At 41.2% G+C, this 144,179-nt stretch overlaps 2 protein-coding genes and 1 pseudogene across 3 annotated transcripts; 2 read left to right on the forward strand and 1 right to left on the reverse strand.

The window, feature by feature from the left end:
- Positions 1-9,810: 9,810 nt before the first annotated feature.
- On the forward strand, positions 9,811-16,719 carry TTR (transthyretin). Its single transcript, XM_037032476.1, has 4 exons — positions 9,811-9,925; positions 10,804-10,934; positions 13,101-13,236; positions 16,460-16,719. The coding sequence occupies exons 1-4, from the start codon at positions 9,857-9,859 to the stop codon at positions 16,565-16,567; spliced, it is 444 nt and encodes a 147-aa protein (XP_036888371.1). The 5' UTR covers positions 9,811-9,856; the 3' UTR covers positions 16,568-16,719.
- A 20,531-nt stretch (positions 16,720-37,250) lies between these two features.
- On the reverse strand, positions 37,251-100,724 carry B4GALT6 (beta-1,4-galactosyltransferase 6). 2 transcript variants are annotated; one of them, XM_037032490.1, is made up of 9 exons: positions 100,117-100,724; positions 76,142-76,258; positions 70,494-70,607; positions 58,312-58,436; positions 52,387-52,503; positions 45,264-45,451; positions 40,697-40,819; positions 40,312-40,413; positions 37,251-39,822 (listed from the first exon to the last, which is right to left on the reverse strand). In XM_037032490.1, exons 1-9 carry the CDS (start codon positions 100,229-100,231, stop codon positions 39,675-39,677), a joined length of 1,149 nt encoding a protein of 382 aa, XP_036888385.1. In that variant the 5' UTR covers positions 100,232-100,724; the 3' UTR covers positions 37,251-39,674. The 2 variants fall into 2 exon arrangements, with proteins under 2 accessions (XP_036888385.1, XP_036888394.1); XM_037032499.1 differs by lacking the exons at positions 58,312-58,436; positions 100,117-100,724 and having other exon boundaries at positions 76,142-76,230.
- On the forward strand, positions 46,752-48,131 carry LOC118979993 (40S ribosomal protein S2-like; annotated as a pseudogene).
- Positions 100,725-144,179: the final 43,455 nt, after the last annotated feature.

Here is a 144,179-nt window from a genome sequence, read left to right on the forward strand (position 1 = left end):
AGATTAACAAAAAGGAGGCCAGTTAAGACATACTTGTAAAAGGCTACATAATTAGCAATGAAGTTTGAATTCATTTGGTAGCTGTGGAAACAGAAAATAGGAAATGGGGGACGTGTTTTAGAAATTGAATTTATATTACTTCTTTTTGAAAAAAGTACCAAGGTTATCTTAATCTTTCCTCAAAAAATTCATTTAAGTCTTGTATAACACTCGTTATAGTTTGAATTTTTTATATTCATATTCATACATTATAGACTTCTGGTTTCCTTTTCTGCTTTTTCTTAAAGACTGAAGTTTAATATTTAACTTGCACTTCTTTTGTGAACTATTTAATTCTAACCCTCCTGTGCTTTCATCTTCCTATTAAAAATAGAGTTCATTGTTTGGGGGGGTTATCCCCTACTTTTCATCTTCTTAGACTAATGTTTCTACTTTGACCTCAATCTTAATTTATACCTTCTTCCAAGATTACTTACTAGATACCCTTTATTGTACTTTCATTGCCTTTCCCCCCACCCCTTTCCTCCCTCTGTGCCTAAAAAATTCATTTGTGCTACCCTAGTTGACACCTGCCTCCCAACTTGAATGATGATTCCCCCTGTCTGGTTCCTAGCACTGCTAGAGAGTGCTGGGCCTTGCCACTGCTCTTGCATTAGGCTTGGCCGTGATGGCAATCTGTCTGGCATCCACCTGCTTAACATTGTCTGTGCATCCATCTCTCACTTCTAAATCAGCAAGCAATACCACACCAGGCCGATGCTGGTGCTGACATTGTAGGAGAGGCTTTGGCTGAGGTCAGCGTCTCCAAGTGGAGCCCAGGTGGCCCTCACCCCAGCGGGTGTTACCTAGATGAAGTCACTAATTCACATGGGCCCACCAAAGTCAACTGTGGAGGCTCTAAAATCTCAGAGATGGACTCTCGGGAACCAAACTCACAAACACTGGAGTATAAATAAGAATTTCAGTGTAGTAACAAATTCCATAAGAAATCCAGCAGTCACACAGGTCGGAATGACTCAGGTGTTGTCTGTCTCCACGGGAAGTCTTTTTCCTACTCCAGGGAAAGTCCAGCCCGTGGGGCTATAAATCTTTAATTCAAACAGCCAAGACTACAACTTGCCTTTTAATTCCTCCCACTGTTAAACAATCTCAGGGATGGCTGCTATTGTCTTTTTCCATGTATGTTAGTAGCTACCATTAGATTGCAGCCAAACCGCACTGGCCTGGGGTCTGTTCTGTCTCTTTGCCCAGGTTCTTAACTTCATTTTGCACAAAATTAAATATAGAGGATTACAAAGAAAACAAGTTACATTGAAATAAAAACTATTAAAACATTGTTCAAATTGTGGTAAGGTAATACGTGTGCATTTTTATCGGTTACAAAATCTTGCCCCAAATTTCAAAGTAGTGATGAACACGAAGGATATTTATGGAGGGATTGAAAGAAAAGGAAAAAGAACTCGTGGACACGGACAACAGTGTGGTGATTGTGGAGGAGGGAGGGACAGGGTGGAGGTGGAAGAGGATATAAGGGGGATAAATAGTAACGGGAAAATACAATAGAAATAAGCTATTAAAAAATAAATGAAAATAGAGCCATCAACTAGATGTATATGTAAATATTCGTGATTTCTATTGGTGACAAAGTCACAGGTACTGGTAATAGCTACTCTAGTTCGTTGTCCACATTCATGATTTAAGAAAATGCTAGATTTCAGTCAGAGATTTATATAAGTAAAGGTGTAATTTTTCTCCATCCAATATCATGGGTTTTCTGAAAATTATACTCATGGACACCAACAGTTAGTTCATGGGCCCCAGATTAAGAAATACATATGTGCATATAGACTCAAGGATCTTAAATAACTCCAGAAGGACAGGGGTGCAGGTAACCTTGACCCTACTGAATAGACAACTGCATTAACTTCCTAGGCAGACTCTCAGCCTCCAGATTTTCCTCTTCTAGTGTACACCTTTTTCTTGGCTCCATCTTCTTGGTTTTCAGCTGGTCGCTATCACTCAGAACTAGTCGCTGTCACTCAGAACTCTCAATAACTCCTTTATGTAGACTTGTTATCAGAAAGGACTTTGAAGGTCATGAACACAAACCCACTGTGAAGTCCTGTCTCCAACACCCCTGACTGAAGGTCAGTGAGATATCACATGGATACCCTAGGGGCAATGGGGTCTCCCACTTTATGAGGCAGTGTACTCCATGAGTTAATAGCCATAAATTACCAGAAAGGTTTATGTTCTTGCTTGTAAGAAAACTCAAGCTTCTCAGCAGAGTATTGAAGAGCCTGCACAATCTAACTCCAGACGGTGTTTTAGCTCATCTCGTTAGGCTTATATAATCTATGTACTAGACACTGCTCTACACCTGTTCTCAGGCCATGCTTGGTGGTCTTCCATCTTTGCTCACTCTAGTTTTCAAAGCTTATTAGGACAGACAATCCTGTCCTAACAGCTTAGTGTCCAGAGTAGATCCCTTATCCTTTACTAAAGAGGTTCCAAGGACCCAATAAAATCAATAATAGCAACAATAAATATCATAATCAAATAGTTTTAACTAGGTTTCAGAGTGATATGGCTGAAATTCTCAATCCATGTGTTACAAGTGGGATCTATAAGAAATATAGAGATGGTCCCTTCTGCCCTTGGATTTGCCAGGAGGAGCTTGGGAAGTCTGGATTCCCTGGGCTCACCACCTCCAAACTGATCAGCCCCTTTTATTTCCCTTAAGCACTATTATATATTTCATCCTTCTTATATGTGTGGAGAAAATTTGGGGAAGCAAGGTATCTGGAACCCTCTAGGGTCCAGATTCCATCAGACCCCAGGCTCTAGAATTCTTACCCCCACTAAAGTGCTTGCCTCAGTGTCTCGATTACTCTCTCATTGACTCTTGCCTGGTCTTAACCTCTCTTCTTAGCCCTTTAAAAAACGGACACTTCTATGGATTCTACATTGATTCTTAATCCTGAGTTTTGGATTTTCCTCTGTTTTATATGCCACAGTAAGCATGCTACTAACTTCTTCCACTCTATCCAATTCAAGTTCTCAAATGCTTCCTCACTCACATGGGAAAGGAATTGCACGCACTGTTCTTTTTTCCCTATCTATCTATATTATACTTATTCTTGGTGATCAAGCTTAAATCTCACCTCTTTACAGAAGCCTTCCTGAGCTCAAAAGTGACTTCCTCCTTCTCTGAATTAGTATCCATCTCATGGACTGGTTCCCATTGAGTGAGCAAATATATTTTAGTAATTGCATTGTAAGAAACTTTAAGATATATGCTTCTTTAACAGAAAGGAAGAAATAATAAGCAAATTAGTGTCTTAAGCCACTGACAGTCCAAAGGATTTCCAGTGGAAGAGATGATACTAAAATTATTTAGAACCAGGTTCTAGAGGTCTTCACTGGGAACAAAAAACTACAAAACTTCACTGTTTTTCTATATTCAAAGGGGATGCTATTAAATGCCTTTGCAAATAGGCAAAAAAGATATATATATTTTAATATCACCCATTGGGATGGTTAACACATTGGCTTACTTTTGAAAAATGCCAAAGAGTTGCTTGTTTTTTACTCAGTTGATGAATTTAAAATATCCTTGCATGAGTCATATTTATAGAAGTGCCCAAAATATGGGTCCTGGATGATGGCTCTAAGCCGATTCTAAGATATGGATACAGAGATAAAAATCAATCAAATATATTCTCTTTAATTCTAGCTGGTACAATTGATCTAAATCTCAGTGCAGTCTCCTGGTAAATGGAGCGAAGTTATAAAGTGATCACAAGGATGTGTTTGGAGAGGAGCAGGGTCTGTTCCACATCACCTTTCCATCAGGCCACACCCTAGTTCCTGCTTGTCCTTCACAGGGCATGGCCACCAAGGTACATCCGAGGGGTGTAAGACGTCAGCCCTGTTTTGCCACATAACCTGCATGAGAGCTGCTGGGGAAGTCAGAGAGAAACCCAAAGAAAATCTGCCAACTACATAAAGATCCTTGAATCTCCTCTGTCTTCATTTCTCTCCCTCATGCGTCAGGGTGGGTGAGCTTTGTGTAACTCTAGAAGCCAAAACTCTGACTTTATCTAATGTCTAATTCTAGATAAAAGTCCTTAACACATTTGTGCTGGCTGAGACAGATATAAATGGGGACCAAAGCACAGACTTCTTGACTTTGAGTCATCTGAGTTGCTGCCATGAAGCAAATTGAAGTCCTGTAGGTGGAGACAAGGTGGGTTGTTAAGCTGGTTTGGGGCTGAGGTGACTGCTCCTGATTATAAACTCCCCAAATATGGCAACATGCAGGATAAAAGTTGTGGCAGATTCTTGTACTAGGCAGATTCCCAACTGTTGCTCCCAACCAGGCTGACCACTAAAATTCAACCATGAAACTAACATTACAATTAATAAAAAATAAAATGCAATCTAATTAGCATAGTATACAAAACGTTTACCTTTACTTGGATTCATATAGAAAATAAAAGAAGGGGAGACGAGGGAAAGGGCCCTTTAGTGTTTTATTCACCAGTCCCTGCAGGGAAGGCATGCTGGATAAGGTGGACACAAGTATTCCGAGCACGAGAAAAGCTTACTCTATAGTGAAGTAAAAATTCAAAAAATTAGCCAAGTCCCCTTGCTCTAATTCCATGCTTACTCAGCAACCATCTGACTATTAATTAAATAGGTATTATGGTTTTAAAATGAGTCTTTTATGATTTGCTTACCATTAATCACCCCCCCCCAGGGATTATTAACTCTGAGGGGGCACTAACAAAATTAAATTCTTTAACCTGCAGAGTTCTAAGGTCCCAGCCCCCATGAGAGCCAGTTCAAGTACTTGACCCTCGAACTCTGTACTCTGGCTGATCAGCTTACTTAAAGTAATTTCAGCGGCATTTCAAGGTGAACATATCGCTGGCTAGCAGTTGAAGTGCACCCTCAGAAAATAAATGAAAGAAAAATCTTTTATCTATGATATTTAAAAGTTAATAAATAGGCCTATCCATTATAAGGGAGAGAGCAGAACCTTAAACTAAGAACAGGCCTGAGTTATTCATTAATCACTGCATATACTGTAGTAGAGAAGGAACATCATTATCAAATTAGTCTTTTTTTCTTTAGTTAAACATCTAGGCTATAGTCTCAAGGTCAAAATGTAAAGAAAGTACGTGACTAAGAAAGGACATAAATTTATTGTGTAAAAGTTTCCCGGATATTCCTTTTGTTTTCTGGCACTGGATCCTTACTGCTGCTGACATTCCCTCCAGAACAGTCTCCCCGGCAACCACTTAGGGCTCCAGAAATGCAGTGACCCTTGACCTTCATTAGCAGATCCCACGTAGCCATCTATCTAAAAGAGATTTCACAAACTCAAATAAACACAAGAAGGCCAACCCCTATCTTTGGGAGTCAGTGTTTATCCACATTACCCTCTCTCGTCACAAATTGCCTCTCAGGCAGGAAACATGAGAATTTTCTTGTACTTGCGATGGCCATTTGTTGCATTCAAACATGCCTTTGACCAGGAATGCATTCCCACTCTCTTTTCTGCTTCTTCCTTCCTGCATCAGCCTTCTTCTCCCTCCTAAAACACTGTCAGCTCCTTCTCCTAAGACTCCCTTACCTTTACTCCGCCGAAATTTTCTCTTCTTTTTAGGTGAAAAAGAGTCTCTCGCTCTGTAAGTTTATTAGTGATTCAACCATCAGATTCAGTACGCTCCCTGTACTCTGAATCACCTCCCACTGCACCTTCTTGTCTGGTTCAAATTCAAATTTTATTCATGATCACCAGATTGATGACAGTTAGAAGGCAAGCAAGTCGAAGCAGCCAAAGCATGAGGCTTGGAAGGCATGCTAATGGGGTTGATTACAGAATTCACTATTAACTGATGTCAATAGGATGGAGTAGTTAGTGAGGTGGAACCAACAGGGCAAGGTGCATCCGGCATAAAAGAAGATTCCGTATTTAGGCTAAAGTTCATCAGTGATAAGTAACCACGGTGAAATATCACTTCATTCTTGTTATAATGGCCATTGTTAAAAAAAGAAAAAAGAAGTGTTGGAGAGGATGTGGGGAAAAGGAGCCCTCATGCACTGTTGGCGGGAATATCAGTTGGTGCCGCCATTATGGAAACAGTATGAAGATTTTTCAAAAAATTATAAATAGAACTACCGTGTGATCCAGTAATCTTTCTTCTAGGTATTTACCCAAAGGAAATTAAAACAAGATATTGAAGAAATATCTGCACTCCCATGTTCATTGCAGCATTATTTACAGCATCCAACATATAGAGGGGGGAACCCTGTGTATCCAACAACAAATGAGTGAATGACTAAGAGGTGGTATATAAATAAATATATATAGTGGAATACCATATTACTTGGCCATAAAAAGGAGGAAATCCTGCCACTTGTAACAACATGAATGGACCTTGAGGGCATTATGCCAAGAGAAAAATAATTATTACATGGTATCACTTATATATGGAATCTTTAAAAGAAATTTAAAAAATTCATAAAATCAGGAAGTTGAAAAGTGTTTGCCAGGGACTGGGGAGTGGGGGAAACAGGAAGCAACTGAAAATGAGTACAGACTTTCAGCTATGAGATAAATAAATCCTGGGGATCTAATGTAAAAACATGACTGTAGTTGATAACACTGTATTATGTCATTGAAATTTGCTGAGAGGAGAGCTTAAATATTCTTAACCACACAAAGATAAATATATAAGGTGTTAGATGTCTCAGTTAGCTAGATGGTGGGAATCCTTTCACACTGTATGCATATATCAAATCTTACATTTTCATTTGTCAATTGTACCTCAATAAAGTAACATTTATAAATGAGAAAAGCACAGGACGATTGATAATGTGGTAACTGTATATCACTGTGACCAAGGTCACAGAGGGTAGAGTTATGAGCAAGTGGGGGTGGGCATGTCACTGGCAGTAGAGTCCCTTTGCCAAAGGATGTCTCAATGCCCCATTCAGAGCATCCCGTCAGAAGAGAAATATTGCCCAGTGGGCGTATGTGAGAAGAAAGTCCTGGGTGGTAAGGGTTTCGGGAGCCATACCCGAGGAAGGGTCACTTAAATGCTGTATGATTTCATTTATATGTGGAATAAAAAAAAACAAAAGAATAAACAAACAAAATAGAAACAGACACACAGATACAGGGAATAAACTATTAATTGCCATCAGGGAGATCCCTGCTAAAAGAATAGGAATTTTTTAAATTATACTTTTAAAGGGTAAATAAATGATTGCAGGACCTCTTGCTCTCTGAAATTCACAACCCAGCAAATTTTAGGACTGGGATGATGGCGGGGGAAAAAAATAAAAAATAAAAATAAAAAAGAGGAATCGTTCAAAGAGGTGAGAATGTCTATTTGGCAAGAAAAAAGAAACAAACATAAGCGGTCATTCACTGCTTCAGTAGCTGTAAGATCAGCAACTGCAAACCCAGATTTCCAAAAGGGCAGGCACGACATAGTTGGGAGAAACAGGACATTAAAGTTTAAAAAAACAAACCAGAAAACAACACTGGAACCCGATGGTGCCAGTGGAAATGTGCCTCAGAACCCCGAGGTGCAAATGAGGCTGAGTCATCAATCTGAGAGTCGTCAGGTCTGAGAACGAGAGTCCACTCATCATCTTCATGTGTGAATGGGGGCCTCGCCTTGACACCTCTTCTGATCTCCCAAGAGAAGTCAGAAAGCCAAAAGTTTATGCAATGTGTCCCAATTTTTCATTTTAACAGCCATTTCAAAAGTTTTAGAGAAACACTCCACAGACCAGATAGAACATATCTGTGAACTGGTGGTAGCCCGGAACTCCAGTTCATGTCGATCTTTCCAGGTGTCACCAGAATGTAACCTTATGATGCATACGGGGAAGGTTTACTTGAGAGAGGAGAGAATTTGCAAGTGTTTGGAATTCATACAGAAAATAGGCTTCCCATCCAAGTTCTGAGCAATGGGAAATCGTCGAGCGAATATCAGAAGACAATACATCAGCGATGTTAGACAAAGGCCTTTCTCCTTAGCAGAGATGTTGAACCAAATTATAAGTACCGTATACTTTATACCAGAAAAGTGGTTTACAATTTACAAAGAGTTTTTGTGTCAAATCATATTAAAAGTTATTAAAACATCCCTAGCTGGTGTGGCTCAGTGGATTGAGCACCAGCCTGGGAACCAAAGGGTCCCCAGTTCAATTCCCAGTCAAGGCACATGCCTGGGTTGAGGGCCAGGTCCTCGGTAGGGGGTGCGTGAGAGGCAACCACACACTGGTGCTTCTTTTACTCCCTTTCTCCCTCCCTTCCCCTCTGTCTAATAATAAATGAATAAATAATCTTTTAAAAAGTTATTAGAACAGTTCTTTAAGTAGAAACATCAGGTGGTTTCTATTATACAAGTGAATAAGCTGAGTATCTGAATATTAAACAACTCAGAGAAGGTCATCTGGGAAACTGGGCAGCAGAACTAGGAACCGGATGACTCGGGTCACCCACCTCCAAATTCAGAGTGCTTTCCAGTGCTACCTCAGACTCCAAGGCTGTAAGATCCCAGGCCTGACTGTGCTCAAAACTGCCCTTGCTCATTGCTTCCCTGCGGTCAACCCGCTCTCCCCAGGTCTTCACCTGCACGTTTCCGTATTCCTGAGTGCCTTTCTGTCCCTCCCCCATTTCCTTTCCTTCATGATCTCTGGTTGAGTTTATTTAACCTGACTCTGTCGGCCATAAAAATGCTCCTCTAACTCCCAGCACTCCAAACTGGACTCACCCTTAACATGTATTTGTCCAGAATGTTGGTCTATCTTCTTTATGTCTTCTGCATCTTTGTCTCTATGAGGTCAAAACCTGTCTTAACAAGCCTGTGAACAAAGACACACAGGTGCATGTACACACACATGCACACACACATGCACACACACATGCACACAAGAGCTGGTCCTTGATCTCTGCATCGGAAAACCATTACCCTTCCTGGACTTTGAAGTTGGCCAGGAGGGAGAGAATCTGCTGTCCGCTGTGGCTTCTACTTCTCACTGTCATCTCTACTTCCTGCCAGAAATTTCGATTGGGACAGAAGCCAACTGGGTAACCCTGCTCCTGCCCGTCCAGTGCAGGAGAAGCTGTAAAGAGGATTCGGTTCTCTGTATTTCAGGCTCATCAGTGCCAGTTTGAAATGTGTCATTATCCTTTGGGTTGATGTGGGCCTTGTCTGGGAAGAACAACAAAATTGAGGAGAAATTGCTGACTAAGAAAGCTTCCAAATAACTTATTTTGGCTAATACATAAACTTTTTAAAATGTAAGCAGTGACAAGAGTTTTTTTCTTGCTGACTTGTATACCAAGGGCAATGATGTTTTCTAATGCACTATATTTAAGCCTGTGCAGCCAAATATCATTCAACGTGAAACAAGTTATTACAGCATGTACCTATCATCTAAAATGAAAGATGGAATGTATAGTAAATGGAAAACGTGCATAGAAATAGGTAAAGAAGAAAAACAATGCCCAGAATGTCACTGCATTCAGCCAAGGAGAGTGCAAAATATTTTTGTTTTCCTTAGATTGTTTTGGGTTTGGTCTTCCAGCTGGTCAAATGACCTGTTAAGAATATTTCATAGTGCTAATGTGCTATGCTCTAATCTCTCTAGGCAAGGTTCATATTTGAGTGGGTTACTTATTCTCCTTTTGTTGACTAAGTCAATAATCAGAATCAGCAGGTTTGGAGTCAGGTTGGCAGGGATCAGCAGCCTGGCTTGCGAGAAGGGAGTATAAAAGCCCCAGGTTTGGAGCAAACGTCATAGAGGCCCACTGGTTCTTGGCAGGATGGCTTCTCATCATCTGCTGCTCCTCTGTCTCGCTGGACTGGTACTTGCGTCTGAGGCTGGCCCTGCGGTGAGTGTTTGAGTCTCTGAAGTCCCTTTTATCCATTTCCTATGGACACTAAATGAAGTACAAGTGACTTTCTCCAGCTTTGCCAGTCAGCTTCTGCGACAAGGGTCAGGGTACCCAGCATCTATTTTTGAGCATTATTGATTCCAACTTCAAAAGGAATGAAGTTCTGCAGAGCTCACTGAACTGGACCTTGGATTCTGGGTGCCCTGCTCCACTGCTCTGGTTCTTTGGGGTTGCAGTGCCTGGTGCCTCAGTTTCCCCCCGGTGGGTGGTAGACATAAAGATAGGGTATTGATGAAGCTATTAATATTGAATTTTTAGAAACACATCCTCTTATAAAGTTTACTTTCTTTCAGTTAATCAAAATGTATTGATTGATTACTCTCCGAAACACTTGGCAGACAACATTCTAGTCAGATATGTGATTCTGAAGTGCTCTAGAAGAATTACCTAATGCTATAAAACAGGCCGGGAAGTAACCTGGCATTAATTTACAACAACTGGGATTTACCACAGCAACAACTGACTAACACACTTGCAGGAAAAACTACTTGGTTCCATGGCACATTATATCTTTTCAGTGATTCGAGGTTTAACAAAGCAACTGTTCTCAGAAGGCCTATTTCTCCCCTTATGTTCATTGCACATGGCCCTGGCGATCGCAGTGTGCCTGGAGGCAGAAACCATTCTTGCATTGGAAACAATCACGTCTGTGTTCTACTGAGTAAGGGAAGCTCATTAACTGCCAGCACTTGTGTTGCTGGAAATGGGATTAGCATGTACTGCCTGCCTTGGTCCAGATTTCTACCACCACGAAGAATGGATTGTTTCATGCTGACCAGGTTTGTTGACTTCTCACTTGTCCTCTCCACGCCCAGGGCACTGGTGAGCCCAAATGTCCTCTGATGGTCAAGGTCCTAGATGCCGTTCGAGGCAGCCCTGCTGTCAACGTGGCCGTGAAAGTGTTCAGAAAGGCTAATGATGAGACCTGGGAGCTGTTCGCCTCAGGGTAAGCTGCCCAACTCAGCCACACATGGGCCTTTGTTTTATCTTCCCATTTGCTTGCCAGGTGTTGAGGACGGGGCTCACATCATTCACTTAAGAATCTACAAATAAATTGAAAATTTGGGCAAAGGTCAAGTGAGCCCTGAGAAGGATGGCCTCCTCTTGTCTGCATAGCTGGGAATGACAGGGAACCTGAGCAGCATTTAAGGCAGACAGTGGGGAAAGGAGACGCTATTAAGAAGGTGATGAAAACTACGGACTTCCTGCCCAGAAAAGTACATATATATTCACACATATAAAAATGCATAGGAGGCCCTGGCTGGCGTAGCTCAGTGGATTGAGCACGGGCCTGCGAACCACACGATCGTGGTTCGATTCCCAGCCAGGGCACATGCCTGGGTTGTGGACCAGTTCCCAGCAGGGGACTCACGAGAGGCAACCATACATTGATATTTCTCTCTCTCTCTCTCTCCTTCCTTTCCCCTCTAAAGATAAATAAATAAAATCTAGAAAAAAATTTTAAAAAAAACATTGCACATTTGTTTTAAAAAAATGCATAGGGAATTTCAGGAGGTTTTTTCTTGGTGACCTGTCATAACACTCAAGCTGAGTCACTGTGTTGGAATTTTAGGGAAGACAAACAATTTGTGTTCATTTATTAATGAAGAAAGGAACTGAGGGGCAGCGTTGACCAGGCACCCGTCAATAGTTTATCAGGATCACCCAGAATCCAGGGCCTTCATCCAGCAAAGCCGTGTGGTACACCTACTCTGCGAGGCCAGGGGCTGTCCTGCTCAATGAGAAAGGACACAGGAGAGAAGGACACATAACACACAGCGTGGCCACAGACCAGTCTCGGGATCACCCAATGTCAGGGGCAAAAATGGCTTCTCACCTTCAACAGCTCCTTTACATTTTTTAGGGAGTTTTTACACCTCCACTGGCACAAATTTCAAAGAAAATGCCAATTAGTGGACCTAACCCAGCTACTTGAAAAAAAGGAACCCCCCACCGAAAGTAATCCTGCTAAGTGTTTCTATCTCCTGGAAGGAGCGTTTCTGTGGGTTTTAATGGAACCCCAAGGACCGCATTATGCTCCTTCACCCCTCGTCGGGAAGGCCATTTTCTTTGGTGTGGTTCCAACTGAGTTTTTATTTCTTAATTCATTTACATTTATAAAAATGCCAAGTGCCATGTGGAAAGTAGTTAAGAAGCTACTCTAAGTAAGAGAGGGAATGGACACCAAAAAACATTCAGATGCCTGTGTAAATCTGTTTTTTATGATAAGATAAAAAACGGAAATTAAAAATTTACATGTTGGAAGAAAAGATAGGTGGAAGAGCAATGGTCAGAGTCAGTGAAGAAATTCCCATTTTTACCACAGATTTTGAGCTTGCACTTACCTGGAAATAGAAATTGCCTAATTAAAAAAAAAACTTAGAAGGAGTTGCCTATTATTTGTTATAGGCAAAAAGTTACCAAAGACATTAGATATACAAACAATGGAAGAGTCAGGTACGGGTTTCTCATTGAACTTCGGGGTTCCCACGCTGTGGGAGATCGCTGCCACCTCTGAAAGGTACGCTCACGTCACCAGTGAGGCCCTGGGGTCACAGGGAACAGGAGCCTGAGTGACAGAGGGCCGCTTCCCAGGACCACTTCCAGGGGGTGTTAGGAAGCTTCACCCAAACACCAAGCCCAGAGACTTTCAAATTTATTCTTAGAGAGAGGGGAAGGGAAGGAGAAAGAGTGGGAGAGAAACATCAATGTGTGGTTGCCACTCATGTGTCCCCTACTGGGGACCTGGCCTGCAACCCAGGCATGTGCCCTGACTGGGAATTGAACCAGCGACCCTTTGCTGCACAGGCCCGTGCTCAATCCACTGAGCTATGCCAGCCAGGGCCCAGTGACTGTTTTTCGAAGTGAAACATTATACCTCTATCTTGTTCTCCTAAAAGAAAAATACCTTCAGCGAGATTTTCAAAACATTTCTGACAAATTTCCTGTCAGTTATTTCAGGCATTTAGTAGAATTTTCTCTCTCCTGACCAGGTTGAGAAAATACACATTCACATACTCAACCAGCTTGTGTGTGTGTGTGTGTGTGTGTGTGTGTGTGTGTGAACTTGCCCCTAATGCCTAACTTAACCTGGACTTTTTTCACCTTTTAGGAAAACCAGTGACTTTGGGGAGGTTCATGGGCTCACAACCAGTGACAAGTTTGTAGAAGGGATATACAAAGTGGAATTAGACACCAAATCCTACTGGAAGGAACTTGGCATTTCCCCGTTCCATGAATTTGCAGAGGTGAGTATACAGACACTAAGCTGTTTTTCATTTTAATTTTTTGGCTGTCGTCTTTAATCTCCGGAAATGCACATTTTGTACTTTGCACACTATGGAAATGTATACCATAAACACGTCATCGAACTAGCACAGTTCTACCACAATTCTCTTTCTCATTTCCATAATCAGAAATCCATGCAACTCTGAAAAGCAAACTTTCTCACTAAGTTTGGTGAAAACTCATTTAGTTACATGACCTCAGCTTACATGACACCCTTTGTAGTCTGCATTCATTCTACTGTTGTCTGCTGAAGAACTATTAATATGCGGTTATTAGGCAGCCCTCCAGACCAACTTAGGGTGTTATGCAACAAAAGATAGATGTATTATTTTACCTCTCTAAAATCTGAAAAATTCTTCATTCCAAATACATCTGGAGCCCAGAGGTTTGGATAAGTGTTTTGGGGCAATGCTAATAGGAACAGCGAATTTAAAATAACACTGGCAACATAATAGATAACATTTATCAAGCATATATCACATGCTTGACACTGCTGTATTTTCTATATTTAACCTATTTAATCTTTGTAAACACCCCATCAGAGTCAGTCTGATCTTTATGCCTATCGTACAGATGAAGCAAAGGAGGCTCAGGGAAGTTAATTAGCTTGTCAAAAGTCACAGGGCTAGTGAGGGGAGAAGCAGCGTATTTACCAACAGGGCCCAGGCTGGATTTAGCCTCAGGTGTGTCCTGGCTTTCTCCTTGTGAGAAGCCAACCTAATAATAATATCACATTTCTAACCCTTAGCGCATGCTCTATTCCTCTATTTATGAGTTACAAAGGACCTCAAAGTTATACATGGGCCCAATCTCCCTGCCTCCTCTTTGTAATTTCTTAAGTCATTTAGAACAGATGGCTGTCATGGAAATAGAATCCAGACGTGTTGTTCAGAGTTAAAGATCAACTAATTGCATCAAAAATAGCTCAACATGAAAGAGAACCATTCTCTCTGGCTGAGTCATGGATTAGACCTTCCAAAGCATAGAACAGCTCTTTTAGTAGACAGGGTAGTCAGGGAAACTGTAGGGGCCACAAGTCACCAAAATAGCCCAGTCTACCAAGAAGCAAGTCTCTGGCTTCTTGTCAGCCAGACAGCAAGACCCAGAGCCCGACCACGGTCAGGTTCAGGGTTCAGATGGCACCTAGCACAAGACATGTGCTACCAGAATCTCAGGCCTTACCCTAGAGCACCAATCAGCCTCCCTGCGATTCTTGCCTGCCCTAGATCTCAGCTTGATGAGACGATCTGAGAAGATTCCGTAGTACCCATGACGTTGTTCCTATTCATTAAACTCTTCTTCACTCTTTTAGTATTCATTCAACAAACATTTAAAAACAAAAACCTTTCCTGGCTGGTGTGGCTCAGTAGATTGAGCACTGGCCTGTGACGAACCAAAGGGTCACCGGTTCGATTCCCAGTCAGGACACATGTCTGGATTGTGAGTCAAGGCCCCGGTGCAGGGTACAGAAGAGGCAACCACACACTGATATTTCTCTTTCCATCTTTCTCCCTCCCTTCCCTCTCTCCAAAACTAAATAAATAAATAAAATCTTTAAAAAAAAAACTATCTATTGAGCATTCTGCTAGATATTCAAAAGTGAAAAACTTTGGGTTTTCTTTTTCTTTCTCCCAAAGGGAGAAATTGGTATTTCTCCCTTTGGGACATGTCAGGCAGGACTCTGAGCCCCCTTGGATCCTGAATGGGGGTGGGGAGTGAGAGAGGGCGAGTCGTCAACCATGAGCCCCACTGCCGCTCTCCCGTGACTGGTGGGTGCACGCTGAGTTCGGCCATGAGTTCCCTTCCTGACAGCTTCTTCCAATCAGGACCTGCCAGGATATTGCTGTCCTGTGGCATCGATCACCTCCTCCTTGACCCATGACCCAAGTTATAGGCCATATTAGACTTACAAAGAAGGTTAGAAATTTACTTCGGAGCTATTAGTCCTCTTCATCTCATAGAATTTCGAGCACAAAGTACGCCAGTTACAATTTTCACAAAGAGTTAAATGGGCATGGAGGGCAATGCCACTCTAAGGGGTAAGAAGTTTTCCCGATTTGATTCTAGAAACTAGGCCTTTCAGAAATTCCCTATCTTTTTTAGACTGATTCTTAAGTGACTCTCACCTCCTCTTGCCCTGATGCTATTTTTGGATTTGGTATGGTTCAATCACATCTTTTTGTCTCCCATCCCCAAGTAATCAAGGTTTTCTTTTTTCATATTTGGAACAAAATTTATTTACCTAGGGTGTGCCCAAACCTCACTCCAGGGTCTATACTCAGAATAAATAGAATCAAACACCTCCTCACTGTCCTCTATCTCCTGAACCAAAGTTTTTCCTATTCACCTCAGTCCAGACCCCTAACTGTCCCAACACCCAAGTCCTGGAAGCTCTATTAAATTTGCCTGAAGTACATGACTGACCGGAACACACTTTGATCGGTTATTTGCCCAATTAGAAAGCTTAAATGAGCTCTAGTAGGTGAGTATATTTCAGAATTCCAACATGATCCTCCACATTCTGCTCAAATCATAAATAGAACCACATATTACTTTTACCCCATATTTCACTGCTTGTGATGAATGTTGAAATACACTTGATATTCATCATGGAAAATGCAAAGGAATAATGGGAGCAAAGTCTCTGGCTATGGACGCAGTAGCTGTAACTTATAGTCTAGTTCTGTCCCTGGGTGACCTTGGAGCAAGCATCCTAATTCAGAGTTCTGGTTTGCTTATCTGTGAAATGAGAAGAATGTTCCCTTTCAGCTCTAAAATTCTAAGTCTCTTGAGCCTTCAGTGGGACTGGCAGAAACCATTCTCGACACTTCGGGCCATTGCATGCCATTCTCCCCTCCTTTTTCTAAAACCAAGAAAATGGACAAGAGCATGTAGGCTCTCTGTGATCTCCCTCAGTCAGGCTAAGGCCACCTGATTACCAGCCCAAGTCTGAGAAACCTAAGTCCTACTCATGCAGGCCAGAGGGAACTCTCGTTCTAAGGACTGCACGAGGCTCCAACCGTTAGCTTGCCAGCTTTGGATTTCGGCCTTTTGTTCTAACTGTTTCCAAAACCAAAATAATAAAATAAGAATAATGGCGTTGGCGCGGGACTTCCAGTGTCTCTGTCCATGACTCACATTGTCGGGCAGTTAGAAACATACCCTGTCTGTGTTCTCTTGCAGGTGGTGTTCACAGCGAATGACTCTGGCCCACGCCACTACACCATCGCTGCTCTGCTCAGCCCCTACTCCTACTCCACCACGGCGCTCGTCAGCAGCCCCAAAGAATGAGGGGCCTTTCCTCCTGTTGATTTGAAGGAGGGGAGATAGGACTTCATGTAACCGATAGTATTCCATTGTTATTACATCAGTGTTTTCACTCTATGAACTCTGTTACAAACCCAGGCAGGGACAATAAAGCGTTCCTATTAAAGCACTCTCCATTTCATCTGAACGTGCTTTCTTCACTCCCTTACCATCCTCTCAAAAACCAATTTTCAAATTTTACAGGGAAACAAAGGACCTCGGAAAAGTCTCTGGTGAACTCTGAGGAATATCTGAGTTTCCATTGTTTTTTAAGCTAAGGGCATATTCAACATGGTCTGCAACCGCTGAAAATACACATTCTGAAAACGAGAAAGCTTTATTTTCCTATAGCCTTCAGTAAGTAGCAAAAGACACGTTCTAAGGGCCTACTTCTTTACTCCATGCCTTCCCTTTAAGTGCTTTCCTGATTTCAAGAGTAACACAGCTTCACCAGGACAGTGCCTCAGGCTCTCTGATTCTGTTTAGACCAACTATGCCCCTCCTCCCAGTCAGCTGACTACAGGGTGCAATCAGAGAACCCTCACAACCCCCATTCACTTAGAGGAAGCCAATATTCATGTATTGAGAGATGACTATCTACAGAGCACTATTTTAGTGCTCTGAACATACAGAATAAGATTGAGTGCTTACATCCAAAGAGCTCACATTCTTTTGGAAAGATGTCAGTGGGATTGGACAGAGTCTTTGGCACAAGACACAGCACGAATAAGAAAAGGAGCATCAAACAGTTGGGGAAAAGAAGAGGACTCAGAATAAATGTCACTTAATCCGGATCTTGGCGGTTTATCAGTAGAAAAACAAGGAGGTGTTCTGGGTGGAGAGAGCAGAAATTGCAAGGCCAGGCCAAGTGAAACCACTTGATAAGTTGAGGCAACAGATGGGGATTCAGAATGTTGAAGTGGCCCTGACCATTGTGGCTCTGTTGGTTGGGCATCGTCCCACAAACAGAAAGGTCACCAGTTTGACTCCTGGTCGGGGCATAGGCATGGATTGCAGATTCAGTCCCAAGTTGGGGTGCATAAGAGAGGCAACTGACCTATGTTTCTCTCTCACATCAATGTTTCTCTCCCTCTCTTTCTCCCTCCCTTCACCTCTCTCTAAAATAAAGAAATAAATCGTCAAAAAACACCCCAGAATATTGAAATGTAAGGGGGATTAAGGTAGGCAAGGTTGTGCAACTGTAACAGACAACCCCATATCACTGTGGCTTCACACAGACAAAGTTTACTCATTTCTCATCACGCCAAGTCCAATGTAGACTTTCTTGGCTGGGTGACTCTCAGAGTGACTTTCCTCCACATGGTGACTCATGGCCTCAGTTTGATTTACTTTGTGCCTTCAAGGGACATCTAATCAGCAAACTAGAGGAAAAGAGAAAGCATATGGTATTAGTCCCCTCTTGCTGAGAGGTCACTTGTGATTCCCAGAGACATTTCACTGGCCAGAAATAGTTCTATAGTATCACTTTAGCAATGCAGCAATGAGGCTCCTGGCTGGCAATCACTTCTCAGAACAACCCTACATTCTGGAAAGCAAACACGAATCTGTGTAGGTCAACACCCATCTCTGCCAGAGCAGGGTTGGGAGGTGTGGGGAATGAGCCTGGAAGGAAGGGGGCTTTACAAGCTGCCTATTAGAGCTGAGAATTTATTTGATAGCAGTGAGGATGCAAGGACAGAACCGTGGCGTCTGTCATCCCCCATTACTCCTGTGCGTAATCTCCAACCAGGACTCGGCAGGAAAAGCTGGGTCAGACCCAAGGCTTAGGCCTAAATACACATAAACAAAACAATCTTCCCATTTTCCTCCAAGTTCAAATCTAAAGTCTTGTCATGCTCTAGTTAACCAGGTAAGGAGAGTAAGACATTGCAAAACAATGGAATGTAGGTTTGCACTTTTTAACACGTACTGACCTTTCCCACAAATACAGGCAGTAAAATCAATGCCTCTGAGTCTGTTCAATAAAGTTAGCAAGTTCTTTTTCCATGTATATTGGGTTAATGCATATCAAGTCGTCATTTTTGTAAATTAAATGCTCAAATATTGGCAATTTCATAAGATTTAATTTAATACTTACAGTGATTGTATTGGTCTCTGACCTGCCTGTTTATAAAATGCTACATTTCCATTTGGCTCTTATTAAATAACTATGGGTTTTGATTACCCACGCAGTTTGAACACATGTATCTTCAAATATTTACACATACACATATTTGAATTGAATTTAACTTTCCAGCCCCCACTTCCTGTTGCTGTCCGCTAACTTAGTCTTGTCCATTGAAACCAACTCAGTTTCATTTCCAGTTAGATGCTCAGCCTTTTCCTTCCTTTCTGAATTTCACCTGCCCTCCGGAAGCTATGTAGTAGCATCTTGTCATAACGTGGAATGTGTCGTCTGGTCCCTGTAGTTCTCTGTCTGCGTTGCTTCCACTGAAATGATCCTTTTCTCCTTTGATACGTGTTGTTATGTGTGAGCGTCTTGACTCACACCTTTTTATGGCCACTAGTATGAGCTGAATTATGTCCCCTAAAAAAGGTGTTTTGAAGTCCTAACACCCAGTACCTGTGATTATGAAGTGATCTGGAAAAAAGTCTTTGCAGATGCAATTAGTAAACATGAGGTCATCAGGGTGGGCTCTACCCCAACATGACTGATGTCCTTAAAAGGGGAAACATACAGACACATGGGGCGAACAGCATGTGAGGCAAAGATGAAGCAGTGCAGCTACAAGCCAAGAACATCAAGGACTGACAGAAGGATTCTCCCCTCCAGCTTTCAGGGGTAATGCGGCCCTACTGGCACCTTGATTTCAGACTCTAGCCTCCATAATGGTGAGACAATAAGTTTCTGTTACTTTAAGCTACCTGACTTGTGGTACTTGGTCTCTGCAGCTCTGGGAAACTAATATTGCCCCCTACAGGAGTCTCCCAAATTTTTCTCAGGGTCTGTATTCATTGTAACCTTGGCCATTCTGAAAGTCAAATTTACATTTAATATTTATTTTTATTTCTTTTTTTGCTTAGTGATGCTAAACATATTGTCTTACATTTATTGGCTATTTGCACCTCTGTAGTGAGTTATATGTCTACATGATTTAGCCATATTACACAGGAGGTCCATTAATTTAGTACTGATTTATAAAAGTTTTGTGTATATTAAAGATATTACAGGTTGTATCTGAAAAGTGTATGTGATAGATGGAGAAATAGTCAAGTTCTAGAAAACCACATCAGCCAAGATAACTTGGTGGGAGTTAGTGTGATAATTGCAAAGAAGAGGCTGGGAACTAGGTTGTAAGAAACAGAGAGTTAAAAAATCAGGAGGGGAAATTTTGGATGGGTACATTAGGTTCAGTTTAAAGAATCCCTGAATGCTGGGTTTTTGAGGCTTCGGGGTGGAGGCATGGTGGGGAGATAAGAAAGCTGAGATACAGAAAGTTAAGTAACTGGCTCAAAGCCATGCAGACAGCTTGGGAAAGCACTGAAAGGCAGAGAATAAACGGATCTGTCACGTAGTCCATGGTTTCCCAATTAATTTAGACAATGAGGCACTGCTCATGGAAAGCCTTGAAATAGTGATGAAGGCTAATAAGAAATTCCTGCCAATAAACCAACATCAACCTTGGTGGCCTCCAGTCAGCCCAAATCTCTTTGCCCCACAGATAAATATGTTAATTAATCCCATTCCTGGCCTTCCACACTAATCAGAAACATAAGCATCACTTACTTCCCTAGAGCGAGAAGGATCTTCATCACGTTTTATTAATTTTCCAGTGACCTCAGGAAAAAGGTGAAGCTAAAAATGTCACCCTGTAATGAATAAATTTGCAGAGGGGAACTGTGATGAATAATTTTATGTGTCATCTTGGCTGGGCCATGGTACCCATGGTGAAACACCAGTTTAGATGTTGCTGTAAAGGTATTTTTATACACAATTAACATTTTTCCCCAACTTGGATGAAATATAAATGACATATAAGATTGCATAAAGTTGAAGGTATAAACCATGATGCTTTAAGCCCTGGCTGGTGTAGTTCAGTGGATTGAGCGTGGGCCTGTGAACCAAAGGATCGTGGTTTGATTCCCTGTCAGGGCACATGCCTGGGTTGCAGGCCAGTTCCTAGCAGGGGACTAATGAGAGGCAACCATGCATTGATATTTCCCTCCTTCTCTCCTTCCCTTCCCCTCTAAAGATAAATCAATAAAATCTTTTTAAAAATTATTCTAAAAAAACATGATGATTTGATTATGTATATATTGTGAAAAGATTACTATAATTACATTAGTTAACATAATATTCATCACATGTGGTTACCTCTTTTTTCATGGTTTCAGAAATCAACACTGAATAAGAATGGAGTGCTCACTTGTATGTACCTCTACATGTATTAGTACGTCTGGCCTTCTCCTCTACCTCCTCGGAGCCCTGTGATGTGCTTTGGGAGACTAGTAGGGGATTGGTGCTGCCAGGGAACAAAAGGAGAAGTATCAGAGAAGAGATGATGAGAGAATAGGGTCATATAAACTCCCATGAGGGGAAAAGAAAGCATGGAAATGAGAGCATGTGGTGCATATTGCTGGAAAACACTGGTCAGAGCAGGGTTGGACAGTGGACAGCTCATGAGGCCATCTCTGGCAGTGAGGAAGTCATAGAGAAGAACCCTGGAACCTAGAAAACCACAGTGTTGTGATAAAGAATAAGATTCAACCAGAAACGGAGAGATGAGAGCGGTGTCAGTATCCTCCAGCCAAAATCCATCAGAAACACATCCAGGTATTTGAACAGGTTGGATTTGTTATTCATCCCACCAGAATAGGTACACCCTCGCTAACAGGTTAGTAATGATCTATTAATAGGATCTGGGCTTTGGTTGGGTAACTTGGGTGGGGGGAGACTAAAGGGTGTAGGGCTTCCCTCTAGATTGGATGCTATCAGAAAGTGAGGACAATTCTTTGATTGTCTCAATGGTTTATCTGTAGGGACGGTCAACCAGAGCAGAGATAAAACTATAATTGCTAAAGTAGAAGCAGTTAGTCCTTTTAGAAAGAGTGGAGGTTTGGAATTTTGTGGCTTTCACAGCAATTTCATTTTTGTCTTACTTTGCTGTGGTCTCAGAGAGACCTGTTTGATATTGATGTTTTGTGAGGTTGTTGTGTCCAATTGAACATGTCACAGATGGGCTTGTATAACACTGAGGCGAGTTTCTAGATGTCAGGAGCTGCTTTTCAACCCGTTCCCTCAATGTCGACAGAGGAATTTAGAGTAGAAATCAGCAGATAGCACTGACAGCATCATTGCGGGATAGGAGAGACTTAGAGGAGGCTATGAAGTCTTGGGCTTCCACCCTGGCTAGCAGGCTGGATGGATGAGGCAGTAACTGAACTCAGAAACACAGGCAGAAGAGCGGATTTGTAGCCAGAACTGGTGAGCTCAATTTTAGCCCTGCCGAGCTTGAAGTAATCGAACAAGTTTTCAATCTTATACCTTGGCTGTTGGCATTTCGAGTACATATATGGGCAGAAAACAAAACTCACTAATACTAAAATACTTTCTAGTATTGGATAGCACCCATCAANGAGGAATTTAGAGTAGAAATCAGCAGATAGCACTGACAGCATCATTGCGGGATAGGAGAGACTTAGAGGAGGCTATGAAGTCTTGGGCTTCCACCCTGGCTAGCAGGCTGGATGGATGAGGCAGTAACTGAACTCAGAAACACGGGCAGAAGAGCAGATTTGTAGCCAGAGCTGGTGAGCTCAATTTTAGCCCTGCCGAGCTTGAAGTAATCGAACAAGTTTTCAATCTTATACCTTGGCTGTTGGCATTGCGCGTACATATATGGGCAGAAAACAAAACTCACTAATACTAAAATACTTTCTAGTATTGGATAGCACCCATCAAACAACGACGTGTGGGGCACTTGTGCCTTAAACTGTATTCTATCCACGGAGACAGCCCTCCCCTAGGAATTCTTATTTCATGCAAACCCTCAGTTTTACAGCCTATTCCTTCCTTTCACTTTACAGTTTGTAGAACACCCTCTCCCCTAGCACCATTACCTCTTACTGCCTTTCATAATGGACATAAAGTTAGAATCAATTCCATTTTCTCAGCTCTCCCTTCTCTGTGCATTAGAACTGCCCCAGTTAATGTAAAGCCAAGGCAGATGGTAATTCATCTCTGGCAATCAATGGGACGCTAGAGGTCTGTTCCGGAACCACCGTCAACCAGCGAGGAGAGAGAGGTGACAGGCAGCCTCCTTGAATAAATGCTTGAGGTGTGGGACTTCCCTCCTGGCTCAGCAGTCACCCACCTGCTGTCACCGCCACTAGTGTCACTCCCCGAGGCCAAAGGTTATGAAACCGGTTCTAAGGCGTGATGGGGAAGGGCACCGGTGGGCTTAGGGAGAGAGCACTGAGGCTGGTGGGAGAGCCCTGGGCAGCTCCCTGGATGAAGGCTCATGCTGAGCTGAACAAACTCTGCTCAGCAGTCTTCCCTGGGAAAGTACACTTGGAAAATACACTGGAATAGATTTCCAAGTATCTGAAAGACAGTGTCTAGCACACAGCGGAGCTCGGCAAGTATTTTCTTAACGGATAGTGAAAGGCTTGGCTCTAGATAGGCAAAGAGTTCTCATCTGAACCCTTACGACCCCCCTGGGTTTCACCAGGGTGGTGCTTCCCCTCATACAGACGTGTGAGAAACGGCACCATGACCTGCCGATACGCAAGAAGTGGGCCAGTTTGCTGGGAAACTCTCAAAGATGACCAGCTCTCAGGAATAATCTAGTTCAAATATCGAGTGCCAGCTTCTGCATCTTTGAATTGATTTCAAGAACTTTGTCACTGGGGGTGTTTAAAAATAGAAAGTCTATTTAAAATGTCCTCTGCCTAGGGCCAGGGCCAAAAGAACAAAAAGGGTCATTTAAAATGACAGCTAAAGCCTGCTGAGTGGATTTTGCTGCAGCGTCTGGAAAGGCAGAGGCCTTCTGTTACCCAGGCCTTGTCCCAGAGAAGTGGCATGGCATGGGACTCTGCCTGGGGCCAGCATTCTGGGGGGTCGGGTCCTTCACAGGGAGCAGGGGGCCCCATGGAAAGCAGGGGTCTTGTTAGGAGTCAAGGCCCTTCTTGCCTGGGGTTTCTAGAGGCAAACACACAGTAAAATCCATGAACCCCCTAAGACGAACATTCTAGAGACATTACCAGCATCCTTTTCATTTGTGCTTGTTATACTGAGTAGCGATGGAGGTGCTCTCACCCTGAGCTCCAGGAAGAGGGGAGAGAGGAGCCTCTTGGTCCAAATCAGTCAGTGAAATCTCATCACATCACAGTGCGTAGTTTGGAGGGGCTCCAGGGATCTACCATGGCCCAACCAGAGGGAAACCCAGGACTTCTCTTCCATGGTGAGATGAAAATGTGGGGCCTCCTGAAGAATGCAGCATTACATTGGGTCACTCAAATAACCCTGGTAATCTCTCCATCTCAAGATCCTTAATTTAATCACATTTGCAAAATTCCTTGCACAGGTTCTGGGAATTAGAACATGACTATCTTTGGGTGGAGTGGGGGAGGAGCATTATTAATTCCATGACAGTATATATGGATTTGTTTTATTCTACACACATTTGTTGAGCACCTACTCTCTATCAGGTGCTGGAGTGATAAGAATGTACTAAGACGGGGTCTCTTTTCAAGAAAATGTTCTTAAAATTGGACAGAAACAGGAAAGAAAAAAAGAGAGAAAAGAGAAAGAAACAAGAGGGAAGGAAGAAAAAGGAGAGAGGAAGAAATGAAGGAGGGAAAGGAAGAAGGAAAGAAAGCATTACCATAAAATGTTTAAAATGTTATGGTAGGATAATAAAAATAAATAAATAATACAAAACTTGTTCTGATTCTTGGGGGCTGGGAGGCCTCGCAAAGGAGGGGGGCACCTGAGCTTTCCCTTAGAAGCTAAGTAGGGGGCACCAGGGAAATAAATAAGAAAAAGCCATTCCTGAAGAGGAGACTGAATTACAGAGAGACGAAGATGAGAGTACATTCAATATTCAGAGAAAGGCAAGTAATTTGATTTCGTTCGTGACTAGGATACTTTATACTCAGTGACATAAGCTTGAAGGGTTATGCTAAGAAGTTAAAGAACCCATGGGTGATGGGGAAGTTAATGACAGTGAAGAGGCGTGAAGACCCGGATCAGTGTCCTCTACAGCCCCGTCGTGGGGCTGAGGTAGGGAGAACAGAGGAACCCAAACGCTGTTACAATTTCCAGGGGAAGGATGGGAAATTACACTTACATTTATTTTTGTTTTAATTGATATCTAATAAAATAAACAGAAAGGAAAGGAAATGAACTAGATAATTTTAAATTTCCATTCCTATTCTAAAGTTCTGTGGTTTCATGATTTTTATTCAATTTGGTCTCCCATTGGGGCTGGTAATTATAATACTACAGCTTCTAGGCCTAGAGTGAAAAAAATTACATGTACTTCTAGAAAATGTTTTTAAAAATCTTCTTTAAAATTTTATTTATTTATATTCAGAGGGGAAGGGAAGGAGAGAGGGAGAGAAACATCAACGTACGGTTGCCTCTGGTGTGTCCCCTGCTGGGAACTGGCCTGCAACCCAGGCATGTGCCCTGACTGGGAATCGAACTGCGATTGTGTGGTTCGCAGGCCTGTGCTCAATCCCTGAGCTATGCCAGCCAGGGCTGTTTTTAAAAATCTTTATTGCCTTTTCCCCATTATCATTTAGCCCTCTTATATCCCTCTCCTCGTAATCACCACACTGTGGTCCGTATCCATGAGTCCTTTTTCCTTTTTGCTCAATCCCTCCACCTCCAACAACTAGCTGTCAGCCTGCTCTCTCTCTCTGAGTCCATCCTCATTCTCCTTGTCAATTCAGTGTGTTCATTAGATTCCACATATGAGTGAAACATACGGTATTTGTCTTTCTCTGACTGGCTTTTTTCACTTAGCGTAATGTTCTCCAGGTCTATCCATACTGTTGTAAAGGGTTAAGTTTTCTTCTTTCTTATGGCTGAGTAGTATTTTATTGTGTAAATGTCCCATAGTTGTTTTATCCACTCATCTGCTAATGGACACTTGGGCTGCTCCCATATCTTGGCGATCGTAAATAACGTCTCAATGAACATAGGGTGTTTATGTCCTTTTGCATTAGTGTGTTGGGGTCCATCAGATATTTTCCCAGAGTGGGATCGCCAGGTCAAAGGGCAGATACATTTTAAATTTTTTGAGGTATCACCATAGAGCCTTCCACAGTGGCTGCATCAGTCTGCATTCCCACCCACAGTGCAAAAGGGTTCCCCTTTTCCCACATGCTTGCCAGCACTTGTTTGTTGACTTATTGATGATAAACATTCTGACAGATGTGCGATTGTATCTCATTGTGGTTTTAATATGCATTTCTCTGTGGATTAGTGACTTTGAGCATCTTTTCATGTGTCTACTGGCCATCCGTATGTCCTCTTTGGAGAAGTGTCTATTCAGGCTCTCTGCCCATTTTTTAATTGGGTTGTTTTTCTGGTGCTGAGTTTTGTAAGTTAATTATAAATTCTGGATATTAACTTCTTATAAGATGTATTGGTGAATATATTCTCCCATTCTGTGGGTTGTCTTTTTATTTTGTTTTTATTTTGTCTTTTAGATGGTAAAGCAGGAGAAAGATTAGGTTTTGAAAGGGGTTATGATAAATTCTGTTTAGGACAAGCAGGTGAAGCTGACCAATAAATTGATACTGTGGTTCAAGAACTAAGAATTGTGAGCTGGAGATACAGCCTGCGAGTGTCCTGCGTATAACTAGGGGGACCATGTAGTTAAAGCTTTGCAAGTACAAGAGCTCACCTACTGTACGTGCCTATTTAAACTTATTAAAATTCAACAAAATTAAAAATTCAGTTCCTTATTTGCCTATTCACATTTTCACATTTCCTTTACAGTGCAAAACTTTTTAGTTTGATGTAGTCCCATTTGTTTATCTTTTTCTTCTGTTTCCCTGACCCGGGGGGATATATCTGATAAAGATATATCAGATATATATCTGATATATATATCTGTGAGCAATGTCTGAGATTTTGTTGCCTATGTTTTCTTCTACGATTTTTATGGCTTCAGGTCTAACACTTAAGTCTTTGACCCATTTGGAATTTATTCTTGTGTGTCCTATAAGAAGGTGACCTAGTTTCATTTTCTGCACATATCTGTCCAATTTTCCCATCATAGTTTATTGAATAAACTACTTTTAGTCCATTGTATGTACTTGCTTCCTCTGTTGAATATTAATATTTATATACTAATGGCCCAAGACCATTTTGAAGACCATGATCTCGAATAATCAGGCCCCGACCAAGATCTACATCTGTTTGAAAAATCCCATGAGTTCACACCAGCTGCAAACCCACATGAATGTCTTAGATAATTCATAAGTGAATTGTCTACTGTCAGTTTTCCATTTTAGAGTCAGTTGGAAATATTTTAAAGAATACTCATACCCAGATGAGTTAAATCAGTTTTCTGGAAGTGTAGCCCAAGAGGGATTATAGTTTTAAAAGCTCCCCAATGGATTCAAATGTCAGTCAGCACCAGGACCCAGCAGCTTGAGAGTACCACACATTCAACAGTCCCCAAACTCTGCACAGCCCCTGAGTCAGCTTCCCAGAACTTCCTGGACAGGGAATTGATGGGTACCGGATCTCTGGGAAATTGCTCCAGAATATCTGTAGCCCCTCAAATCCAACTCACACTGAAAGTGTATCCCCTGAGATTCCACCTTCTTTGACTCAGAGAAAAGCAATTAGAAAAAAAAGGAGCGAAATCCATACTTTAATGATTACAACTTTAAAAAAAGCTTCATTGAGCAAATATTTGTTGAACTCCCATTAAGAGCGCCACTTGAAGATGAAAAAGAAATGGCCCTTGTCCTCAAAGACATCTCACCCCAGTAGGGCTGTTTTTATGTATGCTTGAACACGCTTGATTATAAATAGTTGCTAACTTTGACTGGCATAATCAAAATTGGTTTTAATGAGGTCAAAAACCTTTCTAAGAGAGAAACGCAGTGTCTCAACTAGGGGTCATTTGATTTAAGATTACATTCTCAGTCTAGCTAGCTGGAGTGACAAGAGATTCATTTAAGGATTCATTTGTATCTCACAGAACGCAAAGGGCAGGGGCACAGCTGGACCTCACCAGGGACGGGGGCTGGAAAGCTGTCAGGAACTGAAGTCGCTACATTTTTCTCTCTCCGTCTCTGGCCCGCTTGATTCCCAGTGTGAATCCTCTTTCTCTGCTCACTTAACCATATAGAAGAAAATTTGGGTTCAGCTCTCCCCTCACAAATTAACTGCCTCAGTCCCTGTGCCCCTTCAAATTCCTGAGAATCTGGTTGGCTTCATTTGCCCACCGTTGTGCTCTCTCTGGTGGACCCCTTGCCTAGCGAGCTGTGGGCAGGCAAGCTAGGGTGTGTGGGACTCCTCCTCCCAGGAGGCGGTGAAGGCAGTTTCTCTGGGAAAGGACCAGGGGCAGGGCTGCCTCAAAAGGGCAGTTGTTACTTTCCCCGCATTAGCAATGCAAAGTAAACTGTGAACAACAACAACAACAAAAAACACAGTAAAAATAGGAAGAAAAAAGACCCAATAAAACATGGGAATAGAATCAGTGACATTCATATAATTCAGCTAGATCAATGACCAAATATGATTTGTTTTCTTCCTACTCGCCAAAGGTAATCTTTAGTTAATCAAGAATAACACACTAAACACTGGTTATTTTTTGTCCGAATAATTTTAAAAATGTGTCTCTGTTTAAAATCAGTATCAGGGTTTGTTTTTACATTTTAATTTTTTGATTATAGAAAAACAGGGACAGGGTTCCGGTCCTGAGAGCTGCCAACCCCAGACCACCATTTGCATTTGTTTCTGGTTTGTACTGCCAGTCACTCTTTTGTAAAAAATAAGCAAATACACACGTTTTTATTTCCCCTTCTTTCATTCACAAAAAGCAGCACTTTCTATAGTGTGTGAACCTTATTTTTTCCCACGGGGCACCATTAGCCTGGAAACCAACACTTACCAGGGCATATAACCTGCCTCCCTTTTACACGGCCGAGGAGTGCTCCAGTGTGAGGCTGGCCAGAGCCTGTTCAATCAGCTCCCTCTAAGATGTTCAGGTGTTTCCATTTTGCTACTCTACGCCTCCATGAATAGACATGTACATTCGTTGTTTCATATCTGTAAGATATCTGTGTCTTTAGGGTAGAAGCCTATAAAAGGATTTCTGGGACAAAGCATAAGAACTTTGGTAATTTGTTGGCTATTGTTCAGTTCCCCTCCCCCCCCCCCACAGAGGCTGTAGCATTTTGCACCCTGTGTACGAGAGCGCCTGGCACTATACAAGCTCACCCATAGTAGTGGTGAGATTTTGGGGCATTTGCTAATCTGAAAAGTCAGAATTGATACTTCGATGTAATTTTGATCTCTATGCCTCTTATTGTGAGTGGATTTGATCATCTTTCATACAGAACTCTTTGCCCCTTTTTAAATTAAATATTTTAGTTTGAAGTCATTGCAGCCTCATCTGCTATTGTAAGAAATAATACAGAGATCCCTGTACCCTTCCCCCAGTCCTTCACCCCATGGTAACACCCTGCAAAGTCATAGTGCAATGTCACCACCACCGTGTGGACAGCGATAGTCAACATACCTTACCTTTGATAGTCAACAGTTCCTTACCTTTCTTTTCATGTGATATTTTTACACAAGTCGGACAAGATGGAGTAAACTCATTCCTTTTTCTTCTCCCACTGATGACTGAAAGACAAAAAAAAACCCCAAAACCTACCAGAAGACTTAAATGTAGAGTAAAGGTGAACTGCTTAGGGAGACTCAGACTCAAGGAATAACCCAGCTATGAGTTCCAGGGATTTTTTTTTTTTGCCTCCTCCCTGATTCCAGCCTGGGAGCTAGAGACATCTGCAACCTAGAATGCCAGCAGAAGCACACCAAAAGAAAAAGAAAAGCCCCCCTTTCCCACCCTCTGCCAAAAAGCCTGCTCTCTGGAGTNCTATACAAGCTCACCCATAGTGGTGGTGAGATTTTGGGGCATTTGCTAATCTGAAAAGTCAGAATTGATACTTCGATGTAATTTTGATCTCTATGCCTCTTATTGTGAGTGGATTTGATCATCTTTCATACAGAACTCTTTGCCCCTTTTTAAATTAAATATTTTAGTTTGAAGTCATTGCAGCCTCATCTGCTATTGTAAGAAATAATACAGAGATCCCTGTACCCTTCCCCCAGTCCTTCACCCCATGGTAACACCCTGCAAAGTCATAGTGCAATGTCACCACCACCGTGTGGACAGCGATAGTCAACATACCTTACCTTTGATAGTCAACAGTTCCTTACCTTTCTTTTCATGTGATATTTTTACGCAAGTCGGACAAGATGGAGTAAACTCATTCCTTTTTCTTCTCCCACTGATGACTGAAAGACAAAAAAAAAACCAAAAACCTACCAGAAGACTTAAATGTAGAGCAAAGGTGAACTGCTTAGGGAGACTCAGACTCAAGGAATAACCCAGCTGTGAGTTCCAGGGATTTTTTTTTTTTTTTGCCTCCTCCCTGATTCCAGCCTGGGAGCTAGAGACATCTGCAACCTAGAATGCCAGCAGAAGCACACCAAAAGAAAAAGAAAAGCCCCCCTTTCCCACCCTCTGCCAAAAAGCCTGCTCTCTGGAGTCTAAGCACCTACGAAAGTGTACACCAGCAAGCAGACACCTTTTATATATACCTATCACTTTTCCAAAAGGGAACCTGAGAAAAACCAAGGCGAAAATTATCCCCCTTCCCCACATGCTCCAAACACTAAGCGCAGTGTCTGAGACACGGTAGGCGCTTTAAAATGTCCATAAATATCGGGGTTAAAGAGGCTGAAGACAAGGCTGCCACAACTTACTAGACAGCTTGAAAGACTACAGAATCACCCTATGCAAAATGGTATTTCTACAAGGTCAAGGGATAAGAGTCTAATGAAGGAGAAGTCTGGTTTCCATAGTGACCCTGTTCTGCCTGAACAAAAGCATTCACAGGATTTCAGAGTCCGGGAAACCTAATAGCCAGCACGATTTTTCCTGATTCTAACCACGGCGGTGGAAGAAAAGAAGAAAAGATGGGGAAGAGCAGGTGAAGGGAGGGGTAGGGAGGAAGGACCGTGGAATATAAAGTCAGATTCGTCCTTGAAGATAAGCCAGATACAATTCTTAAACTGCCTCAGATGTAAATTATGTTCTGAGGTAAATGAACACCTTCACTTTGATAAGTCAAACATGTTTTCAGCACCTGCTCTCAAACTGTCATCGTATTAATGTCTTGTGACATTTAGTTGACAGGGTGACCTTCACTTTCCATGTATGATTTGTTTACTTAATAAAAACGATTTTGGCAGTGAATTCTTAACTATGCTGTTTTTCCTTTTATACAGTAATCTATAATTAATTTTCTAAAGCCTAGTAAATATTTTTAGATTTGAAAATTACATTGCACAAAAAAGACGAGCCTAGCTCTCTGTTCAGATATTGTTGCAGGTGGGTCCAAACCCGTTTTGATGATGACCCTTAATTGTCATAGTTAAGGCACTGATCCTACTTAACACGGTTCAATAAGTAGGTATGGCATATATGCAGCCATGGAACAGTAATTTAGAATGCTGTGGCCTGTCCTTTCCTGCTAGATGGCAGTGTTCTCCTGACAGGATCATTCGTTCTGAGCACTTGCGCTAGACACTGGGGTACAAAAATGAATGGCACACCCCACGGCTCTCAAAGAGCTGACAATCTTTGGAGGGGAAAATGTGCAAATAAATGTAATAGTGTAAGACCTACTTTCATAGTGTTCATGTACTATAGGGCAGGTTTACAAGGAAAACAGTGGCAAATCTTACTTGGGTTGGCCAGAGAAGACTTCCAGAAGAGCACACCAAGTCTTAAGAGATACACAGCAGATCGTTTGGTGGATGAGTATAGAAAAGATGGTGTGCAAAGGCAAAGGGGCATGATGTTGGCCACTGGGCCAACAGGTGGCTGGAGAATTTGGCCAACAGCTCACAGGTGGCTGGAGAATTTAAAGGCTGTGGTACGAACGCAGGGTGAGCTGTTGGTCCTGGAGAGGAAAGTCAGGCCACCAAGGACGTGGCGTGAGAGGCAGAAATATATGGACCTCACCATGTAGATCCTACTGAAAACTTTTTTAAAATTTTTATTTATTTATCTTTAGAAGGGAAGGGAAGGAGAGAAGGAGAGAAATATCAATGTATGGTTACTTTTTTTGGTGCATCCCCTGCTGGGAACTGGCCCCTGCTGGGAACTGGCCCGCAACCCAGGCAAGTGCCCTGACTGGGAATTGAACCATGGTCTTCTGGTTCACAAGCCCGTGCTCAATCCACTGAGCTACACCAGCCAGGGCCCTACTGAAAAATTTTAAAGCAGTATTTCAAGAGACACAATTTCCTTGGCAATATGGAAGATGGATTCAAAGAAGACAACACACCTTTGTAGTAAGAAAAGAGTGGGAAACAGGACTCATGGACATGGACAGCAGTGTGGTGATTGCTGGGAGGATGGGGATATAAGGGCACTAAATGGTCATGGAAAAACATACAATACCTCAGTTTACTGCCCCAAAAAAGGAAAAAAAAATTAAGTTCAAAAAAAAGAAAAAAAACAGATGAATCCAGGTAGTTGTGGAACCAGAACACCAGATGGACTGGAGACTCATAAGGTAGAATTAATGTTGACTGTACAGAGAAGAGGGAGGACTCAGACCTTTTCTCGAGTTACTAAGTAGATGGTAAAGCAGGAGAAAGATTAGGTTTTGAAAGGGGTTATGAAAAATTCTGTTAAGGACAAGCAGGTGAAGATGACCAATAAATTGATACTGTGGTTCAGGAACTAAGAATTGTGAGCTGGAGATACAGCAGGACACTCCCAGGCTGTAGGACACTCCCAAGCTGTATCTCCAGCTCACAATTCTTAGTTCCTGAACCACAGTATCAATTTATTGGTCATCTTCACCTGCTTGTCCTTAACAGAATTTGTCATAACCCCTTTCAAAACCTAATCTTTCTCCTGCTTTACCATCTACTTAGTAACTCAAGAAAAGGTCTGAGTCCTCCCTCTTCTCTGTACAGTCAACATAACTAGGGGGGACCATGTAGTTAAAGCTTTGCAAGTACAAGAGCTCACCTACTGTACGTGCCTATTTAAACTTATTAAAATTCAACAAAATTAAAAATTCAGTTCCTTATTTGCCTACTCACATTTCAAATGCATAATAGCCACATGAAGCTGGTGACTACAATATTGGATAGCACAGCCATAGAGCAGTTCCATCATCACAGAACACTGCATTGGACAGGGCTGGCCAGTGGTCCTAGAAAGTGAATTATTGATCAGAAGAGAGTATAGATGGCAGAGGAAGAGTCTCCCAAGAAAAGGATGGGTGAAAGAGCCACACCCCAAAGCCAAGGTATGAAAGAAAAAGTGTGCAGTTAGGCCCACGTGGACATTTACTAGTTCAGCTGTAATACTGACAGAGAACAAGTGACTGAATGCCCTCCGTGAGCTTAAGCTAAGTGGTATGGTAGGTGCTTTCTGCATCGTCTACCTAAAATCTCACATCCCTCTGAGAAAACATAGTCTGATTCCCACTCGCCACACTTCTCATGACTATGACTGCTGAATTTCAGTTGTACAATTTTGCCAGTTTTATTAATTATTTACATACATTATCATGTAATATATTGGGCAATCACTGACTTCATATCCTAAGAGAATTAAAGAATGTGATACCACTGTTTATGATCTGAGGCAATTTGCATGAAAGAAATGGTTGTTACTCTAAAGCTGAAAACTAACTTACTCTGAGCTAAGTTTTGGCAAAGTGTGTCAGGCCCTGATTAAGTTTAGGCTTATTGAATCACTTCAACAATCCTTGGGTAGTCCCTGTCACCCTCAATTGAGAAATCAGGAAACTGAGAACCACACGGGTTACCATTTTGCTAAAACGTCACACCTAATGATAGTGGATCCCTGAATTCAAACTCAGATCAGGCTAACTCCCCAGTCTCTGCTTATAGCCACCACCTTTCACACAGCCTTCCTAAATGTTAACTTCAAAGTTTCAAGGTCTATAGCAGGAGAACCGTTATCTCAACTCTCCTTCTGAAGGATTGTACTATGCTTAAGCTAAGAACTATTCTGCATCTGGAGAAAAGCTGCTCCTACAAAGCTGCTCTCGTGGCCAAACTTTGCACTGGTGAAATAATAAAACCAGTGTTTGAAGAGGCCACAACTGCACCTCATAGGATGAGGGCTCCGTTTCCACTTCAATATTACACAGAGAAGACAGTAAATTCCCTGAGGATCAGGAGTTAATGCCTGATACCTTTTGGAGATCTTCACAACCACATGCTTCAACTGACGAAATTGGGAAGGTTACATTAGCAATGAAATTCGGGTCCACTACACTATGTTATAGGAATGTGTTGTGACCGATATGTTTTATTTTAAAACCCATATATTTTCTTTTAATAGTAATATAGTTTCACAGATATACTGGATTGGCCAAAAAGTTTGTGTGTTTTTCCCCATAATATGGCTCTAGTAGCACTTAGTTGTCTTTAACTGCACATTCAAAACAATTTTGTTAGATTGCACTGTGACAGCTCTTATCAGCATGCATTTAAAAAAAACTTATCAAAGTTGGATTTTTGTGTAGCTGCTTTAATATTGAAGACAAGAAAATAAGCGACATCTTTGGCATATTATGCTTTATTATTTCAAGAAGGGTAAAAACACAACTGAAACAGAAAAAAAAAGATTTGTGCAGTGTACGGAGAAGGGGATGTAACTGATTGAATGTATCGACAGGTTTGCGAAGTTTCATGCTGGAGATTTCTCACTGGATGGTGCTCCACATTCGGGTAGACCAGTTGAAGTTGATAGTGATCAAATCAAGACACTAACTGAGAATAATCTATGTTATACCGTTGGGAGATAGCTGACATACTCATAATATCCAAATTAATCAAGTTACTGGTGAAAATGAAAAATGTGCTTTTTATTTTATGAAATAAAACTACAGACTTTTTGGCCAACTCAGTAGTACTGTCTTTTCTGAAGTCACTTAAATCAAGATCAACACAGTATATTCTCCTTAAGGAGGGAGTTTCTTAAATAAAACAATTTTGGTTCAGAATACCTCCACAACATTAAGTCCAGGTGTTTAAAAACAATGCAAAAATATGTATACACGAGATCATTAAATTGAGTCACATTTCATCATTGGACAAATTACTACCATAGGTAAGAACCTGAGGCAAACTAAACCAACCCCATTTTATGGCTTTGCATCATTTAAATGATTGAATGATTATGACTTAATGATTGGCTTCATTTATGATATATAGTGGTAATATCCTGGTAGCTTATACTATGCATAACAAATAACAATACTTAAAATTTAATTCACAATAATTTGATAAAATCATGATCTCACAATTTAGCCCAAATACAAATTCAGTTCCAAGGCATTTTTGAGATTTCATTATTTGCTTTCAAGATCTTCAATACTACTTGACATCCAAAAAACAACAAGGGATTTGAGCATAAAAGCAGTTTAGTTTACTGAAGTTGTACAGGGAGGAGAAAAGTAATGCTGAAAATTACTTCTCAAATATTCATCTTGATACAATAGATTAATTGCATTGAGGACAAACTTCTTTTGTGTGTTGACTGTTGTCATTTTTTTTTATTTTATTGCTGTTCAAGAACAGTTGTCTGCATTTTCTCCCTGCCACTTTACCCCCATCCCAGCCATCCCCACCTCCCTCCCCTGATTCCATTCCTCCTTTGTTTTGTGCATGTGTACTTTATAGTCGTTCCTGAAAAGCCTCTCCCCCTCTGCCTCCATTAACCCCTCCCACCTCCCCTCTGATTACTGTCACATTGTTCTTAATTTCAATGTCTCTGATGATATTTTGCTTGCTTGTTTGTTTTGATTAAGTTCCACTTAAAGGTGAGATCATATAGTATTTGTCTTTCATTGCCTGGCTTATTTCACTTAACATAGTGCTCTCCAGATTCATCCACACTGTCACAAAGGGTAGGAGCTCCTTTCTCTCTGCTGCGTGGTATTCCATTGTGTAAAGGTACCATATTTTTCTGACTCATTTATTTACTGATGGGCACTTAGGTTGTTTCCAGCACTTGGCTATTGTAAATTGTGCTGCTATGAACATCTGGGTGCATAAGTTCTTTCGAACTGGTGTTTCAGGGCTCTTAGGGTATAATCCTAGCAGCGGTAATTGTATCTGCTGGGTCAAAAGGCAGTTCCATTTTTGGTTTTCTGTGAGGACAAATATTTAAATATTACTGTTTCTTTTGAGGAAAAAGCTGTAGGGTGATCTCTCAGTATATTTCACTTAAACTGTTCAAAAGACAGATGCTGTGCTTGTCTTACGCTTACACTGCAATCCTAATATGGCTAAGGTATGCACCAACCGTCCGCTTGAAATTTAGGAAAACAAACTCAACAACAATGAAAAACCTGGATAACTTCAAAAAAGTTCCTGAGAGAAAATAATTACATCACCACACAAAGTCTTTAGAACATTATATTTCATAAAAGACAATGATAAAAAAGTACAAACATTTCCATGAGAAGCAAAGAAAAAAATGAGAATACAAGAAATTACTAGCATTTATTTCAGTGCATTTATGTAAAAGCCTTTCAGATCTCAGTACACTAATGTGAAGAACACTCCCTCCTTCTGATAAACGCCACTGTAGCCATTTTAGTTCTCTCGCTGGCATACTGGCAAATACAAGGCAATAAATCTAGAGCGCTAATATTTGTCCAAAAAGAAAATACATGAAGAAATAGAGCAAAGACAAGCAAATGCCAAATGAAATAACACAAAATCTGCGTTTACTCATAGGGAGCCTCCAAAAGAGGGAGAATACTGTCTTACAGATTTTTCCATTTTGTTTTAAAGTAGATAGCAATCTCTTGGCTAGAAAAGAAGTATGAGCAAGTTTGTAATATGTAATTTTGTACTTACATAACATTGTAAGCAAGGTTTTCTTACTGAATACCTTTTCACAAGCTAAACCAGAAATTTAAATTGAGATTTAAAAAATATGCATTACACCCTAGTTTTTTGCAAAGATTTAAATGGCTATCACCACTACAAATTAAATACAGTGTTACTGCAAATAGGAACACTTATTCTTTTTCTACAAATAGGCCCATTAATCATTATTATTACCTTCTTCACTGAGAGGCACTATGTAACTTTCCCAGCAGTGCCACAGGGACCTTGTAATAACTCCATGTCCACTCTACATGTCTGATTTTGAGACTAAGAAATACAATGAATAAGTTATCAGAGGAGGTCTTCGTAATTTTAGAAAGGTTTCCACTTGCTTCATTTGTTTAGAAATGAAATAACACTTTTTCCATAGACATATCTCACATGGCACCTGATGGAGTAGGCAAAAATACGTGTTCGCTAATATACCCACTAAACAAAACTATAAAAAGATCATTTGAATTTGCAATATTTTTGTTAGTTTTTATGAAATAGATTTATTTTCACATAATAAACATAATTGGGCAAAACTCTGTCACAGTTATTGAAACATATAAGTCACTATAGGCAAAATTCAATTTTATGTCTGCAGTTAAAAACAAAACACAAAAAACAAACTAATAAGATGATTTTCACAGAATGACATACAACAGTCAAAAGTGAAAAAAAAAGGCAAAATATTCATGGCCCACTCCCAAAACAAAAATTACTATTAGATTTAATTTAAAAAATAAGGCAGATACTAGTAGGACTGAGTTATCTTAAAATTATACAATGTATATCAAAATGAAAAGATTCCAAAATGTGGGCACATCCACATTAAAAAACAATGTTTTCCTAATAAAATTCAGAAACAGCCCTAATTTTCCCCACAACTAAACTACTTAATTATTCCATGAATTAATTATGCTCCTATGCCCCTACTATCTCATTAGTGAACAACAAACGGTAACTTTCCCAAGTGACTTTCATTCATTACACTGAAGTAAAAAATTACATTGACTATGGAGACAGAAAATGGACAGATAAATTAAGGACAAATTTACTTTTCAGGTTTGATTTTTCCTTATTTTCAATATAAGCAAAAAACAGTAGAGACAAATATCTTGGAGGTGTTTCTAAGAAAAAAATGTGGAGAAATTCTGTTTGGTATCATAACAGAGAGCTGTCAGTTTTCTCCAAGTACAAGAATTTCATTATTTTGTGATTTGTTTTGTGGTCACTTGTGTTACCAATATTGTCATAGAAAATGCCAACTTCAAAAACTAAACTTATGACCTGAGATAAATAACCATATTTCTGTTCCAGGTGAACAATCTGTGAGGTGAATGTTATCTGAACATCTCTCAGATACAGCTTTTCGTTGTTCTTCATTGTTACTGAAGATTCACTACATAAATATACAGTTTTTCATTTTAAATTTGTGAAAATACCTTAAGATCTTTTAAAGAACCTTTGGGTAACAGTAATTGATAATTTTTAAAGTAAAAATAAGTACTTGATTTTGCCATAAAAACTTCACCGAAATTTAAGATAAAGTAATATACTAGATGTCAGGTGGTTAAGACCTGTTTTCCGAGAAGTGCCTGATAACATCAACGTATTTAAACAACTGATTACATGTTATAATATACTTCTATTAAACTATGCTTCAGTGAGGAAATTTTAATAATTAACACCAGAAATATAATTTCTTAAAAGTGAAAAAAATATAGTTTGAATGAAATTGGCCAACCCTAAAAAGAATCCTTTCCAAACTTGAAATTCTATGAGTCCGAGAATGGAACTTAAAATTTATTTTTATCTTCTAAGCATTTATCTTCATAAAAATAGAACATTTAATTTCTTATCTAATAGTATAATTCACTTGTATATTATAAGTACTATTGGGTTTTCCATATAACTCATTCTTCTAAAAAATTGTTTTAATATTTTTTAAATAAAAAATTTTGGCTCTTCTGAACTTAAAATAAAAGTGCTGTGCACTGTTAAAACAAACAAACAAACAAACAAACAAAAAACAGTGTGCAAACACACACAATCTTAGGGACATTTTTTGAGGCACAAAATCCCTGACACTTACACCAGAGGTACATGAAAGACATTTAACATGAAGAGGTCCTTTATATCATATGTCACATCACAACTTGTAAGATTTTCTTGGTAATACCCATGCAATATGCATAAACATTATGGTTGTGATTTAGCAAAATCTGATGAGATCGCAAGCCGGAAAATTATAGGTAATCCTGGCAGGAAAAAAGCTGTCTCAGCTGCTCCTTCTACCCTTTAGGACCCTACGGAAGCTGTGCCTTCTTCCACACGGAAGGCTGGAGGTCTAAAGCTCAAAACTAGTATAACAGTTTACTGTGTTAGTTGGCTGTCAATTATTGACAGTTCCTTCATTTCACACAAGGGTTAACCTTTTTTTAGTGACATAAATTTACATTGTTTTTTTTCCATGCAAATAAAAAAAAGGCCTATAAAAGTCCAATAAAGGCATAACCAACTACATGCAAAACTGTAACACATCTTATTTGTCAACAATTTCAACACATTAATTTACATCGCATATGTACAAAATATGTTTAAACAGAAATAAAGCATTCTCTTGAGTTAAATTATAGATTTCAGTATAAAAATGTTTTCTTTACAGGGAGCTCTTCACTTCCACGGCTTCTGATCTCTGCAGCACTGGCCACAGGGGTGTGTCTCTGGCAGAGGGGGGAGGAAGCAGGCTGACTGCAGACAACCCCACAGAGTACCCACGGAGGGGGCATCCTCCCACGGAGGACTGCTGGCTCTTCTCCAGAAGCGCACACAGTGACACATCCATTTGCTGACCTCCATTAAGAGTGCACTTCAAGTTTAGGGTCCAGCATTGTGGTCCATCTTGCCACACGAGCGGCTTCTTTAATAGTCTTCAATTGGAGCTAACTCTGGCGTGAGGTTTACAGATATGTTTGTATACAACCTATCAACCAGCACTTTTGGCACGTATATTAAATTGTTCAGCCCGTCGATGTACTGGCGCTCTTTTGAATACCTTAGCAATTTATACCTGCAGTGTTGGAGAGAAAAAAAGTCACAAATGCGTTCAAAAAGAAAAATCGATGGGGAATATGCTCAAGGTCATTCTTATAAATTAAAGCATTTAATGCTCTTTACAATTTTTGGTTCTCACACATAATTAAAAACCCCTCTAAACCACTGTTATAAATTAGCATTTGTATGAGTCTTAAAATGCCGCCTGAAAAAATTATTCTGCACCCTATGACTTAGACATCCTTAAGATATAAAATGCATTGTGTTTTATGTTAAGAAAACACATTTTATAGAAACAGTAAACTGGACTCTTTAATATAACATGACTACATATATATATGCAGATATATGTATATCTCTTCAAAACAAGCACAAAAATGCTAAAAAAAAACTGATATGGTCAGAAAATTCCCTTCAGAAGATTTTTGGGGTGCACTGTGTATTTTCAACCTTTCACACGTTAAATCATTCTGAACTCAGTCTCCGAAGATGCTCTTAAACCTACCGTCCTAAAAACTGGACTTCACCTCGATGATGATGAGGAATAGACTTGTACTTTCCCAGGTCTCCCTCTGGTCTTGTTACATTGTACCCAGCATAGTGAACTCTGCCATAGATGGAAGTGAAAATACAAGGAAAGAAAGCCTGACATAAGCATGGGAAACATGAGTTCAATTTAAAATGCCAAGGAATGCTCTAATGGGTGTGTCATTAACAATTTCAGAAGGCCCTCCTAGTGGGAAAAAAAGGAGAATCACAAAGTAGGATTTAGGAAGCCCCCCAGTTTTCCACCCCAAAGAATCTTCTCTTGGAATGGCAAAGTACAATTTACCTAATAGAAAGGGAATTTACAGAAATTCTGTTATTAAGCAATTTGTACCCCCACATACCTGTTCCACAGGTCATCATCTTCTCCTCCCCATCCCCAGAAGGCATTAGGAAAACCATTGATCTTCCTAAACTGCTCCACTGTCAGTCCGCTCACACCACCAAAGAACTCCTTATAGGGGAGACTGAGAAGAAAGCAGAATAGAGCACCCAAAAGTAAAATCAAAACAGTTTGCCACATGAACTCGTTTTCAGTCTTTTACACGCCTTGCAGAATATTCCCCTATTTTCCAAATAAGTAATTATGTTGATTAAATTCTTTTCTGGGAAATGGAAAGTCCTCCAGGAAACAAAATATTTTTATATTCTAGTAAAACAAGTACATCTAAATGTGTTATGTAAAACACAAAATAAAACACTTGTGGTAATTTAAATTTAATATTTAGTATTATTACATTATAATTCTCAAAACCCAGTGTTGAAAAGTGTTTATTGTTACAACAAAGTAAACTTAATTAAATCCATCAATAGCTGTCAATGCAATGTTAGATGTTCCTAAGGTAATAAAATTGTCTAAATTAATAGAACTTATTATAAACACACTATTATACAGACCTGTATAAATGTATATTAGTAGACACAAGTCTAGTATTTAATTTTAAAATGACAAGCTGCCTATTCCTATAGTATGTCTGCTTGGATTGTACTCCCAAAATTCTCCTGAATAGTTACACATACATTTATTTTTAATGTACTGATATTTAGACTAATGACTTTTTATGGAGATATAACTGACATGCAAGTATAATGTTGCATCAGTTTCAGGTGTACATCATGACTGTATGTATGTATATGTTGTGAAATACTACCAACATAAGTCTAGCTAATATTTATCACCACACATAAAAAATCCTTTTTCCTTCTGATGAGAACTTTTAGGATCCACTCTCTTAGCAACTTTCAAATAAATGTACAATAGAGTATTGCTGACTACAGCGCCATGACGTAGATTACATCCCGGAACTCGTAACTGAAAGCTGGTACCCGTGACCACCTTCAGCCACCTCACCACCCCTCCCCGCCCACCCCCAGCAATCACCAATCTGTTCTCTGTGTTTACAGGGTGGTTATTTTTAGATTCTACATAGAACTAAAATCATACAGTATTTGTCTTTCTCTGGCAAATGACTATGCTTTTAAATTTGGGTTTTATTTTCCTTACCTTTCTCTAACTCATACTCCAAGAAATTTGTCAAACTAAATTATTCATTTGGATATAGAATGGATTTCTGATACTCAGGTAGCACCCCTAGACTGCAGACTTGCGTAAATCTTGTTGGGGAGTAGCGTGCTACGGCCACTAAAAAAGCCACACCACTGTGAAGGGCCAGGAGAGAAAACACAACCATGCACAGCATCTGAAAATCAAGGTGAAGGAAATCTGACTGGGGCTGTAGCACAGTTGCCTCAGAGAAAGGGAGGAAGCCAATTTCCCTTTTTTGTTGAAGAAACTCTTGCCTCATTCTCCGTGGGGAAGAGCTATTTGCCAGCTGGGATCTTGTGTGGTCACAGAAGTAGAATAGGCAGCTCCCACATGGAACTCCAAAGTTGCAGGAAAAAGCAACCTTAGCTCCACCCTGGGCCAAAGGCACCCCAAGACTGGAGTAACAGCAACTTGTACCCCAAAGACAACCATATTGTCCCAGGTGACCTCACAGGCCCTTACTTGGGAAATTAGGATTCCTGTAATATAACTTGGGATTCAATGAACATTCTTGGTGTGGTTAAGCAACTGGTGTTTCCCACACCAGTTGGAACATTATTTTTTAATCCTTACCCAAGGATATGTGTGTTTTGATTGATTTCAGAGAGAGGGGAAAGGAGAGGGAGAGAAGGACAGAAAGAAACAATAATGTGTGAGAGAAACAACGATTGGTTGTTGACTCCCATATGTGCCCTGACCGAGAATCAAACCCACAACCTAGGTATGCGACCTGACCAGGAATTGAACCCACAACCTTTTGCTGTACAAGATGATGCTCCAAACAACTGAGCCACCTGGCCAGGGCCAGTTGGATTATTCTTGCCCAGGCCAGTGATTTGGGAGAATCCTGAGATCAGCAGATGTGTGTGTGTGTGTGTGTGTGTGTGTGTGTGTGTGTGTGTGTATTGACACGTCTACATTGGCAAGCACATTAATTCCACTTATTGTTCTGCTTAAGTGGCAATAATCAAGTGGACTATACCCAGGATGAAAAACATTAGATAAAATGAAAGCAGAATAAACTAAAAAAATAGAAAATGGGAGTTCAAGCAAGCAGATCTCTAGTAGTGTTTACCTCACACTGTCCACAGGGGGAAGGGCACCAGTCTGGGGACCTGGGCTTCCCGGTCAGCAGCCATAGGAGTGCAGACATCATTTCTGGGCAGAGAAGCTCCATCAGGCTTTGTCCCGGCTGAAGTCTGCACTACTCAGCCACACCCTGACCTGCCACCCTCTTCCTAAGCATTCTAATGTCCAAACTTCCAATACACCCTAGTCACCCCAGGATTAATCTAGGTAGATATGAGTATTTTACTCATAGGAAATTATGACCTTTATGATATTTTTAAGTGAAAATCAGTTACACTGAATCTAACTGGACTCCAGCAGGCCAACCAAAATTGCTGCCAGAAGTGCAACAATTCCTAAAACCAGACCCTAAACCTGAGTGACCTTCCCAAGGGGGTGCCAGACTTGGAGTTCAGATACTGTGGTATCAAGGAAAAGACTTCCTAATGACAAGAACCACCAGCAAAACAAGGAAAAGCTATTCTTTTCCTGTTTCAGTGCTGATTCACCTGGGCATGTTGTTGCCTCTCTCCACCTGCAGATCGGGCAAGCAGGCTAAGCATTCACATTGGAATTACCTCCCCAGCTCCTCTGTTTTATCTCCTCTCCAATTCCATTAGTCAGTGAAAACCATGATCTCTTTCCTAGATCATACTTGCATGCTTTCATGTTGATTTAAGTTACTGTCACAGCGTCCCACAGAATGGGAGAACATTCACCAATACATCTGATGAGGAGTTAATATTAAAAATCTATAAAGAACTCATATAACTCAATGCCCAAAAAAACCGCAATTCAATTAAAACATGGGCAAAGGACCTCAATAGACAATTCTCTAAAGGACATACAGATGGCCAACAGACATATGAAATGATGTTCAGCATCACTAATCATCAGAGAAATGCAAATAAAACAACAAACAGCAAGTGTTGGTGAGGATGTGTAGAAAAGCGAACCCTTGTGCACTGTCAGTGAGAATGCAGATTGGTGCAGCCACTATGGAAAGCAGTATGGAGTTCCCTTAAAAAATTGAAAATGGACCTGCCTTATCACCCAGTGATTCCACTTCTGGTGTATATACGAAGAAATCCAAAACACTAATGCAAAAGAGTGTATCACCCTTGTGTTCACTGCAGCATTATTTACAATGGCCAAGACATGGAAACAACCCAAGTGCCCATCAATAGATGAGTGGATAAAAAAGCTGTGATATATACATATGTATATATAGAGAGAGATATATAGATATATATAATGGAATATTACTTGGCCATGAAAAAGAATGAAATTTTACCATCTGTGACGACATGAATAGGCATAGAGGATATTATGCTTAGTGAAATAAGTCAGTCAGAGAAAGACAAATACCATACTTCACTCACATGCAGAATCTAAAGACCAAAATAAATAAACTAGCAGAGCAGAAACAGACTCACTGACACAGAGAACAGACTGATGGTGGTCAGAGAGAGAGGTCGGGAGACTGTGTGAAAACACCGAAGGGACTGAGAAGCACAGACTGGCAGTTACAAAACAGTCGTGGGGATGTAAAGTGTAGCACAGGGAATATAGTCAGTAATGTTGCAATAACTGGATGCTGTCAGGTGGGCACTGAAATACCAGGGGGAACACTCTGTAAAGTATGTGACTGTGTAACCATTACGCCGTACACCTGAAACTAATACAAAAATAATACTGAATGTAAACAGTAATTGAAAAAATAAAAAATAAAAAGTGACTCTCACAGCTTCAATGACTGTTTACAATTCAGGTATCTCTAGTCAGAGAATAAAAAACTTTCTTCTTATTAAAACCATGTCAAGAATCCATAGTCGAGGAAGGAGAAGACACACTGCAGGAGAGAGGACCTTCCCTGCACTGAAACATCACCAGAGAAGGGAAGCAGAAGGGAGACAACAGGTGCTGCTACCCACACGGGGCAGGCCCAGCACGTGGGATCACACCGCAGTCCTACGGATGGGTTCCACTACTCCAGTGAAGGAGGAAACCAGTGTTCAGAGATACAAGTACCTGATCAGCTCCTATAACTGTTCAGTGTGGAAACCAGAAGTTAAGTCCACACTTGCTTGACTGCAGAAACCAGGCTCTTTCCCACCACACCACACAAACCTCTGCATGTGGAAGAACCTAGTGCTGGACAAGCGACTCTACAGCCTGGCTCCCTGTGAGGGTGGGTTGCAACTAAACACAGTCTTCAGGCTTCGAACAATCTGACACAGGCACATAATGATGATGCCGTTTTTTATACAGTACAAGGAAGACTGCACATTACTTACATATACATGTATTTATCCAGCTTTGCTGCAAAATGACGTGGCATTTCTCCACACCCGTAATAGTTCCGGTCATTTTCGGGTAGGTGGTCCACATCGTGGAAGATTACGCAGTCCCACACGCCGTCTTTCATGGCCTCCTTGAAGCCCACGTTGAAGAGCATCGCACGGTTAAACGGCTGTGTGCCGGTCTTCACAGGGACAAAACACAGAAATGCTACTCAGGCTCTGCCTCTGACTTTTTTCTAAATTTTTCTAACTTGTTGAAGCATGGTCAAATAATACATACATCTGAATTCAACAGATAGCATGATAAACATACTTCAGGATTTTCAAATACACCATTTAAATTCACTTGCATTATTTTTTACTTCAATGCATTACTTGCATTAGTTTATACTTCGATAGATTACAATAAATTATTATCTAGTACACTGGTTCATCATCCCATTCATGTCATGAGAGCATTCATGTTTCTATTTTACTTCAAATACATCAAGGCATAGATTACTTATGACCAGAAACAAATAAAGCCATTAGAAATTATACAGGTTGCATATTTTTAGTGAAGCTTTCCAAACTGCCACGAAGGCTAAGAGAAGCAAACAGTAGCCCTTCTCTTACATAACAAGGCCAGGGAGGGCTAACCGTGATCACTGATGCTTATAATAAAGACAAAAACACTTTCAGAGACAAAAACAACTGACACTTGTTACACAAAACCCAACTTCATTACAAAACCATTTTCCTTTATTACTGAAGAAAATACATAAAATGCCTGGGCAACCAACAGTTCCCATTTTTATGATTCTTACTCATAATAAATACCAAGAGTATTTATGAAACCAAAAAGTGGAAACGTGTTACATATCCAGAACCTAATTTTCTATATTATAACCACTTACCTTTCTTTATGAAGGAAATTATATTAAGGTGCATGGACAATAAGAAGTTTCATTCTGTATCCAAAGAAAATTAAACAGCAATTACCCAGGCCTTAGCAATAATTCTCAAAATCATTTCCAAAACAAAACAACAGCGGATGACGGAGGTGAATGAATTACACTATGTAGTTTGCACTGAAATGCTGCCTGGAGAGTGAAAAATTACTGATTTTCATTCCTGGGTCCTGCTCTAACTGGAGGTAATAAAACTTTTTACAGCTTCTTTCTTCATCAGTGAAATGGAGAGGATACAAGAGAAAGGAAGTTAAATTATAATGTTATTACTGGTGCATCAACATCAGCTTGAATTACTTTCCTTTAGGGCTTTAAAGATTGCTTTCATCGCTCCTTCTCCGAGTAAACAAGGGGCAGGTGACACAGCCGCTGCAGGAGGGCCCTGCAGTGGGAGGCTGGGTGTCCCGGGAGGCCTCTGTGCAGCATCTGGCAGCAGGGTGCGAGCCAGGGTAGGCGGGGGTTAGGGTCAGGTTAAGGCCGCAGAACTCACAGAGGCAAGGCCGGAGACAAGGAGTGGGTCCCTGTCAGCAGACTGGGCCGCCTGGTCATGAAGATCGAGTCCCTGGAGGAGATCTATCTCTTCTCCCTGCTGTCAAGGGATCGGAGACCATTGCCTCTTTCCTGGGAGCATCCCTCAAGGACGCGGTTTTAAAGACTGTGCCTGTGCAAAAGCAGACACAAGCAGGCCAGAGGATCTGATTCAAGACATTTGTCACCATCGGGGACTACAATGGACATGTTGCCTGAATATTAAGTGTTCAAAGGAAGCAGCCGCTGCTATCTATGGGACTGTCGTCCTGGCCAAGTTCTCTATTGTCCTCGTGCTGTGAGGCTACTGGTGGGACCAGATCTGTAAGCCCCAGACCGTCCCTCATAACATGACTGGGCGCTATGGCTCTGTGCTGGGAGCCTCATTCTTGCCCTGAGGCACTGGTATCATGTCAGCCCCTGTGCCCAAGAAGTCACTACTGATGGCTGGTATGGACGGCTGCTCAGCCAGGGGCTGCACTGCCACCCTGGGCAACTTTGCCAAGGCCACCTTCGATGCCATCTCTAAGACCTACAGATTTCTCACCCCAACCTTTGGAAAGAGACTGTGTCCACCACGTCTCCCTACAGGAACTCACTGACTGCCTTGTAAAGACCACCCCCACCCCAGGGCTCCTGAGCAGAGGACGTGGTCTCCAGCTGTGGCTGCCACATGGTTTTATACAGAAAAAATAATTAAGCCTGTTAACAAAATGTTTTCATTAAATGTAGACATAATACCTAATGGCTTATAATAAAAATAGAAAGTTTCATGCCTTACCCATCTTCACCCTCCAAAAGCAATACATTTGAACTCTTCCAGCATCTTATTCTGGTACTTATCTCCATGCTTCAAGATAATGAGAGTTCTGATTTGTCCTTGCGTCATTAACTTCAGACACTGTCTATAACTCCTTATCATAGCTGTGGGGGATTTATACTACCCAACTCACGGCCTCTCCATCCATTCTCCCAATGTACGGAGTTGTATCATAACTTTAGTTAAATAATGAGTGTAACAGGAGGGTGACAGAAATATTTCTTGAGTACTGAGCGAATGACGATTACTTTTCTTTCTCAAACTAGAATTAGTAACTGTGTTCTGTCTTCTTACCTTCTGTAGAACTATTATTACTTTGTACAAAAGCCCCAGTAATTATGCCCTCTATCTATTAATAATTGATGAAATCACCCACCAGCTCCTTCACCCACTCACCCCGTCCATGCCAACGCCCACTGCCCTCGGTTCTGGTGCCGGTCCGGACCGGTCTGACCACGCACAACTACCAGTCACCCTGGCACTTCTCCTTCACCCTGTAGCTCATCTGGAGCCGTGGCCTGGCTTTCTCAGTTTGCTGAGGCACGTCTTTCAGCGGCCGTCTAAGGAAGGGCCCGTGACAAAACTGAAAACGCCCTCAGTCTCTCCTCCCACGTAACTGACATTTACCTGGGTGGAAAATTCTAAGTTGAAGATTACGCTCCCCTAGAATTTTAAAGGCATGGCTCCACAGTCTTCTAGCCACCAGCACTGCTGCGAAGGATCATATCGTTATGGTATATAACCATTGGTAATTTTTCCTACAGAACCTTTTCAGTCTCTTCCCTTTTCCATTTGTATTCTAAAATTTCAAAATAATCTGTCCCGCAGTGGCTCTATATTTTACTCAGGTGTGCACTGGGCCTCTCTAATCTGAAGACTCATAGCTTTGCTTCTGGGAAATTTTCTTATCTTTTTGATTACTTTCTCCATTACCTTCCACTTTTCTCTGATATATTTTTCCAGAACCCTAATCAGTGAGCATATTAGTTACTTACGGGTGTGTAACAAATCACAGCAAGACTCGGCGGCTAAAAACAGTCGTTTATTACACTCACAGTATCTGTGGATAGGGGATCCTGACAGCACAGGTGCCTTATCTCTGCTCCACGATGGCCGGGCCTCGGCCCAAGGACCCGTTTCCAAGGCAGCTCACTCACGTGGCCAGCAAGATGATGCCGGCAAGTCAGTTCCTCTCCTTGAGCGTCCTCATGACAGGGCAGCTGGCTTCCCAGGGTGAGTGACCCACCAAGGGTGAGTGACCCAAGAGACCAAGGCAGAAGCAGCAATGTCATTGATGACCTAGCCTCCAAAGTCACATGTGTTACTCCACAGTCTGCTGCCCATTCTAGGGAAAGTTCTCTTTCAGTTCTTACATTTTCAATAATTTTCTTGTTCTAATTATTCTTTACAGTGTCCTGTGGTTTGTTTGTTTGTTTGTTTGTTTGTTTGTTTTGCTTCATGGGTTCATTATCTTTCCTTTATTCTCTGTGGATATTGATCATGAGTTTCCGGTGTTCTTTTCTTAGATTTCCTCTATCCCTTCCAAAGTCTCTATTTTTTTCACACTCCCTTTTATTTGATTGGTTTTGTCTCTTCTCTTGGAGGCTTTCTTCAAAATCTGAGAACCCTCGGCTGCCCATTCATGTCTGAGAGTCAGGCACTTAAAAAGCTGAGGGAAACAGCCCCACATGTATGTGAGGACGGTGGCATACTACTCTTAACACTAATACCACACACCACACACACCTACACCATACACCACACGCAGGCGTGTGCATGAGCAAATCCCTAAACCAAACGACAACCACAAAGCCCCGTTCCTCTCCTGCAGCCTCTTCTGCATTCCACACACGTCCACAGCTCGGAAAATGGCAACACCCTTGTGCAAGACAAAAACTCTGGCACCAATGTTAACTGGCCTCCACTGTTCACGCTGCGCATCTGACCCTTCAGCAAAAAATGTCAGTTCTAAACCCAGTGCGGTCCCAACCCAACCACTGCTCCCCTCCGCCCACGGCAGCTCAAGTCAACATCTTTCCTACCCGAACAACTGCAAAAGCTTTCTAACTGGTGGTGTTTTAGCCCTTGTCCCCCTCGGTCTATTCTCTGAATAGTCATCTTATTAAAACAACAGACCGTGTCATTCTTCTACTCAAAACCCACCATAGTCTTCCAATCTCATGTGGGATCCGAGTTCTCACCCTGGCCTGTTCAGTCCTTCACTAACTGCTTCTCATCCCCTCTGATTGCCTCCCCAACATTCCCTTCCACTTATCACTCTAGCAAGACTGACCTTATTGCCCATACACACTGTGCATCTCCTGCCAGTGCACGCCCCCCAACATCAGCATAGCTTGCTGCTCTACATCACGCAGGGCCACTCCAACCTCACCTCTATCGGGAAGCCTTCCTGAATTCTGTGTATGAGAAAACACATCTCTTTCCCCTTATTTTGCCCTGAGTGATACCTGATATATCACACAATTATTTACTGCCTGTCTCTCTCCTTGAAAACAGGAGGTGCCTTTCCTGCTTTGTTCTCTTCTGTATCTGCTTTGTAGGTAGGTAGGTAGGAAGGAAGGAAGGAAGGAAGGAAGGAAGGAAGGAAGGAAGGAAGAAGGGAGGGAGGGAAGGAAGAAAGGAAGAAAAGAAAGGAGGAAAAGAAAGAAAAGGAAGGAAGGAAAAAAGAAAGAGAAAAAAAGAGGGCTTCATTGAGGTCATAAAGTGATAAATAAACTGGCCTTTTCCTATAGAAACTTTCAAACACATGGAGTTGGGCATCTTTTTTCTGGGGCTAATCTATTTTTCTAATGAACACATCACTCATGCCTTGCCTCAGCTGGAGAAGTTGAGGAGGCTCATACCTAACTGCTGGCTTGAAAAAAGCCAGGCTGACCACTGCAGGCTGATGTGACCTTTGCAGGCTGATGTGACTCCTCTGTTTCAAGGCCTCACAGGACCGCTCTGTCAGCACGGTCAGTGTATGTCTCCGGCGAGTAAACGTTTTATACACCACAAGATACAAATGAATAATCACCTGGCAACACAAGCAAAAATGAGGAACTGGGGACTTGATTGTTTTCTAATCCAACTTTCAGACAATCCCCTTACTTTAGCCCAATGTTTTACTCCATCTTCGGTGATGGCTTTTGAGATTGACAGGGGTTTGTCCAGGGAATTGATTCATTTCTTTTCACAATCACCCTCACCACACACATGGGTTTTAACAGCCTCTACCCTGCGAAGGGAACCGCCAGCGGTCTGTCTGCTTCTTGACTTCCAGGAATGTGCTGGAATCTCCTAAGTACTTCCATCTCTTTGCCCTCGTGGTTTAATAATGTTTTAAAAGTTTTTCTTTCGTTCTCATTTTAGAAAGGAGAAAAGGCAAACGTGTGTGCAATCTCCCTTACTCAAAACTAGGAGCTCTGAGCTGCTCTTCAATTGCTCATCACTTCCGGGCACGAGTCCAGCAGGAAAACGGCTCTTCTATTTCACACGCGGTAAAGATGTTAGTGCTCAAAACTACGCACTGTCAAATACACCAGCCTGAATTAATATCGATCGAGGCTGGGGTTCTGACTTACGAGGTTTATAAAATATAAATCTCAGTTGCTCTGTACAGATTTCTTTGTCGAATGCACAAAATAATTCAATGAGGCTGGACTCTCAGGAGAATACGCCTTTAAAAACACGGAGGCTGAGAGCTCACCTCCCAACACATTATGAAGATTGAAATTTTAAAAAAAGGAAACTAGCAGTTGATAAACTGTCCTAGAAGTTCATAACTATGGCTATCATGAAAGTAGCTAGTTTTTTATGTATTACCAGGTTTAAAAAAGTCAGTTTTCATAGTGTAGGTTATTACATAAAACGTACACCTGTGCCATGTACTGTATGGTCATTGTATGCACTGGGAACAAACCTTAAAGGGTGATCTCCACACACAGAATTATAACAGTAAGTTGTATTAAAAACCAAGTATTTCCAGGGGAATAAACAGAGGAAGAAGCTAAGAGCAAGAAATTAAAAAAAGGAATAAAAGATTTCTTAGAATAAACTACACAGAAGCTGGCAGAACACATTAAATATTATAATCTTAGAAATAAAATTTGAATATTTTGTTCCCCAAAAAACCAGCATCCAGTAATATAAAATAGGTCACTTTCTGACTATTGATATACAAGGAAATATACTTTTAGTCAAGTTTAGTGTGAGGGGGAAAAAAAGGGAAGATCAGGATAAAATGAGTTCATTGATGTCCAAACTACAAGTATCCAAATTATATGTATTTGAGACACACACACAAAAAATGTACCGCTTTAGAAATGCTACATAGAAATCAGTGATAAAATCCAGCAAGTGCCCTAGTGCTTGGGAGCTGGGGTGGGGGAAAAGACCAAGGAAGAAATCAAACATGACATTTTGAATGTAAAATTAGATAATCACAAAGGTGGGGAAAAATAGAAGTATGGAAAATATTTCCAAAGGGTTCAAATAAGACAAAGAAATTGTGCATATAAAATACTGAGACAATAAAGATATTTACAGAGAAAAAAATTAGCTGATCATACAAAGAAAAGAGAAAAAATTTTACCTAGGTAAGATATAAGGTGACTTAAAATGACATCAGTACATCAACTGGCAAGTGGACTGAAAAAATGTGGTCTACACCATAGAAGCTGAGTCCAAAAGTCAGTTTTATCCAAATATAAAACCAAGGATTTGAGTTACCTTAAGCTAAATATTTTTAATGACACCATATCTAAGGGTTTTATTGCATCGTGGTAGACTTGGTTACCATTTAGAAGAATATTCTCACCTGTTCAATGACATAAAAAGCAAATTCCAGCCGCTGTTTCTGGAGCATTGGAATCAGATGCAAGAAAAAAATTGGAAGATGTTCATGGCGATTACGGAAGGGAATGAGAACGGCCACCTTTAAAGGAAAATAGTGACATATGTAAATAACGTAACCACCAGCCATAGAGGTAAAGATGAATACTAATCCTTACAAATTTACCATGTTTTAAAGACACACCCTTATGAATTTTCCCACCAGAGGTTTCACAGTGAGCAACACCAGACATGGCCCCTGCCTTCGGGAGGCCCGAGCCACTGATGGTCTTGTGGACCTGGAGGGGCATAAATGGGCTCCGAGGGCCGTGCTGCGCGTTGTGATCTTTACTCTGTGGAAACCATGACAAGTCACGGAAAGACTGAAAAAGAGTGATGCCAGCAGAGGTGGGAACGGCAGAGACTACTACGGAGCACTGAGTGTAGAAAGCCAAAGTGGATTCGGGGAGATGGTTTGAGATTCACGTGATGGTTGAGACAAGAGGTGACGACAGCTTAAACTGAGGTGAGGCTGAAGAAGAGAGACGCGTGTTGTTTTGAAACACTTGAACAACAAGTAAAATAAAATTTAATAAAAAGTAAATAGACAGGACTTGTTTATGAATGAGATATGAAAAGTGAGGGAGAGGGATGTGTCAAGAGTAACTTCTAGGTTTTCAAGTAGATCATAAATAGTAACTTTATCGTGTTTAAGTTGAATTTAAAAGAAACAGCATGTTAAGTATCTATTATCCTACACATGGCTTATCTGGCCTAGAGATATTTTTAAGAAATATAACAGATGTGTCATGGAATATACATGACATTTTATATTATATTAATATTTTTCACTTAACCCAAATGCACAAGTAAATTTTTGCTATATTTTATGTTTATTTCAGTGGTAGGAAAATATTCAGGTTAAAATAAAACTGACAGAGTTATGTTAAAAATGTTGAGCTTAACAAGAAAGATCACATAAGCAGCACAGAAAATAGAAAAATTTATCCTTGATAAATTCAAGAAAAAAATTATTTATATATAATCCCTCCCAAAAGAAAAGCAATGTATATGGGAATTAGAATGGTTTCTCAGTAGATCAATCTTTTATGCAACAGAAAAAACATTTCTTGGAACTACCAAAATCAAGACTAGAAAACATCATCTATGTTAAATGTTTTAATATAACATGAGAATAAATGAATAATTATCAATCAACTTATATCCTCTCTTTTCTAAATTTAAACTGTGCCATATAAGCCAAGTCACCCTACAATTCAGTTTGCCCTTGAAATAGCTAAAATATTTTCTAAATATTATCTCTTAGACATTTCTGATCTAAGCTGGCTTGAGTATAATTATAAATTTTCTAATAAAAAAACTAAAATTGAAATAAGTTTCTTACACATTATAAATGACAAAACCACTGGATTTTCAAAGAATATAAGTCAAAATATATGTAATTAAAATTTCTGTGTCACTCTACATTCTGGATTTTTAAACACAATCTAAATCGGCTATTACAAATTATTTAAGAACATTAAATCTGGAATTTATTAAAATTTCACATCTACCAAATAAATCTGACTAATGAATGAATAAATGTAAATAATTGGGAGTGCACACATTTAGGACCTAATCCTAGCTGTAAAATCAGGACATGGCATTAGACACAGCCAATAAAAAATAGTAACATCTACCTGTGTATTTTATATTACCAGAATCATAAATGTGAGAAAATGTTAAATTGTTAAAATAGTTTTATTTAGAGCAAACAAGAGATGACTTAGTAAAATTAAAGCTGTCTAAACTAGAAACTCCAGCACTAATTTCCCCTTAGTGCTCACGGGATAGCAGGAGAATGGCACTCTGAAACTGATACTTCCATGTGCACTTTGTTCTGTATTTGCTAAGTGGTGGGAACTGCCAGCCCCACTCTGGATCCCATTCCCTTTTGGTTTGCTCCATGAGAACAACCCCCACCCCCCCAACAGACCCTTCCACACCCACAAGTGGGTGTTACTGTGGGTGCTGGGCACTCCCTGCTCATTGGGAACCTGCTGCTGTGCTCATCAACTATGAGTGTATTCAAGGAACGTCCAATCAATACAGCTCCCAGAGCAGTCCAGGGACCCCTGGATTAACTCTTAGGGTACAAAAAGTAAAAGGAGAGGAAGGCATCAGATAGTGAGTGCAGACCCCTCCCACTGACCTTATCTGAAGTGTATGAGTCTGATAACGTCTACTGAAAGAAGGATCAAGTCTGCCCTTCCCAGGTTTTAACTAGCCGCAAGTTGCCTGCCTCAGACATAACAAAAATGGGCTATTAAAGCAGTGAAGGTGAATTATGGATGTAGGGGAAGAGGCTATTCAATAGCTTCAGAGTCCATATTATTTATACAATTAGGCTGAGTGTTTATATAAACAAAATAAAGGCGAAGTCATAGTTCTTAACACAGTAATTTCTTCAACGAAGCATTTAAAATATCAAGAGCTGTTCTTGTTTTCACTCTTACAAAGAAACTGAGAATGTCATAAGAGAAAAAAAATTACCAGTGCCTTGGCAAATTCAAATAAGCAAAAGTATTGTTTTAATAGCAAATCAATGACCACATTTTAATGAGACAGTTATCAAAAATTTCAAATGGTATGCCCAAAGCAAGGTTTTTATTAAAATAAAGGTGGATAGTTATCTTAAAATTTCACTCGGCATGTCCCTTCCTGTGGCTGTGGATGACACTCTCAATAGTTTACAATTTATCGTCTGGACAAAGAAGATCTCAATGTTCTGTGATCATTTATTTCAAGGTTTAATAGCCTTTGTCTCAGGACAATCTTCGTTACATGTGCCCTGATTTGGTGTTTGAGCTGCTCTCCCGCTGACGCATCTGCAGTGGGGGTAGAGAACGTCTGGTCATTACGTTCTGAAAAACAACGCTTCATCTTCATGAATCTCTCCTCCCCTCCTCTATTCAAGCAAAATTATCCCATCGGTCTGCTCCCACTTTAAAACCACTAACCTCATTGAGTTTACGCATCTATTCTTTGTCCTTGCTTATTTTCTCTTGTCCTTACCATGAAGAGATTAGTAAAAATATATGGTGTTTACTACCTAAATTTCACCTACCAAGTTTTGGTCCTACTTTTAAACCTCAAGTGCACCTCCAGCTACAGTGTCCCTAAATGCCCCGGCTTCAGACTAGCAGACTGTAAGGGCACACTAGCTGTCTACTCCTAAGACGAAATGAAACAGAAGCTACCAAGCTCTCATTCTCCTGTGGCATTTTCAGGTCCACCCTCCTCTTCCTCCTCATCTCCAGTGCCTACAGAAGCTTCTCAAACAGGAGGTACTTGATTTAAAAAAAAAAAAAAAGTTCTTGTGTCTTCCCAACAATAAGCTCAGAATGAGTTCCACAACCTTCATTTTTGCCAAACACCCCAGGTAGTTCTGCAACGGCAGCTAAAACCCATCTTTGAGGAACCTTAGACTAGAGATGGAACTCCAGGCCTCTGAGTTGATAATAGCATCCAACAGCTGCTTGGTTCTTTCAGCCTTTGAGTTTAGGCTGAAAAGGTGGTTCAGGCCCTACCCAAACCCTGCATGGAAAAGCAACATCACAGGTATAGTGATCCATCTTCTATTTCCTTTAGAAATAAACATGGAACCTCTACTGGATCTTCTCCTTGAAACTGAATTATTCAGAAATACCTAGGAACTGCTGAAATCACTGCTTTTAGAAGATCTCAGTTCCAATTAACTAGCCATCGATGTATTAATTTTAAAAATTTTAACCCTCAAATATCAAAATCAAGTTGGTAGCAGATGTTTAATATAAATCTAGTTATTCCTTCTTTCCCTCCTCTGAACTCTGTTCCGAGACTAGAAGGGGACACTAGTCCAGTGGAAACGGGCGGGGGGGGGGGCGCTAACTTAACTAAACGTGGCAAGGAGAGGCCACCTCCGAATGATCTCGGGATTTCCTCTCACACCTTTAACTGCATAGCTCAGAACAAGACACGGTATTCTCAGTGGAGTCTTTGCAAAGCTGAAGCACTACCATGCAGTTCCTAAATGAAATAAGCTAATATTTCAATTCCTGAATGAGCTTGCTCCTAGGAGCTTCACTTTTAACACTGTTGTCCACTGATTCACATGGAGTTGATAGTCTATTAAAATCTCTGAGTTGGAGCTACTTATGTGTGATAATACCTGTCTCCTGGAAAATGAGAAAAAACAAACCATAAAACTTAAAACCCAATGTCTGATATAGAACGCTGGAGAAAGGACAAGAATACTTAATTTCTGTAATCCCAAATTCTTCTACTGTGATGCACCACAGTGTGCATCTGTGTGGGGTACTGTTACATATACAGTACCCCACACAAACATATGTCTGAGGACCAAGCTCCTTGCTAACCCCCAGCCTTTGGGACCGAGTATGCTTTTGTTCCATTAGCATCCAACACACTGCTCATCCCCAAGAAAAAGAACTTATTTAGCCAGGATATTTTTAAAAAGTGTAATTATATAAATTGGGCAACATTATATATACAAATATGTGAAAATTTAATCATGAAATATAAAAAGACTCATTTATTAGCCAAATTTGATCTGGGAAATAACATAAAATAATTGGAAAACAATGTTTCGCCAAAATTTGTATGGGAATCCATTTAAGCAGCTTTACAACTTAACGGGGCATTTATTTGTCACACAAACTCAGTTCAACAAAACCAGGTTTAGTGCTTACCTTATGCAGGGTGGGCAAAAGTAAGTTTACCGTCGTAATACAAATGAGACAATAATTAATAAATAATAATACAAGAATAAACTCTGTTTTTACGTACGCACAACTGTCAACCTCCAACGGCCCACCCTGGTATGTGGCAACACGCTCTGTGTTAAGAGTGCAGATATAAATAGTACACGTCCCCAAACACAAAGAACTCAAGGTCAATTAAGTAGAAGACCTTAATCACAAGCTTAACAGCACAGAATTCTCCTTCCCAACAGTGATTTCTTTTATAGTAAACAGAAAAACCCGCAAATATTTCAGCAGAACACTAAGATTTTAAAAGAGAAATTAAAAAACCATTCCCAGATTAAGGTTACATCACAGTCCTTTAGGACATAACCTTTGATTTAATCATGCATAATTTTCACTTGAACTATGCCAATTATTGCCTACTAAACCACAATAACAGCCAATGAATAAACACCTAACCAATTTCCTAGTATTGAGAGCAAGTCGAGTCTAAACCATGGTTTTCAATTATTTTTAAGCAGCAGAAGCAGGCCTTCTCCCACATGGTTTTTCAAATAAAACGTTGAGTAGAATTCTGACATTAAAAAAAAAAGACAAAAAGTTTGTGCTCTGCCTTCTGAAACAGAGGTGAAGAGCCCAAAGTTCTGCTTTTTGTCTCACAATGACCTCTGAGTGGCCTCCTTAGAATTCTGGGACTCAAGGAACAGAGCTTGAAAACCACAATGCCAGACCCGGCTGGAAATGAAGACATTAATACGCTCTCCACAGCTCTCACCGGCTCCCGGACTTGGTGGGGCGATGCTTGCAAGCGTCAGTAATCATTAGGCACAGTTGCAGGCCGCCGAGAAATCAGAGTCGCTCTGTCAAACAGAATAGGACTGAAAAGAAAACCTGTTACCGGGACCTCTAAAACTGGTGATAACGCATGAGTGTATATTTTGTATATGCATAGGGGCAGTTTCAGTCCTCATAAGAAGCACTATTAAATCACATTTGAACTGTAAATACCTACACATTAACTATAAAAATGTTGATGTCTTAAATTTATCAAGACTTAAAGGTATTTCACTACATAGGCTCAATGAAGCACACTTTCCCCCAAATGCGCAGAAATGTCACATTATTTATGAGAAAATTTACCTCACCTTCCATCTGGGTTTACAGTCTTTAGGTCTCCAGTGACCTCCGGGCTCAATATCTAAATCCTTGGAGAAGAGTTGATGAATTTCATCAAAACTGACTTCACTTACATTGACATTGAGAAATCCTCCTGGAAAGTCAAAAGCATGAAGAACTGTTTTAATATTTTTTGCCTTAAAGATGAAGTAAGGCGAGCCAGCAGTCAGTGAGGTAACTGGCAGAACACAGCTGCCAAAACAATACAGTTTAGTCCTGTTAACACCACATAATTGTTCATATCACCAGCTTTCAATTTTAGTTTGGATGATAAATTATATGGTTACACTATTATTATCTTTACTAAATCAACCAGAAAAGTCCAATTGTTTAAACTTTTTGGTTTTGAATAATGAATATTTTAACGTTCTTTGGGAAATGTTTGCATGTCATTACAGCTTAGCACATCATTACAACTTAACTATATAAGTATTTAAAAAGTATTTTTAATTTCAACATAGTCACCATAGAAGACATGATAACACAGTACAAAAGAGTTAATTAAGCAGTTTAGATTGACTGGGAACTGAATCCTGGCTTCTGTCTATTGGGGAAATTATTTAACTTTTCTGTGCCTCAGTTTCACCAGCAGTAAAAGGCAATGGTAATGCCAGCCCCCAAGCAGTGTATCCATTAGGTGACACAGTGTATGCGAATGATCAAGGACAGTGCCAGCACAAAGGTACACACATTCAATAAATGTCAGCTACCATTACTGTCATCTACTTTGCTTAAGAGAGAATATCTGCAAACACAATTCTGCAGATTTATTTTGAGCGCCCACCCACCCCCATCTCCCCTTGATATGCAAAATTGAGGACTTCTAAAATACTCCTGGTCTACTAGGCACTCACTCTACAAATTAACAAGTAAGGCATGGTATTACTGAAGGTGTTTTAACTAATAGATTTTCTGTATACCATCAAAATAGGAATGAATCTTGGCTAGAAAATCATTTCCATTAGCTTAATTAAAACAAATCGAAGAACAGAACTAAGTTCTTTCTAGCCTCTTCATCTCATAAAATAGAAACCAATAAATGCTGAAGTGTCCCATTTCAGGTCTGCTGAGCCTCAGCGGTCATGATCTCACAATAGAAAACATCCAGTTCCTCTCGAGGGAGCCCCTTTCCTGGCTTCTGCTATTCTAGATTCTATAAGGCTTCCACAGCCTCTCTTCCCACCGGGCTGACTTTCCATCAGTAGCTTCCACTAAGCACTGAGGCATGCTAGAAAGAAGTATTTTACAATACAAATGCCTATGTTTCACAGAGTAAGCTAGGAAAAAATTTGCAATCTTCTACCTGCCTGTTCTGCTGACAGTGTTTGTGGTGTTTTATAACCAAACATTTGCCCTTTAATGCGACAAGATGTGCAAAGTAGCTACTCTTAGAAAAATCAGATTTACCTATGAATTTGCAGAGAAACAGTACATGAGATGTAAGTAAGACTGATCAATGTACGTACAGAGTATCATGACTCAGCTGACAAAAACAAAACCTAGCACTGTAATCAAATGAAATACACACAAATAAATCCGATGCATTTAATGCTATGCATGATTGCTAAAATGATAGTAATTAGGCTAAATAATAAGCAGTTCATATAAGTAACTGAAGCTGGTATTCTTTATGCACTGTTCAACCAATTTTTTTTTTGGTTTTTTTCCAGCCTTATTGCTTCAACAGCTGTAATCATCATTATTGTTAGGCATTTCCCCAGTATCATTTGCAGTTTAATTTTCATCTTGAACACACATGTGCTGGCAAATTTAGAGGCAGGCCTCATATCTTTCCCCTCAATGAGCAGGGCCTCCTGTGTCCATCACTTACTCCTGACTGTCCCTCCACCCACATTCCTCAGAGTCCCTTAGCAGCTTTCCTATATGCTCATTGCTCTTTGCTCTGAAATCCGAATACCCTGCTGGCTGAAGGCCCAAGATGATCCCATGACAACACTGCTGCTTCTTCCTGGAGAGGGGACAGGCCTTCAGGACAGGCACTGCCAATCAGAAAGAGAGAAGAAAGAGTAAACACTAATTAGTGGGAGTAGAATGGGGTAGTGGTAAGATGAAGGTTCTGTTTGTAGAAAGAGAAGGGAAAGAGCATATTATTACAGCATGTGGCCAGGAAGAGGCGCCGGGCAGATAAACTGGTGCTGACGTGGTTTCCAAACTGCCCCCCCCCCCCCCCCCCCCCCNNNNCCCCCCCCCCCCCCCGCCGTAGAAAGAATCTCAAGGTGTGCCTGCGATCTGGAGGAGGAGGACTTGGGGTCCACCCCACCTCGACCGCTCAGGGCTACTTTCTCTTCCTTTACATGTGGGGATTCCCTTTCAGGTCTCACTCCAGAAAGTGTTCCAGTGCTTAACGCCCAGAGAGCATTAACGCCCAGAGCCTTCTTGACTGTCAGGAAGTAAGCAACCAGCCAGGCCAGCCCCCCTTTACTGCAACTTTCTAAGGACTCAAGGACAGCTGAAGAGCGAGGATCCAGAGCCCCACAGAGAAGGCCCAGCCTCCACTCTGCCTAGGCCAAGTTTGAGGTTTTTCCAGTGAGAACATGTGCACTCTTTCCTCAAGCAGAGACCGAAAGGCCAAAAAATAAATACATTGGCTGAGATCCACTTCCCCAGCAGTGTCAATGTAAATAACGTGATTTATCAAATCCTGACTCACTACTTGGAAGGTGGGACCAGGGACAGAAAGGGAAGAGCAGGAGAACTGGGAGCCTGAAGAAGGAAGCGCTGCCAGTTAGCTGGAGGGTAAAGTGGCAGAAAGGAGGTCACCTGCGAGCTACCTGTCAGGCTTGGCAACAAACCCGAGGGCCAAACAACTGTCACGCGCAAGAATAACTAACTTAGATGCACCGTTGGATGGCGGGACATTTGCTATCATTTCCTACTGCTGAATTTTTTAGAAGGATATAAATTATGCATTTTCATTAAAGAATATTAAAGCCACTGCGAGTACCAGTTACTATGGCTATCTATGTGCAGATGTTTACAGATGAGAGTATGCATACAAGAATGTAAGTCTAATGCTAAATTTGCAAGACGTGCAACAATGCCTCCCACTCTGGGAAGGGGGACCTAAGCCGGCCTGGGGTCTGCTGGGTACATGTGCACCCACATCACAGGCTCGTGGCCCTGTGGGTGTGTCATGTGATGCGATTCAGGGTAGTATTTTTCTATTAAATACAATTCTTAAGATAAATATTCAATACATATGAAAAGCCTTATATCTTTTCTGACAGTTTAAGTATAATTTAAGGCACCTACTCTCTAGGCAGAAAGCTGTTTTCCCCATAAATTAACAGTTTTAAATGACCAGTTCACTCAGCTTGGGGCCTGTATCTATTTTTTGGTATCTAAGGTCTCACTCTCAACACTTAAGCTCTGGTCACTGGTTCATGCTCAGGGTTTCAAATGTACATGGTCCAAAGAGCGGAGACAACATCAGAGAAAGACCTGAATTACCTCTATAAGTATCCCTTCCGGTGAGTTCCTCTCCAAAGTCAGAAAACATTTTTTATGATAGGATGCTACCTGTTCCTCCCTCTGGGCTGCCACCTGAGGCTGACCAGTTACACTGGGTCATTGCACCCCCACGCCCCTACTGCCTCCTTTGAAGCCAACACTATTAATTGCCCATTTCCAAAGCTTTACTTAGGTGTCTCTCCTTGTGAAATTTTATAACCTCTGCTTTACACAAATGATTTCTTATTCAACCATTCTTGAAGTAACCAAATCCGAGTACTCTAAACATAGATAGGCCAGTTTTAAATCACACATTCCCAATGCCAAGCCAAGGGCTGGACAATGAATGAATGAATGAATGAATGAATGATTAAGAACGGCAAAGCTGGCCATGTGCAGTCCTATCTCTCGCTTCTCTCTCTGCTTCCTTCCTACCTGCATTTCTACGCCTTGGCTCCACCAGGTGGTAACATCCTTTAAGACATTTGTGCACAGGGGGGCCCAAGGGTAGATGACCTAAAATTAACAGCATCCCCCAGTACAGCCCAAGTACTTGTCCCCTCATCTTGGCCACAACCCACAGCTCTTAACACCCATTTTCTTCCTGCTTACCACTCTCTCTTGCTGTACTCTGACTAACTGTAACCTCTGTGTAGCAGCCTTCGCTTTCTGTTTTGTTTTGCCTTGTAATCCGCCCAATAAATCTTCGGCCCACCCCTAGAGGCCTCATCCCCTTCAACACATGCTGCCAAACTGTCTCCCTCGTCCCTGCCTTGATAAGCGCACCACCTCCTTTAAAGTCAGAGTCCACAACCACCATTACCCTGCTTCCCCAGTGAGACACACTCACTCCTGTTCTGAAATAGGGACATAGCTGCTACGATGTGTGCATTTAATGGACTGCTTCTTTCCTCTTCCTCATTAAAGATGTGTCTTGTCAAGAAAATACACTGTATCATATACGTCTCCTGCTTTTTTTCAAATGTGTTTTCTGGAGCCATTCAATTGCCAAGAAGTTTCTGTATACTTTTTCTCAGTGTTTTTTCTAGAGTGCAGTGATCCCTCGCCTATTGCAGGAGTTATGTTCCTGCGATAGGTGGAAATCCTTAAAGTAGAGGTGTTATATTTATTTTATTATTTATATATATTTTAAGGTTTTATAAGCCCTTCCTACACTCCTATAAACCTTTCCCACTCTCTTATTAACCTTTCCCACCCTCTTATAAACACTTCATATGCTCTTAAACACTTTCTGCACTCTTAAACCTGCGTCATTTTAACAACGTATAAACTTCTATATGGGTACTCACCAGTGAAGTATATAGCCGTCCCTCGCTATGTCGCGGTTCACTCATTGCAGCTCCACTGTATCTCGGGTTTCACTGTATGTGGCTTCACTGAAACTTGAGATACAGTGAAGCTGCAGTAAGTGAACCGTGATACAGTGAGGGACGACTGTATACTACCCCCCTACTCCTCATTTTCAGCAACCGGGGATTGTTCCTCTCAAATTGTCCTAAGTGCTCACTTTCCTATGTGTATAATCTTGAAACCAGACATACAAGTATTCTGCAGACTCCAACCTACACCTTACCAAAAAAAATCATTTACTTCCTTCTTTCACGATTTTACCTCCTTTGAAGTGTATGACTTTCAGCCATACCACCTTCCCTATCCAGTCACATGCACTGACAGGTGACAATCTCCCACCCTGTTCACCATCCTGTGCACCCAGCTCTGTAGCCACACCCTGAGAGCATCACTGTCACCTGGAGCTGACCGGCAGTGTCAGCGGTGAAAGCCTGTGAGCTCTGGCTTAGAAGTTCTGTCCACGATATCCCCATTTTTCCTGACTAGCCCATTTCCTAATAAAGCAGGTCACTCTTTTGGTGGTGTGGCTAAGAATCATCAGGCCTGCCTGTCTAGAACAAAGGCTCTTGGCCCCATTCTCGAAGCTCTTGTGTCAGTGAATGACCGTGGGTCATGTTCGTGGCCACCCAGCTTTATCTGAACACATGCCAGCGGCCTGAACTGCCCCCCACTGAGTCCTGCCTTCCCGAGAAAGAAGCTAGAACCTGCTCTCCCAACCTCTGGAGCAGACAGGAGCAGTCAGGCGCCCAGACACCCCCCCGGGAAACCCTGAAGTCAAAGTGAACAACATGAGGACATGGGCGCTTTGCAAAACGATCTTTTGCGGAAAGTGGTAGCGGAAGCTTTTGGCTTTAGGGCCCCAGGAGTGGCACCTCTGCTCCCCAGACCTCCGCACGCTGTCAGAGCAGTGATCTCTGCCAAGTGGTGGCAGGAGATTCTCGGCACAGTGGTCTGGGCCTTGTCGTGGCTGGTCAGCCTCTAAACCTACTTCTGTGGCCCCCGGGTTTTATGAAGGCTGCCTACTATCATTTCACCAATTCCCTTTCCTCTTAAACTGAAGCAAGTTGTATTCCATGGTTTGTAACCAAGAGACCTAACTTGCATAGTGGGCCAGGGTCTGGCTTAGAGGCCTGTGTTTTTAACCATCACCCAAGCTGATTCCAGGGCAGATCATCCTTGGACCATACTTAGGGAAACACAGCTCCATGAGCTTCACCTTAACCTTGCAGTGGACTGAATGTGCTCCCACCCCAAAATCAGTATGCTGAACTACTAACCATGTGATGGTACTAGGAGGTGGGGCCTTAGGGAAGTATTTGGTCATGAGGGTTAAACCCTCATAAGTGGGGTTAGTGCCCTTTAAAAGAGATCCCAGAGAGACCTCTTGCCTCTCCCACCGTGTGAGGGCACAGGGAGAAGACAGCCACCTATGCAAGGAGCCTTCACCACATGCTGAAATCTGCTGCCACCTAAGCCACCCAGTCCCATGGCAGTTTTGTTTTTAGCAACTGAAATGGACTAAGACTCACCTACACACCCACACACACTCACAATTCTCCCTCCTCTACCTGCCACAGCTGATCAATAGCTTTCCATGTTTTAGTCCTCTACCCAAAAAATACCCCTGAAGAAAATCACAGAAGCACATGGATTAATCCCATCATTTATACTGCCCTGAACATCATAAGCTTTCAACAAAAACAGCTGTCACAATATTTGTGCATTTTGCCCCCATGGGGTGGCACAGGGAACAACTGTTCTACCCTTAACCCCACCTCTTCCATCTTAGCCCATTCTCCTTCCCTTTCCCACCAAACATTTTTTTTAACTAATTAGATTTTACGTACTTCTGAGTCACTTCTCAGGACAGCGTGTTTTGCTTCTTACCCCACCACTGTACTGAAACTGTTTTTGCGGCGGTCCCCATTAATTTTCTAAGTGAGAAATTCAATGGCTTTTCAGTTCCTCGTACCTGCTTCCTTTGAGATGTATATAACAAGACGGAACACTCTCTCCTTGGAATTCCTTCCTCGCTGATTTCTGGGACAGTGTTCTCTGATTCCTCTATCTCCCTGTTTTCCCTCCCTCTACTGACTACCCCTCACCCCTGTAAGTGCCGAGGCCCCCAGGAACCTTAGCCTCTTCCAGGCTCACTTCCTCTCATTTCCCGCCCAGACCTCTCTGATGAAATTCAGACCCCAAGTTAACTCTCTTGAGCTTTAAACAAAACAGGCCCGACACTGAACTCATTAATTTCCCCATTCGCCAAATATGAGGCTTATCCTGCATTACCTGTTTCAGTTACTGGTCATCAAGCCAGAATCATGAAAATTCACCCTGATCCCTCAATTGGTCACTACTCCTCTCTCCAACGCCACTATCGCCTCACGCGCCCTTGTCATCCCTCCTGGTCCCCTACAGTAAGTTCCTCATTGGTCTTCCAGATGCCAGTATTTCCCTATTCTCATCCATTTTTCAACTTTTCATAAGAAGCACCATGTTTCTGAGGTACCATCCTAATCATATCATTCATCTGCCTAAAGCAAATGACTGTTCCATTCTCCAAAACAGTGGTGTTTGCTTCTGTTTTGTCCTTTTTGGCCCCTGGACCTTTGAAAACTCTGCACCTTCCCCTTAGAGAGATGAAGACAAAGCTGCAACTCAACCCACTGCATACACGCTTAGGGGCTCTGCGCCTGTGCCGAGGGACTCCTGGAACCCACAAAGTCCTCAGACGGCTTAGTTCTTTCCACACGGCCCTTCACCTCCCACCCAGCTTTCCTTCTTAAGTGACCCATTACACACCCACCACAGTCATAGGGGACCCCTCTCCATCCCTGGAATACAGAGCCTCTCGTGCTCTGACACTGTTCCCATCACCCACTTCCAAGGCCCCGCTGTCTCTTGGAAACCTCCCTGTTCCTTGCAGAATGAAACGCTATCCATCTCCCTTTTGTGACACAATAACCCTTTGGTAGCAGTTAGCACCGGCCCTTCTCGGAGCACGTGACCTGCCCTAGCTGGGACACGTGAGACCACAGTTGGCTTTGTCGCTCCTCTTCTCGCCCCTACGAACAACAAACACGCAGCCCAATGCAAGTACCGCCGCTGTCCAACAATTGCTTGTTTACTCTAAATTGGCTCCCATCTCCGTTTTCTACAATAAACCCATGCATGGCGGTTTGTTACACTGATCATTTTTTGTGCTTTCCTGAAGTTTATTTGCGTACCTTTTCCATAGTTGCCAATTTTCATTCGAATAATTTAAATTCATCTCAAAAAATCCTTGCAGCTTTTGTTACGTTCAAACGGCTAGCAACCTTAGAAACTATCAGAGCTAATCCATAAAAGGGGCTATTCCTGAAACAGTAAGGACAGAATATGAAAGCCACTGCAAATGTATTCCATTTGAATAGGAATTAAAAGGCAGGGAAACAACGGGTAACTCTACCTTTTAATGCAAAGTATACAGCTGACATTTTCCACCTCTTCCTTACCCAGAAATAACAAGCATCTGTGATAAGCATTCATTGCTTTCTAGCTCTAAATAAGGTGAAATTTCTATTTCACTTCATCAGCACAGTCTCACACAAATTTAGTAAAACTGAAAGCATATTTGCTCTCTAGAGAATCTTTAAGTACTAAGAGTAACAAAGAAGTATTTACTCATATTTTATAATTAATTGCATTAAAATAGACTGTTTGGTGTAAATGAGTGAACATAAATTATTGCTGAAATCCGTGAAATAAATTTCATCTAAATTCCAATTGGAGATTTCCAGTTTTATCTTTATGGCAATCCAGGGCCAGCAGTCTCGCTGCTACACTAGAAAACAACCCAAAAGATGTTACAGCCAGCCAATCACGCACACCAATGTTAAGCCTTAAGTTCACTTTTGGTGATAATAAGAAAATGAAGTACCATTCACACTTGAATGGTTTTCATCTAAGTAAATTTTATTCTTACACAGAACTTCCTTTAACTATTATTTGGGGAGGTATTGTATTCCATTATTTTGTGGGTTATTATAAAATGACTTTACACTTAGGAATTTTATCATCAATGGGAAATAAGAATTTTTTTGTTAATTAAAAAAAATGAAGGATCCATAACTAACTACAACACTCCTTCACTGCACATCTCTCCTGGGTTCCTCATCCCCTGGGTCACTATAAAGCCTGACTACATCATTTAAAGAAGTTGAGGAGAAGGAAAAGGAACATCAAATTAACTTCTGTTACCTTTCAAGCACTGTGCTTCTATTTATCCTCGCAACACTCTGAAGCTGCTACTACAACCCCAGATTTTACACACAGGTAAACTGAGGCTCTACTTCACAAAGACTCACACGACTGGTAAGGGGGGTCCCTCCTGGGGGGCTCGTGTAAGGCTCTCCTGGGAGAAGCCTTATTATGTTGGCTGTGCCCATGGCCCCTTTCTTAGGAGTTATCTCTCTTTGGCCATATTTCTATCAAATAGCCCGTCACTCTGGCCACAGCTAACTGGACAAGTGATTGGTGCTGGACTCAGAGGCGGCTGCCCAGGAGGAGGACTTCTGTGGAAAGGTGGCTGGCCGAACGAGTGTGACCCTCTCTTGCAGAAGAACACAAGACCCTGGAGAAAAAGAAAACTAGCAGTGGAGCCAAGAAAGACACTCAGTGAAAAGGCTATGAGTGGGCAGCAGCCGCAGCAGAGTTTCTCAAATGCCGTAACAGGTCTTTGCGAGTCACAGGGGAGGGGAGGGCTAGGAGGAAGGTTTGGCAGGCAGATGCTTCTAAACAGAGTTTAATTAATACTCACAAAGTGCTAATTAAGAAAATGGCAACTAAACCAAGAACAGAAAGATTTCCTGTCAACTCTAAATCCTTGAAATATTTTTCATAATTTGCATATTCGAAGTAATCAGTATTTCAACAGAATATTACTCAGTAGTTTCAGTTCGACAAAGACAAAAACATTCATTTTTTCAGAAAACCAAGACTACAATGACAAAGTAAGGAAAGATTAAAATCAACTGAGGATTTTTTTAAAATTGAAATGCATCAGGTCAATAAAGTCAGAAACTTAGAGGTTGGGCCCAGAAAAGCTCCCCAGGCCCTAGCACCTCCAAAAATGAGGTCCACTCTAGATCAGTGGGTCTCAGTATGTGGCCGAAGGCTCACTAGTATCAAGGTTGCCCGGGAACCAGTTGGAAATGAAAACTCCAGATCTACTGAATCTGAAACTCTGAGAGTGGGGCTTGGCACCCTGTGTTTTATAAGATCGCCTGGGTGATTTTGACACACGCTAAAGCTTGAGAACCATGATCTTAGATGATATTAAGAGGCAAATCTTTTTTTATTATCTAATTTCTATGAACTACAAATTGAAAAGAACCCTTCAAATAGGACAGGCAGTGGCTGGTTTCCTCGGTAAAGAAAACTCAGGTAAGGATACAAAAAACACACTTAGATAATGAGGACATTAGAACACAATGATAAACAAGTAATTCGAAAGGTTGTTTATTTAGATTTTTAATTACATAAAAATCAAGATATAAACTTACATGTATAAACTATATTTAAAAAGAAAAAATGCCAAAATAATAGCCATGTGGCTTTTGAGTGATTAAGTAGTAATAATGCATTATCTTCATAATTTTGAAAAAATATATATTTAAAGTATAGTAAGCTTGATCCCTACCTCATACTATACACAAAAGTTAGAAACAAAACAGTAAAATTATTAGAAGGAAATAAAGGAGAGTATTTGTATGGTGTTGGGGTACAGAAAGCTTTCTTAAGACAAAAAAACAAAAGCAAAACCTTAAAGTGATTGATAGACTTGAAAACATCCTATTTTTTAAAATATTTTATTTATTTTTAGAGAGAGGGAAAGGAAAGGAGAAAGTGGGAGAGAAACATCAGTGTGTGGTTGTCTCTTATGTATCCCCTGCTGGGAACTGGCCTGCAACCCAGGCATGTGCCCTGACTGGGAATCAAACCGGCAACCCTTTGCTTCACAGGCCCGCGCTCAATCCATTGAGCTACACCAGCCAGGGCAAAAACATCCTAATTTTAAACTGCTATAAAATGTAAGACTATGTGAACAAAACGAAAAAAGCCAGAGACTGTGAAAGGATATTACAGCAGGTATAGCAGACCACAGGTCCCTCCCAGAATACATACTAGAAAGCTCTCACTGATCAACACAGAAGTCTAATTAACTAATAGGAAACGGATAAAGCACATGACTGAGAGAACATTCAAAATGACTCAAAAACACAAGAAAAATTACTTAAACCCACTAGCAACAAGGAAAGTAAAAGCTGAAACAATGAGATACAATTTTCATCTATCAGAGTAGTAAAAATGAAAAAGTCTATCAGTATCAGAGCAGAACCTCTGTGCCTGGGTCCTGGGGATACATGCGCACACCAGCGCGGCTGCCCTGGCGCACAACCAGTCTGGCACGCCCAGCGGTTCCACTTCTGGCTACGAACCCCCACCGAGCACATATACACATGTGCCCAGAGAAATAGGCTTTCTGTTGTTCCTTCCAGCATTGCTTCGAGATACCAGAAACATGGAAACAACCCAAATTTTCATCAGCAGGAAAAAAGGTAAGTGAAATGTATTTTATTCAAAAACGTACTATACAACAGTTAAAAGAAATAAATAGATGTATATGTATCCACATGGATAGTTCCCCAAAATTATTACCGTATTTTTAGCACTATAAGATGCACCTAGGTTTTAGAGGAGGAAAACAGGGAAAAAATTGAAGCAAAAAAAGTGGTAAAATATTTAATAACCTGTGAGCCCACTCCACCGTCATCCCCCCACCCCCACAGCGAGCCAGGTAAGCTACATTCATACTACAAAATGCACCCCCCTCTTCCTCCCACATTTGGAGGGAAAAGTGCATCTTATAGTCTGAAAAATACAGTAAGTAAAAAGAGCAATTTACAGGATGAAATTTAAGACCATTCATATAAATTCTTAAAATCTCTGAGACATTTTAATTTTCTACCCAGCCATCTAGCTACGTAAAAAATAATTTTAAAATAAGCTGTAAGAACACACATCAAACTCACGATAGAAGCTATTAGTACTTCTGGGTAAGGGATAAGCTTTTTCCTCTGCTTTTAAACCCCCACCCTCTCCAAAAAAAAATCTTTTGCAAAAAAGAAAATCGAATAACATGCTACATAATATGAGCAATAGGACTCACGGTGATGATCTGAGCCTGGTGTGCTAAAATCAAGTGATTTTTATTATTTTATTATAATACAAGCAAACAGTTAAGTCAGAATCAGATGACACTTACGCATGTAAGGCAGTTTTTCTGGGCAGGGGAGGTATGGTGAATATGTGAAGTTTTCCGGAAGGTATGTTGTTGTTTGAACAAGATAATCACTTGAATTATTGCCTTCAGGGTAATCTTGGAAAGAGAGAAAAAAGTTACAACCCAAAAATTGCCCTTTGCTTTGTTCCTAGTATGAAATAAGTCGCCATCACTGTGTGATCTGCAATACACAATCTGCAGAAGTACTTAAAAGGAATTACCTGTGAAGAACTAACGAAAAGCAAAATGCTGTTGCCATAGCTACTCTCCCATTTATCGTTCACTGCTGCCAGCATGGACCTCAGCAAGATTTCCCACAGGAACCTGGGACAAGTTCAGAGAGCAACCTGGCCCGATCCGTGCATAAATACTGAGCAGGCCCATCTGCGACCACATGAGAACACCTGCTCCCACCCTTCCCTGGCTGACCCAGATCGAAAGGGAGTTTGGTGGTACACGGAGGACTCAGGGAATCCTCTCCACTGCAGTAGGCAAGGGGTTCAGGACGACCACTCAGACAAAGCCCTGCTTCTCGCATCCACAGAGCACAGGGCGGGGAGTAATGCTTTCGCACCACCCCACACTTAGGAAACTGAGATTTACCCACTCAATGTACTTCTCTACCGCAGCTCATTTTAAATCTTGAAATTAGTCACTTCCAACCTGTGGGCTGCATCCCTGGGGAGCCCTGGAGCTACTATTCCATTAGGTCCCTTTATTTTTGATTCAGCAAGCTACACAGCATAGAGGGCACTGGTTTAGAGCCCCAAAGTCAAACACTACAGTTCAAATCCTAGCTCCCAACACACCCTAGCTTTGTGGTACCCGGCAAGATAACGTGGTTTCTCACCTGTGCCCACTTCATGCTGTCGTTTTCAGATCTCAAGGAGATAAAAGCATGAAGTGCTTAGAGCTATCCCCATCCCGTACACGAGTACATATTCAGTAACCATAGCTATGAGGAATTCATTAGAGAGGAGCACCTGACCCGATCTGGGGCTGTCAGAGCCTTAGGAGTTTTGTACTGGGAGCCAGAGATCACATTTCGGTCCCTTTCTAGAACAAAGTTCCGGCCTGCCAGTTTCCCACTACGCAAGAGGAAGCTGGTTTAAGAGAATGAGGCTAACGTGCAGTGAGTGAATAAAAGATGAGAGATGGAAACAGCTGATTAAACTACTTTCCGTCTCCTGGACCCACAGAAAATGAAGTATAGCAGACACTTCTGGAAAACGTGAAGGCTTTCTCTCAGTCTTCAGTAATCTGCTCTGATGAGAGTGAGATGCCTATCCGACTTGGCCTGCGTGAAGAGACAGGAAAGAGGAGAACAGGTGTCTGACTTAAAAGAAAGGCCCGTCTGTCCGTGACCAGCAAGCAAAAAAGGCTGAAGGTCAAAATCATATACCCTACTGAGTGGTAAAAGTCAACCCCTCTCACTGTGAAAAAATAGTAGAATCCTGAAAACTGAATATAAAATATGTGAGAAGAGTTGAAGAAAATTAAACGCCTCTCCATATGCCTTTGCCTAACATAAATATTCATCACCAAAATGGAATTCAGGGGGATGTGTCCTGATCTTAAGATGTGTGCGCACGCGCGCGCACACACATACACACACCCACACACACAGATATCAAATTTAAAGTTATATCCCCCCATATTTTCTCCTTCTCTGGGGACTTATGCTATGCTAGCTAAGCATCTGCTACACACTATGCATTTACAGGAGCTGAAAACAGAAGATAAATAAGATTTCCCCTGAGAGTCCACTTTAGGTGTTCCAAAAACTCATTCTTATCCTGATGCAGATAAATATTCGTATTCTCATATCATCTTTAATGCCATCAGTTAATTTTCAATAAAATTTTTTCTTACTCTGTGTAATGTATTAATTCTCATCATTAATGTGTGGGCCCCCTTTAAGGGGGCTATGATGCTGTAAATCCACATCCAACTCACGGAAAATGTAAGCTCTCTATACATCTCTCTGCAGAACAAACTGTTAATGGCAGCTCCCCTTGGGGTGCATGGTGGCCACAAGGAAGGCCAGAGGATTATCTTACTTTCAGTGAGAGAATGACTGAATCTTTCACAAAAAAAACCCATGCACCACTATCAGTTTTTAAAGAACCACGTTTTAAAAAAGTAGAAAACCTTAAAGACATGCACTATCAGTATATGCACGTCCCTTAAACACAAAAGTTTTGGAGTTTAAAGTGTTACTTTTGGCCACATCACTATAAATGATCATTAGGATCTCAACTCACTGCTAGACTTACAGAAGCATCTCTGGGCTCCTTGGTACCGGGTCCAGCGGCATTTATGTCATCCAATGTGCTGTGTATATAAGTCTCCCCACTCCCCTGCCACCAGTCTGACTAGCTCCTTTTTTAATTCAAAATGCCTCTGATTTTAAGTATCTGATAAAATACCTACCACAGAGCAGAAACATAATGCAAATGAACACTTCACAACTGATAATACAGCCAACAACGGTTTAAAGTTTGGGGGACTATACTGCAACGAGTCCACAAAATCATTATCCCTACAAAGTGGTTAGGAGCAGTTTCTACAGGGCATGTGAGAGGAGGCATTTGAGACCCACCCACCCCAACTGCTCTACCTCGCAGACATTATTTCATCTAATGAATGGATGAACACACACACACAGTGACTTCTGGGTCTCCTGTCTTCTCCCCACTTCCTGAGCCACACCTAGAGGAAAGGGAGACACGGGATAAAAACTGCCACACGGGTCCCCACCTCAGCTCTCACTGGACCTTAGCACATAAGGGAAAAGGAGAACAGGACCCAAGGAGACCACTGGAGGGCTTTGTTTTTCCTGCTGCAGGGCAGATGAAAGCCGTAACAGAAACTCAGTGAGAGTTCGCATCTGTTTACCATTAGCTTGTCACGTCAGTGTCTCAGGGCCTCAGAACATGCGTCCATTAAATAAGGAAGTGTCTGAGTTATTTCTAACAAGCCTACCAGCTCTAACATTGCATGACCCTTATCATCTGCTTTGGGAATTATTCACTGAGTAATCTTGTTTCCTTAATTTACTGACTCCATAGCCACCAGGCATGGCACCATTAGATTATGAGAGTATGTGATTTTTTTACAAAAATATTTTATATATAATCTTTTTATATTTGATGCTTCAGAAAATCAGGTACTGGGTTAAAAAAACCTTTTTAAAATCAAATGTACTTATAAATCACAACCTATTTGCCATTAAATGTTAAATTCTATTTTTTATATTCTCATTAACATATAACATTATATTACTTTAAGGCATACAACATAATGATTTGATAGATATATATCTTGCAAAGTGATTACCACAGCTTAGTTACTATCCATCACCTCACATAGTTACAAATTTTTGTCTGGCGATAAGAATTTTTAAGATCTAATCTAACCATTAAATTTTAAATGAGCCAGTACATGTTAGTCAATTCTTCCCTAGAATTCCATCAGCTCTCTGTACATCTTATAGTCAATTATCTCCTTTTTGGCATATCATACTTGTATAAGTTCATAAAGAAATAAACAGTTGCATAATATGCCCCCATCTTTCCCCAGAAACCTCACAAAAAGGGAGGATGTTTTGTGAATGTTGCACCCCAATATCTAGGCAAGTATACCAACTAGATTAATTGTTCAATATGAATGAAAATGGCAGAGGCTCATAGCTGCCTACTTCAACTCCCTTTCCCCTTTCTCCCCAAGTAACAGAACCCCAATTTCATTCAGAGCACCAGTGAGCCAGCTCACTGCCCTTATAACTTGCCCGGAGCCCTTATAACTGAGTTCTGGTGCGATATAAACAGAAACACTCTGTGGGCCTCCCTGGAAGGTTCCAGAAGACTTCCTTCATCATTTTCCCCTTATTACTGACCCAAGTACCAGCCCAAAGACAGGACACCTGGCAGCCATCTTAGACTGTGTATCTACACAGAGCCCCAGATAAGCCAATTCCAAACTTCTTTTACATAAGAACATAATACTCATGTGTTTAAAGCATCGCAGTTGGGTCTCTCTTACAACCAAACCCAATTTCTAACTGATACAAGGACTGACTGTCTCCTGAGAACAGCTTACCTCCAATAAAGTAATACCTGAAAAGTCTTCAAAGGTTCATAGAAGTAGGCAAAATTTAATCATAAAGTATGCACTGGGTTATTCGGTCTTTTTTGAAACTATGGCTTGGTGAGGAGAGGATTTCCCATTTTTTTAAGTTTTAGAAGGTCGAGGGAAAAGTTCATCTTGTCCAAGCAATTGGTTCTCCTAATTATGCTTAACATTCACACATATAACTCACTCACACACCAAGAAGAGAACTTGGTTATATACAGAACTTTAGTATTCACTTACACAAATGCAGTAGTCTAAAGAGGCTTAATATCTCTGTTAGTGATCACCTTCATGATCAATTCATTCAATCAGGATAAGTCCTAAAGAAGCTTTTAAAATGTGTAAACTTCTAAAATTGACCTACTATTCAGAGGACCAGTTAATGAGACTTGAGCTGTATTACTGAAATATCAACTACAATGAGACAGACAGTCTTTCAAAAATAAATTAAAGAGAAAACAATTAAGTATGTTTTGATTTGTAGTGATCACAACACAAATTTGACAAATGACTAGAATGGATTTTATACAAGTATGTATAAAATTAAATTAAGAATCTATATGTTAACAGTCTTCAGTTTTTAGAAGGGTCTGAAACTGTTTCCCACCTTAACATGCATTTTAAGAATAAACACCGGCAGTTGGAAGATAAGGATGTCCTATTGGCAGAGTATGTGTGTATACTGTTTATAGTGGCACAGTGAAGAACTGTGGACACCAATTAAATCTTTAACTTTATTTACAATGAGAATACAGAGGGTACAACAACTGATAATCAGCCACTGAGCCCTTTAAAGTAACGCCTTGCAATCTGCAGGAGACAACATGGAAACACTGCCATAGAGGAGTACAAGCGTTCCTCCACAACAGGTAAACCTGTTTACATCGATTTCACCACCATTAATCTGGCCTGTTAGTTAAATTTTAACCTTATGTGGTTCTAACAGACATTCTTCTTCCAGATAGTACTTTTAATAGACTAAGAGCAGCTACTGATTTCCAATTTTTTATAATTTCTCCTTTAGCCCCTAAAAAGTCAAAAAATATTAAAAACTATAATTTTTAAAATATAAGTATTCTCTATACATAGTGGGAAAAACATTTTAGGAATTACAATGAGCATAAGAAAGGGAACAGAATAGCTACTATGAATAAATTATGTTTTGTAGTTCATTTCTCTTAAGTACAATAGAATTGAAAAAGCTGTACAAGCTGCTTTTCTATTTTGTTTACATTTGCAAAAATGAACTTATGTATCTTTGTACAGAACTCTCAACACTTGTATAAAGGTATGAGACCATACCTTCACAGACCCTAGAATATGGACAGCCCTGGCTCAACAGAAGAATTTTCCAGTGCACTTAGATGGAGATATCTTCATCTCTAACAGAGAGTTACTTGGAGGCGAGACCAGAACTTGAGAGATCTGGTTACTGCTTTGTAACTACAAGGATAAGAAGCAGAAGCAAAGAAAGATTGAGTAGGAAGCCATCTTACCTGTACCATTGAGGGTAGTGTTTTTATTTGTGTAAAGCCTGATCATATGCCCTATTGTTTTCACGTTCTCTCTCAACATCATTCCTCGAGCTTGTACCATAAAGAGATATGTGTTGGCTGTAAAAGAAAATAAAGAGAGAATGTCATGACTCAGTAATCTTTTTTTCCAATTCAATAAAATACTCAGAACTGGAGAACTGCCCAATAAATCCAGACTTACTTGATTAGCATGTTCAATGGGAAAATAGACATACAAAATGACTACTTCCCATTATCAAAAACTTACCCAAAAATTCCTTCCTCAAAATAAAAGTAAAATATTAAAGTAGTAATATCTATCAAATAGAATAAGACTAAATGGGCAAACTTAAATATCAGAATGAATTATTTTACCCACAAATGATTTTCTACTACAAAATACACTTAGAAATAAATTTCAGAGGCATTTAATTACAAATGTGCAATCATATAGTTATAAAATGTACTTTTTCTAATTATGTATTAATTCCCTCAAACCAAAATCTCCACAAAGGTGAGGATTCCTTATCTAATCGTAAATATGCCATAAATCACCATAACATCTATTATAGATATGGATCTTGCAAAGAATATCATAAATGTGCTGGGCTGCACAAGGCAGGATTATCAAGAATCAATATCTATTCTGATCATTTCTAACAGCTAATTACTTCAACTGTTACACTCCCATTGAATCACAGATCCACCTACCAGAACTGTAAAAGCAGACAAAATCAAAATCAATGTGCATTTTCAAAGTTGGTCATTTTAATTCTTTGTGGTAAGTGCTTTTAAAATAGGCCCCTAATTTCTTCCTGTGGGAGAAACTGGTAAACTGACAAAGATTATTAAAACTACCTGTCTTGTGAGATGCCACATGTCCTCAGAGAGGCACAGGACCAAAGTCAAAGACCCTTTCTCTCTTGGTCCTGACTTTGCTAGCGCAGTACATCCCGTCGGACAGCTCACTGGACCTCACCTTCCTCATTTAGAAGAGGATATACTGGCATAGACATCTTCTGACGCCCCTCCTACTCTAAACGCTCTGGGCACAAAGCCCCCAAATCACAACCTCCAATCAGACAAGATAAGGAGGCTCATTACCATGGAAAAACCGAGAAAGTTCAAGGCTCAACTAATGACTGTTTCAATTTTAAGATAAACTGTCTCGGAATACAATCATGACGTTCTTGAAAAACTCAATGCAAAACAAGGAAACTGAAAATACCAACTCAGTTTCTGAACCCTGTTCTAGTCCTCAAGATAGTACAGACAGATGAGCAACATGTATTGTTTACTACCTCCTTCCCCAATTTTTATATAAATTTGAACTTGCTCAAAGCACAAATGAGCAGAGAGTAAATAAAACTAGTACAGAAACACTAAAATAACACTTTTCCTTTCACCTTCAATTCATAAAAGAGAGACAGAAATCCAGGTTTCACATAACCTTCACCTCAACCATTTTTAAGAGCATGTCTACAGCCACCCCAGAAAACAGTCCTACAATTACATTTGACTTGTTTAGGCTTGAACTTATTATACTGGTTTACAAACACCACATGTTTTTATTATGTTTTTGCTCTTCGTGGACTTTAAAGGAAAAGAGACAAAGTGAAAAACAAAGAAAAGAACAGCCAACCAAAAATGTGAGAAAATGTTCGGTGAAAGCCAAACTAACCCTAGCAACTGTACTTAAACCAAGATCTGAAATTCAAATGAAATGATACAGGAAAAAAAAAACCCAAACACATGAGTAAAACCAATTGACTTACAACACCTTGGATCATTTAATCCTAAAGGTATACATAAAATTTGTTATCAGTGATGTAAATATTGTAAGACATTTATATCACTGGCAAATACATCACTTGGATCTGCACCAAACTGTAATTAAAAAGAAGGCCAGTCGTGGAATAGCAGAACTGAGCCAAGAGCTAAGCCGAGGCAGATACCGTTTCCCAGACTTCAGAAGACAGCGCTGGTCTAAGCAAGGATATGCTCGGTAAGAACATACATGCATTACTGTGTGTCCTGGAAACAGAATTTTAAAAACTACATAGCTTTTACTTCTAGTTAATATACCCACTCATATAGAGAAAACTGACATCTTGGAACCAAGTCAAATTTAAGTAGCAGGGGAAAGATATGGCATAGAAAAACTAATGTCAAATTCTCATAAAAACTTTCAAAATACCAGGTAACAAAACTGTTAAAAACAATGATCACTGATGGCACCTGTGACAAAGGTGAACCATTTACCAAAAGAATGCATTTACTATTCACTAATCAATGTGAGAAACAAATAAAGCAGAACAGCAGCCTCTCCAAATGGAAAATCTATTAGCTTATTTTAAATCCTGTACAGCTAATTGAGTTACATTCCTTAGGTTAATGGTCCTCATGGGTTGAATCCCTGAAGATCAGAACCCATTAGGAAATGAAGCTGCAGTTAAATTGAGAGCCTTGCTAACAGAAAGAAAGTGAGGAGTCAACATGCTGCTAGTCACACTGAACCAACAGGGAAATGGCTTAAACTGTCCAATTTCCAAAGCTTATAAAACTAAGATAATCCACACTCAAGTAACTATATGCCTAATTATCATTAATGTAAAGTGTAACATCCTGTTGGCAAGCCAGTAACTTACAGCAAATCCTTGTCTAAAATTTCCATTCCAACCAAGATACTACATCTCAAAAACAAACAGGCAAATCTTTCCCAGGCTTATCCTTTGGTCTCAGCACAACCAGAAATACACAAAAAAGTACAACTGTTTAATTAAAATCATGCTGTGTGCTCTCTAATTTAGTTCCTTTGCATTGTGAGACAGAAATTAAACTTATTTACCAGTTCTGCCTTCCAGAAGAAGAAAAACTACCACAACTTAAAAAAAAAAGTCTTCAAAAATCAATAGCTGACAACAGCTTCTAGCACCCTACCCTGGGTTTGCAAGGAAAGAGACTAATGAACTTGCCTCACTCTTAAGAAAACTGAGGAACACATTTGCCATTGCTGTCTCCCCACCCCACTCCACATCCAACTGTTTTCAGTGAAAGCACAGTAAGTACCCAGACAAGGAGACTATGCCAGGCTACAGTGATGTGGAAAGGTCCCTGAGCGCTGAAGGGTTCACACACAACCACCCCTCCACTCCTGACAGCCATCTCCCTAACCACTGGGACACACAGCCATGGATCTCTTAACAAAAAGTCAGTCAAGTGCAGAGTTGATTTTGAGGGAGGCATGTTGGCTAGGCATTCTGGCATGCAGACAGAAATGTTAACACCGGAGCTAAGAAAGAGGGACTAGGAATACAATTTGGGGAGGCACTCATACAGAAGCGAAAGTGGGAACTATGTGGTGAATTACGACAGAAAAAGGTAACTAGAAAGGACATAAGAAGGTGAAGTTCAGATGCAGAGGTGGAGGCAGACCACAAACAGGAGGCACAAAAGAGAAGGCCCTGAGATAAACTAGTCTGAAGTTGAAGGTAATGAAGAAGGAGGGGGGACTAGTCAACCAAGTCAAATGCCACAGAGGCCAAGAAGAAAAACTAAAACACAATAGCTTAAGGAAACAAAAAGCTAATAGTCAGTGCACACTCTGCCCGGCATCCTTAGAAGAGCTTTACAAACACTAACCTACTTAAATCACACAAGCAACCCTGTGAGGTAGGTACTAGTATTATTCCCATTTTACAGAAGTAAAAAAATGAGGCACGGAGATAGTAAACTTGCTCAAGGTCACACCATCATTACAAGTTGAAGAGCTAGACTTCAAACTCCTGCTCCAGCGAGCTAGCTCTTCACTACCTCTTATCTTCTGGCCTCTTAAAAATGCTGGTACGGGATCAGTGTCATTCTCTAAGAGAGCAGTTTTAGGAAAGTAATGCAAACAAAAGGAAAAGAGTTTTGGGTTAAGTGGCTAATGACGAAGTGAAAGGAGTTAAGTTTCAGAAAAGGTAAGTGACAGCAAGGTCCGGGGAAGTTTTTCTGGAACAGGAGGGACCTGAGCCTGCTTGGCCTGAGTAAGGGAGGAAAGAGTCCATTTAAATTTAAGACACTGGAAGTAGTAAGAAGGAGGGGGAAATTTCCATCGGTGGGACAGCATAAGCGGAGGCTGTGAGGTGCACAGGTGCAGGGCACACCCAGGTACTACCAATCCAATAGAGTTGGGTAGCAATGAAAATTCATTCTAAGGGTCCAAATGAATGGATGGTGTGAAAAATCAGAAGGGAGGGGGGTTATGACTACAGGTCATTGTGAAGATGAGAAGCAAGTGTAACAGAGGTTAGAAAGTACCAGAAGGAGAAGGTTGGGAAGACGGTGATCTGGACAGGTGCAAGGGAGAGCAAGCCACAGTGATGAAGACACCCAGGGCATGGCCAACCAGGTGATGGCCACAGGGACATGAGTGGGGGACAGAGTGGAGCAGGAAGTTCCCCCATTGAGTACTAACTGCCGAAATCTTCCAGGAGGCAACATTGAAAAGCATAGGTTTCTAAAGAGAAGGGAAATGAATTAACTTTTCCTAAGTACCTGTATTAGCCAGGCACTGAGCTAAATGCCATCAATAAATATATGCAAATATACACATAATTATACTTCAATTACTTTCTATAACTCCTTGCCTGATGTGCACATCCTAATCCCCAAAATCTGTGAGTGTTATGTTACTTGGAAAGGGAATCTTTGCAGGTATAATTAAACTAAAGATCTTGAGATGAGACGATCATCCTGGATTATCTGGGTGGGCCCCAAATCCAATCACGAGTGCTCAGACCAGAAGGAGGCAGGGGGAGATTTCAGTAGATCGGGCACACACAGAGGACAAAGCAATGAGGAGGTGGAGGCAGAGACTGGAGGGGTGTGGCCACCAGCCTAGGGAGCCAAGGAACGCCTTCACAGGCGCCGTGAAGCCAGAGGCAGGGAAGGATTCTCTCCTACAGCCTCCAGAGGAGGCACCGTCCTGCCAACACCTTCATTTCAGATTTCTGGCCACCAAAGCTGTGAGATGATGAATTTCTGTTGTTTTAAGCCACTCAGTGTGTGGCAATATGTAGTGGCCCTAAGAAACCAACAGCACCGAGGAGATAGGTAAACTTTCCCCATTGTAAGATTTAAAAAAAGTGATATAGGGAGAATTTTAAAAATTGGCATTCAAGCACAGGTCTGAATGACTCTGAGAGGCAGCAAGTTGGAAAAAGCAATGGTTTTACATCACAGAGGAGAGGGAGGGACAAAGAAAAAGAAAAGTTTTCAACGTAAACAAATACAAGGGAAGTGACAATGGGAAGGATAAACCAGGTGTCAACTAATTCAAGGAGGGGGAAGTGAGAAGGGGCACTTGGGTCAGGAGAATTCCCATCATTAAAATGTCCATGCTACCCAAAGCAATCAATCTATAGATTCAGTGCAATTCCTATCAAGACTCCAATCATGTATTTCACAGAAGTAGAACAAGTATGTTAAAAAATGTACATAGAAGCACAAAAGGCCCTGCATAGCAACCACAATCCTGAGAAAGAAGAATAAAGTTGGCGGAATCATGCTACCTAATATCAAACTATACTATAAGGTCATAGTAATCAAAACAGCATTGTACTGACATAAAAACAGACACATCATTCAATGGAACAAATAGAGAGCCCAGAAATAAACCCATACCTTTATGGTCAATTAATATTCGACAGAGGAAGAAAGCATATAAAATGGGCTAACAATACTTTAATCAATAAATGATGGGAAAATTGGACAGATACATATAAAAAATTAAACTAGACCACCCTCTTATACCACACACAAGCATAAATTCAAAATGTATCAAAGAGTTAAATGTTAGAAACCATAAAAATCCTAGAAGAAAGCACATGCAGTTAAAATCTCAGACACTGCTCGTAGCAATATTTTATCTGATATAGCTCCGCAGGCAAGGACAACAAAATAAATAAACAAATGGGACTACATCAAACTAAAAAGTTTTTGCACAGCAAAGGAAATCATCAATAAAATAAAAAGACGACCCACAGAATGGGAGAACATACTCAATGATACACCTGAAAAGAGGTTGGGATCCAAAATTTATAAAGAAGTTATAAAACTCAACACCAAAACAAAAACAAAAAAAATTCAATTTAAAAGATGGGTGAAGAACCTGAATAGACACTTCTCTAAAGAGGACATGCAAATGGCCAACAGACCTGAAAAGATGCTCAATGTCACTAATCATCAGAGAAATGAAAATTACAACCACAATGAAATATCTCCTCACACTGGTCAGAATGGCTATCAATAATAAAACTAACGACAAGTGCTGGCAAGAATTTGAAGGGAAACGCTCTTGAACTTTGGTGAGAATGCAGATTGATGCAGCCACTGTGGAAAGCAGTACAACGATGTCTCAAGGAATTAAAAATATATCTGCCTTTTGACCCAGCTATCCCATTTCTGGAAATATATCTGAAGGAACCCAAAACACTAATGCAAAAGAACGTGAGCACCTCTATGTTCACTGCAGTGTTATTCACAATCACCGAGATATGGAAGCAGCGCAAGTATCCATCCATATAGATAAGTGGGTATAGCAACTATGGGACGTTTCTACAAAGGAATACTACTTGGATGTAAAAAAGAAGAAAAATTTTCTCTTTGTGACAGCATGGATGGACCTGCAGAACATTATGCTAGTGAAATAATCCAGTCAGAGAAAGACAAGTAGCATATGATTTCACTCACAAGTGGAATCTAATGAACAAGCTGAAGTAACAAGCGAAATAGAGACAGACTCACAGATAGAGAGCAGGATGACAGCTATGGGTGGGGGAGGGGAAATTTAAAGGGTGGAGGGATTGAGCAGAAAGGACTCATGGACATGGACAACAGTGTGGTGATAGTGGTGGGAGGAGGGCATAGGAGGATAAATGATAATGGCAAAAAATACGATAAAATAAATTTCACAAAAAGAAGGGGCACTTAAAGCTACAGGAGAGAACATGGTTTCCAATATTATCTACAGAATGTATACGGAAATAAACAATGTGGCAAAAAGCATGGGGATGGCTGGGGTGGTGGGGAGGGGTGGGGGGAAAATGGAGACAGCTTTACTTGAACAACAATAAACAATAAATAAAAGAAAAAAACCCAATATGGCTAAAAGCAAAATACGACTTAAAAATGCCCCTTGATATTAACTACAGATATCTGAATCAGGTATTTCTGAATTTCTAAGAACTCAAAATAATCCTTTAAATATCTACTTCAGATCTTTAAAAGCTTTCTTCTCTCCACATCTAGTCCCTTTTCAACAAATTCTCAGAAATTATTCATCTAAGCTGGTAAAGCCAACTATATTATCTGCAATAATAATGTTATAAAACCCAGGATTAAGCCAGACAATATATATGAAATATAGTTCATCCTTTGCCTAGAGTTTAAGACAAAAAAGTCTAGGCTGTACCAGGCTATAAAACAATTCACTTTATATCAAAGTACTATTTAAAGAGAATCTTACCATGGTGATAACGACTGAAAGCCAAGAATGGGCTCAAGGAAATCTCAGTACAAAAAAATTACCAACCTATAATATTGTCCTCCCCATTGTTCAAGTCAGTCATGGGCTGACTAATGAAAAGAGAATGAAAGAATTCCATGTTCACCATCCCATTGTATCAAGCAGCCATATACAGCGATCACATACAGTGAATGTCTAGGTCAGCTCTTAGACAACAGCTCAAGCTTTGATGATGAGACTCTAAAAATTTACAAGAAATTCCTCACAACAGGTGCATTGCCAGACCCATTCTGTAGTACAACAATTAACAGTGTCATTTCTAAAGTTCATTTGTGTTAAAATATGGATCAAGGTAAAATATTTTTAAATAAAATTTGACTTTTCCAATGATCTTATTAAAGATGTTCAGAGTGAAGATGTGTTTATTCAACAAATATTTATTGAATGCCTACCATTTGCTAAGCAACACCAGAAACTAAGGGGCCAGTAGGGTTTCTCTACAAAAACCAAAACCCTGAACAATCAAAAACCACCTAAAACATTGGAAGTACTTTTGCAACAATCAGATCACCAGTTTAAGACAGTTTAAACTTGACTTCCAGTCAAGATAGAGGCATAAGTAAATATTTTCTGACCTACTCATTCAACTACAAAAATTACAACCAAAATTACAATCAAACCTCAAAACATGTAACACCCTGAACCATCAGAAAATCCAGCTGTACGGAAGTCTGGCGACCAAGGATTTCAAGAAGTCACATTCATCCAGATAGGTAGGAGTGCCAGGGACGCAGACAGGGGTGGAGAGGTGGCAGAACAGATGGTCCCACATTCCCATGTGATGGATAAAAATCAGTAAGGATACCTTGGAAGAAAAGGATCCCAGCCCTAGGTCAGACCACACGGCCCAGAGTTCCAGTGCCAGGAAGATAAATCGCCATAACTTCTGGCTGTAAAAACCAGTGGGGGTTGAGGCGGTGGAAGAAACTGCTAGATTTTCAGGAGACTCTGCTTAAAGGGCCAGCATGGGGTTAGAACTCACTCAGACCCACCCTACTCTGGGATTCGGCACCAGGGCAATAGCAGAAAGAGCTCCAGTTACATTTGGGGAGTAAGTGAAGTGACTGGAATCAGGGAGAGTGCCAGGCAATCCTCCATAAGCCAGGCAGTGGCATTGACCCCTCTCCCAGCCTTCCACCCACAGAGTCACAAAGTAGTGAAGTGGGTTGCCCCACCCTGGTGATTACTAAAGCTCCACACCACACAATTTACAAGTGTCTTTTCTGTAACAAGCCACACTACTAAGACAGGGAGTCAAAGCATCTCTACCTAGTGCACAGAAACAAACACTGGGAGGCTATCAAGCTGAAGAGACAAAGAAACGTGGTCCAAATGAAAGAACAGAACACAATCTCAGAAAAAGAACTAAATGAAATGGAGATAAGCAACCTAACAAATGCAGAGTTCAAAACACTGGTGATCAGGATGCTCAAAGAATTCACTGAGTCTGTCAACAGCATAAAAAAGACCCAGGAAGAAATGAGGGTTACACTAAGTGAAATTAATAAAAACCTATAGGAAACCAACAATGGGGATGAAATTGAAAATCAAATCAATTTGGAACATAAGAAAGAGAAAAACATTCAACCAGAACAGCAAGGAAAAAATTTTTTTAAAAAAACAAGGATAGTATAAGGAGCCTCTAGGACATCTCCAAATGAACCAATTCAAATTTTAGGGCTGCCTGAAGGAGAAGAGGGAGACCCAGAAACTGAAAACTTATTTGAAAAAAACAATGAAAGAAAACTTCCCTAATTTGGTGAAGGAAATAGACATACAATTCCAGGAAGCACAGACAGTCCCAAACAAGTTGGACCCAAAGAGGACCACACAGGACACATCATAATTAAAATGCTAAAGATTAAAGATAAAGAGAGAATCTTAAAAGCAACAAGAGAAAAGCAAACTGTTACCTACAAAGGAGTTCCAATAAGATTGTCAGCTGATTTGTCAAAACAAACTTTGCAGGCAAGAAGGGACTGAAAAGAAGTATTCAAAGTGATGAAAGACAAGGACCTACAAGCCAGATTACTCTATCTAGCAAAGCTATCATTTAAAACCGAAGGGCAAATAAAGTGCTTCCCAGACAAGGTAAAGCTAAAGGAGTTCATCATCACTAAGCCATTATTAGATGAAATGTTAAAAGGACTTATTTAACAAAAAGAAGATGATTGAAAAACTATGAATATTTAAATGACAATAAATTCACAACTATTAACAGCTGAATCTAAAAAACAAACTAAGCAAACCAGAACTGAAACATAATCATAGGTATGGAAATCATTTGGAGGGTTATCAGCTGGGAGGAGAAAGGGGAGAATGGGAGAAAAGATGCAGAGATTAAGAAGTACCAATTAGAAGGTGCAAAATAGATGAGGGAGGGTAAGAAGAATATAGGAAATGGAGAAGCCAAAGAACTTATATGCATGACCCATGGACGTGAACTAATGGAGGGGACTGCTGGAGGGAATGGGGGAACTGGGCAGAGGGGAGCAAAGGGGGAAAAATTGGGACAACTGGAATAGTGTAATCAGTAAAATATATTTTTAAAAGATAGTTTAAACTTAGCTGATAATTCAAAAAATATATTCTGAGCCTAGAAATATGAAAACACTAACACAAGACAGCTATCAAATCTGTCATTTGTTAGTTCTCTGTTACTCATTTAAAATAAATGCACAACTTCTTTAAAGCATGACAGAAGTTCAAAGATTTAAGAGTTAAAAACCACATTGGAGAAAAGTTGAATCAGAAGGAAATCAGGGAATTAAGAAAGGGAGGAATCCAGGAAATTAATTCGAGTTTTAAAATTAAATCAGTAGGGAAATTTACTTAATGAAATTAGAGATTAAAGATAAAACTGTAAATAAACATCCCCTAAAACATTATAAAATTATGGAAAATTCATGATTTCAGCGTGAAAGGAATCTTGATCCACTTACAAATTCTATTATAAAAAAAATACAAGTGAGACCAATCTGAACTATGTTTTTCAATCATCCTTAACTTCCTCGTGTTTTCACAATTAAAATACCTTTCACAATATCAACTTATTTATGAAAAGAAAATGACTGTAAAACAAGCAGGAGGGAAAAGAACAAAGTGTGGGAATGAATTTCAAAGATTTTCAAAGCTAAAGAATATTTTTAAATCAATAAACAAGGCACCACCCTGGCTGGGTAGCTCAGTTGGTTAGAGCGTCATCCTGATGCACCAAGGTTGTGGGTTCCATCCTCACTCGGGGCACAAACAAGAAGCAACCATTCAATACACAAATAAATGGAACACATCTCAATCTCAGTCTCTCAATCTCAATCTCTCTCTCTCTAAAAAGAAGCACCAATGAACACATAAATAAATGGAACAACAAATCAATGTCTCTCTGAAAAAAAAAAAAGAATCAACCAATGATATATAAATTAAAAAACAGCCACAGCTGGTGTGACTCAGTGGATTGATTTGAGTGTCAGCCTTCAAACCAAAGGGTCACTGTTTTCATGCCTGGGTTATGGGCCAGGTCCCCCACAGGGGGTACATGAAAGGCAACCACACATTGGTTGAAACACATGAAACACAATGATGTTTTTCTCCCTCTCTTTCTCCCTCCCATCCCCTCAATCTAAAAATAAAATTAATAAAATCCTTTTAAAAAGAAAAACCAAATCAGTATTTTCTCTCCCTTTCTCTCCCCCCTCCCTCTCTCTCTAAAATCAATAAAAATAAACAAACAAGTCACCTTATAATTATTTACCACAGGTCTCTTGATTCCAATTTCTAAAAGTCCAGGTTTCCTTCTCTGAATCAAACTGGAAATTGCACTATCATTAAAAGTCATCATTTCTGAGCAATTAACTTAATTATCAGGAAGGCCATAATATATAGAACATGGTTTCTGTAAAGTCTATTAACACTAGCAAACCTCAAATATTACTACAGATAATATTTTAATAAAGATATCATGTTATAGTAACAAACTGCATATAACAAGTTAACTATGTATTATCAAGACTTTTCTAGCCAAACATTGACTAATTTTTTGTTTCTGTTTTGTTTTTAAATTAAAGTGTAATTGACACACATTATGTTAGTTTCAAGTGTACAACCAGATTCAACATTTATATATATTACAAAAGGATCACCAAAGATCTGTCATCATACAGAGTTACAATTTTATTTCTTGTGATAACTTCTATTATTTATTTTTCATCAAATTTCAGTTTTGCAATACAGTATTATTGACCATAGTCCCCATGCTGTACATTACATCCTCGTGACTTATTTTATAACAGGAAGTTTGTACCTCTTGATCGCCTTCACCCATTTGACCGACCCCACAAACTCTCTCCTCTCTCTGGCAACCACCAGTCTGTTCTCTAAAGCTGGTTTTGTTTTCTTTTCTTTTTTTATTCCACATAGACATGAAACCATGTAGTATTTGTATCTCTCTGAGTTATTTTACTTACTATAATATTAGCATATATATTTCAGATATTAAACACCTATCAGATATGATTTGCAAATATCTTCTCCTACTCAGTAGCTTGCCTTTTCATTTTGTTGATTTCCTCCGCTAGGCGAAGCTTTTTAGTTTGATGCAGTTCCATTTGTTTATTTTTGCTTTTATTGCTTTTGCCTTTGAAGTCAGTTCCATAAAATATAACCAAGGCCAATGTCAAGAAAGCTTACTGCCTATGTTCTCTCCTAGGACTTTATGGTTTCAGGTTTTACATTCAAGTCTTTAATCTATTTTGAATTGGTTTTGTGTATGTTGTACGATAGTAATCCAGTTTCATTCTCTGCATAAGACTGTCCAATTTTCCCAACACCATTTATTAAAGAGAGTATCCTTTTCTCATTGTATATTCTTGTCTCCTTTGTCATGAATTAATTGATCACATATGCCTGGGATTATTTCTGGACTCTATTCTATTCCACTGATCTATGTGTCTGTCTTTGTGCCAATACCGTATTGCTCTGATTATTACTGCTTTGTAATAGAGTTTGAAATCCAGGAGTGTGATGCCTCCTTCTTTGCTCATCTTTCTAAAGATTGTTTTGGCTGCTCAGGGTCCAAACACATTTTAGGACTGTTTGTTCTATTTCTGCGAGAAATGCCATTGAAATTTGATAAAAATTGCACTGAATTTGTAGACTGCTTTGGGTAATAACATTTTAACAATATTAATTCTTCCATTCATGAGCACAAAATATCTTTCCATTTATCTGTGTCATCTTCAGTTTCTTCCATCAATGTCTTATATTCCAGTGTATAGGTCTTTCACCTCCTTGGTTAACTTTATTCCTAGGTATTTTATTCTTTTTGATATAACTGTGAATGAGATTGTTTTTTTTAATTTCTCCTTCTGATGGTTATTAGTGTATAAAATGCAACAGATTTTTGCATACTGATTTTGTACCTNGAATCCAAAGAACTTGAGACACGTGGTTATAAACTAAGGGGGGCAGAATGGTGGGGGAGGGAGGGTGCGGGTGGAAGGGATTGAAGGGGGGAATAGAACAACTGTAATGGTATAATCAATAAAATATATTTAAAAAAAGAAAAAAAAAATAAATAAATGTTTTTTGGTAGAGTCTTTACTGTTTTCTACATATAAAACCTTATCACCCACAAATAATGACAACTTTACATCTTCCTTTCCAATTTGGATGCTTTTCTTTCTTTCTCCTAATTGTTCTGGCTAAGACTGCCAATACAATGTTGAACAAAAGTAGAAAGTGAGCATCCTTGTCTTATTCATGATTTTGAAAGAAAAGCTTCCAGCTTTTCACTGTCGAGTATGATGTTAGCTGTCAGGATGTCACATGTGGCCTTTATTATGTTGAGGTATGTTTGGTCTACACCCACTTTGTTGAGAGTTTTGTCATAAGTGGATGTTGAACTTTATCCGATGCTTTTCCTGCATCTATTAAAATAGTCATATGATTTTTATTCTTCCTTTTGGTAATGTGGTATATCATGTTGATTGATTTCAAATGTTGAACCATCCCTGGTATAAATTTCCCCTTGATCATGGTTTATGATCCTTTTAATGCATTGTTCAATTTGGTTTGCTAATATATTGTTGAGGATAATGTTGTATCTGTGTTCATCAGAAATACTGGCCTATAATTTTCTTTTTTGTGTGGTGTCCTTGTCTGGTTTTGGTATAAGGGTAATACTGGCCTTGTGAAATGAGTCTGGAAGCGTTCCCCCCTCTTCAAGCATTTGGAAGATTTTGTGAAGGGGTTGGTATTAATCTTCTTTGAATATTTGGTAGAATTTACCAGCGAAGCTATGTCATCTCAGACTTGGTTTCAGGGAGTGTTTTGATTACCGATTCAATCTCATTGCTATTATTGTCTATTCAGATTTTCTGTTTCTTCATTTTTCAGACTTAGATGATTATATGGTTCTAAGAATGTACCTATTTCTTTTGAGTTATGTAATTTGTTGCAGTATAATTGTTCATAGTAGTCTATTATGATCCTTTGTATTTCTTTGGCATCAGTTGTAATTTCTCCTCTTTTGTGTCTGATTGTATCTACTTGCGTGTTCTTTTTTTTCTTGGTGAGTCTAGCTAAAGGTATGTCAATTTTGGGACCTACAAACTAGGGAAAAGACAAAATTGGGCTGCTACCCAAAATTCTCCAGGAGTCTCAAGACATGAGGCAAAAATACCTAGTAATAATTGGAAGTCTTAAATTTGCAATGGCATGTGAATGGCATTCTGGGTATCCTCAGAAAACCTGCTTTCAACCCTCAGCTGCCCTGATCTTCAACTCAAATCACAATGTTACTCGTGTATTATTCACTTTGTTATTATCCTGTCAAAAGACAGGAATGGAAAGAAAAGGTCTTTTAAATAATAAATCACTGTGTCCTCAAAAAATTAAAATAAAAAAAAAGAATGAAAGAAATGATGGGCAGAGGCTGTTCTGATTAAACTGGTAGACTCAGTCTGAGGCAGTGGTACCGATAATCCACTTGGTAAGGAGGCCAGAAAAACTGACCAAATGGAGAATCTGCAAACACACAAGGCTTTGGGGATCTTCAACTCTCCAAGGACTCTCAAACAAGACCTAGGCAATCCAAGTTCTAAAAAAATCACTCTGCAATACACCTTCTTCCCCTCCGCTCACAGTAGCCCCTCGCTTACCTCCACATTTTTACTTAGGTTAAGACATGAAAGGCAGGTGTGAAAGGGAAAACAAGTCACCAAAGGGAGTGTGGGCGGGAGAAGGGACAGGTGGAAGAGCAGGTCTGCCTCTGGCTGGGTGAGCAAAGCGGCCGCAGAGTCTAACACAGCACAGAGCAACTGGGCTTCAGGGCCATCGGAAGGGCCTATCCAGCCTCCTAAGCAAGGCACCCTTTCCAGCCTTAACAGGTTTGAAACCCTGGGCTTGACAACATAAAATGAATGGAGAGCTTGTAAGGCAACATCTTTCATTATTTATAGCTCAATTAGAAGGACTTGGTTTGGTTTTATAATGAGCCAAAAATCTGCCTCGTTGTAATTACCCTTATTACTAGCTGAAGCTACCAAAAAAAGGCATACCATCTCTCTCTTACATGGTACGCCTTTAAGCTGAAGACGAGAGAGCGCCTATTTTGCCCCAATCTTCCACTTCCTAGGGCAGCAATGATCAGTTCCTCCAATCAAGCACAGTGGAAAGAGTCAGGTATCCTAAGGTGTGCATTTCGGCTCTACCAAAAAATGACTACTTCAGCTTCTCCGACAAGGATGGGAAACTTTGGGCAACTGACAATCTTTTGGAGCCTGTCTTTCCTTCCCTTTCTTTACAAGGCTATCCTACTAATGTGGGCTTGGGAATACGGTATGGACACCTCCATGGACAAAGCAGTGGGCTAACTTTGGGACCTTGCTCCTGGGGCTTCTCTGCACAAAGCTTTGGCTCCAGAGACACAGGCCTCTGTGCCCCAGGTTCTCATGGCCCTGGGCCCTCAGTCACAGGAGCAGATATAGGGGCTGTGCTGGGGTAAGGAGCAGTCACAGCTACAACCCAAGCCCAAGCAAAGCCCAAGTCCTATAGCACAAGTGCCTTGAGAAACCTTCTAATACATCCTATAATCAACAGGCTCGTCCCAGGATTGGTTAGAAAATTATCCACACTTTATAACACTCAAGAGGAAAATGCATTCTGGAGCCAACCAAATTCCAAATAGTGTTTGAAATACCTACCATACACAGAGACTACAAATCTAGGAGTTTTTCTTTTAAAAATATCCACAGACATGACTATTTTTACCTTTAATAAACATTAGAAAGCAGGGATGAACACTGCCGAAGAACAAATACATCACCATATCATTCTGCTACACTGTTTAACAGACCTCAAATTTATTTATTCATAAGAGAATAACGCGGAGCCCCAGCTGGTGCAGCTCAGTGGACTCAGTGCCAAACTGTGAACCAAAGGGTCACTATTTCGATTCCCAGGCAGGGCACATGCCTGGGTTATGGGCCAGGTCCCAAAGGGGGGTGCATGAGAGACAATCACACATTGATGTTTCTCTCCCTCTCCTTCTCCCTTCCTTCCCCTCTCTAAAAATAAATAAAATCTTTAAAAAAGAAGAAGAACAAGAACATGGAGAATGGTGTTTAGCACTGTCAGGTTTCAATAAATCAATTTCCCCTTCAAAAATACCTCATTTCCCACAAGGCCATAGGATTTAGACTCACTAACACTGAAACAATATACCCGAGTTACCATATATACCCTGCTCAAGAATGGCGACCTGAGTGTGGTGGGCAGTCTCTAAGAAGGCCTCCCATTCTCTTGAGCGTGGACTAGAGCTAGTGACCCTTTTCAGGAAAAAAAGGGGGGGCAAAGAAAGTATGGGGAGTCCAGGGAACTGAATGAGGCCTCCAGCCAACCACCTGTGGAGAGCGGAGGTCCCCAGTCCAACAAACCTCAAATCCACATGGGTGAACTTGGAAGCAGACCCTGCAAGGGAGCTTTCGACAAGCACCCTAACCAACACTTTGTAGCCTAGTAAGAAATTCTGAACCAGGGGCACCTAGCCAAACCATGTCCAGATTCTTGGCCCACAGAAACTCTAAGAAAATACATGCTTGTTGTTTCCTAAATTTGGGGTAATTTGTTAGGAAGTAACAGATATCTAATACACTGATTAATCATGGCATTTTCTCCACTGTTCCTAATCCCCTTGATATTCTCCCAAGGTGTCTAACGCGCAACATCAGACTGGCACTGACGAGTCAGCTGGGGAGCGGAGAACCGGAGCTGGCACACAAAGAGAAGCGCTGTAATCCGGAATGTTCTGTAGTCAACAGTTCTTTACTAAGCCTCTCGTATGTGCCAAGACAGAAACCTAATCTCTCAAACTCATCTAGGAAACAGTTCACTCTACTCGATTTGTTTACATAAAGAGCCCCTCACTCTAAACAGATAACTCAGCCACCCGCCTCATCAGAACGACCTCACTTCCCTCTCCATATGCGACTAATTTTTGCTCTCACAAACACCTTTATCTCCTCCTCTCCCATCCCCCAAAAAGTCCACCGCTACATTGATCCCACTCCCTCTACCTGCCTCCCTGATTCCAATCTTGTTCCTTCTAATGCATTCACACCAGTACAGCCTAAATTTTTTTAATTACTTTATTGTTGTTCAATGACGATTGTCTGCCTTCTCTCCCCACCGCTCCCCTTCACCCCAGCCAAACCCACCTCCCTCCCTTTCTCCCACCCTCCCCCTTGGTGTTGTCCATGTGCCCCTATAGTAGTTCCTGAAAACCCTCTCACCTCTGTCCCCTCCCCCTCCCCTCTGGCTATTGTTAGGTTGTTCTTAATTTCAATGTCCCTGATCACATCTCCCTCCTACTTAAAATTTAAGCTCAATGGTTTGACACTGTCCTCAGGCTAAAGTCCAAGTTCTCAAATGCAGCTTACAAGGATCTACAACCTACAACCGGAGTCACTGTTTATCTCCCTGGCTTCAGCCCACACTCCCCTCTGTGCTCCATGCTTTAGCCCCTGCCTCTTTCTTTTTTTTTTTTTTTTTTTAACCTCTCACCTTACCTTCAAATACTGCATTAGGGTCAGAAGCACCCTTCCCCAAGCCAACCCTTCAATTATTTAACTTGAGCTTCTGACCTCAGCCTAATCTTCCTCTTCTCCCTAATGCCTAAACTAGTGTAGTGCCCCCAACCGCACACTAGTACCTCTGTAACAGTATTTCACAATCTATTCTAGTATAGTTATTCTTCAATTGTGTGAATTCCCCACTGGCTGTACGCTCTATGAAGACAGCAGCCAAGTGGATCCTGTTCAATGCTGAACCACAGTGCTTGCAGACAGCATTTGCCACACAAATTAGTAAAAATAAAGTCTTCCTAGATCACATTTCATAGTTCGTTGACTTTCTCAAATCTTCAAACCTGACTTTTACCCCCTCGGCCTCGACAAAAGCTCAGATCTTCCCATCCTTCCCTTCTCACTCTACCTTCCACTGAATGAGTCACTTTGACTTCACCTCTCATTTACCGCCCGGCTCCGGACACTGGTTGGTGCCCCATGATGCCACATAAACTGCCCCTGCAGTGGGGTCACAGACCCCCTCCTTTCCAAGTCAGCAGTTCTCCTTCCACACTTTACCCCACAGAACTTCACCCCACAGCAATACTTGTCTTGTTAATCATCATTTTCACTCATTTACTTGCTCATTTTTGCAAAGGCCTCTCTTCACTTCCATGATCTCTCTCTTTCCCTTTATTTTCCTGTTCCTATTTCCCGCTATTCTAAGCTGTTGGACTTCACCTGCGGCTACTTTCTCTTCCACAAGCTCTCCTCGGGCAGCAGACCTCCTAAACTTTCCAGGGTATCAACCACACTGACCCGCGTTTAGAACTGGGGAGTAAAACTGGGTAGCACAGCCTCACGGGAAGTTTTTTCAAACTACGCATGGGCCTTTTTCATATTCCAATCTATCCCCCATCATTCCACATTTACGAGTTACTAACTTAGTCACTTTTGCTTGCGGGAGTTAGTTTTGTTACGCAGGTGCGTCAGGTGAGAAGCAGATAAACTATCATTCACCCTCACGCTGAAGACACCCAAATCTCTCCCGTCGGGCATTTCTTCTAGGGTCTAAGCCCTTATTTCCACCTGTCTACCTACTGACAAGTTCTTCCTTAAGATCCTATGGGTAGCCTGATTCAGTTTCTCTAAAACAGCCTCCTTAAGGCGTGTGCCCCTCTTTGTTCCCTATCAACAAAGCCTTGTTGTCTGAGCTAGAAGGCAGGCATTGTCTTAAAGCTTCTCCCTTTCCTCCAGTCCAACAATTCACATCTTCTCAACGCTGCCCTGATCCAACTGTGACCCTGATCAGGTTCTACCCTTCTATTGCCTGCGCTGCTGGAATAACACCCTTCCTGCCACTGGTTCTGCCCTCCGTAACCCATTGTCCACTCTACAAGAACTGCTCTAGAACAGCAAACTGCAGCATTCCCTTTCCAAATTTCTGGTGTTTCCCGCAATTTACAGGGCAAAAAAATTCAGCATGGGATACCTGGCTAGTAAGAAAGGCCCAGAGGAAAGAAGTGCTGACACCGTGGCCTAAATCGAAAGAACCCCTGAAAGGTGTGTGTAGCTGTGAGTACTCGGTGAGGGGAAAACCGAAAGGACCTCTGAAACACAAAGCAGGTGGTAACAGAGCAAAAAGGACACAACTGCCTCACCGCACAGGGCCAGGAGGCTTAAAGGGCTACCGCAGGAAAGCTGCAGGACAACCAGCTACCTTCTGTACCAGCCAAGAGGAACCCAGCCAAAAGGTCAGGGGGCTCTGAGCAAGGACCTAACTATGCCCCCTCTCCCACATCACATATACTTGCCCACCCTTTGACCACTCATCACAGCTCCACCAGTCCCTGCAGGGCACAAGCCCCCTGGAGGCCCCAAGGACAAAGCAGTAAGTCAGGTAATTCCTTCCAAGAACCCACAGGAATTCAGACCAAAGTGGCCCAACCAGATTCCACCCTTGCTCAAAACAATAAAGCAGCTTGTCCGCTGCCTAGGATGGGTCAGGGACTCTGGTGAGTCAAAGGAACAGTGAAATCCCCTGCTTCCAGGGGAGTTGTACAATCGCCCCCATTGATCCCCACTGATGTCGTCCCCATGACATTACCCCACTGATCACAGGCACATAAACTCCTCTCTTGGTCATAGGCAGCTCTGAGAACTTTGTGAGAGCCAAGACCAGTTTTTACCTGCCAGGAATTTTAGGGACCTCAGGCACCAGAACACTAGGCTGGGCAGGAGAGCCCCACGACCACCCAGTGTGTTCCACCTACCACCCCACGGGAAGCCAGATGGAAATGTTACTCTATTTTCGGGAACCCCATGCTGTCCCCTCTGACTAGAGTCCCTTACTCAGTTCAGATAAATCCTGTCCACCCTCAAGGACCCACTCCAACCACCTCCTCTGGAAAGCCTTAACCTGCCCTCACCACCGTCTGCACGCTTTCCAAAGACTTACTGCAGCTCTCTCACGGTAGCTCATCCCATTGTCCTGCGAGGAAAGGAATGCATCTTAGTCATCCTTCCACCTTTCACGCCTCAAACAATGCTGAGCCTGTCTGGGGTTCTCTGTTCATGTTTGCTGAATGAATGTACAAGTCGGCTCCTCCACTCCATTAATACCATAGCAGAAAAATAACTGTGTTATACTGGAACCTGCTTCATACTAAATGGAATTCCATTCTCAATGCAGCCAGTTTCCTTTTGGAAGGAAACTGCACTCACCTTTATGCAATCACGCATAAGGGTAGAGACAGAATGAGAAACAAGTCACAGCTCCTGCCTCTACTGGGTGGGCTAGGGCAATCTGTCCATGGACTTCTGGGGGAAGGAGACAGATATCTGCAGGCCAATTTTCCTCCATGCTAAAGTTCATAATATAAAGATTATCTCTGTGTTTCCCACACAAATTAGAATTTCAAGGAAAATATTCCAAATTATTCTTAAAATAATGACCTCTGAGTTTGACGGAATTCATTGCAGATTAAGACAGAAACAACCCCAAAATTTCTTGAGCACATTGGGAAAACATTAGAAACTAAACAGATTATGTCTGCAAATGTGGACTACTATCTGCTCAAAAGAGAGGGAGGGAAGGAAGAACGCAGGTGAAGGGGACTAAGGAAGAGCAACAAAAATGACAGGAAGCCTGGGGAAGGCACAGGACAAAAGTAGGTCTCTGGATGGAAAAGGCAGGAAAATGTAATTGATGTCTACAACACAGGTTAATGTGGACGGAATGAATGCAAACTATTTAACAGAAGAGATTCAAAATATTCATTTAAATCAACGAAAAGTGATTTCTTTAGTCACAAGAAAATTTTGCCCCAAGATGTAATCCAGGCTAAAATATGAATTATTCCAAAAAGATTCTATGTGCCTATTATGTAAACTAGTTATGAGAACCGAATTAGTTTTGGATACGTCTCATTAATGAGAAATCAATGATGAAATGGAAAGCACGCATAATGCTTTACAGCATTTCCGCAGCATACCAAAGGCCACAGTCATTCTGAAAGCCATACTGTGGGGCTGCTTGTTGCACTGTGAGCTGAACTAGCCACATTTTTCATGGAACATCATTTTTACTTGAAGGAACAACTGGCAAATGACAGTTGCTTAGACTTCTGGATTTGACTTGCATTTTCCCAAAAAATGAACAGTGAGCCTGACATGTGGAGAAAAACTGACAGTATTTGTATCCAGTGATAAAAGTCAAGCTCTCAAGCAAAAATGTGAATTCTGGAAAACTGTTTCCCAATACTTAAAAGATAAATAAGGAGGATCTTTTTTTTCCTGCTAAGTAATACTAGGTTTAGAAAATAGATTCTTTTTAACACACTGATAGAACTTCATAAGGTTTGCTTTTCATTCTTACTGACTCTAATTTTTTTAGTTATTGAGACCCATCAAAACAGTTATTTTAAAGTCTGTGAACCTAAGAAAATGTGCAATATCTTATGACATATCAATGATTGTTCTATTATGGCAAACATTAAGCACAAATGAGAAAACTGTATTAGTATTTCATATCAATTGAATTTTAAGAATCTATAGATAACATTAATGCACTAACGAAAAATGGAGGACTATTGCCCTGGCTCCAGTTGGCTCACTGGTTGGAGTGTTGTCCTGTACACCGAAAGGAGGCAGGTTCGATTCCCATTCAGGGCTCAGACCTAGGTTGTGGGTTCAATCCCACAGGAGGCAACCAATCAATGTTTCCCTCTCGTATCCATGTTTTTTCCTCTCTCTCTCCCCATCCCAACTCCTCTCTCTCTAAAATCAACAAACATATCCTCAGGTACGGATTTTTTTTAATGACTATCAAATAACAGCTGGGATTCTAATTCCCTTTGGTTAGCTTTTTGAATAACATAACTTCACTATGTTACTCAAAATACCAATAAGAAAATGATTATCTAATTGTAAAAAAACCTTTTTCTCCAAAATCAGGTAAATGTCTAATAAAATAACATCCCCTAAAGATGTCCAATCTTTAAAGGGCTACATGAGAAAATAAAAATTGCTGTAGAATGAGGAATTAATTAACAAGACTTCCAAAATGGCAGAGGACTTTTTAAAAAGCCCGCTAAATATTTTGGTTAACTACTCTTAAATCCACTGAGCTATCACTGTCATTCAAGGAATGTTTTATTTAGCCTAAATAAAAAAGCTACATTAAAGGGAAATAATACATTAAAATATTCATACCTCTTCCAACCTTAACCTCACATTTCTATTTTGGGATACATAAAGGTTTCAACCATTTATGTCTTTCCAAGTATCACATGCGCTTATACATCTTACTTGAATCCAAAATTTCAATCAGGAAAAAGTCAAGCTGTACACCTGAAACCAATATAATATAGTCTTTTAACTGTACTTTAATAAAAAATAAGATATAAAAAATTAATTGATCGCATATTTTTACTTTGAGAAGTATTGGTATAAATTTAAATGTCACCCCTCTTGTTCAAGAGTCAATAAAGTATTTCATTAAAAAAAAAAAAGAAAGCCCTGGCTGGTGTAGCTCAGTGGATTGAGTGCGGGCCTGCGAACCACATGATCGCGGTTCAATTCCCAGTCAGGGCACATGCCTGGGTTGCAGGCCAGTTCCCAGCAGGGGACTCACGAGAGGCAACCATACATTGATATTTCTCTCTTTCTCTCTTTCCCTTCCTCTCTAAAGATAAATAAATAAAATCTTTAAAAAAAAGAAAAACTTTTATAAGGAATTTCAGGAAATTAAATGGTCTCAATGAATTCTGCTTCTCCTCCTACCCCCACAATTCATTACAATAATCTATAACCCCACCAGACAATGCCCTGATAACAATCCCATCTCAAAATTCTGCAGGTGTTTTCACTCTGTAAAAGGCCATACATTTTTAGCTCAGTCAAAGGGAGAAATGACACTGGATAAAAAAAGACCACTAGTGTCTAACAAGAAATGACAGGAGAGGACACAGTGTGACTAAGTACTTTAACATTAAATACATAATAACCAGGAAAAACTCAGAAAAGTTTTTGGAAATACAGTATATTTTAATATTCACATGAAGTTGCTATTTCTCAGTCATGAGAATGCCACACTGGCACCTTTTCCATCAAAGGGGGCTGAGGAGTTAGAACATTTCATTAAGAAGCCAATTCAAACAGACTAAACAAAAGTGTATGCTGGCCCAAAGGTTAAAAATGATAAACGGTTTAAAATGTTAAACCACAAACTATCTTACATCATTATTACTTTAATTATTTTATCTCAGAAGTCATCCTAACAAGTGGGGAAGGCCTTGAAAAACAGACCCAATCAGACTAAATAATGCAGCATTGTTATTATAAAACAACTTCATCACCTAAAAATTTCTGAAGTATGGCACAAATATTCACTGACCCCATTCTTATAAGGTGACCTAGAACAGTAGAATACGTACGTTCCTGAACTCAATCACATTTCCTGCCCCTGGTTTCTCCACCACATTTTTACAGCCAGTTATTACATCTGAGTTTAAGATCAAAGACTTGATGTTAAATGGGTAAAGCTGTCATGAATACTCAAGAAAGCGACCGGGGCATCCGGGGCCATCTCACCTAATTTTGTTATGTCCATTTGATGCAGTCTTTAAGTGATTTAAACGTGCATTAACAAAACTCACATCCCAAAGCCATGCCCCGAAGCAGTTTATTTGACACGTCTGAAATAACATTTCAAATAAAACGCTTTCTGCCGGGCCTCTGTTTATAGAGCTTCCAAATCCCCTAAGTAACATCCTGCGTCTCCTCCAGTGTGACCGTGGGAAGAGAGGGTGTGTCTCGGTGCTTACCAATGCCCGGAGCCACATAGATGAAGTAGAGACAAGATGAAGACAGGGAGAAGAAGAAGATGAAGGCGAGGAGAGAGCGATTGGAGACCCGCATTATCCGCCTGAGCACCGACATCTTCCTCTTGCCGGACAGCACCTTGGGCTGCGCTCTCCGGCCGGACTTGTGGGCACCGTCCAGGCCCTAGACTTCCATGAATGTGCTGAGAACCCCGAGACCGCAATGGGGTCAGCGCGGGGAGGCTCTTGGGGAGAGGAACGGAGCGGGAAGGAGGAAAGGGAGGGAGCGGACGGAATGAATGAGAGGCCCGACAGCCGGGGGAGGAGAAGCGCGGGAGGACTGCGGGGAAGGGCTGGACGGGGGAAAGGGGACGCAAGGACCTGCGGAGGCCAAGGACGCACGTTTTATCCGCCCGGCAAGGATGGAAGGAAGGAGCCCAGGTGGGAAGATGCGCGGGCTGCGCACCGCGGCGCCCCTTCGGAGAGGGGCAGCAAACTGCAGCACTCCTGGGCTCCCCGGCGGCTCCGTCCGCGGCGTCCCGGTGTCCAGAACGCGCTCAAAATCTGGGCCGCCTGTGCTGGGCAGGCCTGGGCCGCCGCCTCCTCCTCCTCCGGACCGCGGCGTCTCGTGCCTGCGCCGGGCTAGAGTGGGCGCCCTGGCCGCAACCGGGGTGCGCCGCGCGCTGGGGCCTGCGGGGGCCCTGGGGGCCGAGGAGCTGGGCGCTCGCGGGCGTGCAGCCTCCTCCTCATGCCGCACCGGGCCCCGGCGCCCCGCAGCGGCCGCGGAAACCAAACGCGGGCGAAGGCGGCGTCCGGGTCGGCGACGATCGCGCTCGGGCTCCGGTTCCGGCTCCGGCTGCTGCCACTACCAGCTGTCCACCCGGCCGCAAAGGCAGCAACCGCAGCAGCATTACCGCCGCCGGCCCGGGTGAAGCGCCCCCGCCGGCACCGCCCCCGCACGGCCCGGGGACACCGTGCGAAGAACCGCCCGGCGACTAGCGCTGCGGGCAGCTGCGAGGTGCCCGAAGAGGAGGAGGCCGAGCGCCGTCGGAGCGGTGTCTGGATGGCGAGGCGGCTGCTCTGAAGGGGCGGGGAAGCCGCAGAGGAAAAGCGGGACAGTCGGGCGAGCCCGGAGACCCCAGGGGGTATCGTGCCTTCGCTGAGAACTGCAGGAGGCCCTGCGCCTGCACCCGAGGAAACCTAGGGGCCCCCGCCCACCCGCTGCACTCCCGGCTCCCGAAACGCCGCGCCTCCTGATTGGCCAGGCCCGCGGGAAAACCGGCTTCCTCGCTCAACGCCTCGACCTGGGCCCCCACCACCTCTTGCGTCACCGTCGCCCCCGCTCTCCTGGGGACCTCAGCGCTCGCTAGGCAGCCTGCGGCTGAGGGCGGGGTCTTGAGCCTGGGAAACGTTCCACTCTGGGATCAATAATGAAGGATAATGTACGTGAAGGGAAAGGGGTGTCTGAAAGAGGTGACTTCACTGGGGTAATTTCCTCCCAGAATATAAGCTCGGGGAACCACGTCTTGTTTTCCCCGTCCTGGATGAATGAAACCTCTCGTCCCGCACTTCCTATGAAAACGTACTGTCAGAATGTGATACGGATCTCTGTGTAACCCGGATAATAGGACTTGCCTTATCATCTGAAGGTGAGCACCAGGTAGTCCAACTGCAACTGCTGTATATCCACTCGGGTGGCCAGAAAGGACACCTGTGCAGCTGATAGGCCTGTGAGGGCGGCAGCACCAACCAGCTTCAATGGGCAAATTGTTTTAATTCACCTCCTAGGCCATGGCCTGTCCATTGTTCTAAAGCTGCTGCTTCTTGCCAACTAAATTAGGCCAGATCCTTAGCTATACCACATTTTTTTCCAAGATGTGGATGCAGGTATTTGTGAGAGGGTTTTTCCAACTAATCACGTGGGAAGTGAATGGATGCCCCCTACTGCCATTATTTGCTCAGTATTTCTAGATGCAGTGGTATTGAAGCAAATTTGTTTTGCTTCAAACCAAATGAAAAAGCAAATTTTGATTGCCAACAAATCTGATACCTTCTTAGCAAAATGTCTGCATGTTCTCTTAGTGCTATGCTATGTGGGGCCGGAAACACCTGAGTTTGTAATTCCCCTAAGGCCTTTTCTTAACTGTGAAATTTATGGCAAGCTATTACCCTCAGCCAGTCTCTCTTCTCAGCCTTCAAATGGTGGGTGTGATACCACCTTGCAAGGCTGTGGAATTAAACCGGATAACTATGTGAAATGCTCAAGTCCAGCACATAAGAGTTTCCCTTTTACCCGTTGGACAGCTGACTGGATGGAATCACCAAGTTCAAATTTATTTTTCAGTATTAGCTTTCTGGAGTACTTACAAGTTACTCAACTTCTCTAGCTAATTTGATAATTAACGTGAAAGGTTACGACACTATTTTGTAACATTTTTAGCTGCGCACCAGAAATTTGAAACACAAATTAGAGAAACGTACAGTTTTAGATAAAAGGTAAAACTGACTTGTAAAAACAAAAAAACAAACCCTATGCAAGTGAGAGAAATTTATGAATGGTGAGGAGGCAAAATTTTGGTATTGCCCTCTCTGACCCTACTGACTTTTCATCACTGTATTTGCACCAATTTAGATGGTTGTCTACAAGGTTAATACATCCCCACTGGCCTAGAGATGAATAATTCTCCTTGGGCAAAGTTGGCTTTTTAAAAGGAAAGTTTACAATAAAACTAAAAAGGAAGTATTAATATCTTAGAAATTGATGATTAACCTTATTTTAAAAACTGAAGTCCATGTATTGATGTACCCAGCTGGCATAGGTGACTGCCCTTGGTATGTCTCCCAAGTTCACCACAGCACCCATTTAGAGGGATCGTCCTCCTTGGCATAAAGCCTGTACAGGAAAACCAGCTCAGTCAGTGCACAGGTTAGCACTGTTTATCACCAGCCACACAGACAGGCAGCCAAGCCTCTGGAGCCAGGCAGCCTGGGGTTGAATCTTCGTTGCTCTCTGGTCAAGTGACCTCAAACGTTACGTACTCTCCCTGTGCTTCTATTTCCTCATCAGCTAAGGAAGATAATCATGGTACTGTTAGGGTTCTAGTGGGGATTAAATTAAATGAGTTAATGCCTCTAAAGAGCTTAGAAGAGCCTGGTACCTAGTTACACACTATTTGAATACTTGTTAAATTTATTTTTTATATCTCTTCTTTAGACCACTCTGCCAACAGTAACAATGATGCTGGCCTCTTCCTGTTTAAAAACTGAATCTCCTGCTGCACCACCCAGGAAGACTCTGTCTCTTATGGTCGGAGGGATACTTTAGGGCTCACCTCATTTATAAAGTGATGCAGAGCATTTCTTGGGCTTTGCAAAGTCCAAGAAATGCTCAGCAGACCTTTTAAAGATTATCAGCTGATATTTTCTCAGGAGCCAGGTAAGGTCCACAGCAGGGATGTTGCAGAAACCTACTAAGGATAATTTTATAATGTCAAAAAGACTGTAAACTTATAATAGTAAGACATAAATAATAGTCACAAGCAAATTTCACTTAACTGCTTTGTTCTACATTTATTATCACCAAGCATTCCCTTTATTATTTTCTGCCCACCAGAAACCCCATGCTTTTAAATATTTGGATATCAAGGTGAATAAGTTAAATCATAACTAGTGGTTTTCTATTTCTATTAATCAGAAGTACATTAACTGAGATTTCTATTACAACAAAAAGGAAAATTGTATTTTTTAGTGTTCAGTTGGGTGGATGACATTTTACTTGGTTCATGCTAACTGAATGAGGATAGACAATATCATTTAAGTGTTTTGGATTTGCCGCCAACCTTGGTAAAATAAAAATCAGTAAGTTTTTTTCCTGTGAATTTAGAAAGAAAATAGCACCTAGAATCTTGCCGTTATAGTAGCTGAAGTTTCAAACCTCTGTGTTACAATAACTGATTAAATATAGTGATTTATATATTTAAATACATGTCTCAGCATCTAAGATTCAGTTTAAGAAAATTGTTAGGTGGATGGATTATGCTTAGACAGTTATGTAGTTGGAATACAGATTGTATAAAAGTTAGACGTTGGCATGATTCATAAAATGGAATATATATTCCATGATTTTGTTGTGGTGCAAACTCTTCCCTTAAATAAAGTCCAAATAAGAAAATTAATAGATTGTGTTTGCTTTGCCATTCTCAGCTAATGCTAGGTTTATTCAGCAAATTGCTAGTTTTGCCTTAATGGGAATCTGAGCTGCCAGGCTGTAGCCCCTGATGGGCCCTTAGACGACCTGGAAAAAGAAACCTGCCCAGGAGCAGAGGAAATGCGAATCTGTTCACATAACTATGAGATTAGAATGTAGGAGAACAAACAATGCAAAGCAAAGATAGGAGATTGAAAGAGTGGTCATGTCACAAACAAAGCCATAGTGCCTTGTACCTTGCAGGGGAAAAGATGCTGTTGAGGGCCCTCCCCCTCTACCACTTCCAGGGTAAACAGAGGAGGCTGCCTATCTGCCTACCAGAGGCTTTGCTGCCCAGGCCCCATGCAGCCTGTCTGAAGGCTGGGGGAAATGAAAGTTTCAGCGCACGTGCAACCCAGATGCACAGGCCCCTTGGGCCTTCTGCATACCAGCTGGACCACACAGGCCTAGAGAGAAGGTCCATAAACCCAGCTACTGAACAGACAAAACAATACCCACACTCCTAGAGCTGCCTTGAATTCTAAACAGAGTTAGTTCTGGATGAGTCTGAAAGATAACTTTCTTATAGATACACATAGCTCTGTTAAAAAGAAGAAAAAAACAACGTATTGCTGGACACGAATCGAAAGAATCCTGCAGGGTATTTGCAGCAACTGGCAATCATTACTGAGTTATAGTCGATTTAGGTTAGTTTTCCTAAAACATATCATTTAAATGCAATTTTTTCTGTTTCTGCTGTATGATGAAAACTGCTTAACCTAAAATCTCACTTTACCAAAATAATATGTGTAACTATATGAATGAAGGTACAAAACAGCTGAAATAAATTTTACCATCCACATTTCACAGACCAGTCAAACCCAGACCCCATATGTCATTAAATTGTTAATAATTGTACCAATATGAAGTTCAGTGATTCATAGACATTTAATTTTAAGCATTTTTATTGCGTTCCCGACCCCTGCTTATAAAATAACATTATCTCCTGGGAGCCTTTTTCACATGGGGCAATCCTTAAGAACCACCCTATATAGTGGAGAGGGAATATTAATAATATGTAATATGTCTCATTAAAATAAGGTAGGTGGTGACTTAAGCCCTTCTCCACTGCCACAGAGAAAAGGGGCTAAAACAATAAAAGTATTATACATGTAGCCGGAGTAAGTCTGTGTTAAAGCCTAGGCTGGCAAGAGGAGGTTTTCAGTTTAAACCAACGAAATAAAAACAACTCTGCTACCACTCCTCCCTGCAACCAACTGAAAATAACAAGGAGCCCAAGAAGAATCTTCAGTGGTGGCCAGAATATGCCTACAACCCTGAGCAGTTTTATAGGAAGAAAGCCTGGGAGTATTGTCCTCCAGTCAGGGAGAAGGCTGGAAGAGCAGCTTCCAGGTCTCTGAGGGGGTGGACCCCCCCCCAGGGGGCAAAACGGTCTCCGCCTCCTTCGGAAGGAGAGGCTACACCAAGGCCACCTGGACAGCCTCCCTCACCTTTTGCCAAGGTGGTAAAACTTCTCCCAGAAGTAGTCTATCAATGTGTTTAATATCATGGGAAGGCAAAACCTTGCATGACATACCACCCTGAGCTGCCAGTGTTTTTTATAAGCCCAAGCGTTGTGACAGCAAGCCAGAGAGAGACATGCTGGATATTACATCATATGGAGATTCATGGAAAACCAGCACAGCTTCCCCTAACCTGGATTGCAACTATGCCAGAGAGCAAAGTGGTAGGAAAGCATTCATTGGCGATACTTGCAACGCAGCTGTTCTGCGGGTGCACTCCCTGGACCTTACCACTCCTAGACTGGGCGTGACTCCATTCAAAACAGAAATAATCAAAACAGAGTCATAGAGACAGAGAACAAACCGATGGTCATGGGGCTGGAGGCACAAGGGGAAGGGATTAAGAAGGGATTGGCAGTTACGAAATAGTCACAGGCTATAAAGTACAGGATAGGGCACATAATCAATAGTATTCTGGTAACTATGCACGGTGTCAGGTGGCTACTAGACTTATTGGGAGAATCACTTTGTAAGTTGCATAAGCGTGTAATCACTTTGTTATACACCTGAAACTAATATAATATTGGATTTCAACTGTAATTAAAAAATTAAATAAAAAACTGAAATAGCCAAGAAGGAACCCGCATAAAACACAAGAAAAAAAGGAGGAAAAAGAACATGATATGACACAGGTAGATAACAACCACGTATCATAATGATTATACCAGGAATCAACACAGATTTTTTTTAATTCAAAAGAATTTTTATACATTCACAAACACATACTTCTCTGGGATATGTGTGTGTGTGTGCGTGTGTACGCGCGCATGTGTGTGTATATAGAGACAGACAGAGAAGCAAGGGCTCAATGAAGCAGACACAGAATTAACTGGCAGAGCTCAGGAGGATGAAAAAGAAAAATGCCATCACATAAATCATGTCTATGTGGAGAGCAGAATAAAAGAATAGCAAATGTTGCTGAAAACATAATCAGAGATGTGAAATAACAGGCTTAAGAAAACTGAGCCTAGTGAGCCCTGACTGGTGTGGCTCAGTGGGTTGGGCATTGTCCCTCAAACCAAAAGGTCGCAGGTTCAATTCCTGGTCAGGGCACATGCCTGGGTTGCTGGCCAGGTCTCCGGCTGGGGGCAAGAGAGAAGAAACTGACTGATGTTTCTCACCCTCTGTTTCTCCCTCCCTTCCCCCTCTCTAAAAATAAATAAATAAAATCTTAAAAAAAAAAAACAAAAAGAAAACTGAACGTAGTGAAATACTAGAGAAAAATAGATATGGACGACAGGCAACAAAATTCATAAAATGCCGATTTGGTATTGCTGGAGCAGAACACAGAATAAACAACAGAAAAAATAAAATATATAATTGAAAAAACTAAAAAGAAAGAGTGTCTCTGTCTATTCATTATATATATTTTTGGCTTCTTTTCTTCCTGTCACATCTTGCATTTGATTAATCGAGTTTTATTTCATTATCTTTCCCCCTTTATTGTTTTCTACATTCTATTTCTATCATTTTATTGATTATGCTCAAATTTTTAACATGCACGGTAAAAATGTTATAATTCTAAAATTATCAGTTTCTCTTTCTCAACCAAAGATCTAAAACAATTTAACTTCTCTATAAACAACCTCCATTCCATGTATCATGCAATGTTTTTTGTTTTGCTTTAATCGTTTTAAACCCCATCAAATTGCTTTTTAAAAAGTCTTTTTTCCTGTTGCTTTTAATATGTATGTATGCTTTTTTCCAAGTGCTTATGGGACTAAGCTGATCATATCTTAGACACTAAGATTACCTTTGGTGTCATAGGCGGTGGCACCTCAATCAGCCCTTATCTGTGAGTGACATGTGAAGCAAAGACCCCCATACACTCATCTGAACCTGCCAACCCACAGTGACATCGAATCTGAGCAAGAAATGAACCTTAATTTAAGCAACTGGCATATCAGGAATAATTTATATAATAGCATATTATAGACGATTACAACTAATAAATTAGACTAGCAAAACAATACAACAGAATAGAAATTTAGAATTAGATGCAAATGAATATGGAAATTTAATATGTATAAAAGTGTCATTTTTAAGTCACAAGAAATGGACATGATTCATCATTAAGTAGAGAAGGAATGATAGAAATATCTAGAAGAAACTAGATTCACTTAAATTTTACTCTAAGAGTTTCCAGAGTTCAGAGTTTTAAAAATTAAAATATCAAAAGTAAAACTGTAAAAACGCTAGAAGTCAAGGTGAATCTTTTGATTGTCTCAGAATGAGGAAGTCTTTTCTAATGAAGACATTAAAAAATGAGAAATGTTACTATACACAATCTAAACTTTCTTCGTTGGAAATGTTTCGTAAGGAAAGCCAAAAACCACTGAGAATCTGAAAATATTTCAAATGTATAAAAGAGCCCTGGCTGGTGTAGCTCAGTGGATTGAGCACAGGCCTGCGAACCAGACGATCGCGGTTCGATTCCCAGTCAGGGCACATGCCTGGGTTGCAGGCTAGTTCCCGGCAGGGGCAAGTTCCCAGCAGGGGATGCATGAGAAGCAACCATACATTGATGTTTCTCTTCCTCTCTCCTCCCCTTCCCCTCTAAAGATAAATAAATAAAATATTTTAAAAAAAGACACAAAGGATTAATTAATAGCCTTAATATATAAAAAAGTACACATCAATTAGCAATATAGGGAAAGGGAATTCTCAGAGAAAATTATTTAAAATAAATAGAAAATTCTTCAACTTTAACTCACAATTTTTATTTCTTTTTTTATCCTCCCCCAAGGACATGCCTACTGATTTTAGAGGGGAAGGGCACGAGAGAGGGAGAGAGAAAGGGAGAGAAGCATAGGCCTGTGCCCTGACCAGGAATTCAACCCATGACCTTTTGGTTCACAGAACAACCCTCCAACCAAGTGATCCACACTGGCCAGGGCTTAACTCACAAATTTTTAAATGCCAATGGGAAACAATCTTCCACTTGTTGGTTTGGCAAAGAATAAACTGTATTGGCAAGATACTGTCAGTGGCAATAGAAACTAATACAAACCTCTCAAGGGGCAAATGTCAGCATTTATTAATAGTGAAATGCTTATAGTTTTTGGTACAGCAATCACTATTTTAAAAAAGTTAGTCTACAGTTCTACTCATAATGTGTGCAAAGACATAAACTCAAGGATGTAAGTTGGCAGCAATGTTATAAACATAGGAAAACTGGAAACAACCTATCAATATTAAGGACTGGGTAAAGAAACTACATCTGTTGGGAACTTCCCTGCCTGGTTTCAGGAATTGTAGCTGCCCCCTATGGCTAAGTGAGCGACCTCCAGAATGCAGGCCCCAGGAGCATTCCACCTCTTCTGCCTCTCCCCCTGCCCCCAAAGCATGGTCAATGTCCATGGGGGGTACAACCCTTCAGAGAGGGGCAATGTAGGCCAGACATGGTCACTTGAGAGGCCATGATGGAAGGACTGGGGGTGGGCTGCGACAAAGAGGGAGGGATGGACCCTCATCCCCCTGCTATTGTGACATAGTCCGGGTCCCCATTTCTGTCTGGGAGAAGCACTGCCTGGCTCTAATCCATTTAAGCCTAAAAACCTATGATGGGGAAGGCGGTGCAGCCCTGTGCTAGAAAGGGTGGGTATCTGAGGTAAGTCAGGCATAAGAAAGAATATGTAAAAATCCTGTGAAACCTGCTTTGTTTAGAATGCTCTCATTTAAATGATAAGTGTCCAAGGAAGAAGTTTGTTCCTCAGAGTTTTAAGGCTCCTTAGCTATCTGACCCTAACTGAGAATAAGCCCTCATAGTTCTTTGAATGATATCTATTGTTTGATCCTTACCTGTATTCTTGTGCAAACAAACCCAATAAAAGCTCCTTGAGGAAAGGGCTCTTGGCCCTTCCCCTTTGAGGGATCAGCCACCTTTCCTCCCCGAGCAGATCATGTCTTGGCAGTGTTTACTTTCATCCCTGGCAGACAGGGCGGGGGACATGCGGGAAAAATTGCCCCCACATACATCAATGCAGCTGAAAATTTTGCTTGAGGTCTGAGAAGTACTGGAGAGAGAGAGAGAGAAAAAAAAAGAAGAACCCTAAATCTCTGTTAAGTATAATTTGAAGAGAATGAAGAAACCCAGGGATGGTTATAAAGTGAAGAATTTGAGGGAAGACCCAAGGCTCCTGGAAAATGCAGAGAAGCTGAGACTTGAGGAGAAAAAAAAATTATGAAAAACAACAAGGACACAGTTCTAAGAACAGGCTCTCTAATACTCAGTTTGATACTCTCCTTATCCCCCTTCTCCGCCTTGCAGTTGGGTGAGTGGGAGAGATTAAAGGAATAAATTCTGTTTTCTGCCTGGACTATTTTAGGAGTTGGGAGAAAGAAGAATTAAAGTTGCAAAGACACACAAAACACATTTCCTCCTGAACCAGAAATTAGGACAGAATCTGACTTGGGAAAATAGAAGCGCTGAGGAAGTGTTCAGTGACGTAGGAGAAAACGGATTTTCTCTGAATTTGAGGTCAGATATCAAGCCAGTATTGAGAAAAGAGTGAGCCTAAATACCTGGAAGCGCTGAGGATGCCTGCAGAGTTGTGGGATATATAGAGAGAACCAGAGGAGTGCCAGAGAGCTGTGTTCTAGGACAGATCTGACCCAGGTATTCCACAAATGTCGAAGAATTCATCCAGAGAAATATGTAGAGCTCCAAGCTCAACTACTTTGCATATAAGCACACTTAAGAGGTTTAAATATTATTCTGGGAGTTGATTGCCAGTGCTTTATGATTCCGAAGAGGCTAATAGATTTTTTTTTTAAACCACAATAAATCATGTGTCCATGTCTAGAATTTTAACCTTTCTTTGTTATCTCTATTTTCAGCAAAAACATCAATGAACAAAAACTGAATATGGAACAAAAACTGAATTTGGTCCTACAAATTTTGCAGTAAGTGATAAGTCAGAATATCAAGTACAAATAATAATAATTTTATAATTAATTTCTAACCTGAAGAAATTAATTCTGAAGCCCTGGAGGGCTTCAGATAGATGGGAATATCAGAATGGTCAAGCCGAACTCAGACCTTTCAGAAGAGTGTAAGTGATCTTTTTGTATTAAAAAAACAAAGGCCTGAATCTATCCTCAGAGAGTGTTTGTTTCACCTTTTCCCAAATATGTGAAATATCATAAGTAGGTATTTGTATTTTTTTATAAGAGTGACAATGGGTTGTACCTTTTGAAGGCACAATATGGAGGTTTTTGCTATCTACTGAACAATAATACATATTTGTGAATTAAGCAATTGGTTAATTCACAATGTAGACAATCAACATGGAAGAGTTTTTCATGTCAAAGTTAAGCAACCTTCAATGACCTCATCTGTACAATACAAAATAATCACCTGGGCTTCCTGACCCAGAGCTTTGGGGAGGTGAAAAGACTCACACGATTAGTGATTAATTTACAATTTGAGAGACACATACAGAGAAATGCACATAGACATACAAATGTAAATCTGTATAGCTGGGACTATATATTAATATTTTGTATACCTACTGAAAGATTTCGGCCGAGCCTGTAATTTAAAAGTCACAGATACAGTACAACACCAAATCAGTCAAACAAGACAAATGAGACAAAAGCCAGGTAATAAATATGAAATGATGGGAGTATAGCTGTTCTCAATTTATACCTGGGATTGTAGAGCAGAGCTGACTTTATAAAATATATTTGCTTTAGCAGATTTACATTTGATTTATTTTCTTAACTCCGCCAAATTAGTGAGGATAATAAAAGTGTTCACACAATAAGTTATGTTAAAAGACGTTACTTAAGACTTGCTGTGAGGCAAAGAGATGGCAACAGGCGCTTTCAGTGTCTTCCTGGGTGTTGTTTAACCAGCCCTCACACGGGTTAGCTCATTTCATAGGGAACCTTCCTCTTTAAAACCTTTTTCTAGTTTTTTGATTACAGTTGACATTCAATATTATATTAGCTTCAGGTGTACAGCGTAGTGGTTAGACATTTATAGGTGAGGTTCCCTTGCCTGACTTTCACGCAGGCCTTTTTGTATGATTTGTACATGAATTAAGATTTTAGACTCCGTGGCGTCACATGCTGACTTGAAGGTAGATTCAGTGGAGCTTCAGGTAATTTCTGTCAAGTGGAAAAGAGCCTCAAAGGGTGTGCTTTTCATTGCCTGTCAGGTCACTCTCCTTCTAACGCTTCTTAAATGCCATGAGCACCCGGTTCCCCAAAATACTCTTTGAGCAGATTTATAATCATGTCAGTTGACTCAGTAATGAGTCAATGAATCTGTAGTATGTGTTCATTAGACATTGAATGAGAATCATGTTTTTAGCTTCTTGAATATCGTATTTAGATAGGTAGTTGCGATGGTCAAATGAGACAATATACCAAGTATGTAGTAAATCCTCAATAAATGTTACACTTTATTAAGTTTCATGCTCTATAAGAAAAAAGTAACATTATTTACAAAGGTAATAAGCACATGTGTGTATATAAATGTGTATATATGTGAACATATATACATGGAAATACATGTATATATGTTATATATGTTAGGTTACATGGAAATATTCATGTTAATCACCAATAAACAGCATGTTGAAGCCTGTTTTGGGGTCAGTGAAAAGTGCTTACACAGACCCAAGGGGAAGCCTTAGCGCAGCGATACCATATGACAGTTCCGAGAACTGCGCTACCTCCGTGAGAGCAGCTTGCCGACTGTGCCCGGAGAACTCTAAAACATTACCGTGTTGACGTAGCTAAATTGCAAGAGTTGCGTATTCATAGACATTCATCTTGAACAAGCATTTACTCATGTGGCCCTGGTATGTATGGGGGATGTGGATAAAAGGCAGAAGGAAACAGCACAGAGAAACATAAATAAGCCTACTCTGTGCTTTTTCTAGCCTCATAGGAGTGGCCACACAGCAAAGGGAAACTATTAACTCTGCAAATAAAAATATGAAAGTCAACTTTTCCTGAACTTTTTACACCATGACCTAAAATGATTAGCTTATACCCCTGTCTGTGAGAAATGGTAGATTTATTAATTCTTAATTTTTTTAACATTTAATGCCTTCTAGGGAAACAGAATCTATGTCTCCCTCTTCAATAAAATATTCACTAATAATGCAAGATACTATAGCATTAGTACATAGTAAAATATTTCACTAGTGCCCATGACCCAAGCTTGAAAGATGATCATTTTATTTCTTTCTCCTTCATAGAAGCTGATAAACTGACCTCATTAAGAGTTTTGGCTTTTGCCACAATGAAAATGTGGGCAGAGAATTTTGTACTCTTCCCTGTTCTAGATAGAAGGTTAATTTACAAGATAAATTAAACATGTGCTGTTATCTGTGATTTAGAATGTTTGAAAAGAGTAAGCTCAGGAAAGAGATGAATAAAACATTTTTTACAGTGGTAAATTTTTAAAAATGGTATTAATTAATTTAATCCTTCCCAGAAGCTTCCCTCACGTTGTCACTTAAGCACAGAAGTTCCTAAGCAGTTTCTTATTTTAATATTTTCCCCAAATTATGCATGATTCATAATAGACTCATTGTAAAACTTTCAAAGCAAATCTATTGGGCAGAAATTTGAAGTCTGACACCACTGCAGAGCCCGGGCACTCTGCTTTCAGATTATAGATGCTGTGTGTCATGTTATACGTACAATCTATGTTAGAAGGTAAGTGTCATCTTAAACCCCATCATTCTTCAACTTGACCTTTTTTTCAACATATTAGGGCATTAATCAATGTCAGTTCATAGGGCTCTACGTCATGTTTTTTAAAATATTTTTTAAAGATTTTATTCATTTACTTTTAGAGGGGAAGGGAAGGAGAGAAGGAGAGAAATATCAATGTGTGGTTGCCTCTCGTGTGTCCCATCTTGGGTACTAGCCTGCAACCTAGGCATGTGTCCTGACTGGGAATACGAACTGCGATCGTCTGGTTTGCAGGCCCGCGCTCAATCCACTGAGCTACACCAGCCAGGGCTACATCATGTTTTTTGATAGCTGCATAGTATTCATTTGCATGACTTTATCATAAAGTAATTTAATGCATTAATTAGCAGATTTCAGTCTACATTAGGATCCTCTCTGAAGTTCAGGAAGCATTCTGCTGCCACTGTCCAGCTTACACATATTTAGATTCAGAAGGTCTAGTGTGGGGCTCAGGTACCCATGTTTTTAAGAGTGTTCAGAGAAGATTCTGATATAGATGGAACGATTAGAACCACTTAGTTAACAGCTTTCCTGTTGTTGAACATTTCATTTCTTTCCATTTTTTTAATATGCAAGATTGTAGAATTGTAATCCAAAACCAGAAAAAAAATAGAAAGATAAAAAGAATCTCATTTATGTCTTTCTATCTTTATCCCTTTCCACCATTCTTCCTTGTTTCTCCCCCAAATTCTGACCTTCCCAATTAGGCCATAGAAGGAAGGACAAATAGTAACAGATTCGATAGATTTTTTTGGAGAAAATAAAAAGCTGACGGAAGGTAGGACAAGAGAGAAGGTTAGCAGCTGATCCTGGGAGAAACTAGCAAAAGGAAAGAAACCAGTATTGTCCAAAAAGCAAAGAATTTATTTATTCAACGAATATAGTTCATTAGAAAGATGCAAAACTCTTGTAGTAATGTTGAAGAGAAGCCATTCTCATGTTTTAGGATAAATGACCAAAAAGGGGTGCAACCAGGTTTGTCATTCGACACAACCTCATCTCATTGGGGTGTCTACATGCATGTTCCATTTTCACAGCTGTTGCCTGTGTGCACAGTAAAAGTACGTGGGGCAAGCCCGAGATTCTAGTTCTCTTTTACTCCCTGGCTCTGTGATTTTTCTGAGACAATCTCTCATGCATTAGTTTCATGGTGTGTAAAATGTGTAAACTAGATTACGTTAATCTAAGCCAACTTTAGCCTCTAACATTCTTCAATGACAGGAGACCAATTTATTTCATTTTATGATTAACCCCATTTCGGGAAAAGAGCCTTCTCTTTATTCTAGTTTTAAAACCCCTGGGGACTGGGATATGTGACAAGGAGCATTCTACAGGGTACAAATATCCATCCATTGTGACCTTTCTCATCTGAGGTGCACCAGGTACCACATGTTAGTTTGAAACACAGAAAACCAAAGAGAACCCATCAGTGATAGGAAGGTTTTAATACTTAACATGGAAACCAATTAAAAAGAACTAATAAGTAGGGAAATAATGTTTCTAAGATGGCAACAACTTAAAACAAGTTCTAGGCAAATAGAAAATGTAGGCTCAAAATCAAAGAGTAATCAGCAAGCACTCAGGGACTTTTCATCTTTCAGGAATACAAAATATGTAAATGGAAATTGCTTCTCTGACTAAAACAATTTCCTACTCAGAATAAAACCAAACCACATAAGTATAAAATGAGGAAAACTCCCCAGGCTGAAATCACCAGCAAGTGACAAGTATTTACATATCCGTGAACCATAAGCTGCTATAATTAAGTAAAGCCAGTGACCAACATCGGATGGGAGCTTCCTGCCTCTTAAGTGACCTAATGTCTCACCATGACTCCCCTCATAGTGGGTTAAATGGTGCCCCCACCCCCCCCGCAAAGATGTCTAGCCAGATTGTGTAAATGTAACTTTATTTGCAAAATAGGTCTTTGGAAATATAGACTGCATAGCGCTAAATCCAATGTTAAGTGTGCTTATAATAGAGGAGAAGATGTGAAGACGGAGGCAGAGATCGAGTGTCCGTAAGCCGAGGAGTGCCAGCAGCCAGCCACCAGGAGTGGAATGGCTGTCCACCGAATTGGACACTCCCTGAGGGCCACAGGGAGAACTAACCCAGCTGATACCTTGATCTTAAACTATGGATTTCTGGCCTCCAGAACTGTGAGAGAAAACCTGTTTTTTTTTCTAACCATTCAGTTTGTGGTTCTGTGTCATGGCCGACCTAGGAACGAATACACTCCTTTAGAAATACCGCTTCCCAAACTACTGATCTGTCAGAGTTACCTGAACACATTGTACACATACACACATAAGATACTCTCCAAATTCTTTAGGAATTAGATGATCTTGGCCTAAATCCCACTTCCATGACCTGTAACAGTCAACCCCACCCCATGCATCCTGTGAGTTCCCGTGCATACTTCCTCAGGGGTGGGGCCGCCCCGTTGGGTGGTGCCAGCTGTGAGTGAGCCGTGAGTGGGGTTGCAATCCACCAGTGCTCTGTTCTGCCCTCAAGCTGTTCACCTGCTGTGCGGAAATCAAGAGGAAATCCCCAATGGCCGTGCAGATACAATGCCTCCTTTTGTTTCCTTAGATTTTATTTATTTTTAGAGAGGGTAAGGGAGGGAGAAAGACAGGGAGAGAAACATCAACATGTGGTTGCCTCTTGCACGCCCCCACTAAGGACCTGGGGTACAACCCAGGCATGTGCCCTGACTGGCAATTGAACGGGCTACCGTTTGACTTGCAGGCCAGCACTCAATCCACTGAGCCACACCAGCCAGGGGACAATGCCTCTTTTTTTACACATAGCATCCTCTTACTGCCAAAGTGGTATCTTTTAAAAATGTGTACAAAAGTGATGCAACATCAGCAGTGGTCTTGATGGTTCTTGTGTCCTTGGTCCTCTTGCCCTTGGTCCCATTGTCTCAGCTCTTCTCTAAGACTGGTATTCATAAGTAATTCCCAAATGTCAAGCATCTTTTAAGTCTAGTAAGATTACTAAAGATTGGGGGTTGTACCGAAGAAAGATTACATCCCATACCACATAGTCTCACCATCATGTTCGGTTTTTCCCTGATGTCCCCCTCTCCTTCCCCAAATTCCAAATCATTATACACAACTCCACTCCCGACAGAAGCCGTTCCACCAACCCTCTCTGTGTACCATAGTCTGGAGAATAAAGTTTTCCTCGTTTTTTCCCTATTATAAGTCTCTCAGCCTCTGAACATGTGGCCCCTCTCCATGGAATCACTCTTCTTCCTTCACCCACCTAGTGAACTCTCATCCATATTTCAAACCCTATTTCAGAATGAAAGAAATGGGATTATTTAAAAGCAAAGACTACATGACGGCCCTCCAAATGCATTAAGTCGTCACCTGTCTCCCACATGTCTGTTCCCTTCTATCTCTCCAACTTGGTAACTCTTTGAGCACAGAGCCCCGACTGGTTGGTCTCACCTCCCTGTGTTTATTAATAGCTTATGCTCAGATGTTTGTTTCCTAAGCATTTTCTCACGACCAGATGTCCTACCATTTAAACAAACAAACAAAAAACCTCAATAACATTAAAAGCCTGACAAGTTCTGCTGGCCATCACTTGCAAGGATGTAGTCTTAGGCTGTAGGATGCTCCTCTTCTTATTTACCATTGGGTTTCTGCAACAGTTTATATTTGCTTTTTTTTTCCACCTCGGTTGGCACATCTTCTTTCCTTTCCCTTCACTTTTGCTTTCCTCCATAGCATCTTCCAGAATGATCGCTTTCACTTTCTTCTCGATCCCCTTTGCTGTGCTCACATTTACACTCATTGCCTATTTTTAAGGGTTTTTGGTGATGTTATGTTCCATCGGAATTTAATTTTTCTATTTTTGGTTCCTTTGTGAGTCCAAATTAACCATGTTACTAAGCAAGGAAAATTGTGTAAATGAGACCGTTTTATATTGATGGGCTCAAAACGCAGTTCCTTTCTGGCAGGGTATATGAGATTATGACCAATGAGCTTAATCCAGCAAATATACGAAAACAACCTTTTCTTTTATTTCCTGCATGCAGGCTCCAGCACTTTATCAACAAAAAAAGTGCATTTCTTCTCGTGCATGGTTCATTCTCACTAGTTTCTTTCAAAATTGATGTTCTTAACCAATTATAAGAATTATAACTTAAATGAAAATGCTACTTTCTAAATTTCAAGTTTATCACTAAGCATGGATTTTAAGTGCTACGGCTTCACATCCCACATGTGAAGATGGTGGAGGCAGCAGACCCCACCCAGAGCCGCCCACTTGGAACATGACCGACAGCGTGTAGTCCTGCTCACACAGAGTTCGAAGCCCCACCTTCCTGGACTTGGGCCCCGTTTTTAGTCTGTCTGCCAGTGGTACCTTCTAATTAATATTTTTAAACGCACCTCAAAGTTAGGAGTTTAATTAACTTATTTTCATAAGGGTGAATCTGAAGTGCTGTTTTTCAAACAGGCACCCCCAAATCAAATGCCTGTGGCAGCTTGACAGATAAATGAGGAAAGTGGGTGGGGTGCAAAACAGAAGAAAAATAAAATAACCACTGATAATTTCAAGTAAATTGGTGCCTTGAGGGACTGTTGTCTTGGTGTTACCAAATATCCTGTTATTTTCCCAAAAAGTCAGGTTTTCATTTAAAATTAACCACTTATTAAATGTTGGCAACGAAATTGGGTCTTTTTTTTGTGACTATGCAAACTAAATATGCCTATGTGGCCCACAAACTGCCAGCCAGTAAGGGGCTCTGGTACAGACTGATGTTTTCCTAAAAATCACATGTCCCACATGGTAGCTATTAGCCTCATTCAACTGAAAATTAAAAATTCAGGTCTTCAGGGTGGCACTAGCTGCATTTCTGGTGCTCAGCAGTGACTGACCTGTGGGTCCCGTAAAGAACAGGCAACCGTGGAGAGTTCCATCAGCCAGCACTGAGCTAGCACAACAGGAACATCTGGGCTGTTTTTCTGTCCTCTGTCGTGATCCACCCACTGATGCTGAAATGCTGATGCTACTGCTCCCCGAGGCCCATCCCTGCCACTTCCCGTCCACCAAACAGCCAGAAGTTGCACAGGTGCTACCCACCTGTCTGGCCTTGACCAGTCCCGGGAGCATGTTGGCGTGGCTGGGGGAGTAGCCGAAGCATGCCCGTAGCCTCACCCCCAGCCTGACCCTGGGCTGCAAATCAGACCACCATCCTCCCCTTTCCAGAGTGACCGGGCCTCATCGCCTCTTCACTCACTCTCAGAAAGTTATTTTTAGGTCATTCAACTACAGTAAAGCATAAATAATAGATATTTACTGGAAGTCTCTACCCTTCCCTTGGATCTTTGCATTTACAGTGTATAAAATTCTCAGAGTCAAATGTCAAGCCCGGAGAGGATGGTGAAGCAGGATTTTGTATTCTCATCAGAAAAGACCGTGATCATCTCTCTGGAGTATCTGAAACCCCGCCACTCAGGCAGCCAGCTCTGTTCCCACGTTTTCTGGCAGGCCTGCTCCGGGTCTGAGTCAGTCGTTTCAAAACCAGTTTGCTCGTGGGAATTACCTGTGCCTAACTGCCAGCTTTAGCAAGTAACTATACAAGATTCCCCGTTAAATTTGAGTTTCAAGTACCAGTGAGTTACGTATTTTCCAGTAGAAGTTTGTCCCATGTGCCAAGCAATATGCATTTTTTCTGGAAATCCTATACCTGCAGCCCTCTTTTAAATTTCTATTTTTCGAGGCCTAATACTTATTCAGATTTAGGAATCATCAATCAGAGTTAATTTACTCCTCTCTAGGTAGCTTTTCAATGCATAGCCAAATCTTTGTCGCCTTTACATCCGTCTTTTTCAATGGCACTGGTCTCCCACAGCGGAATACTAAGCTGCAGGAGACAGTCACCTTGTCACCTTCGTTAGGCTCTTTGACGTCACAACAGTGCTGTGAAGTGAGAAAGGCAAGTGAGTCTCTCCATTTCGTTCATGAGAAAACTGAGACTCAGAAACTTAAGTAAATTTCCCCAGGCAAAACTGCTAATAAATGGCAAGGTCGGAACCCAAACTCAGGTCTTCTGGGTTCCAATTCCAGTGCTCGTTCAACGACTTAGGGCTGTGAGTACAAAAGGATGGAAATTATACAAGTAAGGGAGGAAAATTTGAGACAGAGAGTTTCTGAGATTTTCTTTCATCAAAACCGTGGCTAACTACCCAGTCACTGTCTACTGACTCACAGCTCTCTTAACACCACTCACCACGAAGCTAAAGGGGCAGCTCCTAACCTGGGCCCCAGAGTTCCGAAGGGCCTAAGTCTCCAGGAATCTGGGGTCTGACAGAGAGCGTTCAGAGCGAATCCAATCAGGATAGGCAAGAACTTGGCTTTGGGACTGTAATGAGAGTGTTGACACAGAAGGCCTGAGAGAAAGTTTTATGTTCGAAACTGTTGTTAAACTGAGTAATGATACGCTCTACCTGTAATTTACCTCAAGTGCCTAGTTCATACCCTGGAATTTCCTGAGAGTAATATAATGAGTAGCTCTTACCTGATCTGACCCCACGGGCTCCACTACAGTGAACAGGGTCGGAGAAGGGTTACCATTGGAGAAGGGAGGAATTAGAGAAAACATAAACTTAGGCTCTTAGGCTCCAGAGGACAGATGCTACCCTGCCCCAACTGAATGCCAGGAGGTGATGGCAGAAGCTGAGCTGCCTCCAAAACTCATCTCTGTAAGCTCTTTGCTGTTGAGAGTGATTCCTGAAGGTCATCACACATACACAGTTACATAGAATGCCAGCGTGCTGGCAGAAGAGATTCATTCAATTCTAAGAAATACAATGAGTAACATACAATTCCAAAAGAACTAGAGAAGCTGTAGCACCATCTACCTCCTTTATTGCGTCTCATGTTTAATCTTTTCTGTGGTCTGTTAGTGCACTGACTCTCACAATATCCCTGAAGGCTGACGCTTGATGGAAAGGTACCCACTTCAGACACTTGAGCATCGATATCATTCTCAGTGAACGTAGGATACATGGGATGAGAGCTTATGTTCAGCCCCACGTTGTAACCAAATATTCTTAAAAACTAAGTAGTCCATCCTTTTGGGTTTGTATCAGAGTAAATTGATTATTATTATTATAGACATTTGACCCTCATTAGAAGAGCTCAGATATAGAATCCTTTTAGAAATGACTTTCTCTATTAAGCTCCAAAACACCTGAAGAGTGCTCCTGGAAAATCTATAATATTATTATATTGCATGGCAAACTATAAAGTTAGATTTGTTGCCAACGTTCTTATTTACCGTTTCATGCTAATGAAATTGAGAATTTTTAAGCATACCAATAGTTCGAGGCATGATAAGCCTAAAGCTTTATTTTCCATATTTAACCAAAGAAAAGAACCTAAAAAATATTTTCTCAAGAAAAAAATTTTTTTTCTGAGGCTTAAAACATCAGGCTCTTGCCTTTAAGAAGACATCAGAGTTGGTAAAAATAGAGTCCATGAGCTTATGTGTTGGCGGATTTAACCTAGTTGTCTACGTGGGAATATAAGGGTTAGAAATCAAATGGCCTCACAAGGTATTTCCAGACTCATTCAAGATCCACATTGTAGCAGCAAATGTGCACTCACCAAAAAAAACTTAAACAACAAATATATGTTCCTGCCCCTAAACCGGCATAAACTGGAGTTGAAAGAAAAGAGAAAGTCTCTCTTTTGAGGAAAATGTCTCACTAGACTCATCTTGGTGTTGGGATAGAGTTAACAATATCAGGCGCTGCCACCTGCTCAGAACTGCTGGGTGACGAAGAGCATGTGCACAGGCGAGCGAGAGGTCAGACCTCCAGAGAGAGCAGTGTCCTGGGGGACAGACCGATTTCCTTGGGAAAAGCATTGTTTACAGAGGGAATTTAAAGTTGAAAGGGGATTTTAAAAAAAAATCCAATTGAATATCATTTTCCCCACCTCCCCCAGCAAAATTAAGTACGGCCTCTGAAACACTTTAAGACATGACTCAAGTAGAGCTATTGCTGTTACCAGTAGAATAGTATGAGGTGGCTTGCAGAAGCGAACTGGGACCTCTTTCAGATACTTTAAGAGAAATCCTCCAGTACTACCTGGGTAAGAGAGTGAACTGGTACAGCCTTTGTGGAGAGTAACTTGATAGGATGCTTAAATTTTAGGTGCTACACTGTGGTGCCATTCCCTGGTCAAACACTAGTCTGGTTTTGTTGTAGATTACATTTAATCTCTACAATCAGTTGATTTTGAGTAAAGAAGATTACTGTTGATGGTATGGGAGGAGCTCATGCAACCAGATAAAGACCTTCCAACCTAAAACTGATGTTCGCCAGAGTAGAAGGAATTCTGCTTCAAGACTGACCATAGAAATCCTTTCTGGTGAGTGAAGTCATCAAGATGACAGCATAGGTCATTGCTGACTTCAGTCCTCTTCACGAGGCCAGCTAGCAACTACCCGTAGACGAGATACCATCCTGAAAATCCCATAACCCAGGAGTAAGGTTGAAGCACCAGGAAGAAATCATACCAGAAGTGTAAGAAGAATGGTTTCTCTTTGACCACATCAAGCCCAAGGTGAACAGCATTGCCAGGTGCTTCCCAGAGGGCCCACTGGGATCTCGCCTCATGCAGATCACTGGGGAAATCTGTGGGTCTCAGCCACTGGGGATCAGATAGAGACAGGGAAGGGAGCAGGGCTTATAGCAGCCAGGGCTCAGATCAGGGCAGGCTGTGTTCCTGCTTGCACAGGTGCCTGAGCAGAGGTCCCAGCCCGAGACTCTGCCCATCTAGGAAACGGGAAGCTGGGAGGTGGGAAGGGTCAGGAGGGACACGCCTAAGCCATTCAAAACAAGACTGCAGGCAGTGGGAAACAATTTGGAGTTGATAAGGTAGAGGAGGATGAGGAAAGAGGAAGCAAGTGTCTCCTTGGTTCAGGCAGGAAAATCTGGCAACCTTTGACAAAATTAAAAGGGAATATATGAATGAATTAGCCATATATGTTTTTTAAAATCCTTCCTGAGTTTCCAGCCTACCTTCCTGCTCTACAAATTTCAGACACATAACTGCATACCAACTCCTCCCCGAATTTCCAGCCCGAAGGCTGGCCTCATGGATTTCAGGCTTGCCAATCCCCACATTGCATGAAGCAATTCTTTCTTTTTAACCTATAGATGTACTCGATTCACAAGTAAAACTATGCATATACAAGGCTCTGTAGAACCCCAGGAACAACTGAATGCCCTTTTCTGAGGCTAGTTGGAAAAGTGTGGCATACCCAAAGCTAGAATAATTTGCAGCTATAAACAAGAAAACTCTCTATGTTCTCACATTGAATTTTATCCAAATAAAAAAAAAAAAAAAAAAAAGGTGTAGAATAGGGTATAGAGATGCTCCCATCTGTATAATGGAAGGAGTAGGGTAAAACAGTCTCTTGAAGGATATGAAAGGAATTCGTAATACTGGTTGTTTCTGGGGAATTAAGAATCTTTTTGTGACTCTGCTATTTGGTACCATATATCATGAAAACAAATCATTTTGAAGCAAAATTTAAAAAACACAACACATAAATTTGTTACAGACTGGATGCAGAATCTTGGGTGGCTGTAGAGTTGCTTGAAGCTTATGATCTTCCTGCCCTCTAGAGGCTGCTTTGAAAAGAACTTGACATGGCCTTGACCATGAACTCCTATCAGTCCTCCAATTACTAGATGAGGCACACAGGCCTGAAATGGCCCATCACAGGGCGTTTTCCTCGGATTCTGTGCTTTCATCTCTGCTGGCAACAGTGGTCCCTGTGATGTTGGCGGTAAAAGGCTATTACGATAGGAAGGACCAGAACTGGAATGAACCGCAGCTCTACTGAAATCTCTAAGAAACAGAATCACATGTGTGAGAATTGAGAGTAGGTCTTCAGTCACTAGTGAAATAACGGATACTTCTTCATTACTCAGTTTTGGCCAAAATTATAAAACTAGAAAATAAAATTGTGGAATGATCATTTATTTATATTTATAAGTGTAGCCAGTGGCATATGAATGAATTACATAATAATCATGACATTGAGTCTTAAATCCTGGCACACTCAAAATGTACAGAAAGAACTTTGTAACTAGAATTTGCGGCTAAATAATGAAGTCTGGAAAATAAATAATTTTTAAACATTTTAATATTTTGACATTTAAATATGTATTATAATTTAACAATATAACAAACACATATTTCTGCTATCACATTGTTAATATTTTTCATATTTACCTCCAAGTAATTTCTTTAAAAAAACTAAGATGTATTTTTTAATAGAAATTGATGACATACTCTTTACTGGCAAGGTCAAAAATATGAAAAATTTAACAATATTAATATCATTAAACAATATGAAATTGGCAAAAATAAATTCATTGTTTTGCAGTGAACAGTTTTAAGTAAATACAAATATTGATTACCTTTCACAAACCTCTCTAAAAGGTTACTAAGTCTGTTTATTTAATTCTGTTTAATTAATGTTAATTTTTTTGCAAATTATTACATAAAGACTTATTTCAATAAAGGTTTAAAGGAGGAGCAAGCGACCTATTTTATGGTCCTTGTAACAGTCATCATTGAACAGTATTAAGTAGCCAGGGGGCAGATAGATTGGATTAGGTGCTTTGTAAATCCAGTTAAAGACACACCCTTTGATTTTCCAGAACAGAAACTCTCGTGGGTACTTCTCTATCTTACCACTAAGAGCTGCTGATCTCAAGGTTCTTTCCCACTGTGTCCTCTCCATCTCAGCGGTTCCGTGCATTCTCTTGGTTCAGTTGTTACCTGTATGCAGGCGACACCTGGATCACTATCCCCAACCCCGTACTCCCTGCTGAACTCTAGGCTTGCTGGGTCTTCCTACATGAATATTCCCTTGGTGTGTCAAGCTCAAGGTGTCTAAGAGTGAACTCACCATTGTTCCCTCCAAACTGTTCCTTCATCAGTATTCATTATCACCTGCTTAGTCAGTCAGGAGTCAGGAAGCATCCTGTGCTATGTTCTCCCTCCTTGCCTTCATATCTAATTTTTCAAGTGAGTCCAATTTTCCAACAAGTATTGTCAAATTCTCCTGCCCTCTATCAGCCCCGAATATCTCTTCCCTGCATTGTTTCATCACTTGCTAACTATTCTCCCTGTCTCCAATTTTGCTTCTCTGCATTCAGCCATAATGGCAACAAATCATGGGTACAAAATGCACTTCTGGAGAGAAACTATCACTTGAGGTCACACAACTTGGTCTCTGAAGAAAGCCTGAAGCTAAATAATCCAACTATATCTCCTGGTTAACTAAATATATTTTAACATATGAAAATATCTGTAATATATAGATAAAAGTTTGTCTGGCAGTTTTTGTCTTACAAATGCCTGGTGCACAAACATCACTTACCTGGACTTAGAGTCTAGGTCAGGTTTTCGCCTCCAATTACAATGGTGCCCCCTAGCGTCAACAACAGAGAGGTTCACACTGGAAGTCTCCCCTTTGTATTGGAAGCACAGGTGAGTTTATTCTCTCCACTGCTTGCTTTCTCATCACCTTCACTTTCATTTCTTCCCACCCTCTTTAACTGTTCGGTACTTTCTTTGATGCCACATGAATCCTACAGACCTCATTGCTTCTGCTGCTGCTGCTGCTGCTGCAACCTCGCAAAACCAGAGTGTGCTGAATGGGAACTAAAGAGTCTGGAGATGACAGCTGACCCCACTCAGTGGATTCAGAAATCATTTCCTCAAGGAAATAACGCTGTCATTCCGGTTATGTATCATTAACACCATAATTAAGTACAGAAGTGCTAAATAGGGTCATTCTGGAAAATTAAAACACTATGCGAGCACTTTGGCTATTCAGAAAATGCATTCTGAACTTACTTACAAAGGAACAGTTGGAGCATTATCAACTGATATTCGAGCCCAAATAAATGAATCTTAGAATCATGTTAATATTTAAAACTCCATTTGAGGCATTGCACACGAAATATAATATCCATCTTTACTAATTATGCGTATTTTCAGATGTTTTCTCTAGCCCTCCAGAGCAATTAGCCTGGGTTGTTTATAAAGGTGGCCATATTTCTGCAATGGGGCACCCACTGAGATCAGACTCAGAATATTTTCTGGAGTAGGGTAGACAAAACTACCTATCTGAAGTCATTTTCCAGTGTTACGTCTCCTACTCCTTTGCTCTGGCCGGGCTGTATTTCTTGAGAACACCAGTCATGCCCACTTTTCTGTGTTTCTATTGTCTGGATTACACTTCCTAAGATTTTTCTTTTTGTCCTGGCTGTCCCCACAGCTGCATTTTGTCCTCTTTTCAAAGACACCATAGCTGCACACCCAACTGAATACCGCCTGCCATCAACCCCCTCACTCTGCTTTATTTTTCTTTAAAATGCACATGTACCTTAAATACATACAGGGTCCGCCCAAAAGAATGCCCCTTTTATTATAAACCCTTTCATTACAAAATCATTAGCATGTCATCCTGTAACATAACACTATCACACTCAAGCACACCAAATGACATTTTAGGTGAAATGTTCAAATGAAAACTATAAATTATTACACCCATGTTGTGACCCTACTACCAGCCACACTCGAACGGGTGTTATTCTTGCCGGACGCTGTATTTAATTATTCACATATGTGTTCATTTTCTGCTCCAAATAGAATGTAAGACTGAGGAGGGCAGGCAATTTGCCCTTCATCTTCACTGTCGAAGCCCCACCTGCCCCACGTGGCACATAGTAGGTACACACCTAATATATTACTTTAAGGAATGAAGGCATTAATTTGACATTCTTAACATTGAGTCTTCTCTCTTGTTTTGGTCAGATTTGTTAGACCCTAGAGCTGATCTCTTCAAAGCACAATGTGCCACCGAGAACGGCGCACGGATTAGACCAGACTCGGGAGCCTGGCGAGCTTCCTGGCCCCCGCGCTTACTGGCCGTATGACCTCAAACAAATTCTCTGGCCTCTCCAAGTCTTCATTCCCCAACTCTAACATCAAGGTAACTGAACGATTTTCCTCAGAAGATGTGAGGATAATTAAATGAATTAACACATGTAAAGCTCTTAGTATGGCACCTGTATTATCAAACCCATGGTTTTCTCGTTCTAGAATGTGTGTTTGCACTCGTACATGCACACTCACAAGCACAGAGCTGTGCTCCCTAAGTATTAACCTTATCTTTTAAAGTGTGCTTACAAGTGTTATGAAGTTATTAATTCTCTAGATTCTAAAATTGGTTCACTAGTGGCCATTTGCTCCAATTTTCTAGCTTCAACTCCTCTGTTTGCTAGCTGGAAAATATCTCATTATTTTCCATTTATTGCTGATATAATAAATAAACAGCAATAAACACCAAAGTTGGATGTTTCCCAAGTATAGCTGGTGAAGTATCAGGTGATTGGTTTAAAAAAAAAAAAACAGATTCCTAGAGCTTCACTAGTGATCAGGATCCTCCTGGGATGGAAGCAAGGAACATGTATTTTAAACAATTTTTCCAGATGATTTTATGTGCTGGAGAGTTTGAGACTCACCAAAAGAGTTCCACGGGTATGGGCAGGTGCTGGGGGTCGGCCCAGGTGTCACAGAGATCTGAGATCCGTGCCCCCCGCTCGCAGGCCTGCTCTGTCCTCTCCTTATTCCCTCCCCTGCAGTACGAACACTCTGTGCTGTGTGTTCCGCATGGGGCCAGGGGGCAATACCACACCATGCTTCTTAATGTTCTGGCCTGAAGTCTTTGGGGATTTCTTTCTGACTGCTCTCTCGATTTAAAGGAGAGAGAAAAATGGCTGTTTGGTTGAAAGGCCTTTTTAGTTCCAGTCCTCTTTGGTGGACAAACTTACTTTCTGAGTCTTTCCAAAAGGTACATGTATACCCCATCGTCACGTTGTCCACAGTCAAATATGTTACCATTTTATTTGTCAGTCAACCTCAGTAAAAGCGGAGAAAAAATTACCCTCCAGCTTTGCCACTCTTGCCAATCTCCCGTGAAGAAACAAACCTTCAGGGATTCCCTGTGTGTCCTGGAACCTACCCACATGCCCAGCTCTTGCCCCCTGGGCTGAGACCTCAGGATTGCCCCCACACTCAGTGCCCACCACATGGCAATGTACCCTGGCGTCTCCCATCACTTTAGTTCAGAATGTGCTTCATCTGGAAGGTTCTTTGTGTTTTGTCATCTGCACTCGAGGACTTTGCTGGCTTCAGCCCTGGTGTCAGTCCCTGCTCTGTTATTGCTTCTCTGGGGACTTTCAGTGGCTGTGGGAAGCTGTTTGTTTGGTCATCTGTTAATACAGTTATTTTTACAAAGCCTTTAGAAGATACGCCTCCTTATGGAATAGTTTCATTGCTAATGATTCATTCTCACCTCAAAGGACTAGTTAATGCCCAGAACAGGAAAGAGATGTTCAGGCTCCACTTTGATAAACCCTGAGGATTCTGGGAATCCTGAATCCGCTGTGTGGGAAGCTTCGGGAGCCCTCTGGTCAGAACGCACAACAACAGACCACTGAAGGCGGGGCACGCCCGGGAAAGGTTTGTTCCCCTGAACCTGGAACTCAGGCTGAAGGACACATGCCCGCAGACACTGTCTGGGAGCCGGTCATGTTAGTGAAAGGCTGTGGGACAGGTGAATTGGAAACTGGTAGTGAATTTGGTCCTAAAAGGAGGGTTTTAGACTCTGGTCATTATTGACATCAAATAGTCTTGTTCATAACATCATTACTAAAAATAGCCCTTTTTGCTGATAAGTAAGCTCAGGTTTTTCAGAAGGCGAGCTTTGAAGGCAGCACATATGAGGGCCAGGTTTTATTACCACAGGCTGTCCCAGAAAGACAGGCCGCAGGGTCTATTTATGGGTACAGCTGGGTGCAGTCAGCAGTAGATGGGCTGGGCACGAAGGGCGTGAGCTGTGAGGACGCGCTAACCTTCCAATGTTTTAAAAGTAGGAAGTGAAATCCAGTCGCACATTTACTTATCAAATGTGGCTTTGGCCCTCAAAGTCAAACTCTATTATTATTCTCAAGTTCCTTCTTCCATCTAATTTTTAGAGCTGACTGATGGCCAAAGAAAGTCTCATTATGAAGGGAAATTTGTTTATAGAGCTCCAGGCCCCCAAATGGGATTTCCCAGGCACCCAAGACAGGGTAACCTAATAATTCTGCCTCTTAGTCACAAGCCCATTTAATCCGAGATTTTTTCAAATTCATTTACTTAAGAAATTAGATCATTCATTGCAATTAATTTGGCGGGCAAAGACAGCCAGCTGCTCAAGTGAGATCCCAAATTTTCTTACAAACTGCACAAACACTAATTCATTTGTTTGTTGATGTGATTATGGAATTAGCAAAATTGCCTGTTCCTCAGCATGAAAAATTAAGATCCACGTTATTTCATTATGACTTATCTCTGTTACAAGTTAAATGAAATGGAGAATCTATTGATCACAAACTGAGCAAAATCACAATTAAAAGTCAAGACCATTCAAAGGAGTTCGAAACCTCTAGCTGCAGGCTGTGACCTCCATGGGGTCCTGGCTCTTTCTCTCCAGCATGGAGCCCACGTCCTACTTACATGATGCTGTCCTACTAGACCCGTCTTCTCAAACTGCCTCCCCCCGTTATAGGAATCCGATGTTTAGCAGGATAGTTTTTCATTAAGACTTTATATTGTATACATTTCCACTATTTGTAACTGCTTTTCAAGAGCTTAGGAAGTTGCTAAAGAGGGTAGATTATCTTCTCATCATTTAAATGTAAAGGAGATTAATTTGCAGAACTGACACCTTTAACTCAGAAGGATATCTGTGTGCAGTTGGGGAAAGGGAATGTTTATTTTCTTTCTTTCTTTGATTTTTATTTTATTTTTTAATCACAGTTTACATTTAATATTATTTTTACTAATCTCAGGTATACAACGTAGTAGTCAGACCATCACATACGGTACCAAGTGTTTTCCCCAGTATTTCCAGCACCCACGTGGCACCAGTTATTAAAATACTGTTTACTACATTTGTTGTGCTGTACTTCACACGCCTGGGACGACCTTGGAAGTGCCAATCCGCAGTTCTCAACGCCTTCCCCTGTGTCACCCCACTCCCCCAGCCCCTCTCCTCTGGCAGCCATCGATCTGTTCTCTGCATCCACGTGTCTGTTGCTTTTTTGATTTGAGAACAATTATTTTTCATGCTGCTCTTATTTCCATAAAGAGAAAGGGAAATACCAGAGACCATTTCAAGCCTCTCGTCCCTGCTTGCCCTGAAACAAGGAGAGGTCTTGTTTGGAGATAGTGGGGGCAGAAAATGGGCTCCCATGTGGTTCTTTTTTCTGCCTTCCTTCAGGTTCTCCATCTCTTCTTCAGTTCACTGGTGAACCAGAAACAGCCAGCAGTGACTGTCCCAGGGAAGGGCCTCGGCTGCTATGGGGTCACAGGGGTCCCCCCTCCCTCGAGGGCTCAGGTCTCTGAGCCTGAGCTTTTTGTCTTTCTGGAGAGATGAGTGTCCCTACCCCTAATCAAGAGAGTGCATGAAAACGCTCTTGAGTAGGGGTTGGAGAGGTGTATGGGAAGATCTCCTCCAAGTCAGCATACAGGTAATTGTTTGGGGTAACTAATGACATTGTTTTTATAAGCCTCAGTTAATTCCTCTGTCAGTTTTTGTTTGTTTGTTTGTTTTCAAATTCACTGGAAGGCCAGAAGAGGAATGATTATAGCTCTTGAGTTGGTGCTTCCCCATTTACCAACCCCATCACCCAAACCACCAACTCCATCTCTACTGTTATTTTGGGGTGTTATCCTGTGGGTCCCTCCCTCCGGGCCAGCCAGACAGCTGCCCCTTGATCAACCTCTGCTCCTGCAGCAACAGCCCTGCGATTCCACCGACCGCCCTGCTTCCCTGCTTGCCCCTCTCCCATGCAAACCGCCTTAGGGCATGTTGGCATGTTCCTCTTGGGCAGTGACCTCTGCCTCTCCTTCCCTTCCTTCCTTTAACACCCAGAACTTGCCCAGTTTGCACGACTCCTGAGTCTTCCTCCCGCTCCTGCACCACTGTCCCTCGTTTCCCTCTCCAGAGCTCCCCCAACATGTCCCGCACTGTTGCTTTTCTGATCGGCACGTCCACCAGGTTCCTTCACAGCTCTGCTTCCTCTGGGCAGAGTCACCTGTTGAGAACAAAGTAGGTGGTGTCTCGTAGTCCCTTCTGCTGATTCGGACCGTGTGACTGAAACACGTTTTATCAGCCTCACATCTCACGTCGCACAATCTCACATCACATTTGCTGACGCGACACAAATTCTGTCGGGGTGTGACTGAGGAGAGCAGACACTCCATTCTGTTATAGTTAACACGTAGGACAGAGCCTTTCACACCACAGTTCCATTTGGCAGATACAGCACAAATTCCGGGTGGATTTACAGTTGTTCATAAAGAAACTAATACAATCATTAGTAAATAAAAGCACAAAGAATGAACTCTGTGTTTCACCAACTCACAGTGGCAAACCCACTTTTGCCCCACCCTGTATTTGACTTACGGAGATTAATAACTCCTTCGCTAAGTGATAAGAAAAAGAATGTCCATCAGCAATAGCTGATCCTCTGGTTCCTGTTAGAAGTTGCTTTTTTAAAAAAAATCGCTGTTCCATTACAGTTGCCCCCCTTTTTCCCTGTTGCTCCCCCTGCCCCATCCCCCCAACAGTCAGCCCCCCCATTGTCCATGCCCGAGAGTCCTCTATTCGTGTCCCTTTTCCTGCCCCTTCCCCTTCTTCCCCCCCTTAGCCCCCTCCCTCCTCCCCTCTGGTCACAGTCAGTTTGTTCTTTATTTCCAAGTCTCTTAAGGACTCACCTCGAGAAGAGGCACTGGCAATGGGAACTAAACAGCAAAGCTGGCAGAACTTCAAATTACAAAGACACTTATTTTTAAGAAAGTGATTATTTAACAGTATGAGTGTAAATACTAGATAACACTTTTAATGTAATTTTCCCCTATATATTTTATGTATCATTATATTATTTATTTATAAATAAATAATTTAACTTACATTGATTTAAAATCTGTAATTAAAAACAACAGATTGTCAACACTCAGATTGCAGTTATAAGTCATAGAAATAATAAAAATAAAACCAAAAGTTAGACATGGCATCTATAGCCAGGATTTTATTAATTTTGTTCTTTAATGCTTAAAATAGTTACAATAATAAAAACACGGATGAGGATTATGAACCCATCATTCATGGAGCACTTCACGGCAGCTGACTTTTAAGAGAAACTGTCTATCCTTTTTATCCCACATTCAGAGGTGCCAGAGGAGCTATTCCAATGCTACTCATGCCTCTCAAAGAAACAACCTCATGGTGGTCTCTATACCAGAAAATCTCTTGGGTAGTTCCAAACATGAGCCGTTAGGTTTTGGGGACACTTCATGTAACTTCTCCCCAGGACCTTTCTAGGAACGTCACTCCCACTGTATCACCGTCAGTGACTGTTGATTGAAAAATGCAACAGAAGATTCCAAGGTACCTGCCACTCTCCCCACCCCCCTACCTCCAACCAGGTTCGTCTGTTCTTGCACTATCACTCCCAAAGGGAACAAACAAGAGGGGGCTCTGGCCCCCAAACGATGCTTGCCGCACCAGATCTGCCCTTTCTTGTCAAGTCTCATCTCATCATTTCTCTTTCCCACTTGCTGCTCAGTCCTTCCCCGTGCGGCCCTCCCAGCTAGATGCCTTTTCAAGGTCCTGTGCCTGGGTTCTTATGGGGAACCCACGGAGATGTCAGCGCCTTGTCCTCTCCCTCTGCCCTTTGTGACGCAACGCTCTTTATTTGTCTTTGGGTTTTTCATTACATTAAAACTACAGAATTATAGTAACTGTCTTTCCGCTTTTAGCAAGGAGTCCTCAGGCAAGTTAACGCTAACCTAAACCAGCCCTGGGAAGAGAAGATTGTGAGGGGAAGAAGAATAACAGCTATTTACCACAATCTGTGGTTTTTCATGGTGAAGCCAAACAGTTACACCGCGTCCCTGCACACCCACATGACAACTCACAAAATGTAAAATGGGTGGGAAATGGATTACCCCTTTAAAAGATTGTTTTCCTTGCTTATTTTCTTGAGTCTCTTTGGTGCCAAAAACTTAGGACAAACCCCCAAGGCTGAGAAGGGAGATATTAACGGGAAAGGAAACCAGAAAGGGGGATGAGCATCACTTACATCAGAAATCATCTGCTGGTCTGTGCGGTTTAGCAAAGCCTGTTGGGCTGATTCAATGGGGACGGCTCAGTCAGAATGGGGCGCATTTTGCTGAAATAAAACATGCATCTATTCTCCTTTCCTTTGGGTCTAAACCAGGTTCTGACATTCTGCTCAGCAGGCTGGCATTTAGTGGCCCTTTATTTGCATAATGACTATCCTGTTGCAGCCTTTGCTGTCCCAGCTAATTGCTTTAGAATAATTCTGCTACATCTGTTGGGTGTTACCACATTCTAATAGAAGCAAAATTCTCAATCCCAGACGAATCCACACCACTGATATAAAATTTGAATATATGGGGTTGTGTGAAACATCCAAATTTTCATGTGATTTCCCTGGTGACATGTGAGATAAAGAAGGTAATGACCCAGAAAGAATACACACTGATTAAAAAATAAATAAAAGAAGTCCTGGTGTCTGTGTCCTCTGCACATGTCTGGGGCGAGCTCTGAACAGAGCTTTGTTCCCTCTCACGGGAGAGGTATCTTCCTCTCAGTAGAATCTAAGATTCTGGGTGCCAGAAGATTCTACGTGCCAGACCGTTCCCCAACTCCTCCAGGCAACTCTGACGACTGTCCCAGGCTGCTGGGAAGAAGGATTCTGACAAATACAAGTACTAAAACTCAAATTCTGAACTAACTGGTCTTTTCCGCATGCAGATTTGCTCTGTCCTGTAGCAGAGTATGCAAGGGACCCTCAGGCCCTGAGGCTGGGTTGGTGCTCATATCCTGTGACTGGCATCTTTTCCCATTAGGTGGAGCTGGGCTTGACCCAGGGACCAACAGAAAGTCATCCGGTTAAGACTGACAGCACAAGGATTAGAATCAGTAGATCCGAACCCTTCTGACTAATAATTCAGATACCCAGTGTAGTGGTTATAAAATTCTTTGGCCACCATGTTAGGAGGAAGCTCCAGTCAACAGCCCAGCAAGGTCTGAGGCCAAACCCAGGGTGAATTACCGGACCTGTGAGAGAATGATCCTTCCACCAGTCTAGCGCCCAGCCCTTATTTTTCCAGCTGATGTTCCAGACATCATAAAGCAGAGATGAGCCATCCCCTCGGCATTAGCTGAAGTCCAGAAACTGTGAGCACTAACTGCTTCTTGTTTTTGCCACAAAACTTGGGACTATTTGTTACTGCGTAGTAGTGTTGAATATTGTCAACCCTAAAAAAGATAAAAATAATAGAATTAATGAAAATAAATTAGAACTCTAGTTACTGTATTACTCTCATTAGAAATAAATTTGTAATCTAATTACTATATTACTCTTGTGAATTTGAATAACATGGGTTATTTCCTCTACCAACTAAATATCTCTGGGACATTCATAATCAAGTTGCTAACTCTCTAACTCTGAAACCAATCCCCGGATTGTGTTGATCCCATGCGTCTTAAAAAACGTTAAAAGACCAACCTGAGGTGGGTTTGAAAGTGTCATCTCTTACCACATTATAACACTTCAAAAAAAAATAGCCAAGTAGAGGAATTGGGTCTGTATATTAAATTTATAGTTTGGTTTAATTTTTAAAAGTCCTTTAGTTTAAGTTGTTGTTATATGGATTTATAATTCTCTGCCTGATACCCTACTGAGGCAGAGAAATGTAAGAGGCTGACAATTACAGATCAGTCGAAAATCAAAACTAATCATCCTTGAAAATTTTTGTAACAACTCAACAAATACTATCTCATTTAGACGGAAACCTTTATCATATCAAGCAAGATGAACCTACAGCACCAAATCACATTATATGACTTACGACCATTAAAAAAGAATTGTTTCCCAAGTGTTTTTAGATCTTTTTTTAAAGATTTTATTTATTATTTATCTGTAGAGGGGGAAGGGAAGGAGAGAGGGAGAGAAATATCAATGTATGGTTGCCTCTCGTGTGTCCCTGCTGGGAACTGGCCTGCAACCCTGGCATGTGCCCTGCCTGGGAATTGAACCGCGATCCTTTGGTTTGCAGGCCTGGGCTTAATCCATTGAGCTACACCAGCCAGGGCTTGTTTTTAGATCTTGAAATTGTGTGGAAATAGAAGGTCAAGAAAGATCTCAGAATTACTCAGAAATACTATAGACTCTGGACGTCCACTCGGCAGTTCTGGAATCTCAATGTTCTGTTCACTCTGGGCACTAGGCCCGAGGAAAACTGAGTCAGAACGTTAGTGAGTCACCACGTGGTCGGATCACAACATTCAGCCTCAAATAGGACTAATTTGACACAGAAAGCCAATTTCAACATTTACAATGAAGAATATACCTTTTCACTGTGAAATCCACTTGGAAAATGAAATTTTAAAAAGTGCATGTAATCAAAACTCAGAATGAAGTCTGCAAGTGTATTTTAGCCCCTGGCTCATCTGGACCCCACCCCACCCCACCTCCCAGGTCTCTACCTGTAAGGAATCTCTTCCTGGGTTTCTGTCAGAAGCCGATTTCTGAGAAGTCAAGGCTTGGGGACAGTGCCTTGAAGGCAGTGAACTGTCTGAGACAAATATCGCCTTGGGAGGCCTGTGGGTGTGGCAGCCAGTCTGGCTGGGCAATAGACTCCCTCCTGCAACTCCTGGGCTTAGAGTTAACACTCAGAATGACAGTTGTATACAATGGGCTTTAAGAAAAATTAACAAGTGTTGGCCCTGGCCACATAGTGCGGTCCTTTAAAGCATGGTCCCAATACACCAAGGCTGTGGGTTTGATCCCCAGCCAGGGCACGTACAAGAGTCAACCAATGAATGCATGAATGAGTGGAACAACAACTCAATGTTTCTTGCTCTCCCCCCTCTCTAAAATAAATTTAAAACATTTTTTAAAGAACAATTCATAGGTGAAAATTTGAACTTAATTTAAATCTACAAATTAGAGGGCTTCCTTTTATAAAACCTCATCATCAGTTCCAACCAAATGGGTACATGGTTTTGATCATCACGAGTAATTCTAATTTTCAAAGCAGCTATTTCTATGAATCACTAAATAAATACACACATACATGTGTCTTAATGTTACAAACTAGAAACACACACATGACTTTTCCTAACTCACACATGGGGGGGGACATAGAATTTTAATTCCCAAACCCACATTTAAAAGTTAGCATAAGATTCAGGGTTTAATGTGTTAAATTAGGGTCAGCTTGTCTCTTTCTTTCTATGTAAAAGCTTATCACTCCTCTCATATTATGTTATTACATAAAAGATAAGATTTAAAAATATTCCATAAAAAAGGAAAGAGTATAAAATACTACAAAATATGAGAGTTCTGATATTTCCGTCATAAATCAGGAACTGAAGGTAAAGCTACTTTACCTGGCAGGAGTTAAAATCCCTGTAGAATGCCATCTCCCATGGGGGGAGCGTTCCACTAAATATAGAACACCTGAAAGCATGCAGAGCCAAGTGGTGAATAAGAGGGAGGAAATAACACGCTGTGAACCAGGTGCCGGCCTCCCCCAAATAGGAAAGTTTGTGTGAGTATTGGGAACCCTGGAATCGTGTTGGCAGTCATTTGAGGACAAAGAGACTGCATAACCATTGTCTTTATCTACAAAGAATTTCCAAATAGAATCAGATAATCAAGGTGTAATACAAAGAAATAAATGTCCAGCGCAGACGTTCTGATTCACACTAGAGGGTATAAATATGGTTTCTAAAGCTCGCCATAGTCCTTGGTTCTTGGCTATCGATCCTAACAATTTCGTGGTATAACACTCCCCTTTTTCTTTAAGATTACGAGATAAAGACCATGTTCCAGGTGGAGTGCACTCCGAGTGTTTTGCTACTCCTGACATTGTTCGAGAAAGCATCTTCAACGTCCGAAGGTCCCCTCAGGGACAGGACAGCCGCCTCCTGTTGGGAGACAGTCTCCGCAGCTCCCCTCGCACTTCGGCAGGGCCTGTGAGCCTACGCATGATGTGGGCTTTGGTTTCAGACTGCATTTTCCAGGGTGTGTATGTTGGGAACAGCAGGTTTGCTTACATCCCATTATGAAAGACATCGCACAAATACTTAATAAACAGCAGTTTCTGTTGCCCTTGCAACCAATCAGTAAAGCACACTGAGACAAACAGATGAAGCCTGGACTTCAGAATTTTGTTCATGTATTTTTTAATACATTTATTGATTATGCCATTACAGTTGTCCTATCCCCCCTTTATTCCCCTCCACCATGCACACCCCTCCCCCACCATTCCCCACATTTAGTTTATGTCAATGTGTCACAAGTTCTTTAGATTCTATATTTCCCATACTATTCTTGCCCTGCCCCCTGTCTATTTTCTACCTACCGTCTATGCTACTTATTCTCTGTACCTTCTCCCCCCTTCTCCTCCTCCCACTCCCCTGTTGCTAACCCTCCATGTGATCTCCATTTCTATGGTTCCACTCCTGATCTAGCTGTCCTCTTAGGTTGCTTTTGTTTCATGTGTGGTTGTTAATAACTGTGAGTTTGCTGTCCTTTCACTATTCATATTTTTCATCTTCTTTTTCTTATATAAGTCCCTTTAGCATTTCATATAATAAGGGCTTGGTGATGATGAACTCCTTGAACTTAACCTTATCTGGGAAGCACTTTATCTGCCCTTCCATTCTAAATGAAAGCTTTGCTGGTTAGAGCAATCTTGGCTGTAGGTCTTTGGATTTCATGACTTAGAATACTTCTTTCCAGCCCCTTCTTGCCTGTAAGGTCTCTTTTGAGAAATCCGATGACAGTCTGATGGGCACTCCTTTGTAAGTGACTGTACCCTTATCTCTTGCTGCTTGTAGGATTCTCTCCTTCATCAGACTTTTGTTTAAATTAGGAAATTTTACTCTCTATTGAGAACAGACTCTAGTCTGTGTCCTTCACAGCAAGCCTCCAGTTAATTCTTGTCTCAGTGATACAGCTTAGTACCAGCTATGCTTTGGGGTGTTAGGGAAGGACCTGGCTTGGCTACACACAGAGCCAAGCAGCATGGGAGGGGCTGTAGCGGAAGTGGCCAGAGGGGGCCAGAGGGGGCCCCAGAAACCAGAGCAGCAGCTCTCCAGACAAGCACAGCCAGGATGGACTTATAGTAGGTAAGCATCTTTGGCAATACTGAGGGGAACCTGGGAAAGGTGAATCTTTTAAAGACCAGACTTTAAAAAGATGGGAGATGGAGAATTTGGGGGAAAATCGATCAATACAAGCAATGCTACACTCAATTAACTGCTGCATTCAAAATTGGCTCTAAATAATATACTATGGCACACCAAACCAGCCTGCCTCCACATCAGGTTGACCCACTCATTGAGCAAATATTTTTAAGGAAATAGTCTTGGCCTGTAGTATGTAGCCAGCACTGTGCTAAGATCTACAGGTGAGCCCTGGCTGGCGTAGCTCAGTGGCTTGAGCGCGGGCCTGCGAACCACACGATCGCGGTTCAATTCCTAGTCAGGGCACATGCCTGGGTTGCAGGCCAGTTCCCAGCAGGGGACTCATGAGAGGCAACCATACATTGATACTTCTCTCCTTCCCTTCCCCTCTAAAGGTAAATAAATAAAATCTTTTAAAAAAGAAAAAAAAAGATCTACAGGTGAAATGGTGACCAAGACACCTGCCCTCAAGAATCTTAACCTTTGGAAACAACACACCTTACTGACAATGACTATAGTTTTATTAGGGTTACATTCAGTAAAAATACTAATGGCCTAAAGAAAATTGGAGTGTTCTTTTCCTCATAAAAGCGCAGGCAAACAGAACCCCACAATCATTAGGACCGAGGGCTTCTACTCCCTTGCTGCTCCATCCCCAACACATGGCTCCCCCTGGTGGCCAAAGGTGGCAGCTAAACGATAAAAGGAAAGAAGGAAGGCCGAGCCCTGCCCTTTAAGGACACTTTGCAGAAGTCACACATGACAATTCGGTTACATGCCATGGGCTGGAATTTAGACATGTGGCCACCTCTACTCACTAGAGTTCCTTATTCTGCTGAGGCATGTGCTAGCTAATATATGGAGTTCTGCTGCGTGAAAGAAGAGGGGAACAGATATCGTGGGGTGACCAGCAATCTCCCCCGCGGCATGTATGACACGATACAGTAGGCAATGCATTGGGAGCTATGGCACTTAGACTCCAAGGAAGGTATCCACCTGGAATCCTGAAGGCCAGCTAGGGTAGCCCTCGGGCATGTGTGGGAGTACATTCCGGGTAGAGTGAGGAGTTATTACAAAGACCCAGGAGTGAGAGTGAGTGTGATGCATCGAAAGCACCCAGAGCTGTTTTGAAACACAGCCTAGGGTACAAGGTAAAGCAACAGGAAAGATGAGTCCAAAATGAGTCTCAGGACAGAGAGCCCACCGGGAGTTCAGATTTTCTATTAAGGAAAAGAAGCATGAAACAAGGAAATGACGATCAGATCTGTACTTGAGAAGGCTACTTCGGCTATCATTTGGAAACTGGATTGGAGAGGGGGTAAGCCTGAGGGTGAGGCCCGTTAGGTGACTTTGGTAGTATGGTCTGTCCACCACAGAAGGCGGGAGTTTCAGAGGAATGACGGAAAAGGAGAAAAACAGACAAATTCATGGGACAGGAGATCATATACGAACAGGACGTGGAAGTTCATTGGATGCGGAGGATGAGACTCAGGAGGAAGTCAGAGACAGTGTGTCCTAACCGGCAGTGCGAGGCAAGGAGGCTGGTGGGAGGGTCAGGTTGGGGTGCGTGGGGCAGCTACGGACATGCTGAGTTCAAGTGTCTGTGGGACACATGAGGGATCATGTTGGGGTTAAAGCTCAGAGAGAAGTTTTGGTTGGAAACGAGTGGATCTCAGCTTACAGTTAAAAATAAGTATAGCTGACAAGTGAGTGTTTGTGAGAAGCATCCAATTCCAAGTTCCTATATGGGAAACTTAAATTTATGTTTTAAAATAGTTACAACAGTTTGTATAAAGTAGCAACTTCCAAGTTCCTGTATACAAGAACATAGGAATTATTGTTATATTGTTACTGTAGCAACAATCATTTTCATACAAATTGTACCTGAGTTGCTATTCATCTTCTGATTCATGCAACACATTAATGTTAAATACGCAGCATAAAACTTTAACTGCCAAGCAGATAGTCCCAATTTTTAAAATATTAAACTTAATATGGAATGTTGAATCTCCCCAAACTACAATCCATTTTAGACTAACAGGTATTTTCTAGATTTTAATTAACTTTCCTGAGTGTACAATTCTGTTTTTCATAACAGAAGAACGGCTTTCTAAACAATAGCATTAATCATAGCTTTCATTCATTATATAAGAATACTTTAAAAATTTATTTTATCCTATTCTGGAATGTTTTTTCTGTTGTAGTTATTTCTTTGTTGTCTTCTTGGTTAATTCTTCTAGTCCTTGAACACATTTAATTTTTAAATGCTTCAGTATGCACCCTGAAAAACTCAGGAAAAAGGGCACTTTCCTATGATTTTCTGTGATTGTTAGCCCAGGATTCCATGGAAGCATGGGAAGAAATAAGAATAGAATCACATTCTCCCCTTCTAAAGGAAACCTCCCGCCGTGCCCAAACCAGCCCACCCTTCAACAAACAATTCGGCCTCACTGTTCGTGGTGGAATAAAGAAAAATGAGCTTAAAAAGGAGACTCAGAAGACGCATCAGAGGTGTTGGAGAAAAACCAGAAGGCTATTCTGTCCTGAAGGTCAAGATTAGAATCTCTCTTGTGTGAGTTTGAATCTGAAGGAAAACAGAGAACGCAGGGCTGAACAAGAAATTATACTGACAAGCCATTTTGTAAGAAAAAATCTCGCAATGAGGCAGAGTGGAGGAGAAACAGTCAGCAGCAACTTCTACAGCTATTAATCTTGGTTGGCTGAAAAAGAGCAAAGGCTGAAATTACTCGATAGACAGACCCACCAATCATAAGGAAAACCGCTGGAGCACAGCATCAGCGAACATGCACAACCCTCGTTACCACGAGCCTCTTGCAAAAAGTTCTCCACGGAACTCATTATTTTAAAAGACGAGTTTATAAACCAGACCAGAATATATACAAAAATACTAGAAGAAAAGAGAACAAGACAAATTATCTTGTAATTTTAAATCTTAAAGCAGACAGAATACCCAGCCAAAGATATACCCATCCCATTCAAAAACTAACACTGAACGAACCCATCCTCTCTGAGTAACGAGGATCGCATCACAAGGACACAGTGATGAGAATGACTTGAAAGAAGTGGCAAATAAAAACCATTACCAGAAGGGAAGGATTCACAGGAACAAGTATAAAGGACACATGGACAAAAACTAAGGCGGGGAATGGGAGGGAGGTGGGGAGCACTGGGGGTGGGGGTGGGCTGGGATGGGAGTAAAAGACAGAAAACTGTACTTGAACAATAACTAAATTTTAAAAATCTTTAAAAAAAAACAACCAGGGTACAAATGAAATCTGTATTGGAAGCAGAATGAACAAGAGACACTACTAAAAATGCAGAAATACTGAGACCAGGACTGAGAAAATAGAGAAAAGTAAAAAGGGAAATGAGAAATAGAGTGAAAATATATGGACTAGAGAAAATAGAAAAGAATAAAATTCCTCAAGAAAGAACCACCACCAAAACTTCAATAGGTCAGTTTGGTTGTATTGCCTTTTGCTATTGACACAAAGAAACCCAATTATTCTGTTAAATACATAAAATGAGTTGTTAAAGTGGAATTCTTTGTCTTTTCAACTTCAGTGATGATCCCAAACTCCAAGGGTGAAACAAAAGGTGCAAAGTACCCCCATATTCCGAAGTGAGGCACTAACGGGCCTTTCCAGGAGGCAGAAAGGGCCGTCAGCTTCCGGGTGACTCAGCAGCCACCTCACGTGTATGAAGACGATTAGGGCTAGAGGCCTCCAGAGGACTTCAGAGGAGCTTCTCAACAGTTTGACCTGCATCTCCTGGAGACCGCGAGGAAGAGACGAATGAGCCCCAGGCCCAGGGCTGGGAAAGCCCACGGGTGATAAACTGAGTTTGGCTAGTTCCTCTGATAGAAGAGAAGGCAGAGCAGCTGCACTGGGGATAGACTGCACTCCATTTGTCAGACCATCAACAAGAGAAAGCCATCCAGCAGCTGGATTTAAGAGGTTCACCAACGGGGAACTGAGGGACCGATTTAGAGAGAGAGAGAGAGAGAGCGAGCGCCATAAAGAACCCGCAGAACATTCCCTGATAGTCACTTTAAAGAACCACAAAACCAGAGTGCCTGGAGAACACCAAGGCCAGATTACCACAGCACCAGGGAGGTGAAAGAGCTTTCTTAACCCTTGCTTTTCCCTCTTGATCTTATCACATTCTGGAAGATTTGGAGGCAGCCAGGTGGGCTGAGATGAAAAAGGAGAAGCCCACAATATAAAAGGGAGAAGTTGGCCACCCTCCTCCTCGATTTAAGGCTTCCCAGGAGAGAAGCTTTATAAAATTCATAGTTGTGGTTGTTAAAATGCTTGGCATTTTCACTTACTGAAACTGAGGTTGCTGAGGGTGAAAGTGACTGGAGGACCCCGACTGAAGTTGTGGTACCCAGCCTTGCCCTCAGTGGGGCTGGTGGGTTTGCGTGTGTGCATTGGGAAGGATGGAGGTAAGACTTGCTTTCCACCACATCGTAACAGTCCTGCTCTTCTCAAGTAATAGCTTCATGAGCTGCAAATATTGCACTTCAGGAGACAGTCCCAAAGGGAGGGAGGGAGACAGGGAGGTTGGGCACAAGACGAGGGGGAAACTGGTGCGGCAGGGCAATGGGAAGTGATGCCCGGGGATAGGGCCGCCAAAGGACTTTGAGCTGAGTGTACGGCATTGTCTTCCGTTGCTGTTGGGCTGTGCTCCCTCGCCTTCAAATCTTCACAAATCTGTTACGCATGGAGTTTGGGTCCTTGGTACTTCAGGGTAAAACAATTAGGCATTGTATGAGGAAATGGGACATATTTTGTCCATGACTTTTGTGAGTGATGTAAAATAATTCCTGGGAAACTCTATGAGAATACAGCAGTTCCTAACAAGCAAAACAGAAACAGACTCATAGATGGAGAGAAGGATGACAGCTAAGGGGTGGGGGAGGTTAGGGGACAGAGGGACTGAGCAAAAAGGAAAAAGGACTCGTGGACATGGACAACGGTGGTGATTGCAGGGCGGGGAGGGTAAGGGGGATAAACAGCAGTAGGAAAAAAAAAACTTTCAGAAGAAAAAAAAAGAATATGCCAGTTCCTTGTTATTAAAGGGAATTGATCCAAAAATGTCACTTGAAGGCAAAAAACTAGATTGTTACTCGAGGTCATGAGAAAAACTAATTACCACCAACAACTGGTAAATATGAACACTATGTTCATACAGATGCCAAATTACTGAGGAAACCTGAAAAGTGAGCATTTTTGTTGCTAAGTATGTAAATTAAGAATTCTCTACTCAGATCTGCTTAATTAAAATGGGGGTTGGAAATGAGCTTCTGCTTTTAATTATTTTAACTTTAAAAATAAAGGTATTTGCCTAGTTTGAAATGTAAATGATGGCAAAGAATGTAGAATGAAAAGGAAGTTCCCTCCCACTCCTATCCCATAATCGACTTGGCAGACCAGCAATAATCACCATTATCAGGTTCTCATAGAACCTTCCAGAAATACGGTCCAATAAGCACACACCTTTCCAAATATGTAGTTAAATCGTGGCATCAACTCACGCTTGCTGGGAGAGTATAATCTATTCAAATTTTAGAGAACATACTATAACCTCATTTTCTATTGCTAGTGGCATTTGCAAGGCTTGGAGGAACCACATTTTTGAGACAGAATAGGTTTTGGGGGTTGCTTTTCAGATAAAACGCTATTTCAATGCAAGATACTAAGAAATACGAAAGCAGCATCAAACCGAGTGTTAGTAAAGGCGTGATGAGAAAGTTACCTCATATGCTCCTGAATATATTAAAAGGCTTAAGCCTATAATAAAAACAAAATGATTTTCAAGCAAAAAGCATATAAAGAAAGCCTTCAAATACTAAGAGATGATTGGGTTTACACAGCACAAGTACAGTGTGCATCCCCACACAACATTAACAAAAACATTCCATGTAAAAACTTAGAACTTTCTATGCATGCAAGTGTGTGAACTCAGTTTTTAAAGTTCATTTTTATTAAATCAAATACCAGGATTATGAATATTTGTCAGAGTATTTATAAAGCATTAAAGTCTTTGAAGAGCTATTGTGTTAGTCACAAAATTCATTCAGCTTTTAATTCACAAAACGTGATCTGATCAATCTAGTCCTATCCAACTCAACAAGTTTCTAGTGTGCGTCCTGCACTACTTT

This window comes from Sturnira hondurensis, unplaced genomic scaffold (assembly GCF_014824575.4).
Source record: "Sturnira hondurensis isolate 20B ecotype Veracruz unplaced genomic scaffold, ASM1482457v3 Scaffold0001872, whole genome shotgun sequence".
Lineage (NCBI taxonomy): Eukaryota > Metazoa > Chordata > Mammalia > Chiroptera > Phyllostomidae > Sturnira > Sturnira hondurensis.

Coding starts and splice junctions, on each gene's coding strand:
- TTR (XM_037032476.1), top strand. CDS start 9,857: ATGGCTTCTCATCATCTGCTGCTCCTCTGTCTCGCTGGACTGGTACTT. Junction 9,926..10,803: donor CGTCTGAGGCTGGCCCTGCG/GTGAGTGTTTGA, acceptor CTCCACGCCCAG/GGCACTGGTGAGCCCAAATG. Junction 10,935..13,100: donor TGGGAGCTGTTCGCCTCAGG/GTAAGCTGCCCA, acceptor TTCACCTTTTAG/GAAAACCAGTGACTTTGGGG.
- B4GALT6 (XM_037032490.1), bottom strand. CDS start 100,231: ATGTCGGTGCTCAGGCGGATAATGCGGGTCTCCAATCGCTCTCTCCTC. Junction 40,820..45,263: donor CTGGATAAATACATGTATAT/GTAAGTAATGTG, acceptor CTTTCTTCTCAG/TCTCCCCTATAAGGAGTTCT. Junction 39,823..40,311: donor GAAGTCCAGTTTTTAGGACG/GTAGGTTTAAGA, acceptor CCAACACTGCAG/GTATAAATTGCTAAGGTATT.